Raw genomic sequence first — 140,194 nt, 5'->3', positions numbered from 1 at the left:
TCCGATACCCATTTGTTAAATCACCATTTTGCTCCTACAATTTATGATTATAAAACAAAAACCTTTGGGTGTGATTTGATTTTGAATTTGTGGGCCCCATTTTCTCTTCAATCAGCCGAATCCTTCTTTTTCCCATACCTTTTTAGCCGCCCCACGTCAGCCCCTGCTGACGTCATTTTTTTCCTCCTCCCCAAGTTTTCCCCTCCCCCACATTTTTTCCAAAAAAAGGATTAAAAAAATTACCAATATAAGTTAAAAAATTTACCATTTTAGGCCTTGCTCGACAGTTCGATTCTTGAGCAAGAGCCAGCCCTCCTGCCCCCTTCACGGGCGTTGCAGAGCCAAAAAAGCAGAGCCGAAGGCTCTCCCTCCCTCACTCAAAAATCATCTCCCTTGCCTTGCATTCTCCCTCGCCTCAGAAGCTTTTCGTCAAAAGCTCTCAGAAACTCTCTCCCTCGCCTCAGAAGCTCCTCGCCGAAGGCTCTCCCTCACCTCACTCAAAAATCCTCTCCCTCGCCTTAGAAGCTCCTCCTACAATAGGATATGAACCGTCCGAGCGTGATATATTTTCTCACTTTGATGAGGTATCTACATCACAAGATATGCTTTCGTCATCTACACACCCTACTCATTTAGATCTTATTCCTCGTTGGTACAATACTATACCTATCAAACGACGAAGACAACCCGATTATGGAACAAAAGATCATGTAAGAAGACAACATCATTAGTAGATGTAATTGCGATTAACGATTGTTATTTATTATGAAAATCTCATTGTTTTTCATATATCTTACCACTTTTATTTTATGAATATTTTTAATTAATTACATAAAAACAAAATGTTATAAAAATAAGTTTCAAAAGAAAAAAATTTATAAATAAAATAAATGTTATAAAAAATGTAAAAAAAATATGAAATTTAAAGAAAAAATAATAAAGGTCGTGGCCCGCTCGGCAGTGGAACTGCCGAGCCAAGCCTAAAATGGTAAAAAAAAAAACCTATTTTGGTAATTTTTTTAATCCTATTATGGAAAAAAAAACCCTCCACTGTGCTCCTTCTTCCGTCAGTCTTCTTCTTCATTTTCTTTCTTGGCTGGCCAGACTCACCCGACGCCACTGCACCACCCGACCATCATCGACGGTACTGCCACCCAGCCGCTCGCCCTCGCCTTCCGCCACATCGTCCCACCCTCAGCCACGTCGCCACCCGACTGCCCCCCAAACCATCGTTCTTGCCCACTACCTCGGCGCTGGAACCACCCACCCCGCGATCCAAATCCGAGACCCATGGTCGCCCAACCTCCATCTCCAACTCTGCTCGCTGCCCGACACCACCCTCGGTAGCCGTCGATCGTCTCGACTACTCGTCAAGCTCGCCGGCCGAGCTGCACTCGAGGCCATCCTGAGCCGCAGGTTGTCCAGCCGTGACCCGTTTGCTTCGTCGCCTCACCCATCCCGAGCCTCCAGCCACCACTCGAGCCCCTGCCAACCCCAGCCAGCAACTGCCGGCCTTGTGACCCTACTCTCTCCGACCAGCCCTCCGCCCAAACACCCCCAACTTAGCCGCCGCCACTGCCACCTTGCCAATGAACCGCCAGCAGCCACACCTCCCCACCACAGGCTCAAGTTACCGCCAAGACAGAAACCGAACTCGTGTCACCACCATTTCACGAACCTCATTTGTCGTCATCGTCGTCGTGCTCGACCCGATATCGACTGCCGGAGTTTGTGAGTTAACCCCTAAACTCTAATTAGGGCCTTAACTACGTTTAAGGATTAAAATAATTATTATTAATTTTCGAGTTAAATAATTAATTGGCGATGGATATATTTATTTAAATTGTGATCGGATTATTTGCCTGAAGTTGGGTCAGTTAAAGATTATGGTAACAATTAATCGGAGCCTGGATTAATTAACCGAGACGGAATAATTAATTAAAGCTAGATTGATTAATTAAGATAATTTTAATTAATTATTATTGGGTGATTGTCCGATGACTGTTGAGTGCCACAACCGATGTGAATTTGATGATTGATCACCTTGTTTATAGATGCAAAGTCTGGTCGATAAACTGTAACTATATGACCACGTGTAGAGGGTACTTGAAATCACACGATTTATCATATGCCGATCCCAACTTGTAACGAACCGACGCTCTCTACAGAAATGCTTGACTGTTAGTCCATACCGAGGATATTTGGAACGATGCTTGGTCCCGCTAAGAGAGCATGATTTTGCTAAGACCGGGAACGGTCACTAATAATTGAAACACGTGTGGTTTATTATGCATACAAATTGTGATGAGTGTTTTGGTTGTGTGCCTTGATTGTATGCAATTGATTGTACGTTATATGTGAACTGTTAAACGTGTGGACCAAGGCGGAGTAAGCTTACATGTGTTTGATGGTTGACTGTTGGTTTAGGATTTGACCCTATGATAGATAAAGCGTTGCGAGAATCGCACACTATTGATTTGCCATCAACATTGTCTTGTATGTATAGGTTACCTTGAGCGAGTCAATGTCCTATTCGGACTTAGGCGGCTCGGACTTAAGCGTTGACTCACCGATATTTATATCTCACCTTTTGTTGTTAACCATTTTTCGGGCCCTTAACTGTGGAAAGCCAGAAGTAGGCGTGAAACTTCTTTTTGAATAGCACGGAGTAGTGTTAATCCCTAACCCTAATCTAGTATTTTTGAGGGTTGTAGAAAGTGGCCCTGAGATAGGGCTTGTATATACGTACGTCCCGGGGTTAACAATAAATAAATAAAAACGATCATTGCTGATGTTGATTGATGTGACTATTTGTTTGACGTCCTGCTTTTCTATCCCTGTAGATTTTATAATTTTTTAGGAATTGCACATTCCACATGTGTTTAATAATAAGATAAAAATAATGGGCCTATGACGTGCTTGGGACGCCATCCTTTTTTATCCAAGACGATTTGATAGGGTTGTTGCGGGCTCGGGGATCGGGGCGTGACAGCCGGCATTCACGCCAGCTAGTTACGTTGAGAGGCTTGGATTTGGGCTCCCTCTTGGGTCTTGGCGATCATCGAACTTCTGTTACGTTCTCTTAACAGCTCATTGGCTAAATTCCAGGACTTTTTCAGACGTGGTCAATACCGGCAACAAGTGAGGAGCTCGGGAGGCAAAAAAAAGATGACGATGGATAAGCTTGAACTAGGATCAGGAGTCGAGAACAACCCAATTCAATTTGAAATAGAATCAAGATCGAAGTCGAAGTCGAAGGACATCCGGAGCACGGGAAATAGGTTCAGGTAAGCGCAAAGACGGAGCCCGACATCTTGAAATCGAAAAGATCAGCAAAATTTCTCCAAGCTACTGTGGATCCAACGACAAGTCCGGATGCTCGCTCGGGCCAGCTGAGGTTGGCCGGACGTCGGACTTGTGCTGAAATTTGGATGCCACCAGATTCGGACGTCCAACCACTTCTTGTTTAAAATTTCCGACTTGCTAGCCTCGAAATTTGGAGATAATTCAGGCGCCCGGCACAATTCCGGTGGACGTCCGGACCGGCACGAGATAGAGTTTTTAAGGACTGGGTTCTAACCTATTTTGCTTGTCACGTCAAGGTCCTTTAACTGGAGAAAAAGTTTTGGAGAGTCGTCGGAGAGAACCTGTGAGGGTTCACATTTAAATTCTCTTTGATTTTATATTCTTGTGACGTTATTCCGATTGGGGTTCAAGATACATTTGAGAGTGTCGTGGAGCGATTATATTATGGGGCGGTTAATAATATCCTGTAAGAAAGATGACAAACCACGCGTAAATCTTCTATGTCGGGTTTTATTGCTACACTTTACTCGATATGTTTACATCTATCCATGTTGTGCGATTCTGCATATCATTCACTCTTATTCGTGGGGAGGGAATTCCCGATATTTTGTAACATTTCATGTAAATTTAAGACAACATTCAAATATTTGAATGAGAGAGAGAGAGAGAGAGAGAGAGAGAGAGAGAGAGATTTTGATGCGTCTGAACCTTTATTCATCTTCTTGCCTTATTTAAACAATAAAGAGATACGTCAAGGTATCGGTTATTTTAAAGTGAAGGCAGGACTTTGCTGCCTTTTACTGGCAAAGCTTCAGCTCATGCAAACCTAATTCATGGCATGCATGCACGTAACACGTCGCGAGTTCAAGTTCATCAGAGGATCAACCCCGTGACGAACTGGACTATTCCATCCACGACGCTCACGAGGACGAGGGTCAGGCGAAGGATGCCGGTCGGAGGAAAGACGCTGCAGCTCACGACGCCCAAGAGATTGACCGTCGCCACGCACGTCGAGCTATCGAAAAGGAGGCCATCCACGACATCGAACGTGGCGTTCAGGAATCCAGCCGTGTTGGTGACGGCCTGGCCGAGGATGACCGTGCCGCCGTTGCACGTGACGTTCACCTTCACTCCGGGGAGGGGATGGCTGCCCGAGATCGTCGGCGTCCCTGGGACGGCACAGATCACGAGGCCGGCGACGTTGACTTGGACGATATTGCCGCCGATGATGACTCCATGAGCGCGTGGAGGGGTGGCGACGAGGAAGAAGAGAGCAATTAGGACGAGGTTACGGTAAGAAGCCATGGCTATATATGGTCGCGCTTCTGCTTTTGATTCTGTTCTGCGTTTTGGGTACCAAAAGCTGTGGGGCGAAGTCCCTTTATATAGATTTCAGGATGGGGCAATTCTTGAATCAACTCGCATGGCCGCTTCTTCTTTACCTAAAACCAGCTCAGAAAATTAGGTCAGCATTGCCAAATTCTTGTATCAACTCGCATCGGCGAGGATAAGTCACGAGATCATTTGCGAGAAAACTCGACCCTGTGAAATCGCGAAAGACGAAAAAAATCACGAGATCATCGAGTCAACCACGATCGGGTAGCGATGTATACATGTAAGTTGAATATCTTCTTAATGCACCTTATTATTGATCGAGATTGGATCAACAGTGACCACGTCGCTACATTGGGCATGATCTAGTGAACATAGGCAGCCCATATAATAATGTAAGAGAACTTCATTTCTAATGAAAAGGGAACGACTTTTTTTTTGGCCAAACTCAAGCTCTTAAATTCAAAACGTATTAGAGATCTTCAATTTTTGGCATTTCACGAGTTACTCGGAACTCAGCTCAGTGATTACTCGAGATCGACTCGTCTAGTTTTGAGTTGGCCTCGAGCTCGAGCTATTCGAGTATCTTGTCGAATCAAAGCTTGAACTCATCAAATTAGTCTCAGCTCAACAGGCTCACAAACTTAATTGAGTTTTCATTACTTTCAATAAATTTACGGGTTAAAAACAGGTGTTAATACCCTCATAATGTAGGAGATTAATATCGAACTTGTGTTTCTTCGTACATTGCTTGTGATCGAGTCAAATCGAGCCAAATTCAATCTAATCCATAACGTTGAGTGTCAAACCTACTTAAGGGATCAAAACGTGTGAGATCGGTTGTAGGATATTCCCACGTATAACGTGTAGTCAATTTAAGGGAAAGTGCTAGAAAAATCCTAAATCTATTGCACTTGCACTAATTCAATTCTAAACATCTTTATTATCTCAATTTAGTTCTAAATATTTTCAAATGTTGCCAATTAAGCCTATCTGGCCAAGTTTGGCCTAAAATTTCTGGTGTAAACGCCGTCCATTTTACGTGGCACGGCCAATGCTGAAGTTGACATTTTTTAAACATATTTCGATTTTTTGTGATTTTGTGATTTTTTTTCTTTTTTTTTTCTTCTCTTCATTTTTTCTTTTTTTTTGCTAAGAACCAGCAAGGGTCCCTGGCCAACTCTTGCCAACAACAAGGCCAACTTTGGTGAGGGCCGAAACGCCCTTCCCTGGCCCAAATCTGGCAAAGGCATCATGGCCCTTGCCGACCACAACGAGGGCATCGAGGGAGGGCGTTGCTGCCCTCACCCAAAGTAAGCAAAAGTCGCTACGCGCTTGTCCAATGCCAATGAGGGTCGATTGATGACACTTGCTGCCCTTAGCCTCAAAAAACAAAATAAAGAGTTCAAAATTACAAAAAAAAAAAGAAGAAGATAAAAATAACATAAAGATTCATCAAAATTTTTATTGAAAAATGTAAAACTCAATGCCGGTCACGCCAAGTAGGATGGCAAGCGTTTACGCTAGCGATTTCTAACCAAAATTGATCTAATGGGTTCAATTTTGGATATAATTGGGACATATGATAAAGTTGATGGATTTTTTGGTACTAGATCGGTAGATTTAGGACCCAAAAAAAAAGTTTGGGATAGAATTGGGACAAATATAAAAGTTGGAGGTTTTTTACGAGACCAAAAAAAAATTTGGATATAACTGTCACAAATGGTAAAATTGGATTTTTTTTTTTTTGGGGGTATTGGCCCGCTTCTCTCAAGAGACATATAGTCCTTCGGAGCCGCAAAGCCTTTGCCTCGGCAAATGTTTTGGACTTAAGTGAAGGCCAAGGTCTATGATTTTGGGCTGGTTGAACAAAAGAAGTGGTTCAAAAATGGATACATCCGTTGACTCTCAGTCACTCAAGTTCTTTTTCCCCTCGGAGTGGCCCGGCATGATCTTTTCTTCTTTTGGCCTTAATTTACTATTAAGAGAAAGCTAAATCCACAGCCCTTTAAGACGATCGGACAAAATTATCCCCGATAAGGAACTGTAAGATTAGAGCGCGAAGATTAATAGAGGCGGGATCATCCGACTTAAGCTCCAAAAATCGATTCGATTATTTGCAATAAGGGCGAAAAATGGAGTCGACTTCGAAAAATAGGGAGAGGGTTTCTCCCTTTCCCCATTTCTCAATGGACAATGTGAGGAAAGTTGAGTGGTCCACCACTACCAATCTTTTAAGGGCAAAATTCCCTAATAAAAATCTCCAACATTACTTCTAGTATCAATTCTGTCACGAACTTTTTTTTTTTTTTGGTCGTCAAAAATAGACCCAAAACTTTAGGTCCAATCCCTAATTTACCATGAATTATGTTTTGTTCGAAAAAAAATTAACGACTTTCAATTTGCTCTCAAATCTCTCCCATGGGGGCAGATTTTGAATTAGAATAAAATTGATAATTTTTCTTTAACCACAAAAAAAAAAAAAGTTCGGGGTAGATTTGAGACTTGACATAAAGTCAGGATTTTTTTTAGACAAAGAAAAGTTTGAGGTAGATTTGGACTAGACCTAAAGTTTGTGGTGTTTTTCCAGCCAATGAAAAAAAATTTGAAGTAGAATCGTGATCAAACCTAAGATTCATGTTTTTGGGGGAATTAGGCCAAAAATCTTAGCTTTATGGGGTTAATTCCGTCTCATCAACTAAAAAGCTGTGGAAGTAGCTATTGTTGCTATGGAGTTCATCTGGCGCTTCATTACAGAACAGGAAATCTGAATGTTCTCGATTTTGTTCGTATGATCCGTGTTGTGATGTACCATAATTCAAGCCTAGGTAAACCTAAGAGACATGGGCTAAAAAATATAACACGTACCAATGGGAAGTTTTATATCATAATTAATTTACGTATTGACGCCAATCTCTGCCAAAATGAGGTTGAAAGAACCCAAAATACTATCTCTTTTACGTGGCTCTGCCATTGGTGGACTATGTTGGTTGCCCCTTGGTCCTTTCTCTAAGTTGTTGGTAATTTTTCAACTCTAGTGGTACTACTAACTGAGGCGAGCAATTAGACTGTATCGATTGTTTTATAGATCATATCATTTTGCAAAACTTAAGAAAGTTCTTTTTTTTATATTTATACTGACTTCCTATTCCATATTACAATACGTATTATAATAATTTATATCTATAGAACAATATCCGCATGCAACCGAGAAAGATGGGATTCGGTCGGGAGCCTAGAGGCCTTGGTCCGAGTAGACAAAGTGCTATTGGCTCCTGATTCTAATAATTAGATGGTGAAGAATCGATATGAAAAAGATACATCCATTTTGAGTTTCCTTTTTTTTATTGTATTTTTCATCAAACCACCTAAAACTTCTTTAATAGTCCACTATTGGCGGTGGCGGAAGGCAATGTCCCTTACCAACGTCTGGCTCATCCACTAACTCAACCAAATCAACTAGTTCATATAGTAGCGGTGAGCGAAATGGGAGCAGTCTAAATTGTTTTTTGAAAAAAAAGCCAACAGTAAAAAAAAAAAAAAATGGAAATGTCAAGCTCTTTCTCCCTTGTCCTAATCTACTTAATACCAGAAGCTCACTAATGAGAATTGCGTCTTCAAAATTATAACCTTCCCATGGCCAAAAAAAAAGTATTCTAAGCAATTGCAATAATCGGGTTCATTGATATTCGGGGATTAAAAGTGTAATATTACTCTCTTATTAGATTAAAAAAAAACAGAGAAATAGGTTGTTCTTTTTTTGAAAAAATATTATGTGGCACTACGCCCAAGGGGCTAAAAGATCTAATACTTTAATTTCTGATTCAAAAACAGATAATTTTGTATCTCACTTAAACAATCCTGTATTCGGAGCTAAATTTTTACTCTTAACGGATCACGTAAAAAGGTACTTAGATAATTGAAATGAGAAAACTATATAACCGTAATGAATATAAGCGGGAATCCCGTACTTTTATATCGATGAAAAGTATGAACCACACCCTAATATTAACAAGTACTTTTTTGTTTCATAAACACTGTTGATCTTATACTACATGTTCAGAAAATAGACATCTTCGCGCATGATGAGATTAAGAAGTGCTCGTAATAAAGTTATTCGCCATGTCTGAACCTAACACCAATGAGAATGATTAAACGGCAATTATAATTGTAAGCAACAACAATAATAATAATGCTAAAATTTTCAAATTGCTTTACCAGTTCATGGAATGATTAACAATAATTTAATTTACATATAAGGCAATGATCCGAAAAACAATTTGGCAAAGAGTGGTACCAGGACTTTTAAGGCAAGCCTCGTACATACAAGTGGCGAAAAGACAACGATAACCCGTATCATGTCATTATAATACATGCGAAACTGTGAGCGATCGACAACGCTGTGTTCATATCATGTGATGAAACCGTTACATAAGCTACTTGCAGACAGCGCAAATCATAACACCGAAAGCAAACTCGACATCTCGAATGCGGAAAAGTGGAAGTCCGTGAAATTAGTGTCCCGGGGAAAAGAAAACACCAGTAGAGGATCAACTGAACAGGATAAACGCTATGGATCCAAAGGAACTCAGACTATCCCCCAAACACCAAAAACTAATTGTGATGTACAAAAGTAAAAAGGGGAAACTAAAAGGAGAGAAGGCAAAAACTGATCCCTATACACTTAGTGCTCTTTGATACAATGATACCCCCCCGACCCATCAATTTCACAACTTTGAACACCATGGAAATGGCCACATCTATACAAAGAAACAATAACAACAAAAATACAACTGACATCCAGGAGAAGCACATCGCTGGTGTGGGAAACCAGTGAGGACCCAACAGGATGCTGCAGCTGCTGGAGCATGTTCTCCACCGAACTCGAAAACATTTGAGCTCAGAAACAGGTTCAAAGAGCTGTTGAGAGTCCTGAGAGCGTGACTCACCTGTGCCATGCAAGAGCCATTGACGATGCCCAGACAATAAGGGAATGCTCTCAAACGAGAATCTGACCGCACGACGGGACACCATCAACCGGTTACTGTGACAACCTGCTGTTCCAAGACAGGTTCCAGTCCAGAAAATCCATTGAATTTATATAGTTGGTTTCGGTCTCAGATACATCTACCCCCAATCAGTCAAGATGTGACAATGACCAATGGAAAGTTCCAAGTTTTTTTACCTTCTGCCACCAGCCAATTTGAAATGTCTCAACCAGACGTGTCAATTTCCTTCCCGTGATCTTCCTCACGGATGTTTCTCCTCAACCTTCTGAGCCATATATCATAATCCATGGGATAGGGTGTCCCACAGAGACTGTCAACATAATCCGCAAAAGCTTTTAGAACAGTGGAAACATCGCCAAGCTTCTGCTGAATCAACCTCCTTGACCAAGAGGTCTCTCTCCATTGAAGAGCCCCCTCCACCGAATCAAGATCGGGCAAAACCCCACCACAGAAGAAGTAAAGCAAGTAAACCAAACTCTCTGCATCTGAGGCAGAACAAAGCTTTCCTTCCTGTAGTGCATAAGTAGACGAAAAGTGAAGATTCATCGCTGGACGGTCCCTATCTTCGAGAATAGCATGTCCCCAGCCAATGAGGGCAAAATAAGGATACCTCATGCCAGATCTAACATAGATTACATTCTCCGGCCGAATGTCTCCATGACGAATGCCAACAAAAGATGCGGCTGAGAGTGCAGATAAACAATCATGACAACAGCGGATTGCTTCATCCAAACCGAATCGGCCTTCAGTTACCATGTTAGCAACCGTTTCGCCAACTGGGCTGGTGACAAGAATTGGAGTACCACACCAAGGGTGGTCACAGTTTCCACCAGGGCTTGGTCTCCGACATTGACCCGGGTGAATAATTCTTCCCGACGCACTGATCTGAGGCAGGTATTTGCTAGATAGACCTTTCTGTTTCATTACAGTGAGTACTTTAGTCTGCCTCTGGACTTGATACCACAAATTCATATCTTCCCAAGCTGGTTCCAACTGAGAAGGAGGAGAGCCAACATAAAGAAATAGAGATTTTCCCGATTCTTCAACAGGGGACGCAACATAATATGGAAGCTCACCATCATTCAAGACTTCATCTATCTGATAGCCCTTTTGCCAGTTCGAATCCTCCATCCATAGCACAGATCCTACTTCTAGCCTCATCAATTCTTCAGGTTCTATTTTCGCAGATTCCTCCTGGACTTCAACAATTTCAGGGGAAACACTGCGCTGCTGAAATCTAAATAGACCATTCCCATTTGCCCTCACATCTCCTAACTGCCTCTCCATTCTTCTTGTTTGTAGGCGAGCACCATGATCAGCAGCTAAATCTTCAATCGAGTGCCTAGGCATCCCGGCAAATTGCATTATACAGTGGAAGGTAGCAAAAAGTACCTGTAAAGCACCAATGTCTCCCCAATTAGCATTTCCGAGTTTGTTCCAGATTCGATCAACTGGAGAAACTGAAATGCAACAGTGCGCTTTAATCCACTCAGCGGCACATTCATAAACGTTATTTACATCAAACTCCATTTTATTTACATCTCCATCGACCTTTACAACCCGACCGTACTGAGAGTCAACAAGGAGTATAAAAGCCGAATTAAAACCCTGAGTTAAAGCTAATCTGCTTATGCTCCTTGATAATAGCATACGAACAGCATAAAAAAGAGCTTCACCTAAAACAGAGAGCGAAGGCTGTCGGTCACTATCCGTAGGGAGACCTCCAATATCAGGCCTCAGAAGAGCCAATTCAAGAATGTGATCCCATTTTCCATGTGGATGTCTTGGGTTCTTAAGCATCAGACCAGTTGCGCAAAGACTCTCAATCTTTCCATTAGCAATTGCTTTCTCAGCCTGGTAAAATTTGAAGTTTGGCCCATACAGGCAAGCAACTGCGAATGGCAATGGCTCATCCTGACTCCAGAATGCCTCCCACAAGCCCTTTACACTTGCATGTAGAAAATCTTCAATTGCAAGATAAGCAGTAGCTTCCACGGCATCTGAGGCCGATGCATAAACAGCACTTGGCATTCGAATTAGCTGCTCAAATGAGACCCCTTCTAATGCATAGTCAAACTTTTGTAGTTCCACCAACTCAAATGGAACATCAAAAGCAGGTTCTCTAGTTGCTCCACCCTCTGATATTGATATAAACCAATCCTCAAGTTTTCCAGTTAAATGCTCATGGTTCATGAATTTGCGAAGGAATTCTTTGCGATTCTTGGACCTGCTACCAGATGATACACTGGACCTTTTTGTCTCAGACCCCACTGATTCCCGGTCTGGGGATCCACCTGGAGATCAAGTTCGATGTTCTTCATCAGTCAAATTACCTCTACCACATACGTATCAAGCAATCGCATGAAAGAGAATAATAACTAAAGGGGGTTGCCATAGTTGATGTGGGGTGAGTTGTTTTGAATGAGATGTATCAAGGGTGTCCTACTAACAAAGGTCCCATGGGCAAGGTCCATGGTCAATCTTAAATAGACTCAGTGTAACTCTTGCAATGATAGGTAGTTCCAAAGACTTTGAGTCGTCATTCTCCACGCAAGGTAGAGGTCAAATTCCTATATAATTGCGTTCATCAATCAAGACATACAAAGTTGTAAAGCTACACAATTAATGAAGGCATGACTTTGCTTAAAACGGCCTTCAGTAATCTGGGTCTTAACTAGATTAGTGGGATGAATCATTTTGAAACGATAAGCATCTCTGCGGCTGTCATGTCGCCATAGAGTTTGAATCTTCAACAGATTGATGTATGCAACTTCACAAATCATCCTCAAAGACTTCACCAATCACTCAGCCCGATTATAATGCATTCATCATACAAGACTTGATAATGTAAATGATCGTCGTCGTCGTCGTCGTCATAGAACTAGGTACTTTTTTTTTTCTTTATAGAACTACATACTTGACACTGATTGATTTGGACAATATTTATATCGAAGTGATACTGCATCAATGTACCAAAGAAAGCTGGTTATAAGACTTATTTATATCACTTCCAAAGCATGTGATAACTTAAGTCAAGTGCATAACTTAACAGAAACCAAAGGATCTGCCTTAGGCACTTCACTATCAAGTGATGTCCATCTAAGAACTACATCAAATGATACTAAACAGTGAAGATGCTAAAACGGAAACTAACTAAGAGAGCCAAGACCCGTACAACCAAGGGAAATGATTAGCTAGGCTACTCAGTAATCAGTATGCCTCACATTGAGAAGGGGGGCGAACTAAATACTAGATGATCTTGGACACAAAAGAAAAGGGGAACTAAAACCAGAACAAGAGCATTTTGATTTTTGTAATTATAGATACGCTCAGGACATCTCCAAAAAACACCGAGAATATCTCAGCACTGAGTCATCAAAAAACAACACTCAAAATGTATTGAATTGGATTATGTCGGACTAGATGCCATCTAACTTAAGCAAACCCTTCCCACAGAACCAACTATGTTGTATGTTCAGCAGGCAAATACTTCAGTGGGAACTAATTAAAAGAGATCATTTGGCATACGCATCTAAGAAAAGGAATGACAAAAAAGTTCTCGATTAGATTGTGGCATGGCAGCAGCGCAGAGAGAGAGAGAGAGAGAACTCATCCTTTCAATTAACTCGCTTAAAAAGCAACTGAGTGACAACGTGCAGCTCGGATATGGAAAAAAGAAGCTGCGGATGTTCTTAGATCCCGGCAGACAATATATCTAAGAACCATCCGCGTCTTATGTCGAGATAAATCTCCCAAGAACGCTTTCATAATGCCAAAGCAAGCAACTTGCCAGAGAAATTCGGCGTTCGATTCAGAATCAACCCCTCTAAGCTAATATGGCTGGTCCCCCAAAGCCGAATCAATCAGTAACAGCCCAACCCAAAAAAAAAAAAAAAATTTGGGACGAAGTCGCGAAGGAGACTTGGAGCCGAGAGAGACGGAGTCAACGGGATTTCCGAGCGGAGTCGAGAGTGGGAATCGGGTCAAAGGAGAGAGAATCTAGGGTTTCGTGAAGGCGAATTACTTCAGCATCGGAGCGCAGAACGAGAGCATACCTTCCATCACGGAGCGAGAGAGCAAATAGAAGACCTTTCGGACAGCTTCCTCCTTCCTCGACGTCGTCCTCCTCGTCCTCGTCCTCCTCCTCCTTCCTCGACCTCGGATCGTCCTCTCACGCAGGACTAAACATTCGCATCTTCTTTCTCTCTCTAGATTTTGTCGGGGGAGATATGCAGGTCGCTTCTTCACTCCCGAAGATGACTCGAGTGTTTTTTCACTTTTATTAATTTCCTCGACAATCACACACTTGAGAGAGAGGGAAGCCAAGGGGTTGACTGTTAATGGGTGTGCCATCTCGCCACGGTCGGTCACCACAAGCCCACGACCACTTCAATTAATTTACTTTTTAATTAATATGATTAAAATCTTGATTAATATTAACTTATTAGCCTTTTATTACAAACAACAGTCTCGGTAAACAAGCCCCTACCGTGGTTTAGGACACGCATAGCAATACTTATGCTCTAGAAATATTTTTCTACTTTTAAAGATAAATAATTGTTTTTTTAACTTATTCAAGTGGATTTCAAAACTATTTTTGGAGGAAAAAAAATGTCCTAGAAGTAGAAAAACGAAGTTACGTGATCAAATGGGTTTCTATTCTAGAAGTCACGTTACTAAACAAATTTCTGCTCTGAAAGTGTTGTCCGCATGCCCTTGCTCTCTACAAATGAAGAGGAACACGTTGATCAAACTCGATAAGAATTTGCAAAGAAAAATTCAAACTCGATGTAAACTAACTCGAAAGTAACACGACGTGAATTGCATGCTCCATATGCCATGCTCTTTTATTAGCGAAAGCTTGCAAAGTCTGACGGAATATGCCACTTTGGACTCAGGAGTCTCCGTTGAATAGGATTTACCGACCATCAATAACATCGCGGTTATCTCTCATTTTTACCGTAATTCCACTATCCATTCTAAAGAAGAATCAAGAAATTATCCCGGTGCATCTTACTTTTATCGTTGAGAAATTTGCTTGCCTCGGGTAGTTCACCATGGCTTTTCCGTTCCAATATATTCGGGAGAAGTATTCTTTTGATTAGCAACGCAAGTGCACGTATCGAACAAGTAATAAAGTGATGGATAAAAAATATCGTTCCCATAGAGATCATAGACAAATCAATCAATCACTTACTAAAGGTGAACAATTCTCAAATTTATCTAACCAATTAAAGATTCAACAAAGCAAACGAAATTCTAAATAAAAATAAATTAACCAAGGAAACAAACCAAAATCAAAAATAGAATTCACAAATATAAAGAAGAAAAGAACAACAAATTTCTACCGAGATGAAAAATGTTAAGAGCATCCGATTTCACTTAACCAATCAAGATTAATTAACCAATCTCGTCATGCAATCGAATTGAATCATAGTGTGATGGTAAAACTTCCTAATTTAAATCACTATTCTTGTTCCGGTATAGCAACCCTACTTGAATTTAGCAACCCACACTTGATCCATGTGAATTTTAGTAAATCATAACGCATTAAGATCTATGAATATTTCCGGATTCAATAAACCACCCTCAATTTATCAACTACCAAAACCACACAAAACCTAAGATATCTTTATTTATGTTGAATTCATGGCTATATATCATAAAGCACTTGCACGGAATCTCCCTTCGGTCTCAAACATGCAACAAAAATCATTCAAGTGGTGATCAAGCACTTAAAAGCATTAAGAACATGATATATAACTCACACATATGAATTTTAGAATTGCATAAATGAATCTGAAAAATTAATCAATCATAGTTAAGTTACACCGTAGCTCTAACAAGAAGTAGTCTAGAACACAATAAAGATTAAACTAAAAACAATGACTAAACTAAACATAATGAAGAATTAGAACAAGTTCATCAAGAATAATCAAGGATTGACTTTGAATTCGACTTCTTCTTCTACTTGGCATTTGGCATTGAAAAGGAAGAATAGCAAAACCCCAAACGTATTATGGAAAATACGGCTCTTCTCTCTCTCCTCTTGAAAATCATGTTCTTTTTTTCCTTCATATGGACCTCTTCTTGTTTTAAAAAAAAAAATTATTAATCACATCAAAATAGGATTGCAATCAAAGATTTTTCCCAAAAATAAACTTCTCCCAATAATAAAACCCCTAATTTAGCTTGGATTTTGAATTTCTCCTCAAGATAAGCTTGATTCTCCTTAATTTCAAATTTGCATAGCTGAATATTGTATTACCTACAAAAAAAATAAAAAATAAAAATAGACATCAAACTCAATTAAAACTAAGCAAATATTAAGTCTAAAATAATAAATAAATTCTATATAAAATAGAGTTATCACGAAATGTATCTTGGAAGACCAAGGTGATCTAGGAACACTCATTTTGTAGGTTATATGGAATCATTTAGACATTATAAGATTGCCTTTGGCAGAGTAATTCCCAAGGAATCGAGTGAAAATTAGGACGCTCGGTAAATTTTTTTGTAGAGAATTTTGAGTGCAGACCAACATTGACAAAGCTTTTAGCACTTTCGGAAAGCCATCTCCATCTTCCCACCTTGCCCTCGTTGAATTATTTTAATTCTAGTTCTACCCTCACATTACACATAATCTCTTTCTCCTCCCCTGCATCTCTGCTCAACCCTGCCATATTCAGCGAGCCCACGAACATGCCCATTTCCGCCGCTTGCGCATTGCCAAGCCAACCATCTGCCTACGACGGCGCATGCTTGCGCTCAACTAGCCACCTACACCAATGAGCCCGCTCAGCCAACGCTCCCCATTAGATCGACCGCCATGCCAATGAGCCACTTGTGGTCATCACTCCATCAACAACCTTGATTCAGCATTGAGCGGGCCCAAGATTCGAGACCTAGGGCTCGGGTCGAGCGGGGCAGAATTCAAGACTCGACGGCAGAGCATGAGCAGAGGAGAAGAAAGAGAAGGGGGAGGCGAAGGCTGGAAGCAGAGTGTGGACTCTTCTTGGAGTCCAGACACCGCACCGCGGGTTCGCACGACCTTAGAGCCCTCGCATGGGCTGGCGGTGGCTCTCGCAAATGGTTCTTAGTGTTTTTGAAAATTTGCAATTTGCATGGTCAACCCTATTTCGTGAAATTGAAATGACTTATAATATCTTCCACCCGAGGGGGGATCTTAATCTCGAACGCTCATTTATTCATCCAAAACCTCCATCCACATCAACCACCACCACCGTCATCCGCCAACCATCACGAATTATAGACTTTCGTTATAATAGCTTCTTTGCATCTTTGCCAAAAATGATGTCGAAAAAGATCTCATTACTCTTTCAAGTGCGGAACATTGATAAGATCCCAATTCATGTACGGCGAAACTTGAATTCTAGTTGTTTTTCCAAATCTCCAAAATCGTAACCCCGACATTTACTGTTAGAGTTGGCGAATACTTCGGGGATCCTTGTTTCTCACACCGGACACGCTCACGTGAGCTTAGGGAAACCGAAGTATAATCCGACGATATGTGACCCATGCGCACGGGATGCGGGGGTTCGGGGGACGCCTCCTAAACACGGGTGTCCCATTGCTTTGCCGGTGGGTGGGGGTTATGCTTCTCGGTGAGCGGACGGTTGCCCCGCTCGCCAATGAGCGGACGAGGATTCGGGGGCAACGCTCCCGGACACGGGTGTCCCGCTGCGCCGTCGGCGGGTGGGGGTTCCGCTCCTCGGTGAGCGGATGGTTGCCCCGCTCACCGGTGAGTGGGTGGGGATTTGGGGCGGCACCCAAAAACCTCAACGAGTTTGGGCTTTTGTTTAAGTTAGCCCATTTGTTGAGGGATTAAAGGGGTTTCGGATAGATTAGGTTTTGGGTCCGTTTAGAGCATATATATATATTTGCTCATTTTTGTTGATCATTGTAACGAGTTGTGTGGCAGTAAAGCTAAAATTATAGTGAAATCTTTTTGCGGGACGTAGTTCTATTCCGGGGTAAACCTGGGTGCGTGCGTCGTCTATTTTTCTTCTATTATCTATGCGATCATTTTGAATCGGTTTGCGATACAATCCTTCATCTACTCTCCCAGTCTCTCTCCATCCAACATCACTCGCCTCTCTGTTAGCCATCGCCTCGACACCCTCTCTCTCTCTCTTTCTCTCTCTTGCACGCTTGTGACGACGACGAGGAGATTACCGTGATTAATTACTACCCACGCACAATCATAGTTGTCAAATGCCCAGACGACTTTTAATTTGAATTCGAGGGCCACAATGACCTCAAATCAATGCCGTTGACCACCGCGACAACGTCGGTTGAGGCCGTTGCGATGAGAGAGAGAACGAGAGAGATGTGGTCGACTATGGGCAGCACAAAGGCTGGCATTGATGGGCCAGCACGAGAGCAACAACGATTCGGCCAGAGTTCGAATTTCCTTTTTCTTCAAGGTTCTTTGCATCAATGAAGTTTATATAAAAGTCAAAAAGGGAAAAAAAAAAATTTTTTTTGGAAGTTAACGACGATGATTTGATAAACGAAACTTCCGTCCATATATCCAAACAAAAAAATTTGTAGTACAGGTGGGCAGAACTAGCTGGCACCGCTAACGGCTAGTTGGGGTCCTGGGGAGAGGGACGCTTCAACGGTCACCCAACCCTCCGTCGGCAAATTCAAAATCCTCTAAGCATTCACCCAAAAAAAAACAGGGGTAACGGTGGAGAAAAACGGAGGCTGAGAATGGAACGGGATTCCCAAGTTCAAAGTCCCGACAAGAAATGGGGGAGTGAACGCCAAAAAAGCATAGAAACGCTCCCTTCGATTTGAAGTTTGGATGCCGTTGCACGTTATCACAGTATTACTAAAATGACCCTGCTCCGCCCCTAGATTTGCAAATTTCGCCGACAACATTTTTTTTGCATTTTTCCTCTTTGCTTTCTCAATCCTCACATTTAACTTGAGCGGCCTTGTTAAAATAAAATGAAAAAAATCCGAATTATGAGAATAATTACAGGTATGCTTGAGAAAGTCAAGAGGGTCACACGCCGACCACACTGACCGGTGCACTTGTATTCAATGAGCAAATTACATTTATTGACACTCAATTTATGAGATTTGATTGAACCGTTTAAAGGACTCCATTGTAATTTCTTAAAAATCGTCGTAAATTAAGGAAATTTTGCGATTTCGTGCTATGCATAATTGCTACTTTCTTAAAAGGTTAATTACTCATCGTTCAATGTATTCGATAAATACATCGAGAGTATTCATTAGCATGTTTGATAAATCGTCATCTCCCTGTCAATCTTGTACGATGCAAAAGTCTTTGCGAGTCGGCCCACCTCAATATCAGATGTATCTGGAATGTCACGTCGGTACTCGAGGCGCGATTGCTATTTTCGTAACGAAATCCTTTCTGAACTTTCAATCCTATCCTCTATCATGAGCGCAAACAAGGATAAAATGGCGAGCAAGTATATTTGGCTGCGCAACGGAGGGCAAAGTCGTCATTGCGCACCCTCAGATCAGTGACGAAGCACGTCGCTCGCCCCACCTAAGCTCGACGAGCTCGAGCTCAGAGGTCGGTTCAAAAGACGATGCGGAAGATCCCACGTGCGGCGGCGTGTGCTGTTCCAGCACGCGCCGTGCTCTTCCGACCCGTGTCCCCGTAATCCGCACGTGCGAAGGGGCATCAGTGCGGCCCACGAGCGACGCGGAGCGCGTGGACCATCGACTCTCGGGATTGGGAAAAAAGAAAAAACTTATCATGTTGAGTGACGTTCGACATTTTCCTTTAAGTTAATGTTTTTGTCTGGTGCTGATCCGACGCCCAACGGAAACATTATTCGAAAAAGAAAAAGGGAAATGACAAAATAAAAGAAAAACGAATTATTGAGAAATTTTAATAATTCCAGTCACTCTTTCTCTCTCTTAAAAATTCACCACTCAATGATTTCTGGAGAAAGAGATTGCTTTCTCACTTCGCCTTGCATATTCTCTCTCTCTCTCTCTCTCTCTCTTGCGCTCTTGCTCTCTCTGATTACTCTCCGGCCAGGTGATTTTTCTCGCCTTCTTGGTTCGCCTGCATATATGTGCGGCATTCTTCTGTTGCGAGTTCGTGTCTTTTTCCCCTGTTTGAATTGTGGGTGGCGATCGTTTGGATGACCCGCAATGCGAGTTCGGGTTGGTGAATCTCCCGTTCGGCGTGGAAATGTGGGTTTTACTGATTCGCCTGTTCCTCGAAGCCTTGATCTCTCTCTCTCTCTCTCTCTTTCTCTCTCTCTTTTTGGGAGAAGGGTTTTGGGTGGGGGGTTTGTTTGTTTTCTGTAATGAGGGTGCTCGTATGAAGCGTGACGATACAAAGAAGAAGAAAAAGATTGCATTTTGATTGCTTCCTCAGTCAACTGGAAATGCTGAAGTCTTCGTTTCTAGGGTTTTCCAATTGGGAATTTCATTTTCTTGGGATCTTTCCTTCCTGCTTTTTGTCTTCTGGTTCCTCCTTTCTGCAAATCCAAATGGCGACAATTCGTTGGCTTAGGGTTTTTTCCTACTTTGAGACGGGTCATGTATCTATTTTATAGGGAAGGGTTTGGCCCCCTTGGGGGTGGGTTCGATTGAACTCGGTTATGAATAGCTTAACATGCTTGTCCGTTTATCTCATTATGATTATTGTTCATAGCATTTGATCTCCTCCTTCTGATCCTGATCATTTATGTTGCTGCCATTCACTCTCTAATTTTTCTTTGTAAATTGCCGAGAAAGCTTGTTCATTGTGCTTTTTTAGTACGTTCTGATTTGGTTTGATTGTTGGGGACATGTAATTTTCCATATTGCCGTGGTAAAATCTAGTGCTTCGATGTTCTTGGTATTCATTTCCCAATTAGATTCGTGGATTTTGAAGTGGAATGTTTGTGCTTTGTCCTATTTTTCGCTTGTAGTGATTGTCATGCTGTTTAGGTGATGATAGTTGTGACTTTGGGTGGTTTGCAATTCTTAATAATGGTTGACAAGTTCATCTGTATCCATGGTTCAAGCTAATCCTTCAGTGGTCATCCTCGAACTAGAGCCTGTCAGTTAATTACTTTAAGTTTCTGTTCAGTTCTTTGCATAACTGGTTATTGTTCTGCAGGGCTGGCCTTCATCACAGTTGGCCAGTAAGCCAATTGTTCGGCATAGCAACTTGACGTGCCTGGGGCTCCACGACAAGCTCTTATCCAACTAATAATTGCGACAAATTCTTATTGGGGGTAGTGTGGCTATGGTAATTTGCCTCCTTTTGACTCTTCGATTCTCTTGTTTTTCAATTTAAATTGTCTGGTGTGCTTAGCTTTCTTGGTAAGTACATTGCTAGAATGAGTCTCAGCTGTAAGTAATTGCCTTGATATCAATCAAAAAGTTTGTTGGTTCGGCATCTCAAGGTCTGTGGAAAGATTGTGGAGTTGATAATATTGTCTTCACATTGTTTTGTGATTGTCTAAATGAGTCTACCATAAGTATACTTGAGAATGCACTTTCAAAATAATAATTTCGGAGAATAGAAAATTGTACTTGCAGCTTTGACAGTCGTGCGAGCTGCTATTTTCTGATCATGAACGCCCTTGTTAAAAATTTTGCTTCTAGTGGTTTTCATTCCTTCAGTTTGGCTATAGGCATGTGCTCCTGTTTGTTTTGTTTTCCGGTGGATCAAAATTTTCTTTTTCTTAGGCTACAAACGAGAATCTTCCTCCAAACGTTATAAAGCAGCTCGCAAAGGAACTGAAGAACCTTGATGAATCCCCTCCGGAGGGCATAAAAGTTGGAGTAAATGATGATGATTTTTCCACCATATTTGCTGATATTGAAGGCCCAGGTTACTCTCTTTCTTTGACTGCTTAAATCATTCATTTGCAAATAATATGGTCATAGTTGATAAAATTATTTCTTTTGGTCTTTCAGCTGGAACTCCATATGAGAATGGTGTTTTTCGGATGAAGTTGTTATTGTCGCATGACTTTCCACATTCTCCTCCCAAAGGTCTGCCCATGCTTATTACTACACGGCAAGAGAACTTATAGCACTGTTTTAACGAACGGTTTCACAATAAGAAATGGTGCACACGTCGGTTCATGGTTGAAAGTCTCTGTTGATGTTGTCTGAGACTGTTTTATATGATTGTAACTCATTTGTATATTAAAAATACCAGTTTCACAACATGTACAATCGACCAAGTCATGCATTGTTACCTTTCTATGCAAGTCTTTCCTTTTGACGGACTCAAATATACAGCATCATGGACTATGTAGGTTATTTTCTTACCAAGATTTTCCACCCAAATATTGCTACCAACGGCGAAATTTGTGTCAACACTTTGAAGAAGGACTGGAATCCTAGTTTGGGACTGCGTCATGTTCTTACCGTGAGTTTTTCTCCTACATAAATTTAATTAGCCATGTCCGTGTAGATGCTACTGAGAAACACTGATTTTTCGTTGTGTAAGGTTTTTCTTTAGTTTCAATTAATTTCCTTTCGTTGACTTCCTTCTTTGAAATTCAGGTTGTTAGGTGCTTACTCATTGAACCATTTCCTGAGTCAGCTCTGAATGAACAGGCTGGCAAGATGCTGCTTGAAAATTATGAAGAGTATGCCAGACATGCCAGGTAATTCTAAATTATAATCTGCTTCGTGTTTATAATAAGTTATGGGACCAGGAACAGGCCATAAAGATAATGATTGAGGCAAATTATATCCTGGTGTTGAATGGGCCATAAAGAAACAGCCATTTCGTGGGACCTTAGTCATCTTCCTTTTCAGGGAGTTATAGTGCCAATCCATGTAGACATGGCAGAAGGGCCAAAATACTGATAATGATTTGACTGGTCCGTTTTCTACTTAAGAAAATTTTCTGTTCTCCATATGGGTCGCCCTCTGTGATGAATCAAATCATTGTCTTTGCCAGAGTGTGATTGAGACAAATTATATCCTAGTGTTGAATGGACCATAAAGAAACAGCCATTTCGTGGGGCCTTAGTCATCTTCCTTTTCACAAAAAGTTATGCCGATCCATGTAGACATCGCAAATAATTATTTGACTGGTCCGTTTAATAATGAAGTAACTTTTCTGTTCTCCATATGAGTCTTCACAATGAATTAAGTGATTGTCGATAAGTTTCCTTTTTCATTGTAGTAACAGAGCAATAGTCCAGTATGACGAATTCTTTGAACCCCACCTGACAAATCACTACTATCTTAAGAATGAGTGATATTTGATTTTGCATTCGAAATACTGATGTGTTTTTCCCGTACATGTGTGATTGTGCTTATTGCTCACAGACTTTACACGGGAATACATGCCTTCAAGCCAAAACCCAAGTTCAAGTCAGGAGCCATTTCTGAGTCGACCACAGCACTTAATGTTGACCAGAGTAATGCTTCGCTTCTTAAAATTGACCAGAAGAATCAATTGACCGCCGCAGCGGTGCCTTTGCCTTCAAATACGGCAGCACTCAAGGGAGTGAATGGCCAGGAGCATCCAACGAGTGTGGCTCCATTAGCCGAGACTGGAGTTAGCGGGTCTGCGGTAGTTAGCGGCACCGCGACTCAAAAGAAAGAACTTGGGTCGGTGAAAGTCCAGCCTGACAAGAAGAAAATGGATGCGAGGAAGAAAAGCTTGAAAAGATTGTAACATTGTAACTTCATTCCGTATTCCTCCTGGTTCACACCTCTTGGCTTATGTACAATGACTTATTCCATTGATGAAAGCGGATCAATTGAGCTGATCGATTTCTCTGTTTACATGCGCATTAAATTTGTGTTTTGATGGAAATTCTCCTAGCCTGCTTTGAGTTAGCTTTTGCATTTCCCTCTACCTTGCTCTTGGTTTATTTCTTTTTTCCTCCGAGAGAACGATTTTCATTGAAATCCTCGGAACATGTTCTTGCATCTCTGAATGCAGCTTGATCTCGCTCCAAAAGTCGTCAACTGTTGCCGGTGACTCGGCTGTCAATCTGTGGCGATTCGACCGGTTTGGGGTGGGCAGGCGGATGCCTAAAGGGCGTGCGGAGTCCCTATCTACGAAAGCTAAGGGGGAACATGGAAGAGTCGTAGGTGTGCAAATAGTGAGGAGAGGTTCCAAGTGGAACAGATAGTAGTGGCGTCCCCTCCTACCACGGTTTACTTTTAGATTCGAACGCTCGCTACGAAACCGCTGGCGATTTGTTGATGACCATGCATTGTGTTTGTGAAGCGTGTGGATTCTACAACGCTGGCAATTATTATTCTGCCAGAGTTGAACGCTCTTCTATGTCTACAAAGCCATATTAGAGAGAAAAACCATAGTGAGCAATCAAAAGTCATATACAAAAGTCATTTTAAGGTAGTTCGGATTACGAATAATACAAAAGACGACCTGCCAAAAGTACTTGAGATTCCAAGACGCAAAAAGACGGAAAAAAAGACGACGGGATTTAACCCTGCAGGACCGGACCCACTACTTCTTCAAAGACATGTTTCAACCATAAGCATCAAATAAGAATGGGAAAGGAAGAAGGAAACGTCGTTATATTTAGCCAACCCCGTTCCCCTTTCTCCAGGATCGGAGTCAGTTACTTAGCCATCATCACCTTCACGAACTCCTCGTAGTTTATTTGTCCATCGCCATCCACATCAGCCTCCCTGATCATCTCATCCACTTCTTCATCGGTGAGCTTCTCCCCTAGGTTAGTCATCACATGGCGCAGCTCTGCAGCCGAGATGAACCCGTTTTGGTCCTTGTCAAAGACTCTGAAAGCCTCTTTCAGCTCCTCCTCAGAGTCGGTGTCTTTCATCTTCCTGGCCATGAGGTTTAGGAACTCTGGGAAGTCGATGGTCCCGTTGCCATCAGCATCGACTTCGTTGATCATGTCCTGGAGCTCAGCCTCAGTTGGGTTCTGACCCAGTGACCTCATCACGGTTCCAAGCTCCTTGGTAGTGATGCAACCTGTTCATATGGTAATCAAATTGCTTTCAGCGAGCAGAGACACAAGCCACCACAATCTATAGAAGAAACCATTGCATTTAATGGCCAAAAGGGGAACTCAACAAATGCATCTTCAAGGAATGTCTAAATAAGATCAAGACGAATTTCACCAAGGGGAAAAGAAAGACGTGATGATGACGCAGCAAATTTCAATTCATAATCAAATTATAGAAGATGACAGCAAAAGAAATTTTTCATATTTTATCGCAAAGTAAAATCAGGATACGTATAAGTTTATATAAAGTTAACTAAGTCGTCATCTCCTCCGAAACACAGGACAACAAAGAATTGCTAAGCCCAGAAGAAACCAACTTGATGTAGGCAAAACCTCAAGATTGTTCTAAGTAACATATTATATCACGCAACTTGACTTCACGCAATGTAAAATTAATACATCCGTTGATTGAACGGGGCATATTATACATCACATATTGCACACTGCTTAGTTTATGTTGAGTTAAGAGAAGGGAAGCCATTTCCCGCCTGCGTAGTTGACCATCCCCTGCCCTGGCCAATCTTTATTTTGGACTGTAAGTGATCGATTGACTCAAACTATATAACACATTAAGAACTCCTCCTTGGCTTTGGAAGGACACCATGGATATAGGAGATTTCGAAAGCCAGTACTCATAATACGTCCACATATTAGCATAGTATTAATGACTATGACTACAAGGGATGGGGAAGCCCTACAGCTACACGCTGTAACCTCATAAAATTGAGGTAACTCTCAGCTATTGAAACTTCACGTTGTGTGTTTATGGGCGTGATCTAAACATGGTGATCATGTCACGTCCACTGCAAAAAATATTGATGTTATCAAAGTGAATCACCAAGCAGACGAGTATCGTAATTGTCAACAATCAGAGAACAGACCAAAAAAAAAAAAAAAAAAGTGGGAACTTTATGGGCATAACCAAATCATGGAACCGGTGATGGAGGTACTGGAAAAGTAGGGATTGCACTACGATCGGTAACAGTATGCTGTAAGAATTTGAACACAGTAGACGATATTCGGCACATCATAAATAGTTGGGCATATATAGACATTAAAATGTTCAACGAATAACCACCAAATGTTCCATGGAAAGCAAGACAGAAAAAATTGAATTGCCATCAGAGACTCAGGTGATTCAATGAAAAAAATGTCGGAAAACAAAAGTCAGCTAATAAGCGCAATTCCCAATGCCATTCATCAAGTTATGCATCTACTGTCCCAAAACCTCCACCACACCAAAATTAACAAATTTGATTGATGTTCCTCTGGTTCTCCCCGTGGATTTCCCATCGATCAAACATTTTAAGGATGCTACAAGATTTATAAGGGGAACACCAACATTTTCTCGGCATAAGTTTACATGCAAGTTCCGATCGGCCAATCGAGAGGAAAATTAAGAAAGTAAAGCGGATTCGATCTAGCTCGAAATCTAACCCAAGGCAAGCAGGTCGCCGTAAACGACCATTGGATTTTTCCCCGCGTGAAGCCGCATAAACCGACCGCCACGAGAAAAGCTAATTCGTTACAAACTCGGAACAACAACCACCCACCCACCCCCAAAAAACACACACACACACACACCAGGAGAAAAAGCGCGAACCGAGAGAACCAAGGCTCCTCGCGCGTCCAACGCACGCCCATCCCTATCGCGCTCGGAGATTCGCGAAGAAAAGGCCACGAGTCAAAGCCAGGGAAGCAACGAACGGCGAACTAGATCCGCGCTTAAACCACAGGGGATGCGAGCGAGCGACGGACATCGACGTCGCCGCGAACGCACGCCCCTACGTGTATGGACACCCGGAGGCGTACAGATCATGCGCCGAGCGAAACAACGTGCGAGAGAGAGAGAGAGAGAGAGAGAGAGAGCGAACCATCGCCGTCCTTGTCGAACAAGCTGAAGGCTTCCTTGAACTCGGAGATCTGGTCGTCGGTGAGCTGATCCGCCATCTCCCTCCCTCGGCGAACTTCCTCTTCCAAAATGCGAAAAGTGAAAGGGGCGGAGGGGTTAGAAGAAACGATCGCCGCCTCTGAGATCGTGAAATTCAGGACTCAAAGAGGGAGAGGGAGAAAGAGAGACAGAGAGCTTTCGTAAATCCGCGAAGAAGACGGGGTTTTATAGGGAGGAGAAGGATCGATCCAACGCGCTCCGAGACCGGACTCGATTTGTCATCGCCACCGTCCGTTTTCGTCGCCGCTTTTTACCCTTTTGCCCTTTATCTCTTTGTCAGTTTTGATACCGTTGAACGTGACCAACCCCCCCGGCCCGGATATTTTTAGATTTCTGCTTTTTCCTCGATGGACTTTTTAAAATTCACTTCTACATTTTTTTTTTCACACTTGAAAGTTACGCCTCGAGCGAATTTATTGCGATCTCTTTATTAACCAAGTGATTTATACACCAGGCAAAATTGGTAGATATCACGACAGAAGAGTTTGAACGATTTTTCTTTTATTGTATGAGAAGGTCGAGAGTTCAATGCGAGAAGAAGGTCATGTAGGAACCGACTACTTTTTCTCTTTTTACCTTTTCTTTCCTTTCCTGGCGAAATGAATTTGGATTAGTTTGACATTTGTCTAAATTAATATGGGTCTTGCGATTCGGGTGTTTTGTTCTTTTCTTTTTCTTTTTTTTTGGGTGTAAATTCAAGACACGCGAAACCTTTACAATATATAAAACTTTGATAAGTAAAGTTGTACAAATAATTCTTTCGTGCTTTTCATGGAAAAATGGAAATTCGTCCTGTAAATCGGGCTTAAGAGAAACAAACGCGCCTTTTCCTCATCCTGATTATAATAAAGAAAGAAGTTAGAGGGAAAAAAAAAAGAAGGGATTTTCCATTCCCCGTAAATCTTATAAACTTCAAAATGTTCCGGGCAAGGGTTGAAATGGTAAGTAAACAGAGCCTATTGCCCCCGCAGGGAAGAGAGGGTTTTCCAAAGCGACGTCGGGACACGTGGCGCAGCATCTACCCTACGCCGCGATGTACTCGATCAGAGCCCCCGCCAACACTACGCGGAGTGGAGGATTCGTGACGAACTTTACTTTGCTTTTTCTTTTTCTTTTTTTTTCCTTTTTTTATACCGAGTTGAAATAGAAGGGGAACTAAAACGGAAGGGGGACAATGATTCTCGCTTTTCCCGAAATTAATGAATCTACTGTTATTCTCTCTCCTCGTTATCGGACCAATGGGATCGCACGCGGTTTGTACGCGGAGCAAACCTGAGCAGCGCAGAGTGTGGTCCCCCCCAACGGTTGACCGCCACGTCAGCCCCCGCGCTCTCCGCAATATTCCCCAGGCGGCTTTCTCGAGGATTGTCAGGTTTGGGTGGAATTCTTTTATTTTTATCGTACGAATGTAATTTTTTTGGGCAAAATTTCAAATAAAAGCTACAAATATCCCCATTTTATCGAATACGGATCTAAAGTGGCATTTAATTCAAATAAGAGCTTGAAATGCATTCTTTATCTCAAATGAGGGATTAAAGTAATCATACCTATTTCAAATAAGAGCCTGATCTCGCCGGCCCGCCAACTAACCAAATATTCCAAATGACTAAGAGCATTTTGGTAAATTTTTATTTATTTATTATTACTTATTTTGTTTTTCAAAAAAATGTAAAACTATATAAAAAAAAAAGGACTAAGATACAAACGGGAGGGGGTTGTCCTCTCGCTTGTGGCCACAGCCCCAATGTCGGTAGAGCGACGACGAGAGTCGGCAACCTCACCAACCACAAGTGAGGGCTTGAGGGTGGCGATCCTTGCCCAACTCCGACCGAGGGATGTGGTCCTCTCCTGAATGAGGCGAGGGCTTGGCCTCTAGTTGGCGGGATCGCTAGTGACCCCGACGGCCCTTGGCGTTGCCCAACGGCGTTTGAGGCCCTCCCACTTGAGTTTGAGTTTTTAAAATAAATAAAAATAAAATTACCAAAATGCCCCTAATCAACCAATGAGTCAAGCCCTTATTTGAGATAATGAGTGCACTTCATGCATTTATTTGAAATAAGGTCAAGTTGATGCCTTTATTTGAGAAAATAAAGGCACTTAGGGCCCTTATTTGAAAATTTTCCAACTTTTTTTTTCTCTCCTATCTTCAGCTTTCATCTCCTTTTATGAAGAGCAAATGTGAAAATCAAGCTTCGAACCTATGATATGAACATCCCCATCTCCAATTCCTTTACTAGCGGGTGCCTATTGGAGTATATATTCAATTTAAAAGCAACACTTTTACTAAAATGTCTCCGTCGAAAAAAGTAAGTATAAGATTTCATTTCTTACCAAAGCATTAAAAATATTTAGGAGGGATGTTAATTAACATTTGACTCAATTAATCTTATGCATGATACTTCAAATTACATCAATCAACTTTTGGACAAATTCAAATAAAGCTCTGAAATATCCTTATTTTTTCAAATAATGACTTCAAGTGGATATTGTTTTAAATAAGTGATTGAAATGCCCGCTTTATTTTAAAAAATGGTCTGACCAAATGCATTTTCATCATTTTATTTTATTTTATTCTTTTCCCTTCTTTCTCGTTGTTGGCCGGTCTCAAGTGATGGTTGGTCACCACCGAGGGCTAGACGAGGCGACCCTCGAGGGCGGCACCCGGCCCACAATAGTGGCCAACCATCGCTTGACACCGGCCATCGGCACAAAGAAAGGGCAAAAAAAAAAAAAAAATGAGAAACAAGAAAAGAAAAGGAGAACAAATTTAAAAAAAAATGCCCTTGGCTAGGGCTGCCCTCACTTGGCAAGGCCGACGAGAAGGAAGGGCAAAAAAATGAAAAAAAAGAAAAACATGGGAAAAAAGAAAAGCTAAATGAAAAAGGAATTTTTTAAAAAAAAGCAAATGTCGACAATGCCCCTAATTTGAGAAAATGAGTAAGGGTGTGCAACCGGATCGGATTTACCTGGAACTCGGATCGGACCACCTAAAAAATAGGATCGGGAATCGGTTCCCGCTAAAACAGGTCGAGGAACAAGTTCCAATTTTTGAAAACTGGTTGAAAACAGCTCGGTTCCCGGTTCTAGGTGAAGATCCACCCGGACCGGTTTTAGAACCGATTTTAGCTACCATTTAAAAGAAAAAAAACCTATCTCACTTATTTGGCCAACCTTGCCAACCTTGCAAGTTTCAAAGTAGGCTTCGTGTCTTTTGACTTGCAAGACAAAAATGAGAGATTATTAGCAGATTTTGGTAGTAGTGCGATAGGAAAAATTACACTTGTTAATTCAGCGTTTTGTAGGATCATTATTTCTTTTGGTAGATTGTAACTTCTATTATTATATTTTGGGTTGTTGCTTTTGATGGATTGTCATTTTTATTGCTCATATTATGGATTGTTGCTTTTGGCGGATAATGAGTTTTATTATTCACATTTTATTTTGGATTATTTCATCAATACTCATATTATTTTGATGAAAAAATGAAATCAGAAAAAAAAAAACAAAAACAAAAGGAAAATAGGTTCTCTGATAGACCCCGGAACCGGATCGAAGAACGGCATCCGTTCTAAAACAAGTTCTAGGATAAATAGGGCCGGTTCTCGGTTCCAAAAGTTGGGAACATGTTATAACATGGTCGGTTTCGGGGTCTAGGTTTGGACCCTACCCACCCGGTGTTGACACCTAAATTTTGGCTATCTTTTTAGTCATTAATTAGGGACTAACCTTAGTTCTTAAGAAAAATAATTAAATTATTTTCATGCATTGCATTTGTACTTATCAAGCCAATATCGTGAAGGATTTCTTTGAGTGACATTCTGAGCCAAATGTGATCTTTTAGGGCGTGGACATCTTCTATGTTAAAAAAAAAAAAAAATTATTATTCTCAAGGGATGGAAAACGCATGAATCAAGATAAGGAGAAGGTGGGTAGAGGCAAATCTTGGAGGAGAATTCAGCAAACAAAAACAATAATATATCTTCACGTGCCCACAAAAGCAATAACAGAAGATCATTTCTTCCCTAGGAACTCGAGCCTTCCGCCTATGAAAGGGGAACAATCTGATTTTCACAAACAATTTCTCCCCCAAAAAAATAGCAACCCACTAACCGTTTGGAAGAGAGGCGCAGGACAATTGCCTATAAAGAGGACTCATCACAAACGAAGAAGAGGGCTGAGAGTATTATTGTGCGAGGGGGGGCCTTGGTTCAAAAAAGAGGGAGGTCCAAGAGATAAAAGTGAAGAGAGGGGCTCGCATGTCACAAGAGAGAAACACGGAGAATTTCAGCAAGAGTAAGAGGGAGAGTCATTTAGAAAGTTCCTTCAGCAGAGTCTACTATTACGAAGCTTTGCTTCACGCACCTTCCAATACCAGCCCGACGCCCCCAACACCACCACTACCCTATAGCCACGACGAGTCCCATGAAGCCTTGCCAAACGACGCCCGCTCTCTTCTAACACAAGGCAAGCCATCATCTCCATTCCAAAAAAAAAAAAAAAGGTGTTGGACCTTCCCTTGATTAGTGGTCCACCTCTCCTAACGTGAGAATGGCACCACCATAGGTGATCATGATCACATGCACCACTAATCCCAGTTGAAGAAGTGCCAGGCGGTGGTTATTGGACTATTCAAGGGATTGGTCAAAGTAAAAGTCCGGTTTTGAGCAAAGAGTTTTCAATCCCGATTTGCACGATTTGCACAACACATCCGCTAGTTACAACGACGGGTCTTTTCAAATTGGTTGGCTATTGTCCGACGTCCACGAGTGCCCTCGCCGATCCCGTTGATTAGGTGCACAAGGAAGTCCAAGCCGTGAAGAGTTCCCGTCGATCGGTCCGAAAATTGGAAGCTTGGAGTGCAAGTTCGTATAAATTCAAAAAAAGAAGAAGAAAACATATCTCGCAACCTAGGTATGTTTCCTAATTTAAATATTATGAATATTTAGTTGCAAAATCGATTGATTGAATTGTCATGTTGAGAAAATCGTTTTGCAAGATCGAATGTTCGATTGTTGACTAGATTGAAAGAGTTGCATGTTAAATTTAGAAGTCAAAATTTCTGAATAAATCATGCGATATATCCCGTACTTGGCAAAATTTGAAAATTGTGATTTGATTGAGATTTGTTTTGAAATCTTGCCGATAACCTGGTTAATTCGAAAAAAAAAATCTTTTGAACATAGTCAAGATACTCGGAATATCAAAGAAAATCTTTCAAAAATGTGATCGATTAGGAATCTTTTCCTAATCCGCAACTTGCCACGAGCAAGGATTTGAATTCAACCGTTAACCGTAAGATTACGGATTAAAGATTGGATTCAGATATTTGCGAATGTTTTCAAAAATCGGTTGAGATATCCACTTTCTTGATTGATTTGATTGGCATAATATCTTTAGAATGAATATGCTCTTGCGTGATATTTAAAATTCTAAAAGATATTGCATTGCATTTTTAGATAAAAAAAATTGCATTAAAATCTTGTAGATATTTGCACGTTAATCTAATTTTAGAACAAGTTAATTTAGATTTGCATTTTAGGATAGAACATGCATATTTGCATTGATTTTCATGTCTAAAATAATTTATCTTTAATATGTTGGGGATTAGGCAAACCCGAACCTTAAAATATGTAAGATAATTATCTTTAGGCATATTTTTACTTAGGGTCATTCATTAATCCGAAAATACAGAAAGATAAAACAAGCTTGCCATGTCATTTGCATGCTAGGTTTAGATCATATAGAATTTGCATGTTTAGGTCTTCAATTAATTCGTAAGTCATGCAGTCATTTTAATTAGACCGTAACATCTTTTGTACATTAGTTTCATTTAATTGCATGTCATCTAGGTTAGTCATGTAGTTAAATTAATTCCATATGCATGCTTAGGATTTCCTTGCATTTAATTTAATTCATTTGCATCTTAGATTAAATTCATGCATTGCATATAGGTTAGTCTTTATCCCATTAAAAAGCAAAAATTCAAAAGTGAGAATAATTTGTCTTGGCGTATGCTTTCTGCAATTACCTTGACTTTTGGATGTTCAATTAATTGATTGTGCAATCGCATGATAACCTTTGTTAGTGACTTAGGTTAAAATCAATTAATGTTGCATGACAAAAAATTTTCATGAAATAAAATGGTACCGAAAGGGCGTTAGAATAATCTAGCGTAATCAAGTCCCCCGGACTTAGAATCTCCTAGAAGTAATTTAGTTCTCCCGCTAATTTACTTAGGTTTCTAATCGACCTACCAAAAAACGATTAGTGGCGACTCCAATTCAAATATTTGCATGTTAAGTTGCGATTTGGTATGGACTTGGGAGGGTCCGAGTTAGGTTGGTTGAATAATTGACCTAATAATCCATTAGCCTAGAAACTTGATTTTTTAGGTCGCGACACCCGGCCCATGCTCACTCCTAAAAATGAGGACACTTCATGCTTTTATTTGAAAATTTTCTCAAATTTTTTTTTTTTCCGAGCATTGACACGTACAAGAACGATGGCAAGTCGCGGTTAAGAATGACCGATCCCGTGTGGGAGTTTCTACGAGAGAGCCTCGAACTTATTATGAAACGTTCAGTACGATCCACATACTCGATCTATGATAAATCCGTAGGTTTGAAGTCGACCGATCCGCAACGCGATAACTTCGCGCGATTTACCATGCTCGTCAAATAAATCTGATCATGGGCCTTGCGGCCCATCGACTCACCTAGGCCCGAGCAGAAATACCCGAGGATTTGTTCTGAACTTTATTTTTATTTTTTTTTTTTTTTTTCGGAGCATCTCATTGGGCTCGAAAGTTATTTGTTCTGATGAGCGTTGGCTGGGAGAATTTTTTTTTTGTTTAGGAGGTTTATTGTGGGCAGGTCAAAAGCAAATCGAACTGATTATTCATTGTTATGGAGCATAGATTGGATTCCATATCGTAGCCTCGAGCAAAATGGACAAAGAAAGCGATGCAGAGGGGTGGAATCGTCCACGATGTCCGCGTTCTTCTTAGCAAGAATGATTGCGGTGGGAGTAAATAATGGCTTGGAGGATTCGAAAGGCAATGGCGGCATTATGACCTCCTTCGAGATTTAGCCGAGGGTTAGTTAACTCAGGACCTTGACTAGTCGCTGTATTCGACTGGGAATTGACGTTTGGCTTTAAGAGTCATGACAATACCGAGGATCGGTTGGGTTCATCACTGGTGATTATGGACTTGGCCCGTTTTAGAGTAGTTTACCCAGACAATATCGAGACCCGACTCCAAAATCCCCGATTTTTTCTCTTTCGGGTCCGGCCGATCCGGGCCTTTTTGACAGCCATAGCAGCAATTAAGATCTCTGAGATTTACATGGTGGGGGAGGAAAAGTTTGGTCAAAATTCAATCCTGCTGATCTGAAATATCACTCTGTAAGCGGTTAAGAAAAGCAAAACTCAAAAAGCCTTTGACTATTCCCCAATTCTTGCTTCTTCATTCACAAAACGACAATCATCTTCCTGTCCTAACAGAGGAAAAAGAAAGAAAGAAAGAAAGAAAGAGGGGATCGAGAAAAGGGAAAGAAGATTGTTAAATAACGCGCTAAAAACAGAGTCTTCGTTTACAAGCCTCGAAAGGGAGGGAGCTCGTGATGCACCAATGCCCCATCTCTCTAACGGTCTCCTCTATCAAGTCCCTGCAGATGTGGTCGTGCAGGGCCAGACCTATCCTTCCCACCTCCCTCCTCTGCCCCCACGCGATGTCCCTGCACACTTGATCCACGCTCTGCCTCATGACCTCGCTGATCCGCGACGGCGGCGCCGAAACAGGGATCTCGCAGGTCCTCGCGCGGGCCGGCGAGGGCTCGTAGGCGATCCTGTCCAAGAGGCATATGCTGTAGTTGAGCTCTTCTCCAGGCTTCTTCCTCTGGGGCGGTGGCACCAGCCGTTCTGCGTGGCACGCCACGTAATTATTGGGGCGCGCCTGATGAGCTTTCAAAAGCAAAAGTGAATGAAATTAGAAAACAAGTGCTCGTTAAGGAGTCCATAGGAATCTCACGGGTTTCGCCTGCATCACGATTTGCCTAAAATTTACATTTGAAAACCATTGATCCGACTATGTTTTATGGAGGCTTGAAAAGACAAATTCTGACTTTATCAATTGTTACCACAGACTGCAAAATCATTTGTTAGATACCCACTATAGAATGATCCAAACATACCAAAATCATACTTGTACGGATGCTAAGCAAGTCTTTCCAAGTCCCAGATTCCTATTGGGAGGACACAGTTTAAAAATATCTATGCCATGAAGAGTAGCCCTAAACAATTAGCAGGTGGATGGTACTTGAACCAACTTGAAAAATACAAGTCCATGAACACATAGGCAAAGCTTATCTAGAAATCTCTTTCGGACGACGATAAAGGTAACCTCTTTCAGAATGGCTAGTGCCAAAGTTTTTACCCAATCAATCTACCTGGCCAATCCAATGAAAGTATCTCTGCATCGGGCTATTTCTGATTTCGACTTGTGACTTTCGCAACAAAAAATTCGAAATTCAAAGGTCATTATACATATCTCGCATAACTATGGAAAGATCATACGCAATTCCGCACGTTAATAGTTGCATGTCTTAAAAAGTTTTTAGGGTTTTGTAGTGGCAAGTTTCACAAAATTTGTAAAAAGATAAAAAAGAAGAAGAAGAAGAACAGTTACATGTTTATGTGGTTACGTAAGATACTGGCATAGATGTATGAAAGTGTTGGGGCGCAATGTGGTGGCCCCGCGTACTAATTAAAGCAGAAGCCTGCAAACGGTGAAGTAATAATGGTGTGTGCGCCTTCTCGCTTTTCCTTTCTGGTTTTGTCCTCCGTTTTTTACCCTTTTGAATCGCCCCATCACACCTTACAAAAAGCAAAAGGGGCAGGACAGGGACAGCCCGGACAGCGCACAATCTCCGCTCACCACTTTACATTGATGTAAAACTATTGTTTCGAAAGCTTAGCCCCGACCCGAATAGAAAGTGGATCATCCCGAACGTTGGATCAGAATGGGCTCTGCTCTTTCTTTCTAGTCTCCCCTGCTTTATCATCATAACAAAAGGGGGAGGAGCCCACAGTCATCTTTGGATCCGAAACGGGTCTGCGATAACGATGTCGTGAAGTAATCTATGAAGGAAGAATTCAATCGGGTTGTCCATCCACTATGGTTTGTAATGGATCCGAACCCGTTAGGCCATTGATGGTTTAACTTTAACCTTTTTTTTCTAGGCCATGGTGGGCTATGATTGTTTTGCTTGGAATCCTAAAACAGGGCATGTGGCTAAAAAGCATGTCTTGTCCGAAAGATCCCCTGCCGTCGATTCGAAGACATCCCTATGTATGTGTGGCTTCAAAGAATCGTTTCTTGTGGCTGGAACAACAACAGATCAGACAATTTTGTTCGGACATGTCTTAGATTGATGGATTGTATATATGAACAGTATGGCCAAAAAGAGTTCCTTACACGAAAAAAGTAGTTCGCATGAACATGTTGAAACAGAGGCACGTATTAATTTCTACATTCCTCGGTGGGTTGGTCGACGAGGGCACCCTGGACACTCGGTTACAAAGCTTGTGATTTTTCGTGTACTAATTTCTCAGTGTCATGTGTAATCGTCTGTCTTAAAAACTAAAAATTTTCCTAAGTATATGCATGACAAACACCTTGGGGCATTAGTTTTTTTTAACCTTAACGTTAATTCTTCATTCAATTATTTCCTTTCTCAAATTTCCTTGTTGACTGAATTTGATATGGGTGGATGTACCAATTTCAAGGAACGGTAAAGTCATATGAGTGCGAAGGAGGATGAAGAGACTCATAGAAATGAATTGGGCCTAAATAAGTTTTAAATCGATTTACGATATATTTATGATCCCTTTAACACTCGCATCATATTTAAATCAATTTATGACCCATTTACAAAATATAAGTAATCCATACAACATCCGAGTTCATCGTACATGTGCTAAGAAATGGGTTTATAACCCAATTTTTGACGAGGTTTATGATTAGCCATGTTAGCGAGCAACTCGGGATCGTCCCCATACCATCTCTTCGATAAAAGAACAAAGGTATTTGAACAACTATTTCAATGAAACGGACATACGTATTATTTGCTTCAAAAATCGATCACGGAATAACCATTCCGTGCAATTGAGAATAGTTTCGATTTGTATGTTTCCTTTTAATTATTATTTAGGTTTGAAAATAAGCCAAATTTATTAAGCAAATGATTCACGTCCATCATATCATGTACGGTATTATGTATTTATAATCAAGTTAATAAATAAAATTTTTACGTGAATTGGCGAATAAAATTAAGTTGACTTGTGGGGGAATTGATGAACCTTGTCGTCCAGTGGTTCCATGGCATGCAGGCACGCACGAGAGAAGAGACAGGGCGACAATAAATGCAGGAAGAGAAGAGGACATACCAATGGAATGTCGCTTGCTGTAGCCACTGATCAGACTCGACCGAGTGAACTCGTCTAGCACGGACACTGGGCTCGGCTCCTCCTGCTGCGGTGGCGGCAGCTGCTGCTCCTCCTCCTCCTCCTCCTCCTCCCTGCTGTTACTGTTCTCGTTGTAGCCGGAATCGTCGTCGCCCTCGGTCTCACCTTCCTTCTTCGCCAGCTCTTGCAATCGGCCGTCGAAGCTGGCGTTCGGCTTCGCGGATTCTCGAGCGTACCGGAGCTCCTCGGCCGAGCGCACCACGTCGATGATCTTCTTCAGCGCCTTCAAGTCCTGGTCGCACCTGTCCAGCGCCCCCAGCAGCTTGCGCCTCTTCTCCGAGGCGGACTCCGGCGCCTCGCCGGCGGTCAGTCCCATCAGACGAGCCACCACCGTCGGCTGCGGAGGGGGAGCGGCGTGGCCCCCCGGCGAGCTCGACCGCCGCATCTCAGCCGGCAGCGTGGGGCTCCTCGGCACGTCGCACGAGATCCTCTTTGCGGCGGCGGCGGCTCCATCTCGCAGCAAAGCGGGAACTAGATCCGCGGTTCCGTCCTTGGCGGGAGGAGAGACTACTAGAATGTTCTTCTGCTGCCTTTTACCTGGAGATTTGAGGAAAACAAACTCTCAGTGATTCGGTTAAAATCCGAAGGCAAATCGAAATGGGGAAGCGTGGCTTCTCGAACTGGAGAAATCAAAGCAGAAGTCAAGAACACGAAGGGAACGGGAAACGATGTGAACTGCTACCGTAAGTGAGGGACTTGCGGCGGTGTTGATAGCGGGAGAGGAGGCGGAAGAGGCCGGACATGCATCCGATGCTCCGGGAGTGGAGGCAGCTACGGCCGTCGGGGGTAGCATTGGTGGCGGCGTCGCGTTCTCGGTAGGAGGAAGAAGAGGAGGAGGAGAGGAGGGTCTTCTCTCTCTTCATCTCTCTCCTTCTGCGTGAGGAGAGTGGTTGCAGAGACAGAGAGAAAGTGAGAGGGTGGTCGCTGCTTTGCTCCTTTTCTGTTGGAGGGCCGGTGTTATGGCAGCCGTATAGAGCGTGGGTTTAGTACATTGTTACTTTGAGTACTGCCCTATATTAATTCTCACATTCTTTCTTATCCCCGCCATCATGTTATTCTCACAAGGAAGCCGCTAATCTGACAGTGTGATAATACTATCGTTTATTTTTGACCTCACGATTTTTCAATTAATGAATGTTTTATGCAAAAAATACAATGATGATGTGTGGATCTACGGTCGAAAATAACTGACAATACTATAATGCTATTAATATAATATTACATATATATATATATATATCCAAATTTCAAGAATTGTAGTTTTTATTGAGATGCAAGTATAAATTGTATTTAAAGAAAGTCTTTCGTATTGAAAAATTGGAGTGATGTGGAGAGGTTAATGTATCATAATTAGCCCATAAATCATTGATTTTAAAAGATTTTGGGTGGAGGTGGGTTAGACAAGATATGTTGACGGGGTTCGGAGTTGGGCTTTTCTCACGCACGCTACCAATAAATTTTTAACGGTGGCTACAAATATTCTGTGTCGCTTTATGTAAATGCTGCATGCTCTCAATGTGAGTGCTGCTATTAGCCTCGGATTAGTACATTCACGCGGTTGATAGTTGTTTTTATCATGCTGGCACTGCCACCTTAATTGCTTGTCCTCGTGCTTGGCGGGCAGCGGTGGCCGGTCGATTCTTGCTCGAGGGGTTGCCCCACCACGTGATGCGAGGCCTACGCTTGCTACCAATGCAAGTGTGGTGGCAACACCGTAGACCCAACTCTCTCTCTCTCTCTCAAATTTTTGCCGATCTGGTGTTACACAACGACAATCACTCCCGCACGTGTGGATTCTATGACGGAGTTAGATTGCCATGTCGATTAAAAGGACTAAATTGGTACAAATAAAAAGGTAAAAGGATTAATCCGACCAAAATTAAAATCTAAAAGGGTCGGAGCTAGACATCGACCGAGAGTTAACGGACAGATTCCAACATTTCAAAAAAAGGAGGAAGTTCCCCCATCTCTCTTAGGATCACAGAGGAGCACCCACTTGAAATCTCTTCGGGATAAATCAGAAAACGACAACGCCTAATGCCTCCTAATCACTGTCAAACGACACGACCCAAAGTCGAACAAGACCAGCATGATCCAACCCTGAATCCAAAAAATCATTTCGTTGTTCTTTAATCCTGTTCTTGTCGTTTCTCGCGATTCAATCAATGAAAGGCTCTCGCTTTCTCCAATTAACATCATGGTTTTTAGCTGTCTCCCTTTAACGAAAGTGGGTGAAGCTTAGGATTCAGAGATCGAGTTTTGGTCAATGAAATGAGAGTCGGGGGTTGGATCAGGTCCCTGTGCTTGTCCTTCTTTTTCTCCCCCAACTTTGGTTTACCTAACCCTACCCTCTTTTACAACAAAGCTTTTGGGATCCATACGACTCCGATGCACCGACGATCTCGGTCCAAATTGAATTTTGATTTTGATTTTCTTTACTTAGGTCTAAAACCCGCTACTTAGTACTTACACAGTTCGGTATTTTATGATTCGAAGCTCTTGAAACTTTCGCAACTGTCAAATGTCGATACGTAAATAACCCGCATGCAATCTTTTCGCAATTAATCTGAATTTGAATGGTATTTTAGATTTTGACGAGGAAGTGGACAAACATGCATGTATAAACAAGCATGCTATGCATGTTTTCTTGTTTTCACAAACGGGCGACAATTTCCCCCTCACCGCCACACAAGGTTGAAAAGCGCTTTCCAGAGTACAAGAAAAGCTAGATGGAGAGATCAAAACGAGAGGTCACCTTATGAATGATCGAAAGCTCAACAGGGCTAAATCTATTTTGACACGGCTTGATCGTACTTTCACTTACTAGTAAACCACATGCAATCGTAACCATTGATTTTTGTAAGATCCGTGTGGGATCCGCATGATTAATGATCGTGGTTGACCCAATTCATACGGACCTGAGTCCAGGCAAGCACTCATCACTTGCTTCGAGATGGACCTAGCATTGAGCAGGAGCAGATATCATGTGTTCAACACAGAATCTGCATCGCAGGAAACACAAACAGTAAAAAGAAGAAACTAAAGAGTAAAAAGGAAAAGGCAAGGGGACTCATGAGTCATCATTCTCAATGCCTTGGACCGCACTCTTGCCTTACTTTCTCAAAGGGGGCCAGTGTGCTTCAGCTTGAGGAGAGCACCCTCCTCACCCTCCGTGGGCCCGCATCATCCGACGACTGTGATCGTATGATCTGCGATGAGTCAAGTTCGCACGAGGAATTCCCCGACTTGACAAGAGCCATTGGCCAATCATGGTCGACAGGTTCGATGCAAACCTTACTCGATTTGACGATCGCATTGATAAAATCCAGGAGTTGAGTCTATCCTGACAAACCACCGCCCCGAACCCATCTAAGTCTCCAAGATACCCGCATTCCATTGCTGCTTATAGCGACGGACGGCGTTGAGGCATGCCGGAAGAAACAAATCTGCAGATAGGAGGGATTTCCCAGCTTGCTGAATCTCTTTCTTGGGAACTCAACGATGCTTGTAGCCCCTCTTAACTCCTACAACCTTAATGTTTCTCCTTTCCTAGAAAACCTGGGCAAACTCATTCCTATCTACAGCCAATCATTAGATAGCATTAGGAGTTTGCACTGCCTTGCCTCGAGTATAACAGCAATAGCAGAAGTTAACAACTCCAGAACACCAAGATGGTGAAAGTCAAGATGTTTGCTAAGCTTTCTCCCGACCAAATATGGAAAGGTGAGTCCTCATGCACGAGGCCCCCTACTATATTAGTAGGGAAATAGTAAGGTAGATACGACAAGGAGGCCGATTCGCATGAAAGAGCAAAGTCGGAATCAAAGAGAACATGAGGCAGAGAGCTTCCTCTCGGTCACTTTCTTCCTGGCTGTGCTCAAAACCCTTCCTCGTGGTCAGGCATAAATGCCCATCGAATCAAGCTCCTAGCGACAAAGTTTGCCCGGATCTTGAGTCCTTGACATCCATCAAGATGCAATTTTTTTTCCGTTTTGTCAACGTCTCTCCGTAAAGATCACATTGTACATAATGGAGTTGATACTTATAATATGATTTTGCGGTAAATATAAAATCAATAAACCTCCATAATTCTTCACCTGCATCTGCCCCTTAAATTTCCTTCCTTGAGGACTTCCAAGAGACTAACTAAGTCATCGCTGGCAAAGCATGGAGAATTAAAAGAGCCAGTGTCGCTGAAGCAGAAACGCAGCACAACCAGGATCGCATCCATGACGGCAGAAAATATCACTCCCGATTGCTTTTGACTGGACATGGTGGTGGATTCGGGGCAAACCAAAGGAAGAGATCTGAACAGTTGTTAGTCACTCATCAACGGCATCCACAACTTCCAAGTCACAATGACAGAATGATCATCATTCAGACAATTTTGTTTTCCTCTCAAGTGTATGGCACTCGACAACTATCCTTCCGTTCTTTCCACAAATCCGTTTAACCACTCATTCAGCAAGGTAGGCAAGCGGTCCGCCCTTAAACTTCAATTCCATCCTCTTTTAACTATTTTAGGCGAGCCACTCATTCATCGATTTCTACTCTACAAAACTTATGACTCTCTCTTTCCTCCTATCATAGGAAGACTAATACCGTATTAACAGACAAATAGTATATGATAAATCTATAATTGCACCATAATTCACAATCAACGAATAGAAACATCATCCGCCCGAGAAATTATGGTACAGTACCAGCTGAAATACATAAAAAAATTTAGCTTGAATTTCTTGTGCCACTGGCACTAACATGCTTGGGCATGAAGGATAAAAAAAAAAAAAAGATGTCCTCCAGATAGTAAAATTTGAGAGCAAAATTGCCCAAAAAAAAAAAAAAAAAAAAAAGAACTGGTACAAGGTTGAATAATATAACCAAGCAGAAGATGTCACTTAAGTGACTGACAAGCCAGATGTCACTTAAGTGAGACATTGCTTTATGTACATATCAACTTTCAAATTACATCTGATTGAATGTGACCAATTCAAATGATTCCCAGATGTGAGCAAAAGGAAAGAAAACTGGACTAGTTAGTTAATTGATCAGACAAGAGTTGGACAGCCAGGGAGGCAGTGCCATATTTGACACTACTTACAGATCTTTCCAAACACGATAGTCAGTACTGGAGCTGTTATAGTTTATCACACCATCCTGGCACCCAATGAAGAAAGTACTATGTACAGGATCTATATTTACCAAGGCATGAGCTGTACCACTTGGACTTGCTGCAACAGCAACCTCATCAGCAGCAACAACTACTTCAGCATAAGTTTTGCCACCCAGCTCACTGCTCTCCAGCTGCAACAAGTTCAATGCTTATCGTATGAGAAACACAAAAGCCATCTAAGAACGAAAACACTTGACTCTTTACATGTACATTGTACCCCTATTCACATTTCTTGTTTGTCTCCTTTGCTAGATAAGAATCAAGCTGTCGTCAAAATCGATAAAATTCAAGCAAAAGAACAAGGAAAAGCATTTAAGGAAGGTGGAAACGTGCATGAGAACTACAGCTGGTGGTTCATTCTTTTGACAGATAGACAAAACAGAATTGAGATATGTAATGGCATTTGGAGGCGGATTTGTGAAGAGAAAAACAATGGGGCAGAGAGGAAAGAGAAGCTTTCAGAGAAACCTTAAAAAGCTCCAATTTCCAGTAACACCCATTGATTGAGCACAAAACCCGTACTATGATGCCATTGATTTTTCTTGATGTTGAGGGCGTGGAGCTGTGGGCACCCTGTAGAAAACCCACAGGTGTTTCAGAGCCAATGATTCTGCATCGCTCTGCCCCAATTAACTTGCACCAGCCCTCAGATTCCATTGCCTTCTTTGCAAGAATGTGTCAGTCTCTCTCTCTCTCTCTCTCTCTCTCTCTCTCTCACACACACACACACACACACACACACACAGAGGCGTGAACTGCAGCCAACAGTTCATTATGTTGATAGATAGACAAAACAGGATTGAGACATGTGATGGCACTTGGAGGCGGATTTGTGAAGACAAAAACCAAATGGGGAGAGAGGATAGAGAAGCTTTCAGAGAAACCCTGAAAAGCTCCAATTTCCAGGAACGCCCAATAAATAAGCACAAAACCCGTACTATGATGCCATTGATTTTTTTGATGTTGAGGGCGTGGAGCTGTGGGCACCCTGTAGAAAACCCACAGGTGTTTCAGAGCCACTGATTCTGCATTGCTCTGCCCCAATTAACTTGCACCAGCCCTCGGCTTCCATTGCCTTCTTTGCCAGAATGTGCCGCTCTCTCTCTCACACACACACACACACACACACACACACACACAGGGGTGCGAACTGCAGCCAGCAGTTCATTATGTTGATGGATAGACAAAACAGGATTGAGACATGTGATGGCACTTGGAGGCGGATTTGTGAAGACAAAACCAATGGGGGGGAACGACCAGCAGTTCATTATGTTGATAGATAGACAAACAGTAGACATGTTATGGCATTGGAGGGATTGAGAGGGTCGAGAACCTTCAAAATCCTGAAAGTCACACAACAGAGGTGCGAACGCAGCCAGCAGTTCATTATGTTGATAGATAACAAAAGGATAGAATGTCGCTAGAGAGGATAGAGAACCTTTCAGAGAAATCCTGAAAAGCTCCAATTTCCAGGAACGCCCATTGAATGAGCACAAAACCCATACTATGATGCCATTGATTTTTCTTGATGTTGAGGGCGTGGAACTGTGGGCACCCTGTAGAAAACCCACAGGTGTTTCAGAGCCACTGATTCCACATCGCTCTGCCCCAATTATTGAATTTTATTTCTGCTATCCTCTTCTTCTTTTCCCAGAAAAAGAAAAACAGAATGTAACGTGAGAATGTGTTTGCGCTCCCTCCCTCCCTCTCTCTCTCTCGCTTGCACACCCCCACACACACAAGGAAAAAGAAAAACAGAGTTCAACGTGAGAATGTCTCTCTCTCTCCCTTCCAATGATTCATCATGTCTGAACAACGCGGTCAGCACTGCAATCTTTTCCTATAGGATTATGGCAAAGATAATGTCCACAAAATAACTACAATTGAATATGAACTCCCACTTATGGTGGGTTTTCTCTTTCCATCAACAACCTGGAATGACAGAAAAATATGAAGAACACACTTCCCTTGGGGGGAGAGAGAGAGATTCTCACATTGAACTCTGTTTTTCTTTTTCTCTGTGTGGGTGGGGGTGTGCGAGAGAGAGAGAGAGAGAGAGGGAGGGAGGGATATATATATACACACACACACAGAGCTACTTAAGGTGAATATCTGATTGAACTCTGGTAAAACATAACTAATAAGTCAGACCACAGGTTGGCGAGACGAACTTGGGCAATTCTAATAACCTGATTTCAGGTAAGAGTCCTCAAATAATACTCACTAGAAACAATGGCGTTCAATGTGAATTGCTGAAAATCCTGTCTACGACAACAATGACTAGAAACCATTCTCGCTCAAACAACTTTCAGAAACAACTTCCACTTGAACCCTGAGACACTTGGAGAAAGGGAGGAAGGTAACCTACTCTGAATTTGGTCTTAGCACCCCAAATGACGAACGTCTCGTTACAAGTGTGATGCCTATGATTCGCCCTCACACCGCCAGGGCGGATTTCGCCGACATGGATGGAAGCACAGGCCACAGCTCCCCCTGCAAGCACAATACAACACTCCTCCATCTAAAGTAATCAACCAAACGGAGAGCAAAGCAGCAACAACCAAGCTCAACGAGGCTCCGAAGTTCACATTCAATCATAATCCAGAGAGAGAGAGAGAGAGAGACCTCGAATACCGGAATCGAGCGCGACGGAGGTGGGATCGAGGAGCCACCCGCGCTTATCACTGAAGGAACCGAGGGGAAACCTGACGAGATTGGCCTTGCGGTCGTCCTCCTCTCTGCTCCGCTCGCTGTCGCGGCTAGAAGCAAAGCGCGAGGCGGAGGAGCTGCTCTGGAGGCGGAGAGAGATCCAAGTGAGAAGCAAGAAGGCGGAGAGGAGGAAGGGGAAGGCGAGGGGCTTCTTGAGGAAGTGGACGAGGGACGAGGACGAGAAGGCGCTTCTCTGGGCCAGCGCGGCGGGCGACGCCTGCGCGCCCTCCAGGCTGATGGCGGGGCCACCCGCCGCGGAGTACGAGGGCCTCCTCGGGTTCGCCATCGACGGCCTCTAAAACGCGCTCAATCTCGCGGCGACATGGACGCGCTCGGTTTTAGTAAGCGGGGTTCAGTGACCGGTGCCAGGCTGCGAGCAGAGGAAGAAGAACGAGCGGCTGTTTCGACTTTCGGCGGACTTCTTTAGGTCTCCACTATTTGGACTTTTGGTAATATTTTAAGCGAAAATGACACAAGTAGTTAATAAATTTTGGCCTTATATGCGGTGCGATTTCAATCTTCAACTCAATATAAAATGTCTGTACCTGAACTTTTATTTTATTTAATATGATTCATGGACCGACAATATTGGATATTTTCATATAATACAAGAATTACATTAAATATATATATCAAAATTTAGGGATCACATTGACATTGGACTAAAGTTCAATAACCATATTGAGTAAAATTAAAAGTTTAGAAATCGAATTGCACATTGGATAAAAATTTAGAAATCGTTAATGTTATTGTCCCTTAATTTAACTAATCTAATAGATCAAGCCACCATTTCTCTCAAATGTAGACTTGTCAAATGGGTGGAACGTCTCGATTTTGATCGGGTTATAAATAGTACGACCCAAATTGACCCATTAACCCGTTTATAACCCATTTATGCGTAATGCAAATTGTTGGATCCGTACCCAACCCAACCCAACTTATACCCGATTCATATTACTAAACACTTCTATATTTAACCAAATCATGAAATATTTATTTATTTTTATAATTTTTAAGAAAAATGTATTGCTAAAACACTTTCATGAAATACAAAATTAATGGATTTTTTTAATTTTTAATTAATAAAAAATTATTTCATATCTAAGTTTTTATTTTTATTTTTTTGAAAAGTACTTTTTATATTATTTTCCTTTTTTCTCCGGCCATGGTCGATGATAGCGGCGGGCGATAGTCGATGGCGTTTGCGAACGAGGTCGATGGCAAATGTAGTCGGGGGTTGACGGCGGCAAGCGACGATCGGCGACAACACTATATATATATATATATACATACACACATTTTTAATTTAATTTTTTTCTTTATTTTACTTATTAAAAATAATAAAAATGAAAAAAAAAAATAAAACATATATAAACTAATAAATGGATTGGGCTTCTCTAGTTAAATTGGTTGTGAATAGATTTAAAGGCAAACCCATTTACAACCCACAAATTAGCTTAATCCATCAGCAACTCATCTGATAATTGTGCCAACTCAGTAGCAATCCATTTTCTTGAAAGGTGGGTCAAATATGAGTTTGGAACGCATATTGATACCTCTGCTCAAATGTGAAAGGATGGAGAGGTAAAATCAGCCTGGACGACTCTCTCTAAGCTTTTCTAAAAAGCTTTTTAGGCTAATTGGATTGCATCAAAATTAGGGTGAGTACCAATCAAGGATAGATGTTGCAATCGAATCGAAAACTGACCCTACCAGGCCCATTCTAGTTCAGTTCCCGACTCTATGTTTTTGGAACCCGCTATTATTGACACAATTCTTGATTCGGGGTTCGAAACCAGACCAAAAAAGCCCTAATTTTCTCCTTTAAGCTTTACTTTGCATCTTGCATTCTTACCTTTGTGGCCTCCACCTCTCGTAAATAGTAGATGTTTTACCCAAATTTGTCATTCCAAGGAATAAAACAAAAATGAAACAAGATAAAAAGTAATTGATTGGTTTCTCATATAGACCATAGACTGAAATTGTACCGATAAGGTCGGGTCTCCAGAGTAGGTTTTAAGTTTCAAAATGGAAAACTGATAGTGAAGGGATGAGTTCTGGACTTGGAACGCTCGTAATGTGACGGCAACATTATCTTGAATTTGCTTACCCCCTAATCATTGCTACTTCATAACGATTGCGGAGTGGCCGCAACATTATCGCTAGTTGTCAAAAAATCACTAGGCAACACAACGTGAATAGTACAAAGGTTCTCTCACAACATGAATCAAATTCATAACCTCGTGCAAAGCAAGTGCCAAATAATGAATACCTCTCGAGAGAAGAAAAATCATAACTCAAAGTTACCCCAAATTCACGGTATTTTCTGATTCCTATCCACCCTACTATATGCTGGGGTTTTTTTTTTTTTTTTTTTGGTCGGGAAATCGAACTTGCATTACTGGCTATTAAAAAATCTTACATAAAAGGCCCAGACAAGGGGCATTGACACAAAGAAGCTCCCAAAGGGGTTGGGGAGGGGATAAGGTCCAAATGGCCGAAATACAGTTAACCCTATGCATTTTAGCAACCCAATCGGCTACCTGATTAGCCTCTCTATTGCAGTGGACTCCCAAAGTCTTGTGCTGGTGATACGAACAATAAAGAATGCAGTTTCTTGGAGAACGGAATGTTCACCATCCAGCACAAACATGACGGAAAAGAAAAAGATTGAAGGCCTGACGGCTGCTAAAACTCTCGAGTCTTAGCAGCTTCCGCTTGCATATCAACCATGGAGGAGGCATTGGCCTACTTATGAACCAAGGCAGCAAAGCAAAAAGTTACCACTGCCCGCAAGAACATACATAAAATCGTGAGGACAATAAAGATACTCAGATACATGAGCTGCCATTCTGCTTGCTTTCACATGAATGAATCAATGTTGCAAACAGCGAATACACTGCAGTTATACGTCTTGGTTGTATTTATGCATCACGGAGCAAAAAAGAGCTCATACCGTGACGCTGCATTACAGAGGCAAAGGTCAGACTTTGCAGGATACTGATCTATTACGGTATAGTATCTCTCTTTTGCAGTGCATGACGCCTGCAATGGAACACAGTATCGCCAAAGAGTGCTAGTCATTTGGCTGAGCCAGAAAAGGTTTGAAGGTCATCAGCAATCCCAATGCCTCGACAACGTTCAGGAGGAAGAAAACCATGTGAGTACCTGCATCCCAACAAAGCCATAGATTTCAGCTTTCATTCCATGATGTGAACTTTGAGAGCATAAGTTCAACTTCAATTGATAGAAGAATACAAAGAAGAGAATCAAATAATGCTAAGAAAGGGAGGGGCATGCAAGGCTATACTGATATGCAAAGGCTACGATAAGTATTTGATGCGAGTATTGCCACGTGTGCATGTTTCTGTATGCAAGACGACCAGATTGTGCAGAAACCAGAGTTGTGAAAAGTCTTTAGTGCTTCAGGGTAGTGAGGCACGATGGAAAAGGTTCACTCATCCGATTTCGTCAAAACCAGTAAACTGAGATTTATTGTGTGTATAAAACTAGTACAGGGACTTCAAATCTTCCACAGTTCCACCATTCAATAAAGGAAGGCTGCTGCTGACTTAAATCGTGAACTTTTTATACAGTCCTGATCAACGAACCAAAAATATCCTTTAATGCTTTAACCACAGAATACTGAGGACTAAGGAAATGACAACATTGATATCTATAAGCTCCAAAGTAGTTTAACGCGACTATACTTGTCAAATTGTCTTTAGATATATTCAGCAGCCAATTGGCACACGGAAACCTTGCAAATGGACAGATGCAGAGGTTCGCTTCTTAGCTATTGTTAGACAAAAATTTCCAGATATTTGCAAGGTATAAAGAGTGGTCTTTACCAGGCAAAAAAGAAGCATTTTGACGCTTTTGTGCCCAAGAGAAGCTGCAGTTACAGAAAAGCATTAAAAGTCAGAAAATAAAACTTGTCACATTACCCTATCTTTAGCTGCTTCAGTTTGTTAGTGATCTCAAAGAGGCTAAACTTCACAGAGCCACGGAATGCATCCATTCAGCCCATTCACGGATCCACCACCAAATGATGGAAAAATCATGTTGTCAAAGAGTTGAACAATTAAAATAGATGGTGAATAATAATAATCTATCATTATTTGATCGGTTCCTAAGTATCATTACTACGAATCCCTATATCCATCAAAAGAATATTTCAGCAAAGTCGTTATCATATGCAGCGCAACGACAAAAAGTCAAAGTTGTTATTCTTTAAATAATGGCTGGACGTCTGATGCAAGAAATTAGTAGCAGAGCTCTTATAACTTTACCAATCATCGATGTTATAACAAAAAGATGGCATGAATCCAGCAGAAAATTCAGAAGATCAAATCTCAGTCACACTGCCTCAATACAGATTCCATCCTGAAGAACACAAAATACTTGCCTACGCCTGAATAGACAATCAATTGGACCCCAATTGACAATTTGATTTGCAGATATTCCATAAAGCATCCTGAATATTTTAACTTTCCACATATAAACCACCTTGAAATGTGAATCTCTTTCCCTATGACGAAGACAATTGACCAGTCACAAGAAAATGTAGCCTGCATTACTGGTTTCCAATGCACAAATAGTGTTCTCTCCAATCCTTCCGTTCATTATCAGAAATCTTATGCACGAATAACAGGAAGTACAGATACTTCAAACGAAAAGACTATAAGGCCATTCTATTCAGGAAAATCTACTTGCCACTGTCAGCCTGTTGACATTCCTCCCACAAATTGAATTTTTATATAGGCTTAGGAGTAATTGGAATGCCAAGCATCATAAACAAGGGGTTCAAGGAGCTTATATTAATGAAACTTCTTACATCAAACCTCCTGCTGCTGGACCCATTGCTTTGAAAAGAGACATTGCAGACAGAGAGATACCATTTGCAGCTCCTCTCTGCTCCTGGGTCTAACCATTTTAATTCAGGATTATTTCAAGATCAGACATATTGACATTGGGCATGCCAATAAATAAGCAGTAAAAAAGAAGAATTTTACCACAGCTCTGTTCTGAAGGAGGAATAAGCCCGTAGTTATGGATACCTAATTTGCACAACAAATGCCAAATAAGCGAGGCATAGCAAGAAAGAGGATAAAACTCTTTTTCACAAACACCGAACACAATACAAATTCAAAGGAAGAATAAATGACGACTATTACTCATACTTATCCACTACCTAAGTTAAGTAACAATAAATGACCAAACCGCTTTTATTTGTCATTTTAAGCCAAACTTCTAGGATGGAGAAACAATAATAGCATCATATCAAACTTCTAGTATGGAGAAACTATAATAGCATCATATCCTACAACGCTGCAGAATTTGTCAATCGACACAAATCTAGAGTACAGATTACTTCCTGAAAACCTAGTCATCTTCCTTCTATCCTTTAAATTATCGTTCTTGTGCAATTAACCGCTCATGTTCCTTGTACTAACAAAGTAGATAATGTTATCTCTATAGATTTTTTATTACTGGAGCTCCTCTCTCTCTGCCCCACCCCTCAAAAATCCACACACACTCTCAAATACCAACACAAACAGACAGACACGCACTGGCTCATGTGCACCCACAACAGTTGCATCAAGGAAGTTTGACAGCATGTTGAACTTACAGCAAGCACATTCTTCAAAATAGATGCTGAATCCACCAGTATAGTGAGAATAATGCCAGTCAGTTTTGCTAGAAAGGGGTAACTTGACAGCAGAATTATGCTCAACACCTTTTATATAACAAAAAAATATCAACGTAAGAACAATAAATAGGAGACAAATGTAGTACACCATTTTTGGTAAAAAAAAGTTGGAAAGTGGGAAGAAAGCATACTGCTCCAACTCGTGAAATTACAATTGGGCCACAAATCCTTTCCACTTGTGGGTACAGACATAGCTGGAATAATAAGAGCCCAAAACCTAATGTTTACCCAAAGAATGGACAAAAATTAGATCATATCCAGAATCGAGTCGGGCTACATAAATTGCGCACCTATGCGTGCAAATGTTGAATAGATGCGAAGGAACAGACAGTAACAAGTTTCATCCCAAAGTAAACACTGATCTCATTGCCATATAGAAGGTCTCGACTTCATATGAATATGAAATTAGAAAGATGCAACAGTTAGGGCTAGCAACGTGTATACCGAGCTGACCTTCCCAAAATGATCCAACTACTATACAACAACCCTACTAGTTACCCTAAGACTGTAACAATCACACTTCAAATGCGGTACAAGGCCCCCAGCTATGCCTAGATCAAACAAATGAGTCTATCAGCCCACATGTCAATAATGTACCCAAAATGCAGGATTGACAGGATTGCGCAGGTCAGGTCCTAACTTATCTCATCCAAGGGTGTACAACTCAGACAGCTTAATCAAAGAATACTTGTGTTGGACTATCTTGAGATCATGACTCAAATTGACGATCAAAATTCCAACTAGATTTATAAAAGGGATCTTCTGACTGAATGTTAAATAGGATGCTCCTCTGCACAAAGTGGAATTGTTAGACGATATCTCACATGATCAAATAACTACTTTCATATAAATATCTTCCTTTTTACCCGAAAGAGCAAGAACTTCACCGACATCTGCTGTTGAATAGTTCAATCCGCCAAACTTCCAAGGACTGATAGCCCATAGTGAAAAAATCTGAAGTAGGTGGTTAACAAAGAATATATCAATAAGCAAACATTATGAATGACCAAGTATGACTATTATCAAAGAACAATGTTCAAGATGACAGATTGTCAAAAGCGCAATGGCTCTTTGCACCAGAGATAATTGACCAGACAAGTCGATTTTTCTGGACACGTGCCAGCGGCAATCTTCCAGCTTTCCAGCTCAGAAATTTATGCCCATAGGTAAACAGTTAGTTAATAAAATAACAAGCATCACCAATGGCACATCGTGGTACTTAGCACCAGTGTTGGGACCTATTAAAGTACACAAAGACTTAATTGCAAACAGCATAAGTAACAACAATTTCAAATGAGTACCTCTGTATATGCCATGTCATGAAGCTGGAAAACACAATAGACAATTATGGATGAGATTAATGGCCAATTTCTGAGAAGGCTCCAAGATGTATGACGACTTCCCTCATTTCGTTGTAGTTCTTCCTTCGAAGTCTTATTTTCCTCTGCCTCTAGTGCCTCGTATGGTATATCATATTCTTTGCTGTTTTCACCATGCATATGAAGGGTTTCCTGGGAAAATTTTAGAGTTCTGAGTCACTTGTTTGAACCAAATGTAACTAGAATGGTGCACCATAATAATGTTGCCATTTGCACATGATAGAATGAAGGATAGTACCTAAACTATTTAGTACAAAAAGAGCAGAAACTCGAGCAGATTCAAATGAACTATTTGCTCCCTATAAAAATTTTAAGTTTCAGAGATGTTTCAAATTATTGACCACCCAGAAGAAATTGAGATCATAACATTGAGTCTACTCTTTAGTTCTGTGATATGAGAAGTAAAGAATCCCCATACTTCCCAAGTTTCTTGTACACCAACCCTTTCATGTATATTTAGCATCTTTTTGCATGCTACTTTCTACATACTGAAAATTGCCATGCAACAATGAAATGATTGACAAAAGTTATGCACTGTTCTCTTCAACATTCACATGATATGTGCAATTAAGGGGTGTGCATAGGTCAAATGAAAGGCTTTACGTTTAATATAGTAACATACCGGAAGCCAACAAGCAACAACCATCACCCCCAAAGAAAAAACTGATATCAAGAGACATGGTAAAAGGTATGGAAACCTGCATTTCATTCATTCAGGAAGTCAGCAACTTGAAGTGGTAAAAGAACAAATTATTAAGGAAAGTGGAAATGGCAAACCATCACTTACCTCCTGAAAACGGATTTTGCGGGAAATACATTAGGAAATTTTTCTGCAGGCTGCAAAATAATTCATAAATATCATGGAGATGGATCTTTCAACAATGTCTTGGAAAATTGTACTAATGGGTGGGAGATTCAAATTGAACAGATAAAAAAAGAAGAGAAAAAGGTGAAATGAAGAAAGAAAAGGCAAAATAGTATTTGAAAAACAACAGTGGATACGTCAAAGAATCTGCAAAAATAAGCAATGAGAAAGGGACCACAATTTATAGAATAAGCATCGAGTCAAGGAGTAACTTAGCTACCTAGGCCAGCTGAATGTAGATGACTGAGGCATCATATTAAGTCCAAACGACTGGTGACACGATAGAGGCTTCTCAAGTGAATTGACTTGGACCACAGGTAGGTGCTAAGCCAACAAGTATAGAACCAGATGAACCGTGAAATCCAGGGAATACACTTAACTGATATTTCTGTAGTTCTTTGATCCAGTGAGATAATTTGTCGTAAATCAGATTCAGTGTTGATTGTTTCCATCAAGTAATTTCACTTTTTGTTATAGTGATGAGACTTGGAAACTAGTTAGTTGCTCTGGATTCCTATGCTTCAGATAACATCAGATAGCATCACAACTTCCAAGCCCATTTTCCCAAACTTGCTTCTCTCGAACCAGTGTCTAGTTAGTAGATGAATCCTCTAGCACAATTAAAAGATTTCAAAAGCTGCATTTAGCCCAGAGGGATCACATCACATTGCGATTTCAGTAACTAATTTACTTTCAAGGAAAGTTACAGCAACCAGATTGACCACGACTTAGATTTAGAATCAGTGTCTTTAAACGCAGACCGATCAAATAACTGGTCGGGCTTTCTGAGTCGCAGGTCAAGTGATTCAACCGGTTCAACCACCGGGTAGACAAGTTTTCCCAGCATAGAACTAAATTATCTTATTTATATAATTATAGAAGCCATTAGACGAGCTGGGAGTTATTGCTACATCCATGAGGTCAAGGGTTCAATCCCTCTTGTTGCCGCCTGTGCTCAATTTTTCAAGCTACAGGTTTGACTGGCTCTTGACCCCTCTGGTTCTCAATTTAAACCGGACCAGACCATTGTCTGTTTCCTGGTTCAACAACCAATTGGGTCTGGATTTAAAAACATCGTTTAGAGTCGATGATATCCCTTATTCGATCAAATCATCAGGCCAGATGGGTTCAGGAAGTGCAAATTTCCTAGATGTTAAAAGGATGTTTATTTTCCCATTGCAAAAACTCCAGGTGATATTGTCATTACATACAGATAACGCAATTTGCAAGTTTTAAATCATGAAATCCTATGCCAGTCATGTGCTTTGACCACGCATTCACGATCCATTCGAGTTAAGAAGAAACAGTACCTGGGCCAGATATCCCCCAATAGCCGGACCAATGACCAATCCGATGCCCCATGATGTGCTAATCTGCAAAGTTATGCTTCATTCAGATTGCATCACTCGCACTTGAAGAAGGTATTATTACATAGACAATAGGAGTGTGGAACCTCCATACAATTGACATCGCCAAAGCTTGATACTCTTTACGACAAACTTCTGAAGCATATGCCTGGCAAAGTAAAAAATAAGTGAATGTCTATAGCAGTTTCTTACGCCATAATTCAACAGATAAATCCATAGACATCTCCAAACACCTTTAACTCGTCATGCTTTCAGGAAGACAATAGAGATTCAGTGCGGAAACTAAGCAAGCCAAGTGAATAGTGTAGTTTCAGAAGGACTATCCCACATATGAGCATCAGACCGAGAATAACCAACAAAGACCTGATAATTAAACATGCGCTGAGACAAGGCATGGGAGCCTGTTGGCTTGATGACAAGTCCCGATTCTAAAACAAGATGCCACAATTGAACAGTTAGTTTCATGAGGACAAAATGGTAGCCAGCAGTCTTACATATATGCAAATGGTCTTGACACTGATATTTCCTACTTTAAACAATCTCCTTGTGTCCCATTATGAGATCTCAGGCTTCTTCAAATGTTTATTGGTATCACAGTGACAAATAAAAGGGATTGTTGAATTGTGAGAGCTTATGCATTGGATGGCCACAAGAGGTGACAACACTCACTAAAAGAGGTGTATCTCAAGCATAATGAGGTCTGTGGCCCTCACAGCATTTTTTGCATGACCATCTCAAGACAGCAACAACAGCAACATTCTAAATTAGCTATGTAAACACAATCTATAACCTAAAACACAGTTGGACTCAAGAGTCTAGCTATGTTTAACATGAAGGGTTAAGAACACCGTACCCTCATTGGGCCAAGTATGCCACACAAACTTCCCAGGAGAAACCTTGTGGAGACTGCCATCCAGAAGTTTGTACTGAGGCCAAAAAGTGTGTTTAAAACCACCCTGATTATTGACCAAACCAAGAGACAGCGCAAAATTATGAGAATATTCATCGAGCATGTGTCTGGGAAATTATACAGATTAGAACAGATGTCTAGAAGTACTAACACAGCAATTGTACCAAACAGTATCACGGGCTTTCGGCCATATCTATCTGCTATCATACCCCAGAGTACAGAAGTCAAAGCTCTTCCAAACATAAAAGCAGAACCTTCAGGGAGACAAAATAAAATGGATTTGAATTCTACAAACCGAAATTTTTAACTAAAGAAAAATATTTGCACAAAGAAATGCATAAGAGATCGACAGGAAGTAAATGCCAAGTACTCACCTACATATCCTGCATAGAAGCCAATATCTTCTTCACTCTTGGCTATTTTGAAGTCCCTTATCTGGAGAAGGTGTAATAGCAAGCTCCACATCAGTAAAGCCTTAAAAGCTAAAATGAAGATTTTCAACTAAAATAGCATCTGGTGCAAACACTCCAGCTCATAGATATAAAACTTTCTGATGCCAAAAGTCATACAGAAGAGATCATCAAGAAATAATCTTGGTATTCATCTCATTTTGGAAATGCGTCAATGAACCAAAGACCAAGGCTCTTCATGTCAAAAGGACTGAAAAAGTGAAACTTGCTCTACCAACAGTAATAAAATCTTACAGATCTTGGGGGCTGGGCGAAGAACATTGACATGTAGTCAACCACAACTTTAATTAATAACGACATATAAAATGCTAATCATTAGCACATCAGAAATGCTGTTCATGCCACCTAAGGGCGAACAACCTAGGTAGGCTCAATGAGAAAGCGGGATTCAATAAAAGCTTGACTTGAAAACCTTGTGCCCATGCATCTAATTGTGGATTACTTCAACATGCATGTCTATCCCCATAAGCATATACAAGACTAAAGTCAAATCACTGAAATATAAGAGATTAAAATGAAGTAAATGAGCGTAGGTAGGCTCAAAGAGAAAGCAAAAGCTCAAATTGAAAACTTTGTGTTCGCGTATATAAATGTGGATCCCTCAACATGCATGTTTATCTCCATAAACAGATCCAAGATTAAAGTCGAGTAACTGAAATCTAAGAGATTAAATGAAGAATATGCATATGCATTCTCACTTCTGCAAGTTACACCTACTTTCAAAAGCCGAGACATTGATTTTCAGAGTGGAACATATATTATCAACTTAAAATCGTCAGCAAGCTAAGAGAGCAAAAGTTACAGTACCATGAAATACAGGAAAGGGAAAAGAGACGATATAGGCAAAGCTGCAAGAATCAAAAGAAAATGCATCAGCAGTGTATGAAAATAAAACATCCATGACCACTATAAGTTCTGTGGGCCACACGACAATGCAAGAAACAATAACTGCGAACCGTTTCACACTACTTGAACAGCGCTTAAGCATATAAAAGCAGACTTGTCTTAGATTAAGCTTGGTCGCTTGTCTAATCCTCTGCACCAACAGACAAACTAAAAAGTCAAAAACCTCGCCTTCCGGTTGACCTCCTATTCCAACTAATGCTCTTCTCCGTGGCTTATTTAATTTCCGCCCCATCTTTTCCTTCAGCATTTTCCCAGTGCAACTTATGGTCCACATAACATAATCTACCCAGTGTAATTACATTCCTGACATTTATATACATTCGCCCCACACCCTAGTGTCTAGTGATTTTCCTCAAGTTACTGCAACAGAACAGGACAAAGACCGGGCCAAGTGCCTCCAGACTTTATCCTGAACATCCACAAAAAGGTCAGCATCCTCGTCCGAGGCTTTCCTGATAGTTTTGCACTAGTGTGAGCAGTGAGCTGTGAGTGTTGTGGACAGAGATCAGTCATTTCAGTTCGCTCTGAGTCAAAGCGTCTCCCCTAGACACGATTGATCTGCAGACCAACTCTTCAGGCAGGACAAGACATCCATTGTCGGGGTGAAAGCGCGCACATATTGACGCTCATTCTCGTACGCACTCTCCCATTTTCTAAAGCCCAGCGACGACGAAAACCGACAAAATAGGCAGGTACCAAATCAAGTAAAATAATGCATCCGAACTCCCACTGTCACGTCAGACGCACACTCGATTTCGTTCCGTTGCGTCTCACTTATTATCGTGTACTTTTTAGCAAAAGAAGCGCAGCGATCGCGACCTGCGCAGAGGACGATGATCCAGACATAGAAGAGAAGCTTGTAGGGCACGCCGCGGTTCGTCTCCTTGAGCCTATCAATCTTGCACCCAGGACAATCCTCCCGATACCGAGCCCTCTCGCCCTTGTTCAGCAATGCCTCCGTGTTCTCCGCCATTGCTTTGCTCCTTTCTCACGAACTTCTCTCCTCTTCCCCTCGCGACGCTTCGCAGGCCGACCAAATCACGAAGCAATGGTTGACTCACAGATGGCTTGGCCCCGCGAGAGAGAGACTTATCGGTCACCACGTCTTATCAGTGGCCGCCACTGTCGGTGAAACAACCAGTCAAGGGAGGCAAAAAGCGAGGAAGCAGAGTTGGCGATTGGTGCGTGGAACAAAGAACGGTTGCCTGGCGAAGCGGGGTCGCACCGATGGCCTACCGTCTGCGCGATTCTGTCTGGTCCGACTACGGAAAACGAAGGACAAGGACTTCCCCCTGGCCAGACCCCACCCTGCAGAGGTAAAAGCCAACGAAGAAGACGACGGAATCTTTGGGCGAGCTTTCGTCCTACGCAAGCCTCTTGCCTCGCGCGCTCCCGTCCTTTCTTTTCGGAGGAAATGAGACAAATATTCCCTGCGTTTGGCCAATATAAAATTTACTCCAGAATTCTTAATTTATTCAACACGATTCTTAAATTTTATTTCAACGTTACAACGTAATTTTTAAATTTTAAATTTATTCAATATAATTTTAATTTTTTTTATACATACTCAATTTAGTCCTTAAACATTTAAAATTAAATTTATTTAGGAATAAATTTAGTTCTTGATCATTTAAAATTAAAATTAAATTTATTCAATTTGATTTCTGAATTTTTTTATATAAATTCAATTTAGTCTTTAAATATTCAAAGACTAAATTAAATATATATAAAAATTTTAAAAAATTATATTGAATATTAGATTAAAGTTCAAATATTATATTAGATAATTTTTATACACTTAAGCCAAAATACAACAAATATTTGTGGCATTATCCTTTTCATTTTATTCGGTTCTTTTCCGCTTTTTAAAAGAAGAATAAAGCTTAGGTCAAAGTGGGGATGGGCGGGCCTGTCGGGCTTTCTACTTTAAAACTAGCCCTCCCAGAAAGCAACAGGTTGGGCCCACAACATTTTTCCGCGATTCCTCAAACCGGGCCGGGGTAGGCCCCAGTCGGTGAAACTGTCAAAGAAGTCATCGGGAATGCTGCATTCCCACGTGGCGCTTTTCGCTTGAGACGCCGAGATAGAGATAGATTCGTAGCAGCGTTCACTCACGTGGGACAAGTCCGCCGGCGCCCGTTTGAAGGGATAATCATGCCAATGACTTAAATTTTGGCCAACGGGCGATGTGATCTTCGAACTTTTAATAATTCAATGTGATTCATAAATTTAATGTATAAGATCGTTATGAGCTTTTAATTTATTTAAAATAATATCTAAACCATCCACAAACGATTAATCTAGTCATTGAATTGAACGAAAATCCACATGTAATTTAGGAACATCATATGTCATATCGATAATATCGGACGATATTGCACGTTGTGCTAAAAGTTTAGCAAGCTACATTGAACAAATTCAAAGTTCATGAGCGACATTGCATATTGAATTAAAATTCATGAGCCACGTTGAGCAGATTAAAGTTTCAAAAACGATATTGCACGTTGAATCAAATTTCAGATATACATTAAATAATTAGCCCCCAAAATTAAAGAAAGAAAGAAGGTCTAGTCTCCAATCAAACGAGGGGTTGTCGCGATTATTAGGACAAGTACCGCAATTAACGTGGTCCAAGCACGATGTAGACATTCGCAAAAGTGGCCCATTGTCCTTTAGTTTTAGTAACTTTGACTAATAAGGCACGTGTTATATTTATGGGTCATTGTGTATAGCTTAGGTTTGACCACGTTCGAATTCCCTATGCAATCAGTCCACATGAAAAATCACGGATTATTGATTGGTGGTTTGTTTTGCTAAAAAGGGATTATTTTCTTCTTTCTCCACCAGGCCTTAGTGATGGCCGGCAATCAGCCACATGAGTTCGAGCTCGAGCTTGCCAAGCAATCGACGAGGCTTGACCTTGTGTGGCTGGTCGTCGAGCCTCGCCGACTAGCGGAAGAAGAAAATAAGTAAAACAATAAAAAATATTAAAAATTTGAGATAAACAGTTCCAAAAAATGTTTTCACCACCTTAAATTTAGGACATCACTTTCCTAATTTTATAAATAAATTTTCCTTTGACAGGAAAGCGTTTTCCGTTGACTATGTAATTTTTGACGAATCAAACAGATCAAAGATCGGAAAACACTCACTCAAATAAAAGCACCCTTTGCAATCTTCTGGTCAGTTTGTAGAACAAGCCCGCCCCAAACGAAGGACGAGAATGATCGATGGAGCAACGACATGAGAAGCCAGGGGATCTATAATGCTTGCATAAACTGGGTTATCATAATTAATGTACATATTGTAAACACCATGGAAGGACGCCAAAGACCAATCAGAACCGGCAAAAGAAAATGCACAAACCTAGGAATTTCGAACTGCGGGTCAGCAGAGCATCGAAGCATCGACTTCAAACAATTGACGAGATCGACGTGCCGAAGTCGGTCAAAGAAACAAACGGAGGTTAGGAGTAATCTCGTCCCTAGCAGTCACGTATGGTGCAACATCAAAGTGGGGCCGAACTAGTTCTTCGGAGCTGATTCTTCAGCTCGGCAGGCGGTGTGGTTGGCAACACTTTCTCTGCCTCCTGCGAGGGAGAATTCGTCATGAAAGGGAGAGAATAGAAATCTTAAGAGCTCGAGAAAACCGGTAATTCGAGGTTTACAGGTGAAAAGTGGTGGGAGCATTCACGGTGGTCACGTTACAAGCGTTCATGGAAACCAAGAAAGCAGAGCAAGATGTACTTAATTTCAAAGATCAGAGAAAGAAGTGAAACCATCTCATTCGCCGCAACCAAAATCGAGTAGTAAGACCAAGCAAGATGTTACCTTTTGGTGCTGCCTCAAGGGGATGAACATCAGCTACGTGTTCAGGCTTTTCTATCTAGAGCATCACGTGATTGTCATTACCACAACGACGGTCACTAGATGGAATCTCGAGCAACACAGAGATTCCATATAGTTATAGCAGCCCTTGAATGATCAGAATGGAACAGAAACATAGCTGTCTGAGATGTTGCCCAGCCTCCAAGACACAGGGATGGCAAACAAAATTTTGAGTAGTGACAGTGCAAGGAGGAAGCCATTGTATGGTTAAAAGCATGAACGTGGTTGTGCCAATAAGTAAAACTGAGTATCCAAACTACTCTATGCAAATTTTTTCGAATAAATTCTCGGTCAAATTTAGCTTTAAGGAGCGGAAAACTGGAACGTTTGGAGGGTTTTGCCACGTAGGTTGCCATGAAGAAACTATGCCATTGACAGGTTCTCTCAGGTCCTAACTGGAGCACCGTCTTCAAATGTTTGAAGGGTTCAATGACTTAAATAAAAGGAACAAGTGATGAAACATGGATTGCTAATGACTAGCAGTGATCTCCACCTTATTAACATCTGTAAGGGCTGCCATCTTTATCAGTTTCACTACTTCCTGATTTTGGTAGCATTATGAACTACAGCAACAAAAAACACAGCCGAAATTGCAGTACCCTGAAAATTAAGGGATGCACCATAAAAGAGTACCAAACTGAGAAAAAACCAGTTCTAGCCAAAGAACAATAGAGTGGAGCCCAGATGAGGAAAAATGTATCAATGCCTTGTCACTGCAAATGAATGCCCCTTTAGAATAAAATCACTCATCTGGAAAAGAGAACAAGATAGAAAAGAGAAACTTCCTATCTCGGCATATCTAGACAGAGTAAATGACACAAGTGACAAACCTATCATGATGGAGGAATGACTTGGACAATTGACAGAAAATGATTTTCCTTCTGCAGTAACGATCCAAAGAGCAGTTAATCGAATGCTAAATACCATCATCCAAAATCACAGAGAATTCTCCATCGCCTCTAGACATATCAAATGGGTGTACCAAATTAGAGTGTTTAGGCCTGTAAATCAAATCCTATCTTCTCCTTCTTGACCCGATACAGCCATTTGTTCTACCAATAAGAAGAGTGTGTTGTATAGTCTAGTCTTCCCCATTCAGAGCAATACGTCACTTGATATGCATCATTGCCAATATTAATCGCCTGATCGACAAATGCTCAACAATTTGATTCAAAAACCGTAATCAAGATGGACCGGACTGACAAAAACTTTTTCTATAGTAAGTATAGTTCGCTTTCGCCATGTCTCAATTCATCAATAACAGGGTTCACATATCAATTTATGCAATCACCGATCACTAAGCATCTTAAATTTAAAGGACTAAGGTGCCACAAAGGGCATTGTTATTGTCACAAAAAATTCACCAGAAACAGTACTCAGTATTAAAAGACAAGACAATGAACATACCAGCTTTCTTCTTAGTCTTTCATTTTCCTCCTCTAGGCGCAAAACCTTATGCTCCAACTCTTGTGTATACGCCTGTCCAACATCATAAACTTCTTTTAGGATCACATCAAGCACTGAAACCATCACAAAAGAACTTTCTCAACACAATAATCACATCTCAGAACCAAGATTGACCTGCTTCTTCGCGCGAGACCGAGCCGCAGATTCCCTGTTCTTAATCATCCTTTTTTGCCTCCTCTCCACAGTCTTCTCCACCACGTCTCCTGGGGCAACTCTTTTGCGGCCTGGTGTCGGGGTATCTGATAATGTGCCCAACAGGGAGGAGGGCGATACAGTCATCTGCGCCACATCGCCGAATGCCGAATCCAGAAAGGGACTCGCCATGATTGGGACGGGTTGCTGGACCACGTGGTGGCCTGGAATGAAGACCGGCACCACGTTTTGTTGCGGCTGAATGGAAGGGAGCTGGTAATGCATCCACCGAGCACTTTGAGGGCCACCGCTATTCACAGAATCAACCCCTAAAACATGATCCCCGTTCTTGTTGATCACGGGAGATTCAGCCACCACTCCTGCCCTGTGCAAGAAGTCCTCAAGTGTCATCTCACCCAATGAAGGCTTTGGATCTTGGTCACAATGACCGCTATCCTTCCTCTTCTTCTTCTTGCTCTTATCACTACCATCATCAATCTGGCCCTGTTGAATATCTTTCCACACCTCATCAACAGTCTTCTTGCTGAGAGCCCTCGAGAGTGTGAAGCTCGGCTGCCTCTGCAGCGGAGCGATTAGGCCGGATTGCGCACTCCCGGGGTCGGCAGTGCCCGCATTCGGGCCTTGATTGGCCTCCACACTCCACACGCTCTTGAGAAGCTCGTCAAGATTCATACTTCCCAGTGGTTTCCCCAAACACCCCAGCTGGTTTTGGACCTCATCAAGCGTGAGGCCATACAGTGAGCCTTGCCTCGACAGTGGCTGTGGCGTGGCTTCGCCGCCGCCGCCAACGCCGCCACCGAAACCGCCCCCTTGAGATCCCATTTCCATGGAACCCGATTGCGAGACCTAACTCGCATGATTCGAGGACATTGCTTCAAATGCTTCGAATCAGACGACAAATCAGCGCACACCCTTCTGTGAATCTGGAGTGGCGTTGGTGTCGGAACAGGGAAAAAAGTGATCTTGAGATCCAGTTCGGCTCCGGAAAGCAAAAATCAGCTCTATTTGCACAGATTTCGCATCAATGGGCGAGCAGTGAATGAATCCCAGGAGAAATCTTGAAACCCCAGAAACAGAGAGAGAATATCATCCCAATATCTTAAGCCGGAATCCTCGAACACGTAGATTGGAATTTGTTCCCACTGTCTTTTACGATACCTCAAGAAAAGGAGGCAAAAAAAAAATTGTCAGGAGGAGGAAGGAGGGAGGGCTCCAGATGCGGGAGAGCAAAAGGAAACTTTTAACAGAGGACGGCAGTGACGAAAGAGAGAGCTTTGTAACAGAAGAACCGAAACTTGCCAAAGCTAAAAAGAGGTAAAAAGGAGAAATCTTTCCAGAAAGTGTTGAGGAACCGAGATCGCCAGGCGACGCCATTTCTCTGCGGATGCCCTCGCGGAGCGAAGCCCGAAGGAGCGCGGAAAAAAATCTTCATGTGAAGAATTTTTATTTATTCAATGATCTATTCCATGAACTTTTTTTCCAATATGTGTTCAATTTAATCTCTTAAAGTATACCAAATATTCAATGATATTCTTAAAATTGAATCGATAGAAGAAAAGCATTGGATATTTTCACATAATTCAGAGATTACATTATACATGTATCAAAAATCGTATAAATTAAAAATTTAAATATCAATTAACAAAAAGAACAAAATTGAAAGTTTATGAATTATTTATATCATTATCCACGTATTTAGTGGGCATACTTAATTATTTTCCCTTTTTAGTAATACTTCTTTCAATCAGAGAAGTTAGTGGACGTTCGGAGTACTTGTTAAACATATTAAACCAATAATAATTTGGAATTTTTTACGTATAAATGAACGGTTGATAGGTTGAAAATTTTGTAACTTCGTGGACTTGATAAGAGCCGAAAACTGAACCGAGCTAAAGAGAACGAAAGGGGAAAAGGAGAAGCAGAGGGACTCCACTGTCAAGAAGGGAAAACCTCGGAACTGTCCCGAAAAGGAATACAAGAAGAAAACACACCTACCCCTAAATAGTGTACTCAATTCTGGTATTGCATTAGGGAAATCTGAGATTCTTTTGGGAAAAGCATGAGGAAGGGAGAGTCAAAGGGGTGTAATTGATTTGGATAATGTTCTAAATTTTTACGAGTTTTCACATTCTTCGACGGGCTCAGGTCCGACTGAGCAAGCCGTTCGAAACACGGCATGAGAGAACGGTATGCTCGAGAGGGGGAAGGTCTCACCTTCAACATCTCCGCCCCTATACTCTAGGCTTTGAGGCCGGAGCACCCTACGCCCAGATCTTTGGAGTCAATTGTGGCAGCCATACTGCCAATCAACGGCCGTGGATGGTCAACCCAACCACCCACCTCTATTGAGAATCCGGTAATACCCCGACCCTTGCAAGGCTTATGGAGAGTATGCTGACTGGGGTATAAAAAGGCGGAGGAATTACCCAAAAAATTCAAAATCTATTGTAATTGTGTTAATTCAGTCATAATCATTTTTTTTTGGTCAATTGAGTCCTATACTTTTTGCATTTGTGTGAATTCTGTCTATACAATCAATTTTGATTGAAAATCGTCAACATGGACTCCGGCCATCCTACATGGAGTGGCTAGGGCTGACGTAGCCAATTTTTAATAAGATTTTTATATTTTTTGATCAATTTATTTATTCATTTCTTCTTCTTATGTTTTTTTTTTTTTTTCTTTTTTCCTCTAGCCGGACCTCGGCGATCCAAAGGCAAGGGTGAGCCTTGACCTCGACCTCGTCAGCCCTTCCCTCTGTCCAGTCATCGAGATCCGACAAATGACTAGAGGAAGAAGGGAAGGAAAAACAAGAAAAAGAAAAGATGTTGACACCGATTACGTCACGTATGACGACCGACGTCCATGTTAGCGATTTTAGGTTAGATTGATCGAATTGACACAAATGTAAAAAATTTATGACTCAATTAGCCAAAAAAAAAAATTTGGTTGAATTGATACAATTACAATGAGTTTAAAATTTTCTGGTAATTTTACGTAGTGATGCTAGCCTAAAAGGTGAGTCCACAAGCTTTTGTCATTTGAGAACCATGGAGATCTCTCCACAGTTCCTTACTCAAAGCACAAAATGCGGAAAAAAGGATTTGAATGTGACGATAGTGGATGAGTTGGTTCTTTTCTCCGTTCTTTTCTCTTCCATTTTCATTTTTTAAACTAAATGTCACTATTTCCGAGTAGTTTTTTTCTGGACATTATTTCGAAACGGATGTTACACAAAGTTCCATCCGTGACGCATTCAATCTAAATCATTTTCTCGATAACCATCATGATTAATCTAGATCCATTGACATTTGTAAGACCGAATGATCACAAGATAAAAGTCAAGAAGTGTTGAACCAACTTAAAGGATGATGCTGTAGCAGCAGAAAAATAGGGGCTAACCGCCTATGATACCTCTCCACTACTTTAGCGTGTGTAACCACCCCACCACTTCTTTGCACGTGTGGAGAGAGAGGAGGAATAGTTGTAAGTTATGGTTCTCTGAGTTCCTTTGTACTTTCTTTGCGTTTAGCATCAATGATGTTTTGGGAGGTCTCGGATCTCTTGTAAGGAGAATCTTGGGTTTGCAATATCTTTGGATTATCAAAGTTGCACCATAAATAGATTCACTATCGAGAGTACGACTTACTGTTTGGTAATTTATCGAGTTGAGGGGTGTTCGTTGTAATGTTCCTAGTTATCAAAGAGAGTTCCGTGTAATTGCCCCGTGGACGTAACACATAAATCTGCGTCTCTCCATCTTTAGTTTGCTGCACTTGTTTTATTTATCGTTTTATCCAACGCAAGCATTAATTACGTGTAAAGAATTATCGCAACAAGTGGCATTAGAGCCGACGGTTCGAGAAGCCTGTGTTACATGTGATCAACGTCAACATACATGTTTCAGCTTTGTACAATGGGCATATCGACTTCTACAAAGTTCGAGGTGCCAAAATGCAATGGATCCAACTATCCATTGTGGAAGCTGAAAATGCAAGCTGTGTTGGTGAAGGAAGGTTGTGTAGTTGCTCTTGCCGGTAAAGATAAAAAGTTGACAAAGATAAAAGATGAGGATTTTGTATAGAAAGATCAATCAGCAATGGCAGACCTACTTTTAGCGTTAGATGATTCTCTCCTTTTCAATGTCTCTAATCAAGCTACTGCCAAAGTTCTATGGGACAAATTGAAAAATCTCTACGAAGGGAAAACAATGTCAAACAAAATTTTTCTTTGACGACAATTATACTGTCTAAAGATGAAGGAAGGCTCCTCTTTCCAAGAGCACTTGAACAAGTTCAACACCCTATTGAGCAAATTGACTTCCATCGGCGTCAAAATCGAGGATGATGTTAAGATAACACTTCTTCCGTGTTCTATGCCCGATAATGGTATTTCTTGATCATGAATCTCAATACTGGAGCGGATCTTGACATGGATTCGATTATAACTACATTGTTGACGGAAGAGTCTCGTAGAAAAATTCTCGAGAGCACTTCTAGTAATGCTATGATGGCTAGGGAAAGATCCATGGACAAAGGTTCCAGTGGGAGAAAGCCGTCAAGGTCCAAGTCAAAGAGGTGAACATTGGATCCTTGGTGGAAATGTGGACCAAAGGGTCACATTTGTAAAGATTGTAAATCTAAGGAGAATTAACAAAATTTCAAATCTGATTCTAAAAATACATCATCATTAACAAGTTCCCAAGGAAACATCGTTGAAAATATAGACTTATCCGAAGATGGCGAGGTGATGTCCACAGATTCAATAAAGAGCGTGCAATATCAATGGATTTTGGATTTGGGCACTTCTTTTCATATGACACCACATCGGGACTGGTTCCATACATATTAGTCATGTGATGGAGGTACGGTATACATGGGCAATGATAACTCATGTCATGTTGTGGGGATTGGAGATGTCCGTGTTACCATGTTTGATGGCATAGTGCATACAATATCGGGTGTATGACATGTACAAGATCTGCAAAAAAAAAGTCTATTGTCGTTGAGAAAGTTTGATGAAAATGGCTATAAAACTACTATGAAAAAGAGACGATATAAGATCGTCAAAGGAGCACTTATCGTGGCTAAAGGAGAATTGATAGGCGGTTTATATAGGTTGATTGGAGATACCGTAGTTAGTGACGCCATAGTTGCCAATGCTGTGATAGAGTCGGCAACTATCCGGCACAGGCATTTGGGACACATGATAATGCGGGGACTAAATGTATTTCTTGATCGTGGTCTTCTTCCTAGTTTAAAGACTATTAATTTAGACTTTCGTGAAGATTGCATATTCGGAAAGTTTCAAAGAACTCCTTTTCGTCGTTTGAAAGTAAGAAGTCATAATATTTTAGACTTGATACATTCTAACACTTGGGAGTCTCTTGATGAGTCTTTGGGTGGTGCCAAATATTTTATTTTATTTATTGACGATCTTTCCAAAAAAGTTTGGATTCATATTCTTAAAAGGAAAAGTGATGCTCAGGAAAAGTGATGCTTTTGCTTCTTTTAAGAAGTTTAAAGCGTTGGTGGAAAGTAAAAAAGGAACAAAAATAAAGTGTTTGAGAACCGATAATGGAGGAGAATATACGTCGTAAGAATTCTTAGATTTTTGCAGTGAGCATGGCATTAAAAGACACTTCATGGTTCCCGGAACTCCACAGCAAAATGGAGTGGCTGAGTGTATGAATCATATGCTAATGGATCGTACTTGAAGTACGTTAAGCTGTGCTGGTATGAGTAAGAGTTTTGGGGCTGAAACGGTATGTATGGCGTGTTACATAGTAAATCGTTCCCAACAATGACTCTTAATGGACATATTCCATAAGAGGTATGGTCTGAAAAACCTATTGACTATTCTTCCTTCGTACTTTTGGTTGTAATACTTATATGTGGGTTCCTAAAGAGTAAAGGACTAAGCTTGAAGCAAGGTCCAAAAAGTGTATTTTTCTTGGCCATGCAGAAGGTATAAAGGGGTATAGGTTGTGGGATCCTACTACCCGCAAAGTTGTTATCGATCGAGATGTCATCTTCAACGAAGATTTGTTGTAGAAAGACAAAGAAATGCCAAATGTTAAGCAGCTGCAGATATTTGAACTCGAGTCATCAAACGAAGTTCAAAATGAATTTGAGGAATATTTGACCGATACGGATGAAGCTAGTGGAGATGAAATTGATAGAGAGCATTCAGACAAAATTGATCTTAAAACTCAGCTTGACCAAGGACCTCCTAGGAGGACTACTAGACCTCTAGTTTGGCTAAATGATTATATGACGACTTATGCTTGCATCACTGAAGAGGGAGAGCCTTGTACATATCGGGAAGCTTGTGAATCCAGCGATGCTCCTTAATGGAGGGCATCTATGGAGGAGGAAATGGAGTCCCTACACAAAAACAAAACCCGGGATCTTGTCAAGTTACCCAAAGGATGAAAGGCTATTGGTTGCAAGTGTGCTTACAAGCTGAAAAGAGACACTAACGGGAATATTGAATGATACAAATCTTGTTTAGTGGTGAAAGGCTATGTTTAGAAATCAGGTATTGATTTCAATGAAATAATTTCTCTAGTTGTTCGTCTAACTACTATTCGGACTATGTTGAGTGTCGCAGCTATGCTTGACGTAGAGCTTGAGCAGTTGGATGTTAAAACAGACCTTTTTGCATGGAAATCTTGATGAAGAAATTTACGACTCAATCCGAAGGCTTTATTGAAGAAAACAATAAGGGTTTGGTTTATCGGCTGGACATGTCACTTTATAGCTTGAAACAGGCGCCGAGATGCTGATACAAGCGATTTGATTCTTTCATTGTCGGTTTGGGGTTCAAAAGATATGAAGCGCACCATTGTGCCTATGTTCACAATCATGGTAATTGCGGCTTTATAATCTTGTTGATGTATGTTGACGATATGTTAGTTGCTGGTACTTCAAAAGAAGGTATTGCGGACCCCAAAGCTCGTTTGGCTAGGGAATTTGATATGAAAGATTTGGGAGCCATAAATCGAATTCTTAGGATGACCGTACTCAGAGATCATGAAAATAGGAAGATTTGGATAACTCAAAAGAGCTATGTTGAAAAGGTTACGCGGCTCTTCAATATACGTAACGCCAAACCAGTTAATACCCCACTTCCTATTGGTTGTAAACTGTCTTCTGAACAGAATCCTAGCACGAAAGCAAAGAAGATAGAGATGGCTCAAGCACCATATGCATCGGCGATAAGGAGTCTTATGTTTGCCATGGTTTGCATTAGATCAGACATTGCACAAGTAGTGGGAGCAACAAGTAAGTACATAGCAAATCCGAGTCGAGATTATTGGATTGTGGTGAAATGGATCCATCGGAATTTGAAGGGTACCTCTTATATGGCTATTCATTATAGTAGCCAAAATTTACAGTTGGTTGGATTTGTGGATGCAGATTATGCGGGAGATCGTGATAGACGGAGATTTACCACGTGGTACCGTTTCTCTTTAGGCAATAAAGCAATTAGTTGAATGTCCAGGTTACAATATGTGGTTGCTTTATCTACTACAGAAGCGGAGTATATTATAGCAACAAATGCATGCAAGGAAGGCATTTGGTTGAAGAGATTGCTTGATCGCTTAAGAATCAAACAGAAAGTGATCACTATTCATTGTGATAGTCAAAGTGCATTATATTTGGTTGTTAATCCAATGTTTCAGTCTAGTATGAAACATATAGATGTCAAGTACTATTTTATTCGTGATGTAGTGGAAGATAGAGTTATCTCTTTGTAGAAGATTCACACCAACGACAACATAGCAAATGAGTTGACAAAGCCCATTGCGAGAGAGAAGTTTATATGGTGCGGAACTTCTCTTGGGCTTGCAGTTGCCAAGTGATTGGTGATGGTTGGGCAAATCGGAGCCATGAAGCCTATTCGAAAATAGTCTTCAAGTGGGAGAATGTAACAACAGAAAAATACGGTCTAATTGCCCATGATACGTCTCTACTACTTTAGTATGAGTAACCACGCCTCCACTTCTTTGTATGTGTGTAAAGAGAGAGAAAGAGCAATCATGGTTCTTTGAGTTCTCTTTCTTTGCATTTAGCGTCAATAGTGTTTTGGGGTTCCGGGATCTCTTGTAAGGGGAATCTTGGGTGTGCAATACCTCTGGGTTAGGAAAGTTGTACTATAAATAGATTCGCTGTTGAGAGTGCAACTAACCGTTTGGTGTTTGTCGAGTTGAGATGTGTGTATTGTAATTTTCCTGGTTATCAAAGAGAGTCCCGTGTGATTATCCCGTGAATGTAGATAGGCCAACCCGTTAAATCACGTAAATTTGTGTCTCTCCATCTTTACTTTTCTGTACTTGTTTTGTTTATCGTTTTATCCAACGCAAGCATCGATTACGTGTGAAGAATTATCGCAACAAATGCATTGCATAGCCCCCGAACTTTTATTTGACGTTCAATATTATTCTTAAATTTTTTTATTCAATTTTGTCATTGAACTTTTCAAAATCTCCACATCGCAATCCTTTCGTTAGATGTACAGCCAAATAAAGTGTCTTTCTTTTTTTTTTTTGTGTGTGGGCGTACAAGGATTGCCAACTCATCTCGTGGTGCTCTTCCGACGAAGGACATGGGAGTATCTAAATTAACATTTGATAGCATACTGCCGGTCATTTAACACGTCACTGTGACTAAACTTACCTTTCATATAAAAAGATAAAAGAAAATGGACAGACCCATTATTATTTTCTCTGTAAATTGATAATGACCGTACTCAAAGTTAAAATCACACGATAAGTGTTCATAAGCAGATTCTTATTACATTACTATTAGTGCATCATCTCCGACAATCTTCAACGACACGTCGGTTTTGGAACTAGAAGAGAGGCGGGGGTACGCGATGGCCTCGCGCTCTATATGTAGGCTCGCCCTCGTGCGCTCTCACCTGTCCCCAAACCCTCTCATGGCTTCTGAGAAGGATGCCGCTCTCTCCGCCGCTCCCTCCGATTCTCCAACCATGTAAGTCTCCTCTCTCGCTCTCTCCGCTCCGTCGGATCTCCACTTCCGTCCGACAATTCTCCCGTTCCCGTCGGATCGACCGCCGTTTCCATCGGATTAGTCGTTCGATTGTCGATTCAACAGTTCGCGGGTGTGTAGTCACGATTAGATAGGAGGTCCCTTCACTCGTGGATCATGGGTGACGGGCTGATCGAGCTGGAGGGTAGTGAGGATTGGTGTCGGGGGGGCTCGCATAGTGGATTGGTGTGGGTCGGCTGTTTCTTAGTGCGATGGAAGAAGAATCGTCTGAGAAGCACGCTCGAGATTTTAAACTTTGATCGAGCATGGACTTCCGGCTGTGGGCTGCAGAGGGTCTAATAGTTGGAAAAAATCCAATTTTGCAAACTCTGCCCTCCTTTTAATCACATCTCTGTTGATTTTATCGTTAGTCTCGGGGGGGATTTTTATGTACTGAATTTCTTTCGGGGCCTTATGTCATACTGATCTGGTGAATGTTATATGGACATGCAGATTTGACAAAATCATGAAGAAGGAAATTCCTTCCACTGTTGTCTATGAGGATGATGTGGTACTCTTGACTGCTTCCATCTCGTCTCGACACTTTTTAGTTTTGTTCTTCGACTGTCGTTGCCCGGTTCTCCTGTGACAGAAGCACCAGTCTTACTCTATTCTGCAACTTCTTTTGTCATTTTGAAAGTTGCATTCCTTTTGTTGCAATCTGACTTAAAAGTTGTGTTCCTACACTTGCAAAATAAAAACATGTGGTTGGCTTTGGGATTGGTTCAGTATACCCTCAGGACTTATGTATGAGTGTGTTTGCATATATTATGGACTTGAGAGGGAGAGAGAGTGAGAGAGGCTCACATTGAATTTTAAGCAAGATCTTGAGTTAGGGTGGTAGTTTTTTTGGCATCCTTGCCTTCACTTGTTGTCACCTTCCTACAGCTAGAGGTTGGCCTTTTCATAAATGTCTCTGACTGGCGGAATATCATTAGAGCTCATTGCCTAGGGATGCATGGGTACTGGACTAGAGGAAACGGCAATTGACAGTTATGGAGAGACACATTACACAGTACAACGATAAACTAGATGATAATATGTACTAGAGATGAGAGACTTTCATCTTACTAATGCATGAACACTTGAAATTGTTCGCAATATGATAGGATTTGTTGTGTTCTATGTATGAATCAACTTCTCATGCTCTTGCTTAATACAAAAACTACCGTGTGACCCTAACAAGGAAATCTTACATGAATCATCGCCCTAGGTTCAGTTATTTGGATCAACAACCAGAAGTTTCTGGCTGGACTGGGTATTCCTCCGCTGATAGATTACAGGATAGGTGTCTAAACTGTTCTTGTAGGATTGTTTTTGTGGTTTGTAGAAGTGACTTCTAGTCTTACCTACGTACTGTTAATGTATCATCATGCTCCTTTTTATTTTTTGTGGAGAGGAAATCATTGATCTTCTTGAGTTGAAGGTTTTGTCGTTTGTATCATTCTTCTGTAATAGGCGCTGGCTTTCCGGGACATCTCACCTCAGGCTCCAACGCACATTCTGATTATTCCAAAAGTGAAGGATGGGTTAACTGGACTGTCTAAGGTACTTCCTGTTCTACTCTCTGGTCAGCACCCTATTGAGCTAAGTCCAACTGTCAACTTAAGGATTAACTAGCTATTCTCACTGAGAGGATTTCTTTTGGTATCTTGATTGAGCTCGAGCCAGCTCTTTGTTAGAGTACCAGGATAGTTGGTTGTTTGAAATGGTTTTACTGTATGTATTTGTTAAATTATTTTTACAGCTGGATGGTCATTTGAACTTTCAAAATTAACTGATAGTACTTTCTAATTATCCCTCTAATTTTAAATGAGTACTATGTGTTAAATAGTGCATAATATTTGTGTTGTTGAGCGGGCTGCCGAGATAGGATTTTGCATCTACCTGTCTCTGAGGAATTTAAAAGGACTTTATGCTTTACATCCGGCAATAACTTTGCAGGGGGTGTGTTCAATGTTTCTAGTACTGTGGTTTGGAGAAGAATTACCTGAAATATACGTGGAATAGATTAATCAATATTTGACGGATATTGGCATTCTCTAGATGAGCACAGTGATGGTCTCCAAGTTTTTCTTGAAAACTACCATAAATACATTATGTAGTTCGATGGTCTGGCTTCAATTTGAGAAACACGTTACAGATTGAACTATTCTCTGGCAAGAAAATTATGCTGCGACTGCTAATTCAAGAGGCTGATCATGGCTAGGCTTGGTCCTGCTGTGTCACTTAACAGGAATGGCCTTTTCTCATTGGTGACTGATTATATCAATGATCATTCAACGTGTTACTGAGTTTTGTATTTGGGTTTTCTATTGCTTGATATATTAATGCCGTGTTATTAGATACTTGATCAGATTTTCCTCTGGTACTTGTCTAAGTTATGACATTTCCATGCTTCTTATAAGCAGTAATAAATTTTGATATCAGCTTCACAAAGCCCTCTATGTATGCAAACTAAAACATCGTAAGCAATCACATATTTTCTCTTTTCCTCAAATTACGGGGCCTATGGAATGATCTATGCATGATGATTGCAAGCTGGAATCAGCAACTTCTACCAGTTGTTTTTCTATAATTCTTCCTGATTCGTGGTCGGCTTACTTTCACAGGCCGAGGAGAGGCACTGTGAGATTCTTGGGCGCCTTCTTTACACTGCCAAACTTGTTGCCAAACAGGAAGGCCTCGAAGACGGCTTTCGTGTTGTGATTAATGATGGACCAAGTGGATGTAAGAACCAATTTTGAGCTCGCGGTTCTCCTCTTTATAGGGTCTTTAGAGAGTTGAACCTTAATTTTTGATTTCCTGATGCTGGATTGCAGGTCAGTCAGTTTACCACCTTCACATCCACCTCCTTGGTGGGCGACAAATGAACTGGCCACCGGGCTAAGTTTTAAAGCCACGCACTGGAATCGATGGAGAGACTTCGCTAATATCCTGTCATAGACACTTGTTTAGTAGCTGCTACTTTCTAGCGATATTTGAATGACAGTGAATGAAATCCTGATAATTTACGGAGGGTGCCATATCATCGGCCTCTCCGCGATGGCCACAGGCCAATACAGTCTGCTATTTGGCTATTTGCACGATCAGCGATGCTATAATCAATCACTGATCAGAGATCTTCTGTGGTAAGTACAGCATCGAATGATGTTTTTGTTTTCTTGTGTGTTCTGCGACGGTATATAAATAACAGTCCAGTTCCCGTTTAAGGTTCTAATTGAATGTCGTTCTTTTCACAAGACTAGCAAGTGGTTTCGTCGCCCTACCTGGTGTAGGGGTGTCAATGGTTCGGTTTGATTTGAACCGAGCTGAACCGTTAGAGTGTACGGTTGAACTGAACTGAATTGAATCTACCGAACCAAAAATCCGGTTTAGTTCATTTTGGTTCGGTTCAGTTTCCTTTTTTTTTTCCTTCTCTCTTTATTTCACTATTTACATTCTCTCCCCTTCGTCCGTGGCTTCTGACCTCAGAACGCACAAAGACGCGATCAAAACTTTCCTTTCTACTTCCTTCGCTAATTAATCTCGCTTCATGGACTGCTCGTCATCAGCAACAGAGTCCCTAAAATTTGATCTTGATCGTCACCGGAGCAATAATCATTTACTCTCTTGTACTCAATTGCTGTTTTGTCTCAGCGTAACCAAAGTTGATTTGGTAATACAATACCACCATGGCGATCCTCAAAGAGGAAAGCTCAAAACTCTCTAGCAACTCAGCAAATAAGAGACGGTGGCATGGCAACAACTTTTGCAGCCAAGCAACCGCGAGCTCCCAACACAGCTGATTATTAAGAGGATGCCAGAAATCGTCGGCATCCTGATCATGGATCACGACTGTGGCAGCTCTACAAACAGGAAACCTAAATCCACGCCTGTTCCTCCCCACGGGATCCGACCCGGTCGAGATAGAACCCAGCCCAAAGACGTTCAGATTCCGGGATCTGGAGCTCTGGGAGCAGGGTCTCCGAGGCAGAGCGAGGAAGGAGGCAGTGGCCGAGGCCATGGAGGAAGAGAGGTGAGAGAGAGAGATTGTCTAAAAAAGAAGAATGGTTATTTTTGTTGTTTGGTTCGATTAACCGAACCGAAATAAATCGAACCCGAGAAAAAGCATGGTTATTTTTCATTTTCCGAACCGAACAACCAAAACGCATGAATTTTTCAATTCGGTTCGGTTGTATTTCGGTTCAATTTTTTGGTTTAGTTCTGACAGCCCTACTCCTAACCCAGTGTCAAGGTTTCCACATGACTATTTACGTCCCCGTATTTTGAGTGGATATCATAAAAATTACCACATCAAAATGTACAGGCTATTTTTTTTTCGAAGTAGTAAAAGTGATTTTCTTTGAATGTAATGAATTTGAAAGATCTGATCAATGTATTTTTTTTTTTACTGAACACAGCATGAAACTAGCGTAATCTGGACTTGAGATGTATCGCATCTCGAGGTATATTGCATATTCACAATGAGTAAATATACATAGTTTGCGTAAAAATTGTCAAAATTTTTTCAAATTTATTGCAATTTTGCCGATTCAATTCTAAATCTTTTAATTTTACCAATTGAGCTATAAAATCTTTTTACGCTTTATCAATTGAATTCATTCGGCCAATTTTGACCGAAAGTTACTAATGTGGTGTTGGTCGCCTTATGTGGTACCGTTGGTGCCGACATGGATAATTTCTCTCTATTTTTTTTTTTTTCATTTTTCCCTTTTTCTTCTTCCTTTTGCTAGTGCTTGGCCACTGGCCATGCCCAGGTGGGCTGGCCTTTCCCGGGTGAGGGTTGCCATTGCCTCCCACGGGCGAGGGCAAGCCCCCGCCCGGCCGATGGCCAACCATTGCCTATGTGGTGGTCGGCCACCGACAAAAGGAAGAAGAAAGAAAAGAAAAAAAAAAAAAAAATATAACAAAATTAAGATATTATTAAAAATTATTCACGTCGGTGTCGGCCACGCCATGTAAGAGAGCCGACGTTCACGTTAGCAATTTTCGACTAAAATTAACCGGATGGATTCAATTGGCAAAATGTAAAAATGTTTAGTACTCAAATGGTAAAATTGAAATGTTTTGAATTGAATTGGCAAAAATGCAATAAAAAATTTATAATTTTCTGATAATTGTCGCCACCGTTTGTGGTTCCGGAATAAAATGGAGATATTTTCCTACTTAGACCTGTGAAGCTAAAATAACGCCCTCAAAAGAAAAGAGAGAAAGGACATAATGGGAACGTACATTGGCGAAAATTAAGGTTTTTTTTTTTCTTTACTATGTAAGAAAGTACAAAGAAAATGAGGAAACTAACTGAAAACAAACAAATCACTAGGAAGAGAATACAAGGAGAGAAAGGTAGAGTTAGAAGTCAACTTTCCTATGATGGGGCCTTTTGCTCGACCAGATGTTATTTAGGCTGTGGAGCATTTGGGAGATACGAGAATGTTTAACACGTGCTGGCCTAACTCTACTCTCCCATTGCGTAAATGAGTGACAATAACACGCATAATCTCTCTTCGTTTAATAGCTTAAATTTTAAGGTTGTCCATTTCGATTATTTGTGGAGTTTTATTCGTTTCAAGAAATACTCATCTAGCATATAATTTGATTTTAAGAACGGGCAAGAGAGAGAGAGAGTAGAATGTACATGATCCGATTGCAAAATTGCAAAGGGAACTCGATGGGTTGCACTTTGGTTAAACAGAGAATGATCTCGGATTGCGGATTATGACTTGCATTTAATAGAGAGTTAGTCGAAGACGAATTAGGTTATGTTCGGTATGATAGAATGAAATGAAATGAGCGATGATTTCAAACACTATATTAAGTTAAAAAGGAGAAAATCAAGGGAACAGAATGGAGTTGGAATTCTTTTATTTTGTGGTGTAGGTATCAAATAGGGTTAGGATTTCAATCTAGGAAGTTTAACATACTTAGGACTTACAAGAACACGAGGACAAAAAGCACGAGTCCGACCAAAACTAAAGCAGAACAAATCCAAGGGCGCACAATGACACGACCCCACCTTATTTAGCCCACAAACAACGGCCACGATCTCGTCCCAGCGACCGGGCATTCGCAAGTCACAGGTTCAAATCTTCCCATTGGAACGGCTCGCGGCAAGAGCCATCATCATAGACGGGTTGACCACGCTGTAGCCACCATCCACCACCATGTTGAGCCCGCTCACGTAGTCCGCCTCGTCGCTGGCGAGGTACAGCGCCGCCCTCGCCACGCTCTCCGGCTTCAGTACCCGGCCCTTCAGGTTGCCCAACACCTTCATTCCATCGTCCAGCTTCTCCAGCTCGGCCTCGCTCATCTTCCCCAGCCCCGACATCCCGGTCCTCGAGACCGCGTATGGCGACACGCAGTTCACCCTTATCCCGTGCTCCCCGAGCTCCGCCGCCAGCCCCCGAGCCAGCCCCACCACCGCGTGCTTCGACGCGGTGTACGTGTGCGTGGCCACCCCCGCGATCGCCGTGCAGTTGCTCCCCGTGAACAGGATGCAGCCCTGGCGCCGTGGCACCATGGCCCGCGCTGCGTGCTTCGCCCCGTGGAAGGCCCCGTAGAGGTTGACGCGGAGGACGCGGTCGAGGTCAGCCAGGGACGTGTCGAGGATGCCCCCGAAGGGACGGTCGAGGACCCCCGCGTTGTTGTACATGATGTCGAGCCGGCCGTGCTCGGCCACGGTGGCGTCCACAAGGTCGCGCACGTCGTCCTCGACGGAGACGTCGCAGTGGGCGTAGGAGGCCCGCCGGCCCAGCTTCACGGCCAGGGCCCGGCCCGGCTCGTCCTGGATGTCGGCGATCACGACCCACGCGCCGTGCTCGTGGAAGAGGCTCGCCGTGCTCGCGCCGATCCCGCTCGCGCCGCCGGTGATGATGGCGACCTTGCCTTCTAACCTTCTAGACGAATTTTCCGCCATAGCCAAAAAGCTTAATCCCTTCCGAAATATACTTGCAGGGAAAGAGGATTAGAAGTAGAAAGATGGAGAGGGTTAAAGCCATTTGATTTTTAGGGCGCGCTATATATAATGGGGTTTGGCACATATCCAATATTGCGGTGCGTGTATAAATGGGGAGTATACAATGGATATTTGCCTGACTCGACTAATGGCCTCCGACCAAAAAAATAAAAATAAAAAAACAACTAATGGCCTCTTTGGTTCGTTTTCGGGGAAATGTCTTTCGAAAAATGCAGAGATCTTTGAGCTAACGGTATTTTTTGAAATACAAATAATGTTTGGTAAAGTGTATTTTAGAAATATATTAGGATGCAACTTTGATCTAACTGGCATTTGGTAAAAACTGCACTTTGTAAAGTATTTTTGTTAATATTTAAAAAAAAAATCTCAAACTATTTGCCGGCTGAATTCATCCGCCGACGAGCCAAATCGGTTGTTGGCTAGCCTCACTTGAGGTGGTGCGACCTTAGGGAACCGTTGGTTGGATTGCCCGACGCCAACGTGACCCAAGGCGACGATGCTCGGGGTTGCGCGACCCAAGCGCCGTATGAGGTTGTGCCACCTTATGCAAGGCTGGCCGGCGGCCGATTCGGCTCGCTGGTGGATGAGGCTTTCGCCAGCATATTAAGGTTTTTAAGGTCGTTTCTTAAAATATGAAAGTTAAGCAAAGCCAAAGTTGGAAAAATAAAGTCTATTTGCATTATGAGAATGCTACTTTTCAAAGTACCTCCAGATTTGCCTTGGGCTAAAGACCTTTGGAAATGTAATTGCATTCTCCCAAAGTTCTCCAAAAAAATAAACCAAACACCATTTGTTTCTGGTCAAGGGACTTTAGAGCCTCAAAGCCCATTCCTTGTCCTAAACCAAGCAGGGCCTAAAGAAAAAGCTCTTCCAATAAAAAAAAAAATATTTGCGTGATCAAACTAAATTTCATCATTTTGACAAATAAAAAAAAAATTTTTATCATCACTAGTATAAAACGGGGCCACGCCTATGTTTTGTACAGAAAGGGACGAAAGGACTTGGATTCTGTCGATTTATCCCATACTAAATACTGTCGCACTTAAGGGAAGATTCGTGTTAAAATGTCGAAACTCTCTTTCTCAACCAAGCACGAAATGCAGTAGGGTACGACATTTTTCAGAACGGCGGATCGATTATAAGGCGGACAAATATTAGTTCAGGTCGGTCGTAAGCGAAACTACACATGTTGTCCAGAAGCGTGTTGCTGGGAATGTTGACATGAGTTTTGTCGTATGTAAATGTGTTTTCCGTGCGTACCCTGTACATGGGTCGCCGTATATTTTTGTGAACGGGTTAATGCATCGTGCCGTGTTGACACCCGACCCGGATGTGTGCCGTGCTGTATCATGTGACCCGTTTTGTTAGGCGCATTGAGGTAGTTCGACGGGTTTATCAGACATATCACGTATGGTTTAGACACATCTGTGTGATATTCCTTATTCCATACGACATGGCACAGCACGACATGAATTTTCAGCCCTTTCCCCCCCGGCGGCAACTTGATTTGCAACCCCCATTGAGTTTCAAACCACGTGGTTTCATTTCGCCTTATTCATTTTTAAGTGGATTAAAGTCGTGAGTTGAAAGAGTCTCGAATTGAAGATCCATCTCCATATCCAAATGTTATTTGCAACCCTCATTGGGTTTCAGACCACGTGTTTCATTTCAAGTCATTCATTTTTAGGTGGACTAAAGTCGTGCATTGAAAAGGTCTCGAATTGAAGATCCATATCCATATCCGAACTTGATTTGCAGCCTCCATTAGGTTTCAGATAACGTGATTTCATTTCAAGCTATTCACCTTTTAAGTGGAGTAAAGTCGTGCATTGAAAGATCCTCGAATTGAAGATCCATCTCCACACCCGGGCAGTTGGATTCGTATGCAATCCTATCTATTTTTTAGCCGGCGCAATGGACATACTTCAGTAAATCGCTTGTACTTTTGTTAGGTCTGATGACATTATAAATGGCAACTTGTGGCTGACCTCCAGTGGAGATGGGCTACATTTCCAGCTTCTATATTTGACTCGAATGAAATTGACTTTGGTTGCTCAAGTCAACTCGTGAACGATGACGACCTACCAACATGGCAGACAAAACTGAACGCGGCGTCATGCTTGATCATTCCCTAATTCGCTAAGATTAATCGGTTCGAATTGCTTTTTCAACTAGCAGCTTAGAGGTTCTCAAGAGATCCCACGAACCGGTCAAAGTCATTCGACACGCCGGTGGCTCTTGATTCAAAGCAGTTAAGCACGCAATTGGTGAGATATGAACGAACGACCTTCAGACCTGATTTGGAAATCCCTTGATATTCATGGCCAATCAATGGGATCGAGAGGATAAGATTGTGACAGGCTTACAAAAGTGACTGCTTGCTTTCTTCAGGTAGCCATTCTATGACATAAACATATGGTGTGTGTTTGCATTGCCGGAACAAGAAATATTTTTGTAAACAATTCTGTAACTCTTTTCTTTTCCTTTTTTTTTGGTCCAAAAGTAACTCTTTTCTACGTAGGCCATTTTTTCATTATTTAATGAACATCTGTTCTCTTTTAACAGGTAAAATAAGTTTATTTCTCGTACATTTTTGTCCTTCTTTACCATGTTATAATACTATGTTATGACACCCGTGAAGTGTTGGCGACATTGAACCCTTTAACGGGCCAAAGGCCTCGTTGCTAAAGGTGAGGTTTTATTTGTTTTATCTATAAAGAAGTAAAAGGACAAAATAGTAATGACGATGCAATAAGATTTCTTCTAATTCTTTTTGAATGGGTTTTGCTCGGAAAATGTGGTAATTTAATTACCTAAATACATCTAGATTTTGTCAAAATTTGTCTCGGTGGCGTCTCCTTTCCTTGGTAGCATGAGAAAAAACATCATTCATGTGGCTTTGAGTCCGATGAGGCAATTGTTGTTTTAGATAACCGTTCCAATAATAAAGATACAGACAACAAAAAGTCAAATCCAATTCCGATGGGTCACCGAGGGTTTGTTTGGTAATGCTCCTATTTCTCTTATTCCCATTCTTTTGTTTTTGGAAATCGAAAAAGAACATAAATCTATTTGGTAACGTCGGTTATTTTTTTTGTTCTCAAAAACATATTAGTGTCTAGGGAACTGGTTTGACACAAAAATAAGAAGCAAAAAAAAATATTACTTCTCTATTTCCAGAAATAGAACAAGAAAGAATCAGGAATGTTTTGAAATTATTCCGGAGAACATAATTGTTATCAAAGAGGCCCCAAATGAGTAATTTTTTAATTAATGTTTATTTCAACTTCTTGTAAGTTCATTCCAAATTCGGTTTATGTTATTCCTATTGCCCCGTTCTTCTATACCAAAATGAGCCTAAAAGTAATGCACTTCATTCGACAATCTCATCCTATCTCAAGAGTACCGTTAATTTTGCACAACAAAATAATTTTTTTGGATACGCTAAACAACTGCCATATATAGCAGCATTTGTTCGATAGCCGGTATGCTCGACTTTACAATACGTAGCACCAAGCATGTGCCATGCAATATTTCCACAAAAGTATGTCCTAGAAATCAAGAGTAGCCTAATCATATCTAAAAACACAAATGTTCCACTTAAAAGTGGTTGAACATATATGCGGTGCGATTTGAGGAAGAGTGGCTAATGGTAGCTAGGGTTTCGAGAATGCATACATTATGGAAAGATGATAGAATTGTTCTTCTTTGTTTATTTTTACTTTTGGGCAAGGGGGAAAGATGAAAAGAGAGAAAGGAAAATTAGAAAGAAAATAGAAGAAACGCACTCGGGAGGGGGTCAACTGTTTAACCGGGTGAAAGTGAAAATGAATCGATTGTGGAGTTTCCGCCTTACACTCGAAAGCCCTCATCAAGGTCGGATTGGCTAAGGAAAAACCCGCCATATCTCCACCACCAAGTTTAGCCCATTCGCCTTGTTTGACAAATACTGAGATGCGAGCGCGGAGATCAAATTACCTGAAGGTTTATGAAAGATTCCGCAAGCCTCGTAAACTTGTTAAGTATAGGCCATTTTAATCGTTACATCAGACGGAAGAACTAATCCTGAAAAACTAGCGTGCCAGGAGAGGGAACCTAACTCACTATAAACTCCAGAATATTTCATCAGTTGCCCGACGTGAGACTTTGCCCACATCACTTTCAATCATATAGCATGCGACGATCAAAGCGGTTTGGACGTAATTGGTGAGATCTGAGCGAATGGTTCTGATTTTCAAGGTGGAAATCTTTCTGATGCCCAACCAACCGCCCCAACCTAGTGGGGTTTTGATTTACTTTTCTATTCAGTTATTTTGCTACGTCTACGGTTGGTCTTTTCAGCAGGTCATGTTGAACCACTAGTTTCATGGGCTTGGTGTTTAGTGGAGAAGACTGCATAGGAGAAATCCCATTAACAAGTAATGCGAGACAACTACCCCCTCCTTTCAATATGAAATGTGGATGAGTAATTGCACGGATTAAAAGAGAACAGAATTTAGATCACATGTAAAATGACAAAATAAAGCTTTACCATCGCCTTATGAGAAGTTTAGAGGAAGACAAACAAACGATCCGTGGATCATCATGTAGTAGTAAAGGGGCAAGTAGAGAAGAATCCGATTCCGCCACCATATTAATAGGCATCAGTTTTGATGTTCAAGCCGTCGTATGAAAGAGGGAATCATCATTTTGTCAAAATATGAGACGATGGAAAGTAACAGAGAATTGGGAATCGGAAACCGCATATTACTTTCTCATAAAAGGACCTTTTGTGTACAATCCTATTCATAACACAAGAGGTCTAACTAATCACAGAAAGCAATTATTGGGAGCATCTCCTAAGATCTTTCGAAGATTTGATGTTTGATTAGTAATAGTTTGGTATTTGTAGGTGATCCACATCCAACGAGTTCTTTTCGTAATTTGACTTTTGGCACTAGTCCAAAATTTCGACTCTATGAACCACAAAATAAATTTTATAAGGAGAGAAGGAAAGTTGTAAATTCTATCCACGGCTCTCATGTCGATATAATTCTTTCATAAAATTTGTCTACCATGTAAGAGGATTGCACGATACAATATTTTAAATTTTGGTGTGAGTTTACAAGGATTTAACAACTTATATGTGACATGTACTTTTGTCATTGTGCAAACCACAATTTATATGGAAAAAGTATCAAAAAAATTCTAAATTAGTCTCTTACCAATTTAGTTCTAAACATTTCAATTGATCAATTTAATCCTAAATCTTTTTTGGCCGAAAATTTTGCTAACGTAAACGCCCTCCATCCTATGTGGCACGGCTAGTGATGTGGGCATTTTTGAATATTTATTTTTCAATTTATTGTCCTTTTATTTCTTTTTCTATTTTCTTCACTTTTTTGTTTGACAGTGGTCGGCGAGGGTCGCCAAATCGGGCCAAAGGCCGGGGGTCGGCCTCGTCGGGCCATGCTTGGGCAAGGGTAAGCGCTCGGCAAGCCCCCCCCTCGGCTAGGCGAGGCTCGCCGAACCTTGCCCTCGCCAAGGCGACGCTCCGCGAGGCCGCCTTGGCCCGGGCAAGGGTTGCCCTCACCAGCGGTTGCCCTCGTCGTGCTCGCCTAGGAGAGGCCAACCCTCACCCTTTAGCCGGTCGCCAGCAAACAAAAAAGGGAAAGGAAAAAATAAGTAAAAAATAAAAATATTAGAAAATGTCAACGTTAGCACGCCATGTCACATATGATAGAGAAAGTCCATGTTAGCAATTTATGACTAAAATTAGTTGGATAGATTGAATTGATATCAATGTGAAAAAATTTAATTTTTTTTGGTCGAAAAAAGGTTTAACATTTCCAAAAAAAAAAAAATCTGGCTCTTCTAGCCCTATTTACCATCCAAACCTTCATAATTTCAAGGAGCAACTCAAAAAAGGAAAGAAAAAAAAAAGGAGCAATTCACAAACGAGTGAAAATCCCATATGTATTTGTGCGCGCAACACACGAATGTCGGGACCACACAATAAGATGTTATATAAAAAATTTTCCAAGTTACAATCAACTACTATGCCTCATACAGCTGAATTTCAAGAAAAAAACACTAACAAGATACTACATTTTTTGCCAGACCAATGACATCTTTGATCCAAACGTAATTGCAAGATTGTTTTCAAGGTTGAGATGCAAGCCCAATCACTCTACAATTATAGCTTACGCTTGCTTCGCAGATCAACGATACTTTGATTTGAAGCTCCCAGTAAAACCAAACAACACCATGACACAAGTCAAACCAAATCATCATGTACAAATGATCGAATAGAATTCAAGAGCACTGATGGTTCTGTTTCTTTCTCTCCTGGCAAAGGACTCAAGACAACTCCACAATAATGCCCCAAGAAAGCGAAGCCTTCAAAGAAAATAAGGATCCATGAAGGGTGGCTTGTTCATCATGTTAGTTCTAACCTAAGGATACAATCACAAGAGCCACCATACAGATGTATCAAGAGAGACCCCAAAAGTGAAGTCAATTCAGGAGGAAGTGGCATGCTGCAGGACTGGTTTTAAGAGATAGCCCCTACTGTTTTGGAGGAGAGTCCATCGTCTGCACTGGCGGAGCTGTGACCACTGCTAATGTAAGATCAGGAGGGTTTGCATCACCAGATCGCTCACGGATTTCCCTATATTCTTGACAAATTGCACAGAGATGGCAGAAAAAATGAGTGACAAAGTCCCCACAAGGTGCTTCCTGCATGAGATGAACGATTGATCAAACGGGCCATTTGATAGCTAAAAGCACAAAACTACTTATTTGTTGAAAGGAACCTTGAAACTGTTCTAGAAGTTTCAGGGTCAATCTAGACAGGCTTTTACTCTTTATTTTTTGTCTAATCAAAATCTTGCGGTTCACGTGGATTGACCTTTTTAGTTTTTAAATCCAAAACACTTACAATTTTCGCAAAATGTAATGTTAACACTTAGATCCATATATGTAACTTTTTTGAATAATTTTTGAAATTTGAACAATATTTTCAATGTTAATAGGAAAGCAAGAAAATTATGAAAAGGGATTCAAGTTCCGACTTTTGTAACTCCTGGCTCAAACCACGAGTTATGGATACAGGAACGGAAGGGCTTGCTTTAACTGAAGGAGATTTATAAAGGACTAAGTCGAACAAGCTCAATTAACCACAAACAGCTTAAACGAGACCTAGTACATAGAACAATATGATCCGAAAAAAGATGGAACGAAAATACAATACAAGTGGGACGGAAATGACAGGGTTCGTAGGTAATGAGACAAGGATTGGACAGAAACTATGTTGAGTTCGGCTAGTTTGCTAAGAGACATTTAGAGAAAGAGACTACAGCAAATGCTGATAGATGCTCCTATTCCATGCATCTTTCCATCTAGTCCCTGCCAGTGAGTTCCAAATAGCAGGGATAAAAGTTTGTCGAGTTGGGACCATGTAATGAAGATAGGGACTAATTTAGAGGAACACAAACAGTTGCATCGACATAACCTTTTCGTAAAATGCGAAGGTAGTGCAGCCCCGACTGAGTAAAAGTTTTCAAGTGCTTTATAAAGCTCTTGGTGATATGATTCCAATAGCCAATTTTTCATCCATGAAGGTTCAAAACTTCTATTCTATGAAGGGAGATCTAGTCGCAGAAACAGAGATCAAGAACGAAAATGTAAAAAAGCATGAAAAGAAGGGATGTCATGTCAGTTGCTGATCAGCCTGTGCTATGAATAGTAGCTAGCTCATTCGGGGTTTTCAGATAGCCTAGACAGGTAGGATTAAAAACATTATAAGTTATGAGATTGCTTGTGTACAGTACAGTGATCGAGTCTATGAAGGGAGACTAGTTGCAAAAACAGAGACCGAGAACGAAAATGGGAAAAAAAAAGGCATGAAAAGAAGGGAAGTCATGTTGGCTGCTGATCAGCCTGCGCTATCTACATTGGCTAGCTCATTCCAGGTTTTCAGATAGCCTAGATAGGTAGGATTGCAAACATTATTAATTTATGAGATTGCTTGTGTACAGTGATTCATAATAGCCTAAAGGATGGGAACCTGGTCAAAACAATCAAATTAATGAAAATTCATCAGCTGCTTCAAAAAAACGTTTTCATCAACTAGCAGACAATGATAGTTACATATACATAAGTAAGTAAACCTTTTACACTAGGAATTTCCACACATGCAAACAACATGAATAAAACCAAGTGGTATAATATTAGTGCATGTAAAGTGCAATTCCTTTAGGATACTAACCATACTCCAGATTAATGTTTGTTTTTATGGCAAGTGTTTCTAAAGATCAGGGACTACCAATTCTAAAACCTACAACTAACCATTATCACATTCTAGTGCAGGGATGGATGAGATTTAATCTAGTATCTAGCTGCCTAAAGATTTTGCTCCAATAAAGAAATTTTCAAATGAGAAAAATACAATCTCTAGAATCTTATATTCAAGCTACAGAATCTGTACAGCATATGGCAACAGTATACACGCCTCTCAATTCAAATAAATGACGAGGCCCCGTACTCTAGAATTTATCCCTTTCAACTGGCTATTATGTGCAATTTGGCCAGAGGCATGCACATGTAGCCAAGGCATATCCACCAGTACTTAAGAGCTTCCTCAAAGGTACATTTATTTGTATAGCACAAGCATACAGTGCCTTTGTCCCACTGGATGGGATAGCCATGTGCATGTATAACCATAAGCATCAACTAGTTAGGAATACATGTATTCTTCATATCATCAACCGTACAGATACAGTAATAACAGATCAGCTAAGTTAATAGGAGCCATATATAAGAATCAGGAGAGAGATCAATCAAAACAGGAGGATGCTAGCAGGAAACAGTAGCTGTTATTATTATTCTTGACAAAATAATTAAATCATACCTCCAAATTGTACTTTGATCTTAGGGCCCTTCGATAGCCACAAGCATAACATGCGACGAAGCATCCAGGTAGCCCCAATAAGATGCCATCAGTCAACAAACAACATAAGGTGTTGACAAGAGCCCACAGCAAGAAATGGGTTGTGCATGAACCCATTAAAGTTCCAGAACCAAGAAACTCTGCGTTCTTTCCAAACAGATAGCAAGGACAGAAAAGACCAACACAACCTATACAACAATACCAAGCGATTATATTTATTGCCAAGCTAATGAAAGGAGAGCCAGACAGGAATACAGTAATTTCTATGAACAACGCACTTAGTTTTAGGGGCAAACTATCGAAAACTAGAAAAGTATTACTAGTACAATTTTAATCAAAATTATTCCACCAATATCAAACAATTTGTAGTTTAATTGGACCTTTCATATAAAGAGAACTATAACTCTCAGAGGCTTAATACAAGATATCCAGGCCACTGACTGGAATCGAATGTATTAACTTGCAAGGACTTCAAATTTCTGATACAGCATACGGTTTCTGAGATTACTTGAATCTATGTTTACGAACTTACATACATGTTTTTCATAGGAGCGATAAGAATGGCAAAGACATTACACACCGACCTTTTACCATGTTAACCAGAGTACAAACCCAAGATTTTGGATAATCAAATTCTACAGACACTAACTAAAATCGAATGCAGGAATGCAAAATGAACTTCTTGTAGCACTAAATGACTGCAGAGGTAGAATAAAAAGCCGACAGATAATTTTGTTCCTGAACAAGAGAATAGAATGCTCCTTGCAACCATATAAGGTTTGCTTAAACAAAGGAGAAACTTTTAATCATATAACAATTATTGAACTGACAAGACAAGAGAAAAGTAATATCTATAAGAATTTGTCTCTCTGCGCACAAATACAATTTCACTAGTTTATGGATAGATAAAAGAGCATACATATCATCATGCTCAAGTGATCGCCATTTGGGTCTCCAAATATTATTCTGGTGATCACATTTTCAATTTAACTTACAACCAAACATGCCAGCACATCTTTCAAGCTCATTGAAGTAATACCAATGTGATTCTCCAATAGCTGGTAGTTTTGTTAGCAAAACTGAGGTGTTATGCAAAGATGACTGAAGACCTCTGACACCAACTAGTCAAAAAACTAGTCCTCTTAAAGCCATTTATACTAAATCCAGTTAGAAGCACACGAAGCATTTTATCTTTTCAATATATTTCAAAGTCTTGAGCAACCCAATATAATCATAATTCTGTAGAAAACACAATCGAATCTTCTTAACTCAAGATGCACCTTCATAACTTTTCCTCCAGATAAATCAAGGTCTCAGGACAGAAAGTAGCATACAGCTCTGCAGGTCATCAAAGCAAGCACAGATTCCAGAAGACCAGTGTGTTGGCCCAGCACTTATGGGCTGACGAATAGCTGGGTCACCACTGCTTGGAAGAGTCTCTATTTCTGGTTCAGACTGATCTAATGGAATATAAGAAGGCGGCACGTAACTGCTTTGGCTTTTCATTCTCTCGTCTGCTCGACACCTACAGGTAAACCAGTAAAAAGAATCAATTGACATGAGTACACACAAAACGTTCATGCAGCAACACGAAGCATGAGAACCAAGAGCTCAGTTGCTGTGCTACTACACCAATAAAGAAAAAATAACAAGATCAAATTGCTAAGCATGAATTTAGAAAACGGTGGTAGACAGAATCAGAATAAAATCGTAGAACGAAGCATCTGGAGGAAAGACTGACGATACATGTTTGATATAGCAAACTCGATCACTAGAAAAGAGGGCATCCTTTAGAAATCAGCCATACACTAGAGCTTAGCAATAAAAAACTTCACCTCCACAGGAAAAGTCACATTTCAGTGACTTCAAATAGACACAAAAGCAACTCGACAAGTTCAAACTCTATCACAAGCTTCCCTGACCACAAAACTTCATATGGAATTAGAGTAGAATCATTCTCCCAGAAAGGTTCTTGGGTTGCTGAGTTTACACTTAATAAAGCTACTAAAACACCTTTCCTCCATAAAGTACCAGGAGCATATATTATCATATATACTTATTCTGAAACAACCTAAGTTCCAGAAATAGGTTGATCTATCTGGCAATCCCTATATGCTCCTACATCGTACTTACAGGAGCATATACGGTCATATCAATACTTGATCTCTAACATCCAAATAAGTGCATGGTTTGCTGAGTTTACACTTAATAAGTTTCTAAAACACTTTTCATGCATCCAGTACAATACAGGTAAGCAAAAACTATTCAGCAAATGCACAATCTGCCCACATAAAGAAGAAAAGGGAAATTGTCCAGAAGCTCTATTTCTCGTCTTAGGACGCAACTGCCCCACTCATGTGTGCCTACTCACCGTTGTCTAGCTACACATCACCAAGTTTAAGGCCATCCATGGAGGAAGATCTCTTCAAGCAGCATGAAATCACCCCATTACAATTTCATGCAGGTTTTTATTTTTATTTTTTCTCTCTCAGGTCGAACGGAAATCTATCGTCAGCAGATCAAAGTCGCGGAAATCAACAACCGGAAAATGCATAAGAGAGAGCTCCCCAAGCGATCGTCAGCTGTAAATTTCTTTAGAGAATTCGTTTCAGCAGCAAATTCAGAACAACTTCGCGGAAGCACGATCGAAACCACAAACGCGAGAACTCGCACCAAATCCGAGGCGTAAGGGGACATCACTGACTTCAACAATGACAATGACAAGAACGAACGAAGAAATTAACAGAAGCGAGCAAAAACCCGTACCTCCTGCTGCTGAAATTTCTTTCTCCGTGGCGATCAGAGGAGGAACCAGAAGAAGAAGGCAAAAGGTGAAACTGGAAACTGAAAATGAAGATTGTAAAGGCAAAACCAGTAGATGGGCACGAGAGATCCGAGACCCGAAACAGCGGGTGCAACGTTCGGAATCCGGAAATATTTGGGCCTGGGCCTGGGCCTGAGTCCAAACTGAATAATACTTTCTTTTATTTGGGAAAAAAAAAGCCCAGTTGACCTGTTGATTTTCCATTTGAAGCCGTCGTAACAAAGTTCTTCTCATGTGATTAAAAATATTTACCAGAAGTGTTATGTTTCACAGTTTACAATGCTAACAGGAATAGGGACAGAAAAGATATAATATTTCAATAATCACTGAAGACATATGTTTCGCTCGAAGAAATTAGTCAATTAAAAATATTTTATGTCTAAATACTTCCACGGACGATGAAAATAATATTTGTTCATTCATTTTTGCAAGAAATACAAGCGAACATCTTTTAGAAAATTTGAATCATGCATTTTCTGCAAAAGAAATGGAGCCTTGATTTTTTATTTTTAGTTGGGTAAAGAAATGGAACCTTGATTTACAAATCACAATTCAATGATTTTTATCCACATGTGAGTGCTATGGACTCTTGACATTTCCACATAAAATAATATGTAAGAGTCTTATAATGGTAAAGGAACACTAGAAGTGCCAAAAATTACGTATGGCACACACTTTAGTGCCAAAAACTTTCATCGGCTCACTTAAGTGCCAAATTGAAGAAAAAACGATCACAATTAGAGTTGGTAAGCCCTCGCCTAGCGGCCGGTAGGGGTTAGCCGACGACCCTTGCAGGCCCTCAATCTTAAAAAAGATGAGTAAAAAGAATAAAAGAAAAAAAATGTCAAAAATAATATATGTATATATATATATATATATGTATAAAGATGTTCACGTGAGCATCGGATGTAACACGTAGTACGATCGGTGTCTATGTAAGCCATTTTCGGCCAAAATTAACTAAATGGATTGAATTGGCGCAAATGCACAAAGTTTGAGGCTAAATTGACACGATTAAAGAGTTTATGACTAAATTTGCATTAATGCAATATACTTAAGATTTTTTTTTCACTTTTTTCAGCTTTAGGGTTTGGTTTTGGAGTTGAAGGTTTGTGGTTTTGGTGTTTACCCAAGAAGCTTTCTCTCTCACTTCTTTCTCTCGTTGACTCCATAGTTGGGTCTACGAATAGGGGTGAGCATGGTAGAACTTGGAACCTGGAATCAAACCGGTTGGGAACCGATCCGATTTCAGATTTTAGGGTATGCATGGTAGGTTTCATATTCTAAAAATTATGAAAACCGTTCTTATGGATAGGTTTCTAGAACTTGGAACAAGTTTTTGTGTTTTTCTTAATATATATCTTTGTGCGATCATGCGGTATTCCATGGAGTCCAATAATGAGTGCCCAATTTGGAATCACTAGATTGAATTTTCATTTCCGACAATATTTATGATTGAAATTTTTATTTTGTTAATACTTTATGTTTATTCACGTGTCTAAATATAAGTTGTGATCGGTGGATTGTAATAGCAAATGGTGGTCATTAAAAGCTACGGTTTACTACAATTGTTAGATTAAGAATATATGTGAAACTTGGATATATCCTAAAACCGACTCCGGAATCCGTGACATGGAAGTATCCGGGTTCCCGATAAAACCTATACGGAACCCGGAATTGCTTACCCTTATCCGAAGGTGCCCCAACCGATAAATCTATGGCTACTCCAGAAAAGAGACCTCTTTTCTAGGATATAGGTTATTTGACTTTTGTACGACCCTCTATCGATCGAGAAATTGAACCCAACGCACGCCCAACTCGATTACTTAATTGTCACTGTTCGATACATATATGATTCTTTTAAATTTTAACTCTCATCTTACATAATTCGCGAGGTTAACATGACATCTAACAAATCCAGAATTGATCTATCAAAGCTTCGCGGTCCGTAGAAAAAGAGTCATTTGCCAACATCAATCAACACCGGTGAATAGGGAGGGACAAAGGGCCGTGATGGGGGGCACCAAGTGGCTGTTGCCGGGCGATAGCGAAGTCTTGGCCGAGTCCCCGAAGGAATTTTTGCCTTGATCGGGGTGTCCGCAAGTGTCTTTTTCCTTTCGGAAGTCATCGTCATTAATTGATGCATCGTTTGAAAATCTGGCTTTTACCCCGTTCCAATTCACGAATTTGTGGTGCCTCAGCAGACAAGAGTCCACGACTCCACGCCCATTCCCTCTCTCTTACATTTGAAATTTCAAACTTTAGAACGGTCCATGAGATCCATGTCTCGTCCATTTTTTTTCTTCCTATTTTCCCCTGAATTTTAACACTCAAAGAGCACCTCCAAGTACATCATTGTGGTAGTAACTAAATTAGGGGAAGAACCCCACGTTTCTTGTATACACATGTGTCTGTCGCCACGCGCATTCAATATGGCACGATGTTTTTGTGGTGAGACTGTTCTTATAAGTTGTAAAAAAAACACACACACACATAAGATTATCAATGAGAAAAGTGTCAAGACAGTCCTAAATCGATTGCACATGTATCAATTCAGTCTTAAACATTTTAATTGGACCAATTGAATCCTAAATTTTTTCGCATTTGTGTCAATCAAGTCTATCCGATCAATTTTGATCGGAATTCGCTTATGTGAATGCCAGCCGTGTCACATTAAATGGTTGGCACTTACATGGACATAATGCTTTTAATTTATATGATTTTTTTTTTGCCTATGTTTTCTTTTTCCTTTTCTCGACTCTTGTCGACCATTAGCGCGAGGGCGTCGCACGACCCCTTGCTCAATCTAGGCGAGGGCATGACCTCTAGATCGGGTGGCCTTGCCCAGATCGGGCGAGGGCTTGCGGCCCTCTCCAACCCTCGGCTATGAGGAAAAAACAAGAATATAAAAGAAAGGAAAAATAATAATAAAATTAAAAAATGTATTAAAATATCATTAAAAAAAAAGTCCACGTAAGTATCGACCGTGCCACATAAAACGGCGACCCCCACGTCAACGATCTTCTATCAAAATTGGTCGGATGGACTCAATTGGTACTAATGCAAAAAAATATAGGACTCAATTGGTTCAATTAAAAGGTTTATTACGGAATTGGTCCCAATGTAATAGGTTTATGACCTTTTTCATACTTTTCTCCGTTATCAATGGACCAAAGGGGAGGGTATCAATTCCACACCACGTTGCAACTTAGAGAAAGATCAGATTTGTAGAGACGTGCCTCAGCTTATGAGAGCAAGCAATCGCTTATGAAAGGGCTACACTTGACAAGGGCATATGCTAAAGAGATGGTCTTGACTCTTGATGATAGCTAGAGACACTCTCTTTGTGTTGTGAGGAGCCACCACACCAACATGTGCTACATAAGAATTATGTGCAAGGGTTGCTTTCTATCCATTTATGCTATTCCTCTATTGAAAGAAGCCCCTACCATCAACTTGAATGGCGAGCACAGAAAGTAATGCGAATAAGGAACATCGATGGTTGGAATGAAGTCGATAAGCATAGGAAAAATGAACACATTTAATTGTAAAAATATATATATCCACTTAAATAAAATGTCTTTTTTCGACAAAAAAAAACGTCTTTTTCTACCTAAGAAAAATAGATCATGCAAAGATTGCCTGTGGAACACATTAGATATGATAGTTACTAGCGACGGAAACGAGAGCAATGCTAGATATACGAAAATTGATCTACTTAGAATTGATACCCTAAAATGACGTGACAGACTACAAGAGGAAAAACTGTCCAAAATGTCCTAAATATATTACACTTTTACTAATTCAGTCTTGAACATTTTAGTTTTGTCAATTGAGTCATAAACCCTTTCGCATTTTGCCGGTTGAGTCCATTTGGCCAATTTTGGCCGTAAGTCACCGACATGGATGTCGATTATTCTATGTGACACGGCTAGTAGGGACATGGATAATTTTTAATAATTTCTTGATAATTTTCTAATTCTTTATTATTAGTCTTATTATTATTTTTTTTTTACATTCCTCTTTTTTTCTTTGGTTTTTTTTTTTCAGGGCGGCAACAATCACTGGCAACCCTTGCTAGCCACAAAGTCTACCCCCACTGGTAACTATTCTAAAAGTTTAAACTCTTAGATAGAGATGTATTTTAAAATTTCATTATTCTAACACAGAGTATGCATTATATAGCACTGGAGACTCTCCTTTTCCTTACCGATGACCAATGGAGAAAGACCTGCGCAATCCCGTGCTTCCCCGAGCTAGTCGCGACTCGTAACAACCCGGCGGAGAGGATGCAAACTCAGACGACCTGGACGTAGAATCGAAGCATAGCACCACCATTAATGTTCGTCAATCGGAGTGAGGAACATGTCTCATTAACGTAAAACGAGGTTCGCTTGGCTCTACGACACCGTGTATGAGCCATCGCAAGCTAATTCCTTCTTGCGTGCAAGCCTACAGAAAACCCTAGGAACACACCAACAAGCTGTAAAACTACGTACCGTTTGATCCCACAATTCCAAAGTCGACAAAGTCATCGTTCTCTTAACATTAACCAATGCTTGACGTCTGCTGTCTCTGTTTTTTTCCCCTTCTTATTCTGTGTTTTTTTTCCGGTGAATAAGGCCACCATCTTACTTTCTAAGGAACTCAACTTTTTCCATTATTCTCTGTGTACATGATCTCGACCGAGGAGGACACAGATTCCGGCATATAATCGACAAGCACAACCACGATGAATTCACATTGGTCATTCCATATTCTCTCGTGTTCTCTTGGACGATATTCTGCGGCATGAATCTCTCGGTCTCCAACTGGAGATTCCAACCGTGCGGAAAGTGTTGGCAAATTGGGTCGGATGCGTTTCGATCCGGCAAGTTGGATTAAGTACGTCCTGTCATCATCTTGAAGAAGGGAACGCGCGAGCTCCTCCTCCAGATCAGACCACCTTTCCCATCTTCATCTTCATCTTCTTGAAAGAGAGAGAGAAGGAAAACAGAAAGAGGAGAGCCAAATCCCACAGTGAACGGCGCGTTTGAGGGGGCAACCATCGTCCTCAGATCTGGCAAGGGAAGAACATTTCGGGTCGGACTCATGCTTGGTTGGGGCTCCAGTAAGAAAGAGATATCAAATGCCTTGTCCGTAAGTGATCTCTCTTCGATCTTGAATGACTCATCGGAACAGCTTGCGATCATCATTGTCGTTGCTCCTGGGGTTTTACAGATTGTGGAACTTCTGGTGCACATGGACTGCGAAGGGTGCGAGAAGAGGGTGCGAAGGGCGGTATCGAAAATAGCCGGCAAGATTCTGCTCTTGAGAAAACCCATCCAAAACGGCGTAGTATTATGATGCATTTAGGTTTCATTTAATTCGCGGAAAATGAATACTTTTGAATTTTTTTTTCTTAAGAATGATCGATTGTATCGCTTAAAATAATCGGTTAATGAGAATGTTTTCATTACCAATAACAATTAATCTCTCGAAATTCCTGTACACAATGAAAATAGTTTCCGTTCATTCATTTTTGTAATTGATACAAGCATCATTTTTGAGAAAATATTTTTAAAATAGTTCGTTTTTCATGAATCAAACCGAGCCTAAGCAACAGGTTTTCATCTTCTCCATCATTTGCATGACTTTTCATGCATATATGTCTTCTTCTTCTTCTTTTTTATCATTCATGCATATATATATATCACGGCCAGTGTTTATGCACAATCAGATTAATACCATCCAACCATGCATGCATTCTATATACGGATATTTACTGCGTATAAAACATTTTTCTGCATGTTTCAGTATAAAGTTCCTTGTCACAAGCATGCAATCTCCCAAATTGATTGCTGCTTAATTTTAAAATGAACTTAATTCTACCTAGTTCGAATGATCCTGTCGACTGTATTTGCTTTCGTAAAGTTACACACGAATCTAAAATTTAATCTGATTAGCTTATTCCTTGAGTCTCAAGGTAATCACATCATTGCGTGTGCCACTCCTTGATTATAAAGGAATAAACGATAGAACTTGATCTGATCCAGAGCATCTATAGTTTAGTAAGTCATTTCCTTAGACAATTTATGGTTCTCTTGATCATCTTGATGATATTCCCCTTATCCAAAAATTCCTATAAGTTTAGGGAAATTACCTACTCGCGAGGAAATCCACATCATTGATTAATTTAAGCTAATAATTATGTAGATTTCCTCGACACAAAAAGAATAAAGGGTTATGTTAATAAGTGTTCCCGGGGCATTAGTTAAGTCGAGTAAACGTGAAAATAATATTTTTCTCGACAATCTGAAAACAAAAAAAAAAAATCATATTTTTAATAAAGTCACTCACTTCAAATGATATACTTTGAATCTTTATAATTAATTGATTAAGATTTATTAAGTTATGGTATGCATATACAAGTAACTCTCTCTGCTTGTGCGATTGCACTCAATGTAGGGGTGGACAGTGTGGAGGTGGACATGGACTCGCAGAAGGTGACGGTGACCGGGTACGTCGACCAGAGGAAGGTGTTGAAGGCGGTGAGGAGGGCGGGGCGGAAGGCCGAGTTTTGGCCCTACCCGTACGACAGCGAGTACTACCCCTACGCCGCCCAGTACCTCGACGAGTCCACCTTCTCCTCCACCTACAACTACTACCGCCATGGCTTCAACGAGAGCATCCACGGCTACTTCCCCAACCAGGCCTACTCCACCGTCGACGACGACACCGTCTTCATGTTCAGCGACGACAACGTCCACGCGTGCGCCGTCATGTGAGGCGATCGCTCGATAACGAGAAGATGGGGCAGCACCGAGATGTGATGAAACTGGATAGGATAAAATATGTGAACACCGGATTTCATATGGCGGATGACCGTTGACATATTGACCTTGGTGAAAAGTACGATGCACTTTACTACTACTTGAATAAGATAAGGGCACATGTTTTATGCATGATGATGGTCGGTACTTGTCGATGTCTTGATTCTTGGATGGGTTGCACCCTATTAGTTGCATAAAGCAAAACCAGGAGATACGTTCGAAATTGGAACCACCACTTGCAAAAAAAAAAATGTTCATTGTAGTCCCTTCACGAGGGCATCGCGCAGATTGATGGCCAGAGTGCGTCTCGGCCCTTGCCTGTGGCTGACGAGGATTGGCTTGCAACCCTTGCCGACCGTAAGTTTAGAGAAAAAAGAAATTAAAAGAAAAATAAAAACGAAAAAATTATAAAAAAATTCATAAAAATTAAAATTGGAAATTGTCCCTACCATCCCCGGTTGCGTCACGTCAGCGGTTTCTGTCCAAAATTACTTGGATGTACTAAATTGGAATAAATACAAAAGATTTAGGACTGAATTGACACAATTATAATAAGTTTGAGACTTTTTTGATAATTTTTTCATATTTGACTGATCTCCACATGTTCATGTCTAGAAAAAATGGTACCGTATAGTCCACAAGGCAATTTTACGCTATGTAAGACGCGCATTTTGATCTTGGTTCCTCGTGACATGAGAGATTGCATGATTCTTAAGATTGCAAGAAATTAAGAGAAATGAATTAGACGAAATACGTCTAAGAGGATGCCCAACTACTGGGGCTTATGCTCATCCCCCTATCTTTTAAACATTTTATTATACACATGTCCTGTGCCCATATTGAGTCGATAGTTATAAATTACCTTTAGACTCTAAAACATCTCTCTCTCTCTCTCTCTCTCCGCACAAGATCCATCGAACGCGCACGAGCTCTCGGTGGATCGGTGTTGAGGATCGCGACGGGGACGACGGACGATTGGCAATGACAAAGAGGGAGCAAAGAGGAGGAAAGGATTGATCGGAAGTGGTCTACAGATTTGGCTTTTTGCATTAGGAGAAGAACAGACATAGTGCAAATTCATTTGCTGGTGGTATATGGTGCATAGTGTGCTAACAAAAGCTCCCTTTGCCTCAAAGATCACATCTCATTAGCTAAAATTAAGAATGACCGCTCTTGACAACTTCTGTGGTCGATCCTTTTCATCTTTATAATTTATACCTCTTTGAATTAGGGGTTGAAATCCAAATCTTCAATTTGCATCCCACAATCTTTTAGGTTAATATTACGAAAAATCTCAAACTGGTATACCTGTTATAAATTTACTCGAAATTATATTTTTAACCATAAAAAACCATATATTGGCACACCTTTGATAAGTCTACCCCAAATTGGTGCACCTGTAACAAATTTACTCTCCGTTAATTTTCGCTAAATTTTATCGTCAAATTATTGATTTGGATGACATGTGGTAATTGCCGGATGTACAATTACCAGATGTACATGTTTGGGACTTTTACCCGCTTTTGTCACATGTGTATCAATTTACGAATTTTTCATGGTATTCTAATTTAATGAAAACTAATGGAGGAAAAATTTATCACATGTATACCAATTTGAATTTTTTTGTTAGTCAAAATAATTAAATTAAAGTAAATTTATCACAGATATACCGGTTTGGGATTTTTCGTTGTCAAAAAAATAGTTTAGGATAAATTTTGTCACAAATGTATCAGTTTGAAAATTTTTTTTATAGTCAAAAAAGTAAATTGGGATAAATTTGTGATATATGTATCAGTTTGGAGTTTTCCGTTATATTAAACCTATATTTTTTCATTTTTGTAATTTATGTCTCTTTGAATTCGAGGCCATTCGAAAACTTGTAATCTTATTGCCATGTTTTACGGTAGGACAATGAAAGGGAAATCTCAATTTTTTTTCACATAATCAAACATACAAGCAACCTACACAAATTGATTTATTTATATAATTTTTGACAAACCGGTTAAAACTCAGTTAATATGCGACTTCTCTAAGAGCACTCACATGGGTATCTCAATAAATTTCAAGCTTATCGGCATATCCAATTAGATTTATTTTCACTCAAAAGCTTAAGCTACTGAGTTATGGATCAATTTGAATATATCAACTACTCAACAACACACCAATTTTTTGATGTGGGACTTATCTAATGTAACTGACATGCATATATGAATACGACAAAGCAATTTCAATACATATATAGTAGAAAAATTCATAATTTGAAAAATTATTTTTTTAAAAGTAATTGATTGTATCGCTTATAAAATAAATTAGTGAAAAAAAGTTTATCATTCATGAAAATATTTAAATAAAAATTAATGCTGCTAACAAAATATTTTTTCATTAATCGGTTATTTTAAGTAAGATAAGTGATTATTTTTACGAAAATATTTTTTTTAAATTATTTATTTGTCACGAAATATACGGATTAGTAGAAGAAAAAAATTTGCCTCCAGCATTTTATTTTTCTCATTTGCCTCGGGCGAAGTAGGTGAGCCGGAGGCGTGGTAGGTAATCGAGCGAATGGACGTCGGCGCGCTGATTAATCACAATTTCATGTTTCGGCTCCCGAGATTCTCTCGAAATGGGGCTTCACGCGACGGCGATGGAGGCGATAACGGCGTACACGGGGCTCTCGCCGGCGGCATTCTTCACGATCCTCGCCCTGATGGTCGTGGTCTACAAAGCGGTGTGCGGCATGTTCGTTGACCCCGACGATCTCGACAAGAAGGCCGCGGTGAATGCCACGCCGCTCGTTCCCGCCGAGCCGGTCCAGCTTGGAGACGTGACGGAGGAGCAGCTGCGAGCTTACGACGGCTCCGATCCGAGCAAGCCGCTTCTCATGGCGATCAAGGGCCAGATCTACGATGTCTCTCGCTCTAGGTGAGCATTCGTTGCCTTGTTCCTCGTATATGATGGTATTTTGTGCGTGCTGATTGGGTATCTACTTGTTGGATTTTGGTTGAGCTTGGTTTTTGCGACGATTGAACCACTGATACGGCTTTCTGATTGCCGATCGCATGTGTGTGTCGAATGCTCTGTTCGGTAGTAGATGACCAGTGAAGCTCTATGGATGCTTAATTACATGCGATGAAGTGATAGGCTTGTGATTCTGATAGCACTGAAACCTTAGTTTAACATTCTCGAAACAAGTTGAGTTATGACGAGAATCGGATGTCAGTAGTAGGAATTTCCGGTTGGACTTTGAAACCCTAAGGTGTTGTATACGTGGTTTGGACATTCAACCGAGATTGAATTTCCTTCGTGTAGTTGGTTATGGAATCAATTATTCTCTACAGTACTCGAATTCCATAATACAGTGTGGCTTGAATTTCATTCGTCTGTTTGATTTGGCATTTGAATGCTTACTCTGTGTAATAAGCTCACTGAGAAGAATCCTCCTGAGTGGTGATAAATTTAAGGTCAAGTAAAAGCAGTGTTAAATCCCAGCTGAACTGAAGTAGAGGGTTTAAGTTACTTGGATTTGGACTCCGCATTCATTGTCATAATACTGGAGAAACACTAAGATTAAGGCTGGCGGCTCCAACTCCCCCGTCCGTAGCCAAGGATACGGAAATGAGACGGGACCCTATAGTTGTTGGCATACGATCCATTGGGAGACTAAATGGTTACATTAGATGTTGTGCAACATGCAAGTGTTTGTTGAATTTATTCTCAGTGAGAATCTGATTCTCTCTCTCTCTCTCTCTCTCTCTCTCTCTCTCGATAATTTGGTGCAGGATGTTTTATGGTCCAGGGGGACCATATGCCTTGTTTGCTGGAAGAGATGCGAGCAGGGCATTAGCATTAATGTCGTTTGATCCAAGAGATCTTACAGGGAACATTGAAGGCCTGAGTGAGTCTGAGCTTGAAGTTTTGCAGGATTGGGAATACAAGTTCATGGAGAAGTATGTGAAAGTTGGGCAAATTGTTCCTGATGGAACAAGAACTGATGTCAGGGACAAAAGTCAGTGAGAGCTAAGGAAAAAAAAAAGGATGGAAACCGAGAAGCAGAATAGAAAGTGAATCCCTGGATGTAGATGTGAGCTCGCTTCATTTTCACACTTATTCCTGGTATGAGATGAGATGATGTTGAGGTATTCCTTGATGAGCTTGAGCTGAATATGTACTGTATGTAATTGTTGCCACAATAATGTAGCTTGAAAGTAATTTATGTCAAGCAAGGCGTACTTCATATCAGTTGGACAAAATGCCTTTGGTCTTCAATGAATCGTAGCCGCTTCTATTAGCTTTTCACGAAGGGCTAGATGAACATTCGCCGCTGTGACTGTTTGGAGCACGATCTTGGATTTTGCTTCTCGTGCTGATGAATGCCTGTTATCTAGCTCAATGACAGGCATAGCAGGAGGAGAGTAAGAAAAACCAAGGGTGTCGTGCAAACTAAAGTTTGTCCAACCTAATGTTCCATCTCGGATGTTGGAGAAAACCAACCAAACTGGCGTCTCTTGTGGAATGTTGTTAAGAAGGTAAAGAGGCTGTCTCCGAACAGTGCAGATGGTTCTTTGCCACTCTTCTTTGCCACTCTTTTAAGAGCCGCAGATTCCTTTTGTCTTTGGCATGGCTTTGACCAAAAAGGACACTTTGCTTGGGAGCCGCACCACTTACTTATGAATTTTGGAGGGCACTTATCGAGCCGGGTCGGTCGTGGTCGAGCAGCCTCCGGTGAATGCTTAAATGTAACTCTGGTGGAATTCTTTCCTCTTGAAACAGAGTTTCTCATCTGATCCGTCATTGTCCTCAATATTTGGTCCAAATAAAATGGCAACCGGAGGATCCGAGCATGCGTATGACCGTCGGTCTAAACATGATGATGTTCTGAAGGTTGTAAGAGAGAAAAATTCCACCTTTTCGTTCATGTACTTCACGCGATCTCTAATTAAGTCCAATTTGTTTAACAAAATCATTTTATTTTCACGATATTTTTTATGAAGTTTCTTTGACATCAGATCTAATTAAGTTTAACCGACATGATTGTGGATGATATCAAAGTATGATGTGGATGCCCACGTTAAACATAATAAAAGTTATCCACGTTATAATGCCACATCGTTAGACGGTCACGTCAGTTGAATTTAGCAGGATTTAATGTGGGATGGAATATAGGGATTTTTGTTTTCAAGGAAATATGGGGATTTGATCACATGAAAAGTGTAATTTTTCCTTACAAAAGTCCTCTTATTCGTCAAAAGAGCTGAGGACCTTTCAAACTCAATGCCCATCCAAGTCACAATCCATCAGACATTACGAGGCCAAGCACCTAGGATGGAAACCGCGTCACTTACCATGTGCGGGCTAAGTTTCGCTCCTGGCCTAGCAGTAGCTATAGGTGTCGTTCGTTATTGTAAGCATTTGGACTCGAGCGCACCCTCTCTGCTTTCTTGGTAGCGTACCAATAAAACCAACATGAGACCCTGTCGACCGACCAAACTTTTTTGCATTTAATTTTGAATTAACTACTAAAGAATGATGACCGAATTCTCAAGGCACGGCGACACAAATGATTCGTGAGTTTTGGCCCAGTGTGTGATGTGATTTTTAAACTTTTAATTTATTTAATATGATCTTCAAATTTTATTTAATAGAAGAGGTAGAATGGAGGTTTGGATGTGCAGTGGGCTTTTGACAATTTGTGTGTCATGGCACCTACTTTTTGAGACGTAGATGGTGGTGTTATAGCACCCAGGTAATGCCAGCTATATGGGAGCACTTACCTTCTGATGGGGTTCCTAGATGTCTTCTTTCCCTTCATTTTCTTTCTTTATTTTTGCTCTAACAGATGTACACTTGAACTCCTTATTAAATATATAAAGTACGTATTTTTTTTTATAAATTTTATTGAATAATGTTACTGCATGCTTACTACATGTTAGGGAACCCTACAATTAAGGTCATACCCTAAGGTATCGTGTCTATCATTTTGTTTTGCATGCACTTGTATTTTAGTTCAGTGTTTTGCTTATCCCCTATTATATATAGTAAAAGATTAAAACAAAAAAATGCGATTAGAGAATGGATCAAGGTCGAGGGCCGGACAACGTGGCATCAAAGCAAATGAGATTAAGGACGGCTCCCGACATTGTTGGTATCAGAGCAATTGGATCAAGGATGGTTCGCGACACCCAAACCATGAAACAATTGAGTATGGTATTCATTAATAGATAAAGATTCACCAATAGCGGCTAACTATCGTGACGCTAGTGGCTTCTTATAGGAATTCTGTGACGAATTAGTGACCTTTTGAGAGTGATTGCAGTTGGATCTGTAAAGCAAACGCGCAAGCAGTTGATTGAGCAGCATACGAGTCCGTAAGATACTTCCAAGCACCTGCCGCGGATGTGTGACTTGTCAATTGGGTGACTATTGGTGCTGTCGATGAATTGAGAGTTCAAGCCAAGGCAAAGGACTCCTGAAATTTTCGGTTTTCAAATGCTGGACTGGTCTCCTCCGACTGAGGTTCCGTGCCATCTAGAATGGACAGCAAGTGGGTAGTGCACGTAAATACGGTGAGATCTTTGTTTTCTAGATTTGAAAGTTCATCCCGGTTAGCTTCTCCCCAAAACTTGGTAGTGACATGACAGTGGGGTTACTCGAGGCGGTTGATGACGACGCTGGTGTAGAAGGTGATGTTTCTTTAGACATGGATCGGTGAGGCTTTTGCCAAAGATGCTCAGATACTAACTTGAAAAAAAAAATATTTAATGTCAATGTATGTAGAGGAAGCTACTGCAATAGCAGTAGATACATGAGGGAGCTGTGAGGCTCGGTGAAGAATTAAGATTTAAGGAAGAAAATTTTGTTCCTCTTTTTCAGTGCATGATTGTGTTGCAAATACAATATATATATATAAAGGACTCTAAGAGATAAGATACAAAGGTAATAGAATAACAAATATTCCCTAAATATTTTCTTCCCTTAACAATTAAAATACAAATGGTAAAAATATTTCCTAAATGGTAATACTCGAGGCGATTGCTGAACTCTCGTACCGAAACCTAAGAGATCCTTGCGTGCCCTTGGGATCGAGAAGGGTCAGGCGGGTACCTATATTTCGTCACCAGAATATGGAGAAACGTCGACAAGAAGGCCCACGAATATGCCGCTCCGGCACACTGGTTCGTCCATGACCCGAAAGGCATGAAATTCTGCAGCATCACATCGGAATCGAATTCCCGGAATTTAGAAGTCAGAACTACAGTTAGTGTACCAACTTCGATGGAGCCGAAATAAAACTCGATCATGATGGCAATTTACGAGCTTTTTCTATTTACGGTTCACCTTCCAGTGCCACAAGTTGAACGTAAGAGGTCTTTGTACATCTCAGGATTCAAGTGAAGAGCGGAAGTAGCTATCAGTATTCCCCAGCACGCGGAAATTGTGGATCTTGCGAGAATTATAATCATCAGATGAAGGCCTAGATCTGATTTTGCAGTTTGACTATTCGTGGATATTTTCATTTTCATCCAATTCAAGTACAAACAAACATCAATCGGCTATCATCGTATGGAAATAAATTACCGTTTCATTCCACTTCAGTTTTCGTTCTCCGAAACAATTCGGGCGAGATGTTTCCCAACCTTAAGGATTCATGGATCACCTGTTTTTTGAACAGCAATGGCTCAACAAGACTGTATTGTTTACTGATTGCACTAAAGAACTTTGACAATTGATCTAGGGGGCATACTTGAAGGGTAAAAGGCATCGATTTGTATTCCTTCCACGTGATCGGGGAGTTCGAAATCGCTCTTTGCTTTATTATTGACTCGTGCTCGTCCTGGAAAAGAGCAGGGATGAATAACCGGAAACGATTTTGGTAAGACGCCATGCACATGTAATGTAGAATTGGCAGTTCATACCGCGAGTTCTTGCAATGCTCTAGGATTCTCTTCGAGGAACATCAGAGCCAAAGTTAGCGCCATCGAAACAGAATCAAAGCTGACAAAAAGAAGGCCAAATATAAGTTGGATCATGAAATCCTCCGTTAAGAATTTCTCTTTATTCATCTCTTGCATGACGTGGGAGAGGAAGTCGTCGTGAAGTCTCCATCTCCCGTGGGAAGAAAGGCGATCTTTTACAGTTCTTCGAATGATCGACAGCGCCTTCCTTCGATCCTGCAGTAGTTCATAGATCAAAGATTTGTACCTAGATTTCGTACGATAAAAAATCTACTTAACCAGGAAACTGACATTTTACCTTGAGGCATTTGGGATATATCGTACCCGGTATGTTCAAAGGAACGAACAAGAGACCTCGGACAAATGAAAAGAACAAATCGCCCAATTTGTTCGATGATTGCTTAGGATCATGACTGAACACTAGCTTTGCGCTAAATTCGATCACCATCTATCAAGAACATATAAAAACAAAATGTTACATTCGACATATTAGCTTGCTTAGAGGCAAGGAAAGATCGTTCAATTGCCTTTCGTCCTGTGGTTTTGGCGTTTACGGTTCCTGTAGCATATTTCACGTCAATGGATTCTCTGCCTAACCAGCTCTTTATAGTTGCTTTGGACGCTTCTTCCATCAAAGGAAGCAACCTCTCCTTCAAGGCCCGGATGTATTTTTGAACGTTGGCGATGTTGGGGCTGGCCTCGCTTTCTTGTGCGAAGAGCGTCGCAAATGCGTCCGGAGCCAACTACCCGAACAGCTAGCCATGTTGCCGAAAAAAATATATGGCAGACTCTCGGACGGCGGATACTATTATCACCCGGCCGGCCAACGTCGTCCCATACCTGCACCCAAAGAACCAATAAAGAGGGCCGCAACTAGTTAAGTCCAATGCATCGATTCTTCTTGTGTTATGCACAACCAATGCTTTAAAAATTGAATCATTCCAAATTAAATATACTTAAAAAGCGCATCATGGGCGCTCGTTGATATGATACTCATGTCATTAAGGTAAATTGCACATAGTCCCCTATGGAACAATGGCACAATGCTGCACTTGACACTCAAAGGGATCTAAAAACTCTTTAAAAAAAATTTAATTTACGGCGACGCTTTTTCCACCCTATAAATGACTATATCTACCCCTTTTACGCTAAAAAGACAAAACTGCCATTAATTTTTCTATTATAATATAAAGTTATGGTCACACTCCTCCTTTTTTTCTTTAGGATAGTTACCATAATTAACCATTTCACATGTTTTGCTTTTTAGCATATTAAAGAAGAATGCATTTTCAGGTATTCCTATAACGTTGTACATGCACCGTGTAAAATTATCTTGTTAGTAGAACGAAAAAAGACATTCTTTGATATAGTATAAAACCGAAAAGTATCTTCTTCATCATATTTTATGTTTTGTCCCTCTTATCTTAAGAGCTCGCTTTGTTGGTGAACTTTTTATTAATTTCATTAATTAAAATATATGTCAAGTCTCTTTATTTACTCTATCAAAGATTTTTTTTTTCTTACTATATTAGTGAGATACTTTTTATCAAAGCATTTGAGGCATTAGAGAAATATCTAGGAAAACACTAAACTTATTATGCATGACGATTTTTATTTTTTGCATAAATAGTTCATAGAGGATATTCGTGTTTGTTAATCTAAAATGGCATTTACCAAAAAAAAATTTACTTTATGCAATGTCATGATTTAATTAAATTTCATCTACTTAATAATATATCAATAAATTTGATCGATAATGTAGAAGAGAACTAGATTTTTTGGAAATTTCTCTTTAAGACAAAACAAATTCTTATGGAAGTAATATCTTAAATAAACAAAAACAATATAGCCTTTAATATATAAGATAAATCGTCAATAAACAAAAACTGAACAAGGGTAGGTAGATCCTACATAGATATAAGAAAATTAATAAAAAGGATCGTAAATAAATTTGGAATCACCAACTTAAATTGTAATTTAATGATAGTGGACAATTTTATCTTTTTGATGAAAATTGAGTGGATTTATTCAAATGGGAGGTGGAAATAGCGCCTCCCTTAATTTAACCATTGACTTTCATTTATTGACGGCATACACCCTAAAATGCAAATGCAACTCAAGAGTTGACAACCTTGTGGCTTATGCCTTCCAAATCTACAGAAATTGAGTGAAAGTAATGATATGTGATTACCCAAAATCAGAATTTTGCATGTGGATGACCTTGGTATTATCAAGTACCTTCGAATTCTATTCTTGAAGAAAGGAACGAGGTCCAAAGAGTCGCCAGGGACCATCAACTGGAGGGTCTCACCAATGAGAGGAAGCCCTAAAGAGCCAGGAGGAAGAACCCCATTGCATTTAGGGTTCCTCCATCTGTAAACCCAGTGGCTGAGCCAGGCGATCGATGATCAATGCCAACACCCATGTTCCAATGACCCGCATCGTTGATCTTTTTCTCAGAGAACCTGGTTTTGGTAAGTACTTGGAGGTTGACTATGGAGATTTGTGGTGGGTCAATTTGAGGGACTCTACTTTCGTGGGTTCTGTATGGAGATCTAATGCGCAATGGTTGCTCGTGTTGAGGGTTTTATATTGGACCCCAAACCATGATAATGATATATTATCAAAAAAATTTTAAACATATTGTACAGTTACCAATTCAATTTATAAAACTTTTAATTTGGTCAATTTAGTCATAAACGTTTTGATGATTTTTTAATGTAGTTCTTCCAACCAACTTTAGCTGAAAATCACGTGAATACCATTATCTTGCGTGGCATGATCGATGCCGTGTTAACGATTTTTGTAATTTTTCTTTATTTTGTATTATGTATATATCTATTATTTTATTCTTTTATTATGGCTGGCGGCCGCATTGACCCTCGCCAACCCCAATGAAAAAAGAGAAACCAAAAAAGATCAAATTTTATTTCTAAAATTGCAAAATTTATCCACGTTAGACTCGATTGCGCCACATAGGAAGGCCGACATCTACATTAGTGATTTTCGGCTAAAATAAGCAAGAATAACCACATTGGCAAATTATCAAAAGTTCATGGAATAAGTTGATCAAATTAAAAAGTTTAGCACCGGATTGACATACGTATAATAGGGACGTTATTATACATTTGACTAAAGTTGAGCGACAACATGGAACAAATTAGAAGTTTATTGAGACAAGTACTTAATTTTGAATTACATAAGAGCCTATATTCTACCCACGACTAGAAATCAGCGACATGGTTTTTTGTGAATAAGGGTAAGCAAATTGGACCGGACCAACCCGGACCAGACCGAGACCGGCTCGGATTGGCCGAGTTGGTCCAATTCTTGAGGGGGATTGTCCGGTCCCCGGTCCAAATAAATGGGATAGGTGACAGGGCGGTCCGGTCCTCGGTTCCATGTGGATGGGACCAAACTGGACCGCCCGGAATATATAACACACACACACACACACACACACACATATATATATATATACACATATATATATATAACCATGGTATTGTTATACTTATATAGCATCCCTTCGTGTCATTTGTATTTGTATCCAAATTCATTTGTAGACGTCAATATTTTATAATGGAACTATCATGTCGTTATCTCTAATTACGTTGCCTCATCTTCCTTTGGGGTTTCTAACTGAAAATGAATGGAGGGGGTATCCGCACAACTACGAACTTTGCAAAAAATTTTGTTCCTTTGGTGAATAAATGATGTGTTCATATATTATATAATTTACAGGCATGATTATTCAGGTTTTGCTGCATAAACAAGAACCTATTAGGCTTTTTCCATTTTATCCATGTTGAACAATTTCAAATTGCTACACTTATCTTACCAAAAAAAAAAAAATTTCAAATTGCTAACATTACATGCAGAGGGTGTGCCTCAGAGCAATGTCCTTTATGGCTATCGCATGGATGGTCCACTAGGACCGGATTGGATTGCCGATCTCGGCCAATTCGGGTTAGGTTCGCTCCCCGGTCCCGAAAATTTGAGGATTGGGCTACTGGTCCTCCGACGTCCTGGAAATTTGGTGTTTGTAAGAAAAAAATTATAAATTCCAGTGCGGAAAATAAAATTTGAATTTTGAGGATTTAAGAGATGATGATTGGTCATTCCAGGACATCCGTCGGAGAAAGTCAAGTTTGAATAGTCAAATATTGACTCATAGTATCGAGACCCTTCGCTTGTAAATTCAGTCTTGTCCGAACCCTAAATGCCAAAATTCTAATTTTGCCCTCAGTCGATTGAGTCAAATGATTATTGATATTCATTTTTTTTTTCAAATTACCAATTTATTCCTAAATTTTATTCATATATGACAAAAATATTAAGTGAGATTTGAAATTGTGGCCCCATCCCTTTTTTTTTTTCTTCTTTTCATCCCATCAGCCGCACTTCTCTCTCTCTTCCCTATGTTCTCTCACCCCACCCCACCCCCACCCACGTGAAGCCCCCTCCCCATCTTTCTCTCTCTCTCTCTTTCTGCCTGTGGACCACGCGACCAGGATCCCCTGCCATAATGGCAGGGGAAACATTGCATCCCCACCCTCCGTCCTTGTTTATAGGGGGGAAAAAAATTGGGAAAATATTTTGGAGGGTGGGAATGGTGTATGTCACCTGCCTTTATGACAGGGAATCCAGAGGCCGGGACCAGACCCCCTCCTCCAGTCTTCTTCTTTCTTCATCTTCTTTCTTTTTTTTTTCCCTTCTGTGTGTGCGAGCCTCCCCCCAAGCTTCGCCCGACCACCACCGCCACCTGCACCACCCAGCCGCCGCGGCCCGTCGCACCGGCTCGCATCCCGCCGGCCACTACCGACGCCTTCACCTCCAGCCGTCGCCAAGCTCCGGCAGCCGCGAGCCCGACGTCAGCTCCTCCACCCCAGCCACCCGAAACCCCCATCCGAGCTCGTCCCGGCCGCCGCGCCGCACCAGCTAGCTCGCCTCTACCCCGTCGCTCTTGTACCCGACGGATCCGCGAGCCAACGCGGCTGAGCCGCCGTGCTCCGCCTCCAAAAATCCCAGCCCCGTCGCCTGAGCCGTCTTTGTCCAGCCACCGTCGAGCTTGCCCTACCGCAGACTACCAGCCCCCCAATCGGCTTCAGCCACCTCTGCCCGACCAGCCGCCGCCGTCCCGACCCGCGAACCCCGACGTCGCCGTGAACCCGGAGACCCGCAGCCCGAAACCCCGACTCTGACCACTTGGGGAGCTCTCTCTCTCTCATAGATTTGCCGATTATTGATTTCCGCCACATTGATCCATCGACGCTAGATCTCTTTTTGACCTAGGAGAGAGAACAGAAAAACAAAAACCTGCATAGAATTGTAATGGGGTGATTTCATGCTGCTGGCACAGATCTTCCTCCATGGAAGGCCTTAAACTTGGTGATGCATAGCTAGACAACGATGAATAGACATACATGAGCGGGGCAGTTGCGGCCTAAGATGTGAAATAGAGCGTCTGGACAATTTCTTTGTTCTTCTTTATGTGAGCAGATTGTGCATTGTTGATTGGGGGATAGATCACCTTCTTACTGGATTTTAGGATGTTAAAGAACTAGTGTATAACTGTGTAAATAGTTTATGCTCACCTCCTATGCCGGCCCTGTCTACCCTGCTCCCCCGCCAGCACCGATGGTCGGCGTCTATACTCTCCTTCAGTTTCAGCAGGTAAGTTTATCCATCATTTTGTTGTTCCAGAGCTCAAGTGCCGGTTAATTGAAGGATTCCGGTAGTCTCGTTTGTTTGGTATGAGCTATAGAGAGAGAGTCTTTTGTAAATGTGTTTTTTCTCTGGTAGAGAGTGGATGGAGATTGTTTGTGATAGAGAGGCGTAATTGTAGTTTCTTCTGCGGGGAAAGTTTTGATTTTGTTGAGAATTATTGAACTCGAAGGATTTTTAAGCAATTTCTTCATGTTGTTGATAGTGGATACCAAATAACGAAATGTGGGGCGCCTATATAGATGTCCAATCCTTTTCTAAAGTTTTCATTTTAAATGCATAGGCACAGCAATTGTTTCAAAAGGATGCACAGTTTATTACACCCGAAGCAATTGAGAATGTAAAAGCTGCTCTTGCCAGCAGCAACATTGAACACAAAGCAGAAGCCAATAAGAAAGCAATACCACATAAAGCTGCTGGGCAGTCGTGGGAGGATCCAACACTTGCGGAATGGCCTGAAAGTATGAATTGTTCCCTTTATCTTGATTTATGTTGGCATTTGTCTTGGACGTGTCGGAGTGGCTTAGCATGATCTATTCAAAAGTTCGCATTGTGTGCAAGTCTTTTTTTATGGCGAACTTGATGGAGAATTTGAATATTTAGAAGTTCTTGAGTAGAGTTTAAGCTTCTTTTGGCTTGAATTGTTTTAGCATTTACTGATTAGGTGTAGGAGCTGTATCCTTTACTTCTCCTCTGAAAAACTGGAAATCGATGATTGGTTATTCGTACTTCAAGATTGGCTGGTGAAAGTGACCTGTTCTTATGCATTTTGAGTTCCATCTAGTTTAAGTAATTTCGGTTTCTAAAGATCACAGCTGGAGAATTTAGTTTGCTGCTGCTGCTTCCTGTGACGTAGCCTCTTGAAAATATTCTGAACCTGGCAAAGTTCTTGTTTACCCCCTTGAATTAGCTGCTGGTAACATGAGGTTTGAATTGCATGCTTGATTATATATGTTTGCAGGCTATGCAGTAACAGTGTATCCCTTTACACAGTCAATGGCAAAGCGCATGAATTATTTTATAGCATCAAAGTTCCTGGTTTATGCCATCCACTGGAAGTAGTCTGCCTACAAATTATTCTGGATTTGTTGTTCTCTGCATTTTTTCAAGCATAGGAGTAGATAAATGCTTGTAGCTTCAATTTGTTTGGTGTTGTTATTCTCATTTAGTCAGATAGTGGACTTACAATTTCCTTCTTTGTCACTTGGAGACATACTAACATCTTTTCATTTTCTTGGTACCTGCAGACGATTATCGAGTGTTTTGTGGTGATCTCGGTAATGAGATGAATGATGACGTACCTTCAAAAGCCTTTTCGCGATTTCCTTCCTTTAACATGGCCAAGGTATGTTCTGAAAGACTGATATTTTCAGTTCCCTACGAATTGCTTTTGTTGTTATGACCTGTTTCCTTCCTTTAACATGGCCAAGGTTTGTCCTGAAAGACTGATATTTTCAGTTCCCTACGAATTGCTTTTGTTGTTTATGACCTGTTGAGTGAAGATGTTGCATTTTCTGCTTCAGATTTTTGTTTGAAGAACTCAGAGCAATTCTGTTGTTTTATCTGTTTTAAGGTAGGTTATGCTCATTGTTGTGTTGCTCAACTATACATCCCTATTAGTGAATGCTAGGTAAAGTTCATCAGGTGTCTCCATTAGGGTCGTCTTTTACTGGTGTGAATAGGTTGATAGTTGTGACACTTGGCAAAATTGGTGCATCTCATTATCCTGAGTACTTTAGAAGGTTATTTAAAGCGCACATGAAAACTTGCTAAGGCAATATGACTGAAAATTTTAACTCGTTATTTGTTGTGCCTATGTCGCTACAAAAGCTTGGTGTGGCTCATTAAATAGGCGAACTCATTTCGCACCTCGGAGCTTTAGCTGTGCTATAGTGAGACGCCCGCTTTGAATGCATCGTACTAATGATGCTTGACAGAATAGGTTACTCAGAGTGCTCTGTCATAATTGGTTCCAATTATAAGATTTAGATGGTGTTTGTAGAACATGTTGAAATAGAATGTTATTTAAATGTGCAAGTTCTGTCACATTTTCCTGTATATGGCTAATGTTTCTCCCACGAGTTTGATCTTTGGGTGAAATCCTGAGAAGCGTAGCGATTTTGCAAATTAATGGAACAAAAAAGAGGGGGGTAATATTTGTGCAACTCTTCCGAGTACCTCATTTGGATAATTGAATCCTTCATAGTTAATTGAAGATTGCTTTCCTCTGCCAGTATAGACGTCCAAGAGGACTGAGTTTCTAGCTGCCTTTCCTATGTCTGCGTATATTCAAGATAGAAATGCGGATGTTGCAAAGTAAATAACTGAACGCCCTTCACATGGTTGATTATGTTTGCTTTCATGATTGCGGTGCTTTATCCTTCCTCTTTACTCTCCTAGTAACTTTCTCATACCGAATATGTGATATCCACATAGACATGGCCAAATGAAATCGGGGGCACGGGCCTGGCCCGTTGATCGGGCCCACGGTTCCAACCCGGAATCGGCCCTCAAGGGCCGGTTTTGGTTTCTATATTGTCGGAACCGGTCCGGAACCGCCTATTCCGGCCTGATTTTGACCCGTTTTTAAAAAAAAAAAAAAGGGGGGGGGGGCGGGGGAAAGAGCCGTTGGGCTCGGGAACCGGCCCCTTCAAGGGCCGGTTCTTAAATTGAAACCGGTTGTTCGGCCGAACCGGCCATGTCTACCTACGACAATCGCCGTGAAGGAATGAAAAAGGATATTATCCCTTTTCATGTTTTCAACCATTGCCCTATAAGAACAAACATACAAAATTAAAATTAAAAATATCAAAATCGGAGTTTGATACGTACTCGTTTCTTTGATGAAGTAGAATTTGCATCAAATTCGGACTCTTCTCCTCCAAATGATGGATTTGCTCTTTTAAGGTCATCGTTGCCTTTTCGGTTTTCGACTATTTGTACAAAATTCTTTCTTCCTTTGGTAGTTTGCGTATTTTTCGTTCGATAATATGTTAATTAAAAGTTGTCAAACAAATAGACAAAGAACCTATAGAAAGAAAAAAAAAGTTGTCTCATTTCGTCTAGCTTATCGCCTAGTTTATAGCCGGCCCCGTATTTCATTGATTCTTTTCGGGCTACTCGCATCTCGTTATTTTGTTCGTGCGGGAATTGAATCCGTCGTTCACAAAGTTCCGCCATTATAACCTGAGGACTATACTTCCTCAACACACCCCGTACAAGGGTGCAAGACTTATAAGAGAAGGACAAAATCATTCAATATCAAAAAAGGAAATTTCTAGCATGAATAAGATAAAAATGAAAACAAGTAAGTACCTCACTCCTATGCCCATGTCCAATAAGATAAACAGTGCATTGTTCGCAATTGTTTCCCAACAAATTGTCGGAGGGGCAATTAAAGACCTACAAATTAAAATTAAGTTTGGCTTATTCTACGATTCTTTCAAGTCCGTAGTTCATATGACGGTGTCCCTTGTAGATCTCTATGACAAAAGGCTCAGTCAAATAATATTCCTCCGGATTTTCCTCCAAATCTCACTTTGAAAGTTGCTTTCTTCTTGGTCCAAATGAAAATGTGCCTTTTAAAAATAACAATAAAGATGTGCTCAAAGAAGAAGATGGAAATTGATATGAGGATGTTGGTCATGTTGAATTAGAAGATTTCATCGAGTCCGGATTCTTATTTAAGTTTACTAAGGTCATTTTATCACCTAATAGCATTTATTGAAGAAGCCTTCAAAGCATATGCATTCAAAATATGCATGCTACTCATGTAATGTTTTTGTGATGTGATCTCATCTCTCTTTCAAAGGCGATACCAAGCTAATACCAAATGAAACATCAGCTACATGTGAAGTCGCTTCTAAAGATGGTGACAATGCAAAATGCAAAGCAGAAGGACTTACAATAAGGTCATCTATAATTAACAGTAATTGTTCTAACATTATCTACTAACATGAGGGAGAGAACATGATTGCACGTAATTGTGGTCATTTAAGAGGCAAAATTAGGTGTACATCATTAATTGTAGAGAAAGTATGCAAAAATAAGATCTACAATTCTACATTTGCATGTTATATCTGTGATTATTATAATTGTATCATGAAACTGGAAGTAGATATATAAATTCACTATTTATGTTACCCAAAGTTGCGAATACCGTAATAAAATCAGGTAAGTAATATGTCATTTTGCAGATAACTTTTGCTCTACATAAATTTTAAGTCCGCAGCTTTGAAAGAGAAATGAGATCACATCCGGAAAACATTGCATAAGTAGCATGCATATTTTAAATGCATATGCTTTGAAGGCTTCTTCGAGAAATGCTATTAGGTGATAAAATGGCCTTTAGTAAACCGAAATAAGAATTGAGTCGAGGAGCAAGATGAAATTTTCCGATGTCAATATGACCAACATCCTTATATCAATTTTCATCTTCCTATTTGGGCACATCCTTATTGTTATTTTTAAGAGGCACATATTTTCATTTGGAGAAGAAAGAAGCAACTTTCGGAGCGAGATTTGGAGGAAACCCCGGAGGATTATTATTTGACGAAGTCATTATCACGAGAGATCTACAAGGGCACCGTCATATGGACTTCAGACTTAATGGAATCGTAGAACAAATCAAATTTAATTTTAATTTGCTGGTCTTTAACTGTCTTTCTGACAATTTGTTGGGAAACAATTACCGACAGTGCGCTGTTTATCTTATTTAATGTCGGCATAGGAGTGAGATACTTGTCTTCATTTTTATCTTATTCATGCTAGAAATTTCCTTTTTGATGTTGAATGATCTTGTTGCTCTCTTAGGAGTCTTGCACCCTTGTACGGAGTGTGTTGAGGAAGTATAGTTCTCGGGTTATAATGGCGGAACTCTGTGAACAGCGGATTCAATTCCTCCATAAACAAAATAACGAGATGCGGGTGGTTTAGGAAGAATCAATGAAATACGGGGCCGGCTATATGCTAGGCGATGAGCTGGATGAGAAGAGACAGTTTTTTTTTTTTTTTTATAGGTTCTTTGTTTACTTGTTTGATAACTTTTGATTACCGAACGGAAAATACGTAAATTATCAAAGGGAGAAAGAATTTTGTATAAATTGTTGAAAACTGAAAAGCCAACGATGGCCTTAGAAGAGCAAATCCATCGTTTGGTGGAGAAGAGTCCAAAGTTGATGCAAATTATACTTCATCAAAGAATCGAGTACGTATCAAATTCCGTTTTTGATATTTTTAATTTTCTATATTTGTTCTTATAGGGTAATGATCGAAAAGGGACATTATCCCTTTTCATTCCTCCACAGCAGCTGTCATAGGCGAATATCACGTATTCAGTATGATAAAGTTACTAGGAGGAGAGTGAAGAGGAAGGCCATGATGTCAAACGATGCATATTTGAAGTTCAACCTTTCCATTTTCTCTCCATCATGATAGTAGATAATGTCAAAATAATTACTGTTAATCATAAACCTTATTGTAAGTCCTGCTTTACATTTTGCATTGCATCTTCAGAAGCAGCTTCGCATGTAGTTGGTGTTTGATTTGGTATTAGCTTAGTATTTGGTGTGAGTTTACAAGGATTGAGAACTTATATGTGACATGTACTTTTGTTATTATGCAAACCACAGTTTATAGCTAGTACTTTTTCTGGTTGAAGATAAAATTCATTTTTCCTCCATCATCATAGACGGGTTGATGGTGGCTACAGCGGGGGGAAGTTATATTCTCCTGATATTTAAGCTTGTTGTTTTTAGTCAATGAAGAATGCTCTGCATAGATCGGTTAGTTTTCTGATAATCTAAAAGTCTGGAATGTCGATTTTGTTTTCCCCAAAAACAGTTTCCCTTTGAACAAATGAGGTGCATTCGTTTTTGAGAAAAAAAAACCTCGTGATAAAGGAAAATATTTTTCGTGAAATCATGTTCTATAAAAAAAAGTTTTTTCAGTTATAGACTAGGAGATTCATTTTCCTCACTTTAAAGTATGCATGTTTTCTTTGACCGAAAATGGTAATCCCTCGAGTGACCATTTTCAACAAATCAAACACGTGAAGATCTAGAAAAATTGTGTGCGGTAAATTCTTTCGCTCAAACAAACACACTTCTAATGAAAAAAACTTCCTGCTAATTAGTTTTCCGGATTTTCACATGCTTGACTTGCTTAGATCCGGTCAACGGAAAATGGTCAAGAGAAACCCCCGCTCTTAAAATTAATAAAGCAAATTCTCATTTCAAAACACAGGAAACAATTTTCCCATGCATAACAAGTCTCTTAACAAGCATTCACTTCTTCACCTTCTTCAATAGCCATTATTCCAACGAGATACAAATATTGAAAATATTTTTATTCACACTTTTTTAGCATATCACCATACAAAAGAGAACTAGTCATTTTTCTTTAAAATGATTTACGTGAAATTTTTTTTCCTTTATCATGAAATTTCACATAAAATGATGTGGTAGTGTCGAGGCCTGGGAGGCCCTCTTGCAGATTTGGTGAGCGAGCTCAACTTTTTCAAAATAATATTTCAGAACTATTTCTTTATGCAATCAAACTTTTATAGCATATAGTTATTTTGGAGTTGCTTCTATTAAAATAAAAAGGAAAATGTTAATATTAACTAGATAAAAGTTTGAAAAAAAGCAACAAAAAATGCAAATCCTTAGAGAGATGTGAGGTGGCTGGCAGCAGTGCCAGCAACGACACCACTCCACCAAGGGCTGCTGAGCCCTTACCAGTCACCGCTGGGTTCGCGACCCTATCAAAATGTAGAGGGGGTCACTTGACCGAAGGTTGAATCTAGCATGGGTTACATGACGGGAGTCTTGTTTTTTTATTCAAGTTTCTATGTTTTATCTTGTAAAATTTATTTTGTTACGTTCATTGATTCTAAACACTTTTTTTTTTATTTTATGAATGTCATGTAAGACACCATGTCTGCCTTTAATGGAGACTTTAGCGGCTAGATCAGTATTTCCGTTTATAATTTTCCATCTGAAAAAAATAATCAATTGAGCGGGGTTGCTCTCTAGAACCGTTCTCCCCTTTTTTTTTTTCCTTGATAATGATAGTCTTTTAGAACACAAAATTAGAAGATTTCACTATGAGATTCGAGTGCAATAAGATAGAATGACTTTCGAAGAAACGGGCATTTCACATGATTTCATAGCATGAACATGAACTTAATTTACGGTGTGAAATTTAAGTCTCGTGCCTAGGTGGCCAAAAAAAAAAAAATAAAAATAAAAGATAAGGAGTCAAACGGATTATAACGTGGTACGTGTGAACTATACAACATGATTAGACTTTGATCACAATGGGATGTATGCATTTGTTTCAATCATTCATGCACTTTGATCAACATGCGAATAACATGGCCCTCTATGGTCATGCCTTTTTAACCCAAGTTTCAGATATTAGAATTGTCCTATCTTTTTTGAAGAATACCTATCTAAAATACAATTTCAGTGCTGAATAATTTTTTTCTATATATAAACAGTCATCAAGGTAAAACTCATTTACTAAGACAACGCTTCTTTATGCATCAAAATAAGAGTCTAAAAACTAAAGCCTAAACAAATTGAACCACGCAAATAGGGATGTGACCATGCTCCTAAAGAAATTAAAAGGTGAAAACGCTAATATCATATATGTGGAGTAAAATAGACAAAAATAAAAGCAAACTAATTCAAACACAACATGCAAAAAGGACAAATTATTCCTCTTACGGTTTGTCTCTTGCTCATAGAAAACTCATCCGAATTTTTCGATCGATATTTAGTCCCTACTTGTCAAAATTAACAATCAAATTTGTTTTGGCAATATGGGCAAAGTGGAGTTTATGCTAGCCAAAACCTACTCTCCCAAGTGTCAAATAGTTTTCTTTATATATAAAAAGGACTAAAGCCGATTTTATATATATATATATATATATATTGTGTGTGTGTGTGTGTGTGTGTGTGTGTTTTTTTTTTTAAACTGACCACCTAAATTTTATTTTATCAGTTAATGAGAAGTCCCTGTCAATCATCGTTGTCCGGAAATTTCCCTCAAATCTCTGTGCATCTTTTCAGGAAAATCTCTTAAAGTCTTTGCTTGAAAGAGTAAAAACACATCACTTCTCAGAGCCCAATACATGGAAGACAGCATTCAGCATTACTTGCTTACACGTTAATTTTAGTCCAATAGAAAAATCATAACTAAGATAAGATAAAACTATGTCCTCCTAATTACGCAACCAATTGACGACAAGACAATATTTGTTTTATCCAACAGACGTATTACGTACTTACAAGAATCAGTTTGACTTTTTTCCAAATAAGTCAACCTAAGATGCATCAGATGGGATACTGTCTCGTCTGAGTTTAGCAGCGCATAGATAGAACATAGCAAGGAAGCAGATGCCCGGACATCTGTTCTTTTAATTGCTATTACCTCATCTCATATCACCACGGAAAACCCATTCCACTACGTTTCTATGATGCCTCTATTTTGCTGTACAATGTATCAATGCAAAGGAAAGTCCATCGACTCAATTATTTATTTTCTTTGTCGTTCACAATATCGGAATGAAAGAGCTTGCGTGTTGCCTCAAACCAAAACTGCCAGAAATTAGTAACCCTAAAAGATTCATTGCCTATAAGATCAAGTGCCACGAAAAGTAATTCGTTTCGGATAAACTTTTCGAGGGTTACATGCGAGTTAGGCTCTCGAATCTATCTGGAAACTATAAAATACGATGAATCAATCATAAAAGGAGATGAAAGATCACAATAAACATTATAGCTATGTTCGTGCGTTGAATAAACTGAAACTACGATACCACATGTTAGATCAATAGGATCTTTCAATCACACGAACATAATATTCAATTGATAGATAAAATGTACCCAAATCAAAAGAAGTCATTGTTGATCCGATGAAAGAGAAGATGTCTTCTATGGGTATGGGTATGGATCTTCACCACTCTCCTCTGTAACAATTGAGATGGATGTGTATTTTTCTCTCTATGACGTTTGGTAGAAGCGTAAGCATAAGAATGCAAAACGTAATAACGTGTTAGCCATTCCCCACACAAAAGAGATCTTATATAGAGATCTTATATATAGAGAGAGTGATGGGACTAACCCTAAAAGCTGTCAAATCTCAACCGTCCATCATGGTTTAAAGATAAGGGTTCTAGAAGCCCAAATTGGATGTATCCGCCCATAATATATTTAATTAAATAATAAACCAGATAGGCCACATATTTGGGTGGATCTCGTCAAATCCAATACTCAAGAAACCCCACAAGCAGATCAAGTCATTTGACAAGTGGGCGGCTCTAGATTCAGAGTAGTTTCATATGCAATTGGTGAGATCCGGACAAATAACTTTAGTTCTGATATGGAAATCCTCGATATTTCTAGCCAATTAATTGGATCGAAAGGATAAGATTTTGACAGGATTACAAAGTGATTACTTTCGTTGTTCTTCAAATACCAATGCTATAACAAAAACATATGAAATATTTTTGAAATCTAGACTTAACCTTTATGACCTTTTGCATTTTGGCAATGGGACATGAGGGAATTTAGTAGGAGAGATTGAGATTAAGAGATTTGAAAGGATTATTACATTGAAATTCCTTAATTCTGATCTCCTCAAGTCACTCCAAATCTAGAGGGATTGTAATAAATCCGCAAATAATTTTCTCTCTTCTATATATGACCATTATTTTTATCTATGAAGAAGTGAAAGGACAAAATAGTAACAACGATGCAATAAGATTTCTTCTAATTCATTTTTAATGGGTACTGCTCGACAAATGTGGTAATTTAATTAACTGAATATATATAGATTTTGTGAAAATTTGTCTCAGGGGCATCTTCTTTCTTTGGTAGAATGAAAAAGAAAAACATTATTCATATGGCGATGAATCCGGTGGCCCAATTGTTGTTTTAGATGATTGTTCGAATAATAAAATACAAACAACAAAAAGTCAAATCTAATTTCGATGGGTCACCATTCACCAAGGGCTTGTTTGGTAACTCTCATGTTTCTCTTTGTTCTCGGGAACCGAAAATGAACGAAAATCTATTTGGTAACGTTAGTTTATTTTTCTATTCTCGAGAATAAATTGGTGGCTAAGGAACATATTTGGAACAGAAATAAAAAGTAGAAAAAAAGTCTACTACTCTGTTCCCGGGAACACAATTTGGAAAAATCATTTCTATTAAGAAATTATTCTTGAAAAAAGAATTGTTACCAAATAGACCCCAAATGAGTAGTTATTATTATTATTATTTTTTGTTCCAACGTCTTATTAGTCCATTCAAAATCGTGTTATGTTATTCCTATTGCCCCGTTCCTCTATACCAAATGAGCCTAAAAGTAACGTACTTCATTCGACAATCTCATCCTATCTCGAGAATATGGTTCATTTTCTTAAAACAAAACAATTTTATCAGATATGCTAAGCAACTGCCATATATAGCTTTATTTGTTCGATAGCCGGTATGCACAACATTACAATACGTAGCACCATGCATATGCCATGCTATATTTCCACAAAAACTTGTTCTAGAAAGCCAGAGTAGCTTAAGCCTAATCATATCTAAAAATATAAATGTTCCAATATATGTGGTGCGATTTGAGGAAGAGTAGCTAATAGTAGCTAGGGTTTCAAGAATGCATACATTATACAAAGATGATATGATTGTTCTTCTTTGTTTATGTTTACTTTTGGGCAAAGGGGAAAGATGAAAAGAGAAAGGAAAATTAAAAAGAAATAGAAGAAACACACTCGGGAGAGGTCAACCATTTGCACGGGTGTGCGAAGGTAGGTAAATCTAGTGCAGTGGACGCCACTAATTAATAAAATTAATTAACGGCTAAGTGATTACGGGCTGAAAGTCAAAATGAATTGATTGTGGAGCTTCAGCCTCTCGAAATCCCTTATAATGGTTGGGTTGACTAAGGAAAGCCCTTCTCTTTTGACCCATCTGAAGCCACCCACCTTGTCTTCATTAAACCACCAAGTTTAGCCCATTCACCTTGTTTGACAAATACTTGATATATAGAATTCTTCTTTTTAAATTTCAGAGACGCGTGTGCGGAAATCGGATTATCTGGGAGGTCTATGGAAGACTCTGCAAGCCTCATAAACCTATTAAGTATAAGCCTTTTTAATATGTTACAATGAGTGGAAGAACTCATCCCGAAAAACTAACTTACTAAGAGAGAGAACCTAATCTATTATAAACCCTAGAATATATGTTAGGTGACCAATGTGAGACTTGGCCAGATCACTTTTGATCATCTAGAATGCAATGACCAAAGCAGTTTATATGTAATTGGTGATATTTGAACAGACACTCCGATTTTCAAGGTGGAAATCTTCTGATGCCCAACCAAAATGCCCCAACCTAGAGGGGTTTTGATTTTCTTTTCTCCGGTTATTTTGCTATCTTTTCAGTAGGTCATGAACCATTAATTTCACAAGTTTGGTGTTTAGTGGAGGAGAGTGCAACGGAGAAATCCCGTTGACAAGTAATACGAGACAACCACCCCCTCTTTCTATATGAAATGTGGATGAGCAATTGCACTGGAGTTAAAAGGAAACACGATTAAGATCTCATGTAAAATGAAAATTTGAAGCATTACCATCGCCTTATGAGAAGTTTAGAATAAGACAAACCTACGATCCATGCCTTGTCATGTAATAGTAAAGGGGCAAATAGAGAAGAATCTGACTCCGCCACCATATTATTAGGTAACGGTTTTAAAGTATAAGCTGTCACATGGCTTAAGTATACCCCAAGTGCCATAAGTTGTGTACGGCGCTCATTTTAGTGTCAAAACTTTCAAATCGATCACTTTAGTGCTAAGTTTTTGTAACTTCGATCACTTGATAACTTCTTTTAAAAACGATCATTTTAGTGCCAAAGCTGACGTGGCTTGCCGAAAATTCGACACGTGTTATTTTTTTTTATTAATTTTTGAGATGACGTGGCTCGGTGAATTTGACACTAAAGTGATCCCTTTTTAAAAACATTGGCACTTAAATGATCGTTTTTAAAAAAAATTGACACTTAAGTGATCGTTTTGAAAGTTTTGGCCCTGAAGTGATCGAAGTTACAAAAACTTAGTACTAAAGTGATCGATTTGAAAGTTTTGACACTAAAATGAGCGCCGTACACAACTTATGGCACTTGGGGTGTACTTAAGCCGCCTCACACGATAAGGGGTATCATCATGTATCCAAGATTATGATGAGTTTGGTACATGGTAAGTGTAATTGGTGTAAATTGTACAGCATGGTAGGTCAAAGTGATAGTTCAGAGAGCACATTTTAAGAGGCCTATAAATACCGTCATCCCCGAGTTCGCGTCCATTCTTAGTAGAGCAACACACATATTATGATCAGTTTGCAAAATTAGTTAGCTAAGTGATGTGACAGCCTATTGGACAACATTTGAAACAAGTGGATCATATTTAACACGATAGTCTGCTAGCATTCCGATCTTGCAAGCTAGTCTAGTAAACTTAGTAAGGTCTTCTCTTTTCGGTATGCCAAGCATGCAAAGGTTTATATATATTACCTAGTAATCTCGCAATGCGAAGGATACACGTTATGAAATGATCAAGGCAACATATCCGTATTTGGATTATTTTCCCAATTGATGGTCGTGTGTACATGAAACTTGATTTCGGCGATGGCAAACGTATTCCGTAAGTTAAAGTTGACATGTTTGGAAGTATTTGTTGTAATTTCTCCTACTTGCGAAGGTCCTACGATTCCTAATTTCTGCTCACAATTTAGATTGCACAAGTCAATTTGCAAATTAAGATGCGGAATTATTGGGAGCATCTCGTAAGAACTTTCGAGATTTGATGTTTTCTTTGGGATTAGCTTAGTATTTGGTGTGAGTTTACAAGGATTGAGAACTTATATGTGACATGTACTTCTGTTATCGTGCAAACCACAGTTTGTACGTTTTCTGGTTGAAGATAAAGTTCATTTTTCCTTATATCGTTCACAATTAGAGTGCGGATCACAAATTTAGTGCACGTTGTTTCGCAAAAAACGAAAAATTTTAAAAATACTTTCTTAAAAATAATCACTTATATCATTTATAAAATAAATGACGGAAAAAAACAATCATCTACGAATTGATTTATACATAAATTATTATCAATAATGAAAATATTTATATTTACTGATTATTTCAAGTGATATAAACCATAATTTTTAAAAAATATATTTTTTAAATTACTCATTTTTCACGAATCAAATGGAGCTTTAATGTTGGACGTTGTTGATTTGTTGATGTGTTCTTCAGGATACGATTTTCAAGACAAACTCTAAAAGAATTCGTCAAAAAATATCTTTTCCCTCCGCCTAGCCTTATTTACTGCCCAAATCTTCATAGTGTCAAGGAGCAATTCACAAACGAATGAAAATCTCAGATGTATTTGTGCGCGTAACACACGAATGTCATGTGACTATACAATAAAATGTCATGTCAGAATTCTTCCAAGCTACCATATTCCATGCCTCACACAGCAGAATTTCAAGAAAAAAACATTAACAACATACTGCCTTTTTTGCCAGACCAATGACATCTTTGATCCAAAAGTAAATGCAAGATTGTTTTGGTTGAGATGCAAGCCGAATCGCTCTACAATTATAGCTTACTCTACCAGAAGAGGAACCAGAAGAATAACAAGGCAACTAAGTGAAAACTGAAAATGAAAATGTAAAGGCAAAACCAGTAGACGAGCACGACAGATCCGAGACCCGAAAAAGTGGATTCAACGTTCGGAATCCGGAAAGAGTTTGGGCCTGGCCCTGATTCCAAAGTGATTAATACTTACTTCTGTTTGGGAAAAATAAAAAATACCCAGTACGCCTGTGATTTTCATCACTTAAAATAATTAATCAATTAAAAATATTTTATGCATAAATATGTTGCGAACGATGAAAATGATATTCGTTCATTCATTTTAGTGATCGATACAAGCAATTATCTTTTAAAAAATCCAAATCATACATGTTCCGCAAAACTAATGGAGCTTTGTTAAATGAAGAGTTATTAGCAATACGATAGATTGAAAAGTGCAAAATAAGAAACACTATTTCCCCTCCTGTTAAGTTTCCAATGAGAGTGTAGGAAAAAAATGGATTGAGATCCATCCTCTCAAGTATTTGGCTCAATTGAGATAAATGTCCAGCCAATCTCGAATTTTCAAAGGATTGCAGCGGCAAGGAGTAGTTATGACTCGATAAATGTCTTCGCTTGCGAACTCATTTTATCATTTTTCCCAGGGATTTGAGTGGTTTGCTTTTTATTGGGCGGATGTAAGAATTTAGAATTCAGAATGGACATTTTCGAAAAGGAAATTGCATTTTCATAAAAGATCCGAGGATAATCAATGTGAAGGTCCAAATGATCTCAAAGGCAGAAACTCACGCATTCATTTCCAGTGCTTTTAAAAGTATAGACATGTAAGCGTAATTGGGGGAAAGGTGAGCTACATTTTTTTGTATTTTCCCCTAAATTCTTACACTCAAAAAGCACCTCCAAGTACATCGTTGTTACAGTACCCAATTAAGGGGAAGAATCCCATGTTCCTTGTACACACGTGTGTCTGTTTGTCACCACGCGCATTCAATATGGCTCGACGTTTTTGCGGTGAGCCTATTCTTATAAGTTGTGAAAATGCACATAAGATTACATAGACATGACACTTTGAATCGGACCAATACAATTCTAAATCTCTTTGCATTGGTACTAATTGAACTCATCCGGTCAATTTTAATCGAAAATCGCTGATTTGAGCCCCGATCATGTCACGTTAGGCGGTCGGCGCTTGCATGGACATAATACTTTGAATTTTTTTATAAGTTTTTTGGTGTTCTATATAACATTTATATCTATACTCTATTTGACCAATCTCTGCAGACATTAATATCAAGAGAAAAACAATTATCGTATCATGTAGTCCGCATGGTAGTTAGGTGCTACGTCCGACGCGTATTTTGATCTTGCAAGATGTTAAGAGAAATGAATACGACGGAACACGTCTGAGAGGACGCCTAGTTATTGGACTTGGGGCTTATCCCCGTCATCTTTTACCGCGACTTGTGCTTGTACGAACTAATGCTACGTTTGCCAAATACCTCGTATTTTTCTCAAGAAGCTCTCAGAACCCCTTAGAAAAGCTAACCAAACGCACCCAAACTACCTTTAAAACTTTAAAACACCTCTCTCTCTTTCTCAACCCCCGTAGAGCATAGCCATCGAGCCTCGTCTTCGGTGCTGGTGCTACCCTCCTCCCTAAAAAAATAAAATAAAATATACTTATGTGATGGCTTTTCTTTTTTATCTATTGTGAGAATGATAGTATGTTATGAAGAAAAAAATGAAAAAAAATAAAAATTATTATAGGGTCTATTTTTTCGAGAATTCATGACCCGCAACACACTATTATTTTTACAGTCACAAAAAAAAAAAAAAAAATTATGCTAGCAAAGTCCAAATAATTTTGTAGGGTACATGCACGTACTTTGAAAACCCAAAATTAGGTCTATAAATTACATCTTGTCTGAAGAAAAATACGCATGTGTTGTGTTCGTTTGTTCCTCGAAAATTGCTCGATTTGAAGAAGATTTTCTTAAAAATAGTGGCTCGTATGACTTATAAATATAAATCATGAAAAAATTTTAAATATTTTCTTAAAAATAATTACTTATATCCCCTATAAAGATAAATTTATGAAATAAATTCACGAAAATATTCAAGTATAGATTGTAGTCGATATCAAAGTATTTTTATTAATTAATTATTTCAAGTAATATAAATAATTATTTTTATGAAATATTTTTAATATTATTTATCCTATTTTTCTCGTTTGCCTCCGCGACATGAAGTAGGTGTAGGTGTGGATTGGCTTCATTTTCACACTTTTCCTGGTATGAGATGAGATGGTGTTGAGGTAGTGCTTGATGAGCTTGAGCTGAATATGCACTGTATGTTCTTGTTGCCGCAATAATGTAGCTTGAAAGTAATATATGTCAAGCAAGGCGTACTTCACATCCGTTGGACAAAATGCTTTGATCTTCCAGGAACCTAGCTTTTCACGAAGGGCTAGATGAAAACTCTCCTCCGTGATTATTTGGAATACGGTCTAGGATTTTGCTTCTCTTGCCGATGAATGCCTGTTATCTAGCTCAATGACAGGCATAGCAGAAGGAGAATAAGAAAGAGGCTATTCAAACCAACGGTGTCGTGCATACCAAAGTTTGTCCAACCTAATATTCCATCTCGGAGGTTGGAGAAACCAACCAAACTGGCGTCGCTTGTGGAATGTTGTTAAGAAGGTAATCAGGCTGTCTCCGAACAGTGCAGAATGTTCTTTGCCACTCTTTTAAGACCCACAGATTCATTTTGTCTTTGGCATGGCTTTGGCCAAAAAGGACACTTTGCTCGAAAGCCGCACTACTTTCTTATGAATTACGGAGGGCACTGATCGACCCGGCTAGGGGCTGGTCGTGGTCGAGCAAGCCTCTCCTCGAAACGCCACCGGTTGAATGCTTAAATGTTAAATGTAACTCCGGTGGAATTCTTTCCTCTCCAAACGGAGTCTCTCATCTGAACCGTCATCGTCCTAAATATTTGGTCCAAGTAAAATGCTGGCGACTGGAGGATCTGAGCATGCGTAGGATCGTCGGTCGAAACATGATAACGTTTTGAAGGTGGTAAGAGAGAAAAATTCCACCTGTTCGTTCATGTGTTTCACACGTTCTCTAACTAAGTCCAATTTGCTTAACAAAGTCATTTTATTTTCATGAATTTGTCTATGAAGCATCTTAGATATCAAATCTTATCACGTTTATAACCGACATGACCATGGATGATGCAAAAGTATGATGCGGATCCCCACGTTAAAAATAATAAAAATTATCCACATTATATTGTCACGTTGTTAATCGGTCAGATCAGTTGAATTTAGCAGGATTTAGTGTGTAATTTTTCCTTACAAAAGTCCTCTTAATCGTCAAAAGAGATGAGGACCTTTCAAACTCAATGCCCATCCAAGTCACGGTCCATCGGACATTACGAGGCCAAGCACCTAGGACGGAAACCACGTTACTTACCATGTGCGGGCTAAGTTTCGCTCCTAGCCTAATGTTAGCTAGGTACCGTTCGTTATTGTGCGCGTTTGGATTCGACCCCACACGCACACTGTTTTCTTAGTAGCGTACCAATAAAACCAACATGGGACCGTGTCGAGCGACCAAACTTTTTTCTTTTAATTTTGAATTAACTACTAAAGAATGACGGCCGAATTCTCGAGGCATAACGGTACAAATGATTCATAAACTTTGACTCAGTGCGCAATGTGAGTTCTTAACTTTTAATTTGTTCATTGTTTCCTTGAGTTTTATTCAAAAGTGCAATGTCATTTAAATTTTTAATTTGTTAAACGTAATTCCTAAAATTTTGGTTTATGTTCAATCTAGTCCGTGATTTATATGAAAACGTCCAATAGAATCATAACATTAAATATTTTCATATAATTTAAGAACTAAATTGAATATGTACTCAAAGTTCGTAGACCGTATTGGATAAATTTAATATTAAGGGGCAATACAGCATATTGGGTTAAAGTTTATACATCACATCGCATATCGAGATCAAAGTTCAGACAGCATTTATATCGTGCTTTCATTCTTATCGAGAACAATGAAAATTCAGAGCAAGTGACGGAAGCAAAACAGAGCGCGGAGCGGATGCCGATTCGGTAAATGCATTCTAGAAAGTCGTCCGGGTTGAACAATCGGAAAGGCCTAATGTAATGACGTCATGATCATGATCATCACGGGGACATGCCTCCTTCCATCTCGTCCGTCCGTCCATCCAATCTTCACGCTACGTGCCCGGATTCCATGCGCTCGCCTGCCTGCCACCCCTCACCCGCCTCACCCAACGGTCAAAGATCTGGAATCCATTTCCTTCCTCATCCAGCGTCTCGTCCCTTCCTCCATCCATCTATTCTACGTCCTAGTGTGCAAACTGACCGGACCGAATTGAGATCGGACCGAACCGCACAGATTGGTCTGGTCCTCAGTCCCAATAAAAAGGATTGATGACCAAGCGATCCGATCCTCAACTCCATGTTGGATGGGATCGGACCAGACCGTCCGGAACATATATAAATATATATATGGAGAGAAAAAAAAATTAGAAATATTTTAAGAAATAATTAATCTAAACCTAATCCCCATCTTCGTCTCTGCTCCACGATCGATACCTACTTCTCTCACTTGGCATGAGTTTACCTATCTTCATCTTCCGCTCGACAGTTGACACTCACTTCTCTCATTCGATGCTGGCGTGTCGCTTTCGTAACGTAGCTCTGCTCGGTGCTCCTTCCTCTTGCCTTTGTCTCTCCGCTCACTCCCCGTTAGCCATGCATGTATTCCAAGGGTTAACTTCTATAAAGAACTGGTATTAGCGGTCCTATTGGGACCAAACCGAGACCAGACTAGACCGCCGATCCTAATCCCATCCGGTCTCGGTCCGGTCCATGGTCTCGAAAAATTTGGGTATCGAGACTATTGGTCCAGCTCCTAGTTTCATGTTAGGATCGAACCAGCCTAAACCGTGCACACTCCCGCCATAGATAGAGCTAAAAAAAATTCAAAAATCACACCTAATCCACGTAGGATCCGTCAAGCATGGGTTTTGTCTTAGAAAGTATCGACACTCTCCGGGAGTCTTTGTATCATTTTCAATACTCTCTGACACTTTTCGACATGCGACCAATACGTGGTCAGTGCTCAAGACATGATAGCGACACCGGAGTCCGGCATTCCGATACCCCATTTTAACACTCACGGGTCAATTTTAAGCATTTTCATTAAATTAGGGATTAAAATGTAAATTTATAAAATATATAAACTTGAGTCATATAACTAGCCATCCCAATATTAATATACCCAGCTAGTAAAAAACAAAAAGTAATCTTGAATCTCTCATAAAAGAAGAATAAAGAGAAATTCACCGTTGATATTTTTATAAGTACATGATAAATACAATGTGCCCAACGTGTCAAGATTCTCTATTTTTTGAGAAATAACGTGTCGGCGTATTGTGTCGCGTGTCGGAATCGGTGCTACTTAGGTTTTGGCACATTAGGTGACGAGGAGGACACATAGCAATAAACATTGGACAAATTTGTACTAGAGAATAAGATTGGGACGGTGATACTAATTTAGGGATTTCTATGGATCGAAATATATTGGGAATAAATGTGTATAAGTGATACTAATTTTGGATTTTGCATGATATTGCATTACCTCTTATCAAATTAATTTTGTGAGAACCGCCAAATATCGCAAACGGGGGCTGCTTTGAAGTTCTTATTTATTTTATGGATGACGTTTAAATGAAATATTTCGAACTTGTTAATGCGTCAATTGTATTATTTATTAATGCTCACCTAACTCTTCATCCCATTTACGTGAATCGAATAAGGTTTCATCCGATGGTCATTCAGATTAGTCATTATCAAATCAATTTTGCGAGAATCACCAAATATCAATAAACGGCGTTGGACACTGAAGTTCTTATTTATTCCGTAGATGATGTGGAAATGAAATACTGGACTCGTTGATGCGTCGAATATAAGCTTCATTAATGTTTGTCGAACTCCCCACTCCATTTGCATGTATCGAATAAAGTTTCATCTTATGATAGCGTGACTGTAGATCTCTCTACAATTCTTTTATTTGTTGGCCTCATTTATTTCACGAAAAATAAATGATTGGAAAAATATTTTTTTAAAAATAATTAGTTGTATCACTTGAGACAGTTAATTTTTAAGAATATTGCATTATCGATATATTTATGTACTAATATTTTTGTGAAGGTTGAAGATGTCTTTTATTTATTTATATTTTGCTAGCAATATGAGTCATCATTTTCAGAAAATATTTTCCTAATTCCCTTTCCCGTTTTATGGCAAAGTCTAGTCCATGGCTAACAACGTCAATGTCTGGTTTTTTCTTTGGGTAGCGATTGCATGCGTATGGCTCCAAAACCGGAGGTAGCAGCAGATCAGTGGATCACGCCCGTTTCCTCACTCTCTCTCTCTCTCTCTCTTTCTGTCCCTTCCTTCGTCTTCGATATACCCAGCAAGAGCAAGCGGAGCTCCCCACGAATAGCGGACGATTCATGGCATATTCGTGGCTCACATCAGCTCAAATCTGACGAGCGCCTTCCTCCTCCCGTGCTCCGCCTTGTTCTTCACGGCATCTCTGTAAGACCTCGCGTGTCGTCCTCGCCCTTCTCCTTCTTCTTTCTATTCCCTTTTTTTCTCTGTCCCCGTTGGATTGCTTCTGCTGGGTATCGCCGTTCACGCGGCCTCATGTGCATTCGCACATTCGTGGGTATTTTGATATTCCGATCGGCTATTCATCTCCGCTAAGAAAACCGACGGTGGGCCACTGTCCTCTTGCTTTTGAGCGACCTTGTTCGGGGTTTTCGGATTGTTCTGTTGAATGAAATCGTTGTTCTGGTGTATTAGAAGCTATCATTCAAAAGGACCCGGCTTCGTCCAGATTATTGACCAGTGGGGTCGTTCATCATAACCATCACATCGTCATCATTGCTTGCTGACGGGTTGGCTTATCCTTGTGGTACTAAGCTATCTCCTTTAAGCACGTCCAATTACATGCGCGACATGTACAATTTTGGGTTTTCGATGGTTTGTTGATTGAACATCGATTGCATTTTTTGGTGATGTACTGAATATGTTTGCATATATATGTGATAAAACTCTGTTTTGTCAGCCGATGAGGAAATAGTGGTGTTTTATATCATTTTTATTTGTTGGATTGCTCGGTCTGTATGGTGAACTGTATCATCTCACCTTTTTACCTGCTAGAGATGATAGGTTAGCTGGAGAAAGAAGTTTATGCAATTCTTTTGGGTGATGATTGGCCATTCTGTGATCGCGGTTGGGAAAGCTTAGTAACTTACTCTTTACTAGTAATGCCAAGTAATCAGAAATTGCAGTTCTGAAATTTAATTTCATTAGATGAAACCCTGAGCAATCTTGGTTTGCAGTCGAAAGAGAAATTAGCATGACGACCCATTTATGATCTAGGGGAAGCAACGAATTGCTGCTACATGTGCCTTTTCAGATTGAGCTTTCATGTAGTGGCACCTCCGGCTATCTATTGGCAGTCAGAAAATAGATGGAAGTGAGAGAGTTTGCCATGCTAGAGCAGGGGAGTGCAGTTTTTTCTTTAAACGCAATACCAACGGAGATGTAGAATCTTGATATGGAGAGTAACCTGTCCTAATTGCAATTACCTATTTCATCAGTCTCAAGCTAGAAGTCATATGCTCACTGAGAGTACCTAAGTTGGATACAAATAAAATCTTTCTTCAGGTGTCTACAACCATTTTCACAAGGAACCAATGCTTTTGGAGTTCACAGTATGTGCGAAAAGAAACTAGAAGTGCATGTCTCTCTTTTGGCCTTTCTTTTTTTCCTCATATTTTTTTAAGATTCAGAGCTTCTGGACCTTAAGCCTACCTGAACTCAAGGTCAGAAGAATACTAGTGAAACACTTGGGTAGGAATCCCGATCATCTACTCAACTAAGGTGCTTATTCTCACTACCAAGTGGGGTAATGGCGGCTTATCATCCTTTCCTATTGTTGGCATTTGCCTTGCCTAGAGCCTGGGCAACAAGGGAAACTTAAATAAAAAGCCAATAACCAAACCCCACCCCCCCTCTCCCCCCCGCTGTACTTCGCTCCTTACTGCATCCAGAAGGCGGACCCTATTTTGAAGCTTAGTTCCAGTCATAATTGAATCAAGCAAAGATTATTGTACTTACCCCTGTTGATGTTCGCCATTGGAGGAATGCCGGCATCTCCTATCTTCCCTACTTCATATGATATTATATTCGAGAAATTTAAGATGGATGTTCTGCACAGAAATTGATTGCTCGGGAAATACATGTTTGGCCTAAGAATAGAAGACAAATTTGCTAGAGGAATTCTACAGGCCAAATACGAGGCTCGTGCAGCTTTCAAGTGTTTATGATGATATAGTTTTGCCTCAAATGGATAAAAATGAGAGTTTTGGCTATGGAAATATGTACTCGATCATTGGGTTATTGAAGGGGATTAAACTATGGCTGGGTCAGTGTCAACCTTGATCTTGCGGCGGAAGTGCCCAATTCTGTTTCTATAGTTTTGATGCCAGCAATTTGATATATCGCTTCTCCTACATCCTTTAAAACTGACATGAAGATATGTCTTCATTACTATTGTCCTTTTTAGACTAATTTTGAAGTGCATTCATCAGTGGAGTAGATATGTCTCTCTATTTGCCTCCCAAAGAAACTGACAGAAAAATCCATATCTAGAAGTCGTAGTTATTTGTGGAAATATGGTTTTTTATTTTACCTTCTCAGTGTATCTTAGACTTGGGGGCAACAGGTTGTTGAGTTGGAATTTTCAGGAATTTTCCATGTCAGCATATATCTGTGTAAACTGTACAAAACCAGTACTTTCTCAATAATTTCACTCACCTTATACTTTTAAACATGTATTCTCAACTGGGTTGCTTCTCTTCCATCTTGTCATGAAGCTGACAAACGATCTTTAAAATTTTCGGAGGTCTCGTGCTAACAAGTTCTTCTAGTTGGAGATCAAATGAATGTGTTGATCTGCATTTTCATTCTGAAGTATAAGGAATTGAACGCCTGAAGGTCTTGTATGTCTAATATAAGCATGTGCACATGTTTTCACCTTTTTAACTTGTTCTTCTTTCTCTTCTCCAATTTTTCTGATACTTTCTCTACTTCATGATGCAGTTTTTCTGTTTTCTTCTAAGTTTCAGCCTGTGCCAGGATTTGAAGTATGTCTTTTAAAAAGTTACGGGCAAGTGGAGCAGAGAAAAGTCTGTCCTTCGAGGAGCAACAGACCAAGGTGCAGGGCTGAAACATTTTTATGTATATGCAGTGCATCTGTTAGATATTTACTATTCTTTACATGAAAGGCGTAATTCTCTTAAAAAGTGCAAAAACTTTAGCTTGGGTTCAAATGCTGGCCCAAACTTTTCTTTTGCCTCATAAAAAAAAAAAAACTAACTTTAGCTCGGATTCCAATTCTAGCCGCACTTTTTTCTACATTATGAAAAAGCACAAACTTTTAGCAGTACCCAAATATGGCCTCCATCAAGTTTCCGTCCAACGAGTCGCCGAGTACACATCCAATCTTTAAAGGCATCATTAGATGGAAACTTGACGGGGGTTAAATTTGAATACTGACCGAGAGTTGTTGTTTTTTATGAGAAAAAGAACTGTCTGGGCCATGATTGAGATCCGAGCTAAGATCTCTAGTGGACCACTCAGTAGGATTCGTACCCAGAAAGTTGGTGGTTTTTAAGGGAATTGGGGCCCTTTATGAAGTACAAAACTAATGCTAATATTATTGATTGAACTTTTTTCTTTCTTGCTGAAATGCTCCACTCCTGTCTATCCCTTCTCTTGTTCTTACCACATTTCTGTCTGTGACTTGTCTTTCCTCTAAAAAACAATTAAGCTATAGTCCCATCTGATCTGTGTGTGGCCTTGGTCATTGTTATACACCATCTGCTCAACCTAAAATAACTGCACTAGTGAAGACGCAAATTCTTTTCTGTCTGTGAGATAGTGCTCAGTTTTATGTTCCTCTCTCCTGCAGGAGTTATTTTATGTGTTCTTCGCATGTTTAAATAGATTCATGTATTGGACTCTGTGCTCTGCAAAATATGTTATGCTGCCAGGTTTTGATTTGTTTCCTAATTTGAATTGATTGATTGATATCGTATCTTTTAAAATCTATCTTGTCTTTCATTTATTTTAAAATTCTAAAAGATTTTGCATGTAGATAATCTTTGCATATTTAGATTAGATAGCATCTTAAATTAGAATCAAGTAGATAATTGCATGTTTAAAATAATTCAGATTAGATTGCATTCTAGGATAGAGTTGCATGTTTAAATAGGTTTTTATGTTCCTTGCCGTGTTTTGTCCATTGCTCTGGCTGACAATTACTTGACTAGTGATGATTTTTCTATCAATATGTCTGACAATCTTTGCCAGCTTTTGAAAAGTGACTTCAAAGCATAGAGAAGCTCTTGCAATGACCATTTTCAAACTATCTACACCCATGGCATGGTATTATCCCTTGGGAAGATACTGATATAATATGTGCCAAACAAGCATGGCCACTGTGCTCATTCGGAGTTGCTGATGCAATGCTGAAAACATCTGAACAGTGTAGCTACCTTTTCAAAACTTCTCTAGTTCCCAGTCCTACCCGTTTCCTAAAGCACTTCAGAGAATTCTTCTCAGTTCTTTGTGGTGTTTGAGAAGCTCTGCTATATTTTGACTTCTGTGATACTACTCTTTCATTTTCCCCTGGACTGGTAGATAGTAACTTCGCTTGGCAAACTAGATTCCTGCTAAAAGTATAAATGGGAAAAACAGTGAACCCATTATGTGGTTGACAAATGTTTAGGATTGTTAAAAGTTGACTCTTTATTTGAATAATTACTTGTCTCCTTTCCATCAGGTCAATGAAGTCAGAAAGATTTTGGGGCCTATTGCTGATAAGCTTCCAACACTATGTTCAGATGCATCAATCATAAGGTACCTCAAAGCAAGAAACTGGAACACGAAGAAGGCGGCCAAGATGGTGAAAGAAACATTGAAATGGAGACTGGTTTACAAGCCAGAAAAAATTAGATGGGTAAATTCTCTATCTCTTAGTTACTACTATCCTGCATCTTGTTTGCATGTTTTAGTTCTCGGTGGTTCATGTCAAACACCCTGCAAGTTGATCTAGAACAGCTATTAAGACAGCTGTTGAGATAACATCGTTAATGCTCTATGATCCTTTGGAAAACTTCGGTCAACTCTTTCTGACTGCCATGGGATGATGAACAATAAGCAACTTTCTTAGACCCTGATGTGATTGTCTTTCTATGGGTTTTCAGAGAGAGGACGCATGATTGCAATGAGTTCAAACCAAATTGTTTATTTTGCATTGAGATTGAACTGTAACTTTCATATTTCACCTGTAGTATTTATGTGCATCACTTCGTAATTCACTTTAGAAATGCTTCACTTGGTTATTTCCATGAGCATCTTGGCTTTTGTTGACACATGACGAAGCTTCTGTGTTTGTGATGCTTCTAGGAAGACATCGCTCGTGAAGCTGAGACAGGTAAAATCTACAGGGCCAATTACTTCGACAAGAATGGAAGGACTGTTCTTGTCATGAGACCGGGTTTTCAGGTAATAACGTACATTTCAGAATAGGAATACGTGGTAGGCTTTTTCTCTCTTCTTGTAATATATAACATTCTCTCAGAAGTTGAAATTCTTTCTACGTGTTTTCTGGCACAGAATACAACCGCAACAGAGGGGCAGATTAAGTATTTGGTTTATTGTATGGAAAACGCAATTACGAATTTAAAGCCAAGTCAGGAACAAATGGTGTGGCTAATTGATTTTCAAGGATGGAACATGTCAAGCATATCAGTGAAGGTGACTCGGGAGACGGCACATATATTGCAGGATTATTATCCTGAGAGACTGGGCATTGGAATCCTCTATAATCCACCCAAAATATTTGAGTCCTTTTGGAAGGTAATTGTGTTGTGTTCTTTTTCAGTTTTCTGTACCTCTCACTGACAATATCATGCGTTGAGCAGCTAAAACTAGTGCTTGTTCTGATCGATCCATTTCTAGATTTCTCATAGAGTAGAATTGGGAAGATCAAGTTTCTCTTTCCATATCCTGAGTTTCAAGTTTTAATCTGGAAATGTATCCACGTATAAATTCTACATGGATGGGAGTGACATACAGGATGAGCGGTGTTTGTTTCTAGAGAAACAAAATGTTGCTATCTGAGTTAATGTGTGTGATTAATCGAACCATTAATACAGTGTTCAGTTTCGCTGATTGGTGCTTGAGAAGTAATTCTAGGCAAGTAGATGCCGCTCTATCCACGAATGCTCATGAGTTCAATGAAGGGATATCTATTTAGTGGAGTTGGAAGTGGAACAGTTGCTAAGAACTTAATCAGTGTGCCTACTCATACATGTGTTACGGTAATGGGGAGGTGCTTTAACCGAGTGACTGAGGATAAATAGTGTGTAGATGCTTATAAGTAGTACCAGTGTATTTTACAAGTAATCAGTGGTTTTGTTTATTCGATTGCTATTAAAATGATGATTGTCAAGTGACATGTCTAGTTTCTAAAAGACGTGATAAATGCCTCAAACTGAATTTCCTTTACTTGTTAATTTACTAGTTCTTTTAAAGGACTGATTAAGTTGGGACTTCCAACTGTCGGCACTGATTCTTATGATAGATACAGTTGATCCTACCCAGGCACATCAGTTTTGTTGCTGCATTATTTTGAAGGAAAATCTTGTCTCACCGATGGCTTCTTAATGGAGTCCCACACAATAAAAGTTGAGAAACAAGAAAACAAAATAAGGGACCTGGAATTTGCGTAATTTTCCTTTTCTTGCTTTTGAGAACTTCTGTAATTGGCAATTTTTTTCGCTTTTTCTGTTGGAATGATATTATATAGTTGTAGGCGGTTAGAAATCGTCAAATTGATGAAACTTTCCTGATAGCAGATAGTGAAACCATTCCTCGAGACCAAGACATTCAAGAAGGTCAAGTTTGTCTACTCAGATGATCCACAAAGCCAAAAGATAATGGAAGAGCTATTTGATAGGGATGAGCTGGAATCTGCATTTGGGGGCAAAAACCCTGCCGGTTTCAACTATGAGACCTATGCGCAACAGATGAGAGAGGAAGAAAAGGAAATGTCCTATTTAGTCTCTGATTCCGTCTCTGATTCTTCTCTACCAACCTATCTATCCCCAGCTGAGTCTGAAATACACCAGGAAGACACATCCATTTCAGACCCTGATTCCGAGCCCTCTGAAGAAGGAGGCCATTCACCGAGTCATGAGATGGCTTCTCTAAATTTAGAGGAGGGTGTGAACAAAGCAGCGGTCACGCTACCTGTCAGTAATGACCCGGGACACAGTCAATCAGAAGCAGCCAAAGAGGTATACCGGAAGGATCCAGCATGAGTATCTATGGTTGTTTTACTCATTTATTTTGTTGTCCTCTATCATCCATTAGGCCTATCGTGCATCATTGTACTACATCCACGTAGTCGCGGAAAGAAAACAGCATAGGTCTCACAAGGGTGACGAACACCTCAATCAGTGGACAAATGTCCAACAGTAGAACCGAATTCTGAAAGACCTCATTTACATTTGTCGTCAGAAAAATCTATAACCTGTTCATTTTCCGAATTAGAAGATGCTGGGACTGTATTGTGCCACTCTCGCATTATCTCAGACACCCAGCCTGGTTTTGGAGAAGCATCAACCAATATGGAAGATGTTGAAGATTAGAAACCGCCACCTTGTGCCAAGCACGTCCCTTTTGCCTTGGCCTGGAAGTAACCACCCCAATATAACTAGCTATTTCTCTGAGAAGTGATGCTAACCATGTGATTTTGCTACGCCTGTTACTTAAAGATTGCGATATAAACAGACAGATCGTTCATTGGTAAAATGCCTCCCATAAGGTGGTCACGGAAAGGAACCCAAATAGAAAAGTACAGCTTTGCTGAAGCTTATCGAGATTGGGGACCTCGACACTTCTAACCGGAAAATTTGATTGATTTGCTATACTTGTTCTGCTATAATTCCTTGTCGAACCTTGGAAAAGAATCTCGGAAATGTTTCGTCTCCCTTCGCTCTGGAGTTGATTTTGCTTGTTTTTCTTTCTTTGAGTGTGCAAGTCATCAAATGTTGCGAGCCAACTTTTGCATGTCTCAAAGCTCCCTTTCAGTCCCTTGTATGTATACTTTGTAGAGGACTTCAAAAGATCCGTGGATTTAACATAATCAGCAGTTAAGAATTCCCATTGCATTTCGATACTCCGAAAGGATTGATGTCGGCATGAGGTCAATTTTCATTCGTCTTCAACAAAAGAAACGTGATCTAGAGCCATACTAGTGGCAAAGTAGCTGACAAAAGTTGTAGCAACCCGATTGCTCGAATGCAGATCCTGCTAGAACTCCAAAAAGGGACACAAAAGAAGTTCTTTCGAATCCCGAATAGCCATTTCTCTCTTCATTAGGTCGCGGAGGACGACTTCAAGCATGATTCGAGCTCTCGTCGGCAGGTCCATCTGATGGCTCCAAAAGCCACTGGTCGAGACGTTTCGATGCTTCATTGACCTCGACAATGGTTCGTACAGGTTAGCCTTCGAAAGACTAAGAATCATCGAGTGATTATCAGATGACTGCAAATGAAACAGGGGAATGAGATTGAAACAGTGATTTTTATCTTTTGGGTAAGTCTTGATAACTTCAGCTCTTGCCATTCTCTTTTAACACATCACCTGTTCTTCCTAGTTTGTTCTCCACATGAGGAGCGAAAGCGCCAATGTCTGCGCTAACATTCCGCATTGCAATCCGACCCACATGCCCTAAAAAACAGAACAAAGGTTTCAGCCACCGGCGTGTGTACGGACAATTATCAGAACGTCCTACTTTGTTTCTTCAAAAGGTTAGGCAGGTATGAACGTACTACTAATTTTTCAACTCATCATTCATGAGAAGCAAGCAAAGATAATGGTGATTTGAGCATGCATCGCAATGGGTAAGGTCGGCAAAAAGGAGCAGTCATCTGAACATTCAATAATTTTTGCTATGTTCCCTGTTACCTTAATTCCCAGATGAGCCACGTATCCAAGCAGTACTCCTATCGTCACTCCAACCAAATAATAGCAGCAGATGTTTATGATAGTAGCCACACGTTGTAAACCGGCACCGATGGCGACACCTGAAACCAAAAAACTCGTATGTCGGAACCGACTTTGGAACAGAACAAACCGGAGATGTCTGTACATACCTATTAGTAACGGTTGTACACCATTGAGCAAGAATGAGAATGCAAGTAGAACGGAAAGGCCGGACATGGCTTCCACAACTTCTTCATTACTCGAAACCAGATGCCCAATCTCGTGTCCAAAGGCTAGAAATAGTACCCAGAAGAACACTGCGATAGATAACGAATAGGCAACGATGACTTTGGCAGAGAGCACTGCTGCTCTGGCATTTCCTTCACCTAGTTCATTCGATACACGCACACTGTACACGCAGCAAGATGAACATAATAGACAAACCCTTAATTTGCAATTGCAAGTGCAATACATCTACTAAGATTAGAAAACTCGTACCATGCCGCAGTAAAGAAGCCAAGGCACACCATATATTCCCAAGTATTGATGCTGATGCTGCGGGGAGAAAATTTCTTTGCTGTCACATGAGGCTACAGGGAATGAGAATTCTTGGTAACCCGAAGAGGTCCTTACTGAACATGCAGATATAGCAACAGTTGCATCAGGCATATATCTGGCTAACAAGACGAGAATGGCATTGGACCACAGCTCCAGGCGACCGACAAAAAGACATACGAAGAGTATCCGTGTAATGTATGACAAGTTTGTACTTTCGCATCAGGCATATATCTGGCTAACAAGACGAGAACGGCATTGTACCACAGCTCCAGGCTACCGACAAAAAGACAGACGAAGAGTATCCATGTAATGTATGACAAGTTTGTACTTCGTAAATGAATACTCGAGAACGAGCAAATTATCGACCAGAAGAGAGCAAATCAAGTTCCAGTAACTTTTTCAGTGAAGTA

The 140,194-nt window shown here is 40.3% G+C and overlaps 14 protein-coding genes, 1 long non-coding RNA gene and 2 pseudogenes across 30 annotated transcripts; 7 read left to right on the top strand and 10 right to left on the bottom strand.

Annotated features, from left to right (window-relative positions):
- Window positions 1–9,125: 9,125 nt before the first annotated feature.
- On the bottom strand, window positions 9,126–13,947 carry LOC115737617. 2 transcript variants are annotated; one of them, XM_030669813.2, is made up of 3 exons: window positions 13,792–13,937; window positions 13,703–13,754; window positions 9,126–11,941 (listed from the first exon to the last, which is right to left on the bottom strand). In XM_030669813.2, exons 2-3 carry the CDS (start codon window positions 13,707–13,709, stop codon window positions 9,852–9,854), a joined length of 2,097 nt encoding a protein of 698 aa, XP_030525673.1. In that variant the 5' UTR covers window positions 13,710–13,754; window positions 13,792–13,937; the 3' UTR covers window positions 9,126–9,851. The 2 variants fall into 2 exon arrangements, with proteins under 2 accessions (XP_030525673.1, XP_048139154.1); XM_048283197.1 differs by having other exon boundaries at window positions 13,703–13,947.
- Window positions 13,948–19,574: 5,627 nt separating this feature from the next.
- LOC115737618 (ubiquitin-conjugating enzyme E2 22) lies at window positions 19,575–23,414 on the top strand. 2 transcript variants are annotated; one of them, XM_030669814.2, is made up of 7 exons: window positions 19,575–19,698; window positions 20,773–20,904; window positions 21,348–21,492; window positions 21,579–21,656; window positions 21,926–22,038; window positions 22,176–22,279; window positions 22,953–23,414. In XM_030669814.2, exons 2-7 carry the CDS (start codon window positions 20,902–20,904, stop codon window positions 23,302–23,304), a joined length of 795 nt encoding a protein of 264 aa, XP_030525674.1. In that variant the 5' UTR covers window positions 19,575–19,698; window positions 20,773–20,901; the 3' UTR covers window positions 23,305–23,414. The 2 variants fall into 2 exon arrangements, with proteins under 2 accessions (XP_030525674.1, XP_030525675.1); XM_030669815.2 differs by lacking the exon at window positions 19,575–19,698 and adding an exon at window positions 20,530–20,661.
- Window positions 23,415–23,957: 543 nt separating this feature from the next.
- Window positions 23,958–26,692, bottom strand: LOC115737619 (calmodulin-7). The gene is made up of 3 exons (XM_030669817.2): window positions 26,653–26,692; window positions 26,506–26,618; window positions 23,958–24,597 (listed from the first exon to the last, which is right to left on the bottom strand). The coding sequence occupies exons 2-3, from the start codon at window positions 26,579–26,581 to the stop codon at window positions 24,224–24,226; spliced, it is 450 nt and encodes a 149-aa protein (XP_030525677.1). The 5' UTR covers window positions 26,582–26,618; window positions 26,653–26,692; the 3' UTR covers window positions 23,958–24,223.
- A 7,306-nt stretch (window positions 26,693–33,998) lies between these two features.
- LOC115737820 lies at window positions 33,999–38,086 on the bottom strand. Its single transcript, XM_048283198.1, has 3 exons — window positions 37,789–38,086; window positions 37,029–37,643; window positions 33,999–34,544 (listed from the first exon to the last, which is right to left on the bottom strand). The coding sequence occupies exons 1-3, from the start codon at window positions 37,967–37,969 to the stop codon at window positions 34,156–34,158; spliced, it is 1,185 nt and encodes a 394-aa protein (XP_048139155.1). The 5' UTR covers window positions 37,970–38,086; the 3' UTR covers window positions 33,999–34,155.
- Window positions 38,087–41,963: 3,877 nt separating this feature from the next.
- Window positions 41,964–45,419, bottom strand: LOC115731528. Of its 2 annotated transcripts, XM_048282181.1 has the most exons (4): window positions 44,905–45,419; window positions 44,648–44,772; window positions 42,748–42,852; window positions 41,964–42,410 (listed from the first exon to the last, which is right to left on the bottom strand). In XM_048282181.1, the coding sequence occupies exons 1-4, from the start codon at window positions 45,272–45,274 to the stop codon at window positions 42,204–42,206; spliced, it is 807 nt and encodes a 268-aa protein (XP_048138138.1). In that variant the 5' UTR covers window positions 45,275–45,419; the 3' UTR covers window positions 41,964–42,203. The 2 variants fall into 2 exon arrangements, with proteins under 2 accessions (XP_048138138.1, XP_048138139.1); XM_048282182.1 differs by lacking the exon at window positions 42,748–42,852.
- Window positions 45,420–47,816: 2,397 nt separating this feature from the next.
- Window positions 47,817–57,936, bottom strand: LOC115731636 (protein ZINC INDUCED FACILITATOR-LIKE 1-like). Of its 4 annotated transcripts, none has more exons than XM_048282177.1 (17): window positions 57,418–57,936; window positions 56,500–56,540; window positions 55,597–55,657; window positions 55,374–55,476; window positions 55,166–55,268; window positions 54,407–54,460; window positions 54,256–54,318; window positions 52,868–52,917; window positions 52,703–52,778; window positions 52,003–52,212; window positions 51,568–51,655; window positions 50,833–50,918; window positions 50,621–50,728; window positions 50,004–50,048; window positions 49,826–49,914; window positions 48,840–48,883; window positions 47,817–48,156 (listed from the first exon to the last, which is right to left on the bottom strand). In XM_048282177.1, exons 1-17 carry the CDS (start codon window positions 57,569–57,571, stop codon window positions 48,065–48,067), a joined length of 1,467 nt encoding a protein of 488 aa, XP_048138134.1. In that variant the 5' UTR covers window positions 57,572–57,936; the 3' UTR covers window positions 47,817–48,064. The 4 variants fall into 4 exon arrangements, with proteins under 4 accessions (XP_048138134.1, XP_048138135.1, XP_048138136.1 ...); XM_048282178.1 differs by lacking the exon at window positions 57,418–57,936 and adding an exon at window positions 56,994–57,389; XM_048282179.1 differs by lacking the exon at window positions 56,500–56,540 and having other exon boundaries at window positions 57,418–57,591.
- A 1,921-nt stretch (window positions 57,937–59,857) lies between these two features.
- LOC115737708 (ABSCISIC ACID-INSENSITIVE 5-like protein 2) lies at window positions 59,858–63,482 on the bottom strand. 2 transcript variants are annotated; one of them, XM_030669993.2, is made up of 3 exons: window positions 62,067–63,482; window positions 61,893–61,964; window positions 59,858–60,187 (listed from the first exon to the last, which is right to left on the bottom strand). In XM_030669993.2, the coding sequence occupies exons 1-3, from the start codon at window positions 62,931–62,933 to the stop codon at window positions 60,107–60,109; spliced, it is 1,020 nt and encodes a 339-aa protein (XP_030525853.2). In that variant the 5' UTR covers window positions 62,934–63,482; the 3' UTR covers window positions 59,858–60,106. The 2 variants fall into 2 exon arrangements, with proteins under 2 accessions (XP_030525853.2, XP_030525854.1); XM_030669994.2 differs by having other exon boundaries at window positions 62,071–63,482.
- A 7,451-nt stretch (window positions 63,483–70,933) lies between these two features.
- Window positions 70,934–74,244, top strand: LOC115737710 (14 kDa zinc-binding protein). Its single transcript, XM_030669997.2, has 5 exons — window positions 70,934–71,104; window positions 71,615–71,672; window positions 72,620–72,709; window positions 73,774–73,891; window positions 73,984–74,244. The coding sequence occupies exons 1-5, from the start codon at window positions 70,986–70,988 to the stop codon at window positions 74,049–74,051; spliced, it is 453 nt and encodes a 150-aa protein (XP_030525857.1). The 5' UTR covers window positions 70,934–70,985; the 3' UTR covers window positions 74,052–74,244.
- Window positions 74,245–77,031: 2,787 nt separating this feature from the next.
- On the bottom strand, window positions 77,032–78,271 carry LOC115737854 (tropinone reductase-like 1). Its single transcript, XM_030670225.2, has one exon. It carries the CDS (start codon window positions 78,078–78,080, stop codon window positions 77,247–77,249), a length of 834 nt encoding a protein of 277 aa, XP_030526085.1. The 5' UTR covers window positions 78,081–78,271; the 3' UTR covers window positions 77,032–77,246.
- A 6,065-nt stretch (window positions 78,272–84,336) lies between these two features.
- Window positions 84,337–89,938, bottom strand: LOC115737790 (protein PLANT CADMIUM RESISTANCE 10). 2 transcript variants are annotated; one of them, XM_030670138.2, is made up of 4 exons: window positions 89,836–89,938; window positions 88,404–88,594; window positions 87,031–87,257; window positions 84,337–84,857 (listed from the first exon to the last, which is right to left on the bottom strand). In XM_030670138.2, the coding sequence occupies exons 2-4, from the start codon at window positions 88,573–88,575 to the stop codon at window positions 84,687–84,689; spliced, it is 570 nt and encodes a 189-aa protein (XP_030525998.2). In that variant the 5' UTR covers window positions 88,576–88,594; window positions 89,836–89,938; the 3' UTR covers window positions 84,337–84,686. The 2 variants fall into 2 exon arrangements, with proteins under 2 accessions (XP_030525998.2, XP_030525999.2); XM_030670139.2 differs by having other exon boundaries at window positions 88,404–88,605; window positions 89,836–89,936.
- On the top strand, window positions 85,739–86,009 carry LOC125316038. The gene is made up of 2 exons (XR_007199347.1): window positions 85,739–85,834; window positions 85,867–86,009. It is a non-coding gene; the product is annotated as an uncharacterized LOC125316038 (long non-coding RNA).
- A 4,496-nt stretch (window positions 89,939–94,434) lies between the features above and the next one.
- Window positions 94,435–96,873, top strand: LOC115737774 (heavy metal-associated isoprenylated plant protein 45). The gene is made up of 3 exons (XM_030670108.2): window positions 94,435–95,032; window positions 95,114–95,189; window positions 96,341–96,873. The coding sequence occupies exons 1-3, from the start codon at window positions 94,985–94,987 to the stop codon at window positions 96,658–96,660; spliced, it is 444 nt and encodes a 147-aa protein (XP_030525968.1). The 5' UTR covers window positions 94,435–94,984; the 3' UTR covers window positions 96,661–96,873.
- A 2,367-nt stretch (window positions 96,874–99,240) lies between these two features.
- LOC115737753 (membrane steroid-binding protein 2-like) lies at window positions 99,241–101,017 on the top strand. The gene is made up of 2 exons (XM_030670077.2): window positions 99,241–99,627; window positions 100,485–101,017. The coding sequence occupies exons 1-2, from the start codon at window positions 99,329–99,331 to the stop codon at window positions 100,717–100,719; spliced, it is 534 nt and encodes a 177-aa protein (XP_030525937.1). The 5' UTR covers window positions 99,241–99,328; the 3' UTR covers window positions 100,720–101,017.
- A 2,740-nt stretch (window positions 101,018–103,757) lies between these two features.
- Window positions 103,758–107,099, bottom strand: LOC115737823 (annotated as a pseudogene).
- A 3,177-nt stretch (window positions 107,100–110,276) lies between these two features.
- LOC115737754 (RNA-binding protein 42-like) lies at window positions 110,277–112,332 on the top strand. The gene is made up of 4 exons (XM_030670078.2): window positions 110,277–110,333; window positions 110,668–110,845; window positions 111,632–111,729; window positions 111,908–112,332. Exons 1-4 carry the CDS (start codon window positions 110,298–110,300, stop codon window positions 111,917–111,919), a joined length of 324 nt encoding a protein of 107 aa, XP_030525938.1. The 5' UTR covers window positions 110,277–110,297; the 3' UTR covers window positions 111,920–112,332.
- An 18,098-nt stretch (window positions 112,333–130,430) lies between these two features.
- On the top strand, window positions 130,431–138,236 carry LOC115737734 (phosphatidylinositol transfer protein 3-like). Of its 8 annotated transcripts, none has more exons than XR_007199195.1 (8): window positions 130,433–130,694; window positions 130,962–131,073; window positions 133,295–133,383; window positions 135,013–135,189; window positions 135,639–135,737; window positions 135,849–136,091; window positions 137,093–137,624; window positions 137,677–138,236. XR_007199195.1 is itself a non-coding variant. In XM_048282231.1 (5 exons), exons 1-5 carry the CDS (start codon window positions 130,458–130,460, stop codon window positions 137,555–137,557), a joined length of 1,221 nt encoding a protein of 406 aa, XP_048138188.1. In that variant the 5' UTR covers window positions 130,431–130,457; the 3' UTR covers window positions 137,558–138,236. The 8 variants fall into 8 exon arrangements, 1 of the variants encoding a protein (XP_048138188.1); XR_007199193.1 differs by having other exon boundaries at window positions 133,269–133,383; XR_007199192.1 differs by lacking the exon at window positions 130,962–131,073.
- A 154-nt stretch (window positions 138,237–138,390) lies between these two features.
- Window positions 138,391–140,194, bottom strand: part of LOC115737733 — a 3,118-nt pseudogene continuing 1,314 nt past the window's right edge.

This window comes from Rhodamnia argentea, chromosome 7, assembly GCF_020921035.1.
Source record: "Rhodamnia argentea isolate NSW1041297 chromosome 7, ASM2092103v1, whole genome shotgun sequence".
In the NCBI taxonomy this organism is placed as follows: Eukaryota; Viridiplantae; Streptophyta; class Magnoliopsida; order Myrtales; family Myrtaceae; genus Rhodamnia; species Rhodamnia argentea.
Note: the sequence above shows the minus strand (reverse complement) of the source record. Positions and strands in the feature narration are given on the sequence as shown.

Coding starts and splice junctions, on each gene's coding strand:
- LOC115737708 (XM_030669993.2), bottom strand. CDS start 62,933: ATGGAAATGGGATCTCAAGGGGGCGGTTTCGGTGGCGGCGTTGGCGGC. Junction 61,965..62,066: donor GGTCTCGCGCGAAGAAGCAG/GTCAATCTTGGT, acceptor GATGTTGGACAG/GCGTATACACAAGAGTTGGA. Junction 60,188..61,892: donor AAAGACTAAGAAGAAAGCTG/GTATGTTCATTG, acceptor TCTCCCTCGCAG/GAGGCAGAGAAAGTGTTGCC.
- LOC115737820 (XM_048283198.1), bottom strand. CDS start 37,969: ATGAAGAGAGAGAAGACCCTCCTCTCCTCCTCCTCTTCTTCCTCCTAC. Junction 37,644..37,788: donor CCGCAAGTCCCTCACTTACG/GTAGCAGTTCAC, acceptor TCAAATCTCCAG/GTAAAAGGCAGCAGAAGAAC. Junction 34,545..37,028: donor CAGCAAGCGACATTCCATTG/GTATGTCCTCTT, acceptor TGCTTTTGAAAG/CTCATCAGGCGCGCCCCAAT.
- LOC115737753 (XM_030670077.2), top strand. CDS start 99,329: ATGGGGCTTCACGCGACGGCGATGGAGGCGATAACGGCGTACACGGGG. Junction 99,628..100,484: donor TACGATGTCTCTCGCTCTAG/GTGAGCATTCGT, acceptor AATTTGGTGCAG/GATGTTTTATGGTCCAGGGG.
- LOC115737618 (XM_030669814.2), top strand. Junction 22,039..22,175: donor GACTGCGTCATGTTCTTACC/GTGAGTTTTTCT, acceptor TTTGAAATTCAG/GTTGTTAGGTGCTTACTCAT. Junction 22,280..22,952: donor GAGTATGCCAGACATGCCAG/GTAATTCTAAAT, acceptor TATTGCTCACAG/ACTTTACACGGGAATACATG.
- LOC115737710 (XM_030669997.2), top strand. CDS start 70,986: ATGGCCTCGCGCTCTATATGTAGGCTCGCCCTCGTGCGCTCTCACCTG. Junction 71,105..71,614: donor CCCTCCGATTCTCCAACCAT/GTAAGTCTCCTC, acceptor ATGGACATGCAG/ATTTGACAAAATCATGAAGA. Junction 71,673..72,619: donor TTGTCTATGAGGATGATGTG/GTACTCTTGACT, acceptor CTTCTGTAATAG/GCGCTGGCTTTCCGGGACAT.
- LOC115731636 (XM_048282177.1), bottom strand. CDS start 57,571: ATGGCGGAGAACACGGAGGCATTGCTGAACAAGGGCGAGAGGGCTCGG. Junction 52,779..52,867: donor GCAAAATCCGTTTTCAGGAG/GTAAGTGATGGT, acceptor AATGAAATGCAG/GTTTCCATACCTTTTACCAT. Junction 50,919..51,567: donor TGAAGTTCTTGCTCTTTCGG/GTAAAAAGGAAG, acceptor GGTAAACATTAG/GTTTTGGGCTCTTATTATTC.
- LOC115737790 (XM_030670138.2), bottom strand. CDS start 88,575: ATGAAAAGCCAAAGCAGTTACGTGCCGCCTTCTTATATTCCATTAGAT. Junction 87,258..88,403: donor CTTTGATGACCTGCAGAGCT/GTATGCTACTTT, acceptor ATTGTTGTATAG/GTTGTGTTGGTCTTTTCTGT. Junction 84,858..87,030: donor GATCAAAGTACAATTTGGAG/GTATGATTTAAT, acceptor CATCTCATGCAG/GAAGCACCTTGTGGGGACTT.
- LOC115737754 (XM_030670078.2), top strand. CDS start 110,298: ATGGTCGGCGTCTATACTCTCCTTCAGTTTCAGCAG. Junction 110,334..110,667: donor CTCTCCTTCAGTTTCAGCAG/GTAAGTTTATCC, acceptor TTAAATGCATAG/GCACAGCAATTGTTTCAAAA. Junction 110,846..111,631: donor ACTTGCGGAATGGCCTGAAA/GTATGAATTGTT, acceptor TGGTACCTGCAG/ACGATTATCGAGTGTTTTGT.
- LOC115737854 (XM_030670225.2), bottom strand. CDS start 78,080: ATGGCGGAAAATTCGTCTAGAAGGTTAGAAGGCAAGGTCGCCATCATC.
- LOC115731528 (XM_048282181.1), bottom strand. CDS start 45,274: ATGGCGAACCCGAGGAGGCCCTCGTACTCCGCGGCGGGTGGCCCCGCC. Junction 44,773..44,904: donor GCTCGATTCCGGTATTCGAG/GTCTCTCTCTCT, acceptor TTGTGCTTGCAG/GGGGAGCTGTGGCCTGTGCT. Junction 42,411..42,747: donor GGAAATTGGAGCTTTTTAAG/GTTTCTCTGAAA, acceptor AACTTGTTGCAG/CTGGAGAGCAGTGAGCTGGG.
- LOC115737774 (XM_030670108.2), top strand. CDS start 94,985: ATGCTTGGTTGGGGCTCCAGTAAGAAAGAGATATCAAATGCCTTGTCC. Junction 95,033..95,113: donor AGATATCAAATGCCTTGTCC/GTAAGTGATCTC, acceptor GGGGTTTTACAG/ATTGTGGAACTTCTGGTGCA. Junction 95,190..96,340: donor GGCGGTATCGAAAATAGCCG/GCAAGATTCTGC, acceptor CACTCAATGTAG/GGGTGGACAGTGTGGAGGTG.
- LOC115737734 (XM_048282231.1), top strand. CDS start 130,458: ATGCGTATGGCTCCAAAACCGGAGGTAGCAGCAGATCAGTGGATCACG. Junction 135,738..135,848: donor TCATGAGACCGGGTTTTCAG/GTAATAACGTAC, acceptor TTTCTGGCACAG/AATACAACCGCAACAGAGGG. Junction 136,092..137,092: donor TATTTGAGTCCTTTTGGAAG/GTAATTGTGTTG, acceptor TCCTGATAGCAG/ATAGTGAAACCATTCCTCGA.
- LOC115737619 (XM_030669817.2), bottom strand. CDS start 26,581: ATGGCGGATCAGCTCACCGACGACCAGATCTCCGAGTTCAAGGAAGCC. Junction 24,598..26,505: donor GTTCGACAAGGACGGCGATG/GTTCGCTCTCTC, acceptor CCATATGAACAG/GTTGCATCACTACCAAGGAG.